The sequence below is a fragment of the Thunnus albacares genome, chromosome 11 (genome assembly GCF_914725855.1).
Source record: "Thunnus albacares chromosome 11, fThuAlb1.1, whole genome shotgun sequence".
In the NCBI taxonomy this organism is placed as follows: Eukaryota; Metazoa; Chordata; class Actinopteri; order Scombriformes; family Scombridae; genus Thunnus; species Thunnus albacares.
In genome coordinates, this window is record NC_058116.1 from 24,233,845 (window position 1) to 24,378,023 (window position 144,179).

Below are 144,179 nucleotides of genomic sequence, written 5' to 3' on the forward strand. Positions count from 1 at the left end.
CAAATACCACACATCTTCCTTTTAGACCTCCTGTTTTTTTAAGGCTGACAAATTGTCAGAACATACAAATATTGAACATTTTTACAAAATTATTGGCTCCTTAGTTTACTGAATAGAATCATCCGTCATCATATATAAAGATATACATGAAATTTTGGAAAAGAAACAAAACAAACATACCTGCTTGGTAAACTATTTAAGGCTCATGTAATCAACTTTATGTAAACTCGCCCTGTAAGTCTCCACCTGACCACTAGATGGCGATGTCCGACAACTCGGAACCCTCCAGTGCTAATCATCGCACAATAGCCACAATGCACCTGTCTTCAGATCCAAAGGACAGGTGGAACACGCTCCCTGTCCACCATCACACCCGGAAGGTATCAAGCTCTTCGGCCTCAACATTACAAGGAAATTATGTTTCTTATAAAGTTTTAGGCTGCTCTTAAAAGAAATCGCCCAATTTGTGGAGAGTTTTATAACAATGTGCTCCTCCATATACAATATGTGGCTCGAGGCACTGACTAATGACTGACTACTGTATTACTATACATGCTTTTATCTATATGGCCACAACTGTTCCTAAAAAATGAATCAACATATGTCTGTAATAGTCATTAGTTTAGTTCACTGACCTTTATTCTGTTTCTAATCGTGGCAGAGTAATTTCAGGCAATAGATTTAGTTTAGTCAACTAAATAACTTCTATTTGTTTGTTTGTTTGTTTACCGTTTATTGTCACAGGCTGCTTTGGCTGCTGGTAGGTACCCGATTAGCCAATGGAAAAGTACCATAAGTAGTCCACTGCCTCCTCCCTTATCCAAATCACCCCCACTCCCCCTCCCTGTACTGTAATTGCTATGTTTGGGTCTACCCCGTGTCCCCTCCGCTCACCCACTGTCTTGTCCTCCCGGAGAGAGGCGGGGAGCGCTCACACAGCCTCTCAGCACCACCGGTCTCAGCTCTGCTGGTGCGTCCCGTTGCGCACAGCACAGCACAACACAGCACAGTTTCCAACAGTGCACACTTCACAAAGCGCGCTCCGGATTTTTCCAAACCTCGGGGGCGGCCGGTGGGAAAGATAACAACAACTTTACGAGTCAATATGTTTCATGTCTGGATGACAGATGATCGGTGACAGGAAGATTCGGGGGAGTTGAGGCAAAGCAGGGACACACGGACGAGTCTTTGCTCCCCCCCCCTCCATCCGAGCAGTTTGCGCAAGGTGATAACAGCAGAGGCTTCTGTTGTGGCTGCTTTACCGGACGGCCACATTACATGGATTTCTCCAGTAGTTGTCACTTATGATGTCACCTATTACTCTTTGAGTTGCTACTTCAGTCAGTGGATCATTTTGAGAGCGACAGGATGAATTCGCAGACCGGGGCAGTTCTGCAGAAACAGACGCTCCTGTGGCTCGCTATAGGTGAGTCTCAAACACTGTGGATGCATTGACGTGTGTAATAAGGACATAAAGGGGAATTTGGCTAAAATATAGTCTCCTGTTGTAAATGATCATGAGAGAAATCAACAAAGGGTGCACTTATTTTGTTTATGGAAGCGTAAAAATGTGTGTAAAAATGTGTTCTGCTTTCATTCACATCCAGAGCGAAAGAGTGGAAAATCCATAGCCTATTCATGTTGTTATTTTAACTTAGGTATGTGAATTTCAGCAGGCATAAAAGATATTTGTCAAGGTTAAATGAATTGTTCCCTACAACAAAGTAAATATAATATTGCGCCAGGGGCTGGTGCGTCTGTGGTACTTAATATTCTGATTAAAATAATCTTTAATAATTGGATTAGTCGTGACGCTGATGAAAGGCTTAATTGTGTTTCCCACTTAATCATTATTAAATTGATAACTTGACCTGTGGGTTTTTCAGGATATCAAATTTACTTTAGTAACTTGCCAATTTTTTTGATATAGTGTAAACATCATGATCTTTGTGTAAACTGGAGCAGCAGAGCAGCTGGGAAGTGATATTTTTCCAGGGTGGAAGTGGCTACAGACAGGGGAGAGTGTGAGGGAGACTGCAGCTGATTGGCACACCTTTTACACTTGTTTCTTTTATCCAAAATCAGTGGATCTGTATAAATAAAAAACAACATCCCCATTCATTCTTTCAACCAAGACAAACAGGGATATGTACAAGTATGTATTAATTAGTGGATAAATGTTTTAGATAGAATATACTGTAGATGGATGGACAATTTAAAAAACTTTAAAGTTTCCCTCCAATCCAAAAATATGTTTTTCTTCTTGTTCCTACAGTTGGATGTTTGAGCTTCACCGTGCAGAATGATGTATGTGCAGAGTTTGACAGTAGAAGGCTGTTTTTACATTCATCTGCTGGAGGGGAAAAGTTTCTCTGTGCTCGTCTTAAATCAGATTTTAAGGGGCGGCCCTACAAGCATGATTTGTGACATCACAACTAGTTTGGAAACAAAATCCTGGTCCAGTATGCAATTTACACATAAGTGTAATGTGGAAACTTTGTCCAGTGCACATACACTGAGAATGGATTTACAGTGAAGGAGGAGAAATCTTGTGTCCAGCAGTAAAACTTCTGAAGTTAAATATATTTGCATCTTCAAAGATTCTGGAATTTTAAATGAAGAAGTTGATGTTATATTAAGGATTTTAACGTGGTAATTATACTTTTTTGTGGAAAAAACATATCAGACACATATTATTCTTCCAAGCAGAGCATAGTGGTTTTATTTGCCTTAAGACATATTTGGAAGGGATCTCAAAAAATAAACAATTAAAGAAATGACAAAAGTACGTTTTTTGTGACTATGGTCATACACTTGCTTTTTAAAAAAAAAAAAAAAAAAAAAAAACTACAATTAACACTCACCTTAGAGCATAGACTGTAAAAAAAAGGATGTAGCCACCATGACATCACCCATTGGTTTGTGGACTTCTGTTTTGTTGCTTTGAGTTCAGCATTTTTCTTGTCGCCATCTTGGATTTTTGGAGCCAGAAGTGAACATGTTTGGACGAGAGGGTTGAGCTGACCCTAATGCTAGCTGCTAGCTTGGTTCGTGTGGTGCATTTAGTCTATGGTTATGCTAATACTAATGCTAATTTTGGCTAGTGAAAAATAGGCTTGAAAGAAAATGTACTTAAAAAAAAAAACTGAACAGCCAACTCTTTAGAGGGTCTTGTAGAGTTTTTTAGGTGACGAAAATGTTAAAAATTAACTTTTATGATGTGGCTGTGGAAGCAACTTGTCAATCAAGAGGTAGCCACACCCTAAACCATACGTTGCTTTATCATCTATTTTACTCTAAATGGGACCATAAAAACTAGCAACTGAGACTATAAACACAACAGGAAATGTTTACTGAGGTAATAAATAACGTGAGAAGTAGGGTCATTTTCTCATAGACTTCCATACTATCAGACTTCTTTTGGCCATCAGAGAGAATGCAGGTTTAAGGCACTTCTGCATTGGCTTCACTTTTCAGACCTGGAGCTTGCCGCTTGCCTTAGAATAATCATCTTCTCAGTGACCTGACCATGGTGTGGGCTCGAAACAAGACACACATTTAGGCTACACAAGATAACATTACAGCGCCCTCTAGTGTTGTTGTGAAAAGTAGAAACACTTAAACAATTAAGCTGCTGTCATAATTATAATTCTTGGCCATCTGCGCAATGGAGGAAGTCAGGTGACATTATTATAGAGTGATTAAGTCTGCAGTGAGAGGAGGTTGAGGTGGATGAGTGGGTTAACAAAATGTGGGAATCTGACACTGGAGATTGTTGTTTGCTTCCCGTTTCTTATCAACAGTCAGCGCTGTTATATTTTAACCACAATTGTTCCCTAAACTTAAACAAGTGATTATTGTAACCATGACATAACTTTAGTCTCCACCAATATACAGTGAGTCACACAATAAGTTACCTTATTGCAATGGCAGTCATTTCTTTAAACTTTGTGTAACTTGTGTGCACTTGTGTAATATTATCAGGTTATTATCAGGTCATGGCAATCATAGGCTTACTGTTAAGGCATTTAAATTCAGTGAACATATTATTTCTAGTTGAGATGTAGGGCAGGTTTATTCAGTTGGAAGGATTATAAAGACATTATTAGCAGCAAGCCTAAGAGAATGTGCTTGATATTTGTTTTCTTTCACATGAACAAACATTAAGTCTAGAGATATTGGTTATATTATACACATACTTCTCAGTCTAGTCAGTCTAGGAAACATCATTTAAAAAAAGGAATAGAAAATGAATATGCAGCTGTTTGCAGTTGTCAACAAAGAACTGCTGGCGATATGTTTCCCACGAGAGCAGCTCATGGTGGAGGTTGACTAATCTTTAAAGTCCGCCTCCAGTCAAAAATGTGTTTTCTTCTTGTTCCTTCAGTTAGATGTTTGAGCTTCACTGTGCAGAATACAGAGAGATGTGAAGGCTGTTTTCACATTCATCTGCTGAAGGGGGGAAAGTTTCTCTGTGCTCTCCTTAAATCTGAGTTGAAGGGGTGTACCTACCAGCATCGATTTGTGACATCACAACTAGTTTGGAGCCAATCAAGGGACAGTATGCAATTGACACAAGTGTGATGTGGTAACTTGAAGCCTCCCGTACACATACAGTGAGAATGTGCTTCACAGTAAAGTAGGAAACATTTGTATCCAGCAGTGAAACTTTTGAAATGAACAATATTTGCATATTCATAGATTCTGAGAGCATATTAACCAGACATGAGCAGTTTATGAACATAGTAGTAGTAGAGTAGTTTGGCAAACTCATGTAAATAACATTAATTTATTATCCACAGCTGTGCTGTCGTAGTGTGTTGCAAACAGAGAAACATTTAACACTTTTACGGCTTCTTTAGACATAAAAAACACAACTTTTGCCATTTGCACTCTTACAAATCACAATTTTGATTTAAGAACAATTCATTTAAGAGCACCATTTTTAGTAATTGTGCTTTTATCCAAAGCACCATTTGATTTTTGTTGCGTGTTTGAGAGGGCCCTGCAAGATCTACAAATGCAACAGATGTAATAACTACTGCAATGAGAGCTTGACAGAATACTGAACATTCTTCTGAAAATAATTTCATCCCACGTTTCAGTTATTTGATTTCCTTTATAATACATTCCCACTAATACAAAATGTATGATAATACCACTCATCTGATCGAGACGTGTAGTTAAAAGTTGGAAAGTCTCAGTGAAGAGATCCAGTCTTATCCGTCTGATTTTCAGTCTCTAATCTCTTTCTCTGTTGCAAGCACACATACAGTACATTCACAGCCCTTGTAATTTTAGACTTGTAAAGAAATTGAGTAGACCTTGGTTAATTTCCTAACCCCTAACACTAACGCTAACCACTAAATGCTTACCTCTGGCTGAACTGTAATGCAAACTCTATCCCTTCACCCCAAACTGAGCACTCAACATTGTAGAGACCTACAAAAATGTACTTGTGTCCTTGATTTTGGTTTTTTTATTGAAGACAATCTCTACAACTGAAATACACACACACACACACACACACACTAGAAACACAAAATATGCACACCATGATGCTCTCCGACAAAGGTGTTCAGGCAAGCTTCCTCTGCTCTTTTGCCATTTGTTTCCAGTTACAAAGGCTCCATGTAGGTGTTCTATATTTACAGAAAGAGAAAGTTATGAATCATCACAGCAGCACAAGGTTGCCTCATTACCTACCTAACCTCACCACATTCCCATCTAAAACAGCATTTTTAAAAAGTTTTGCTCTGAAAAATAACTTTTTCTGAAGGACTTTATTTCCCAAGGTCCCTAAATGATTATCTCCATTCACGTGGTCCATTTACTGTCTAAGTTACTTTTATTCTGTCAGTCTTAGAGGCACTTTTAAATTCTGACTGCATACTTTATGGAGCTGCTCCATATCAAAATAACCTCTTCCATTGAAATCATTAGAATCATTTGTGCCACGACAGAAGCAATTTTTAATTTTCTCTGGTAGTTTTTTGACCAACTTCAGAACGGAGAAAAGGAAAACAGTCTCTCCCATTGATGTGAAGGGACTGACACATAGACACTTTAATCATCCTCCCCTGACATGATCATCTTTCATCTGACATCTCAGGATTCAATTTGAATTCATTTGAAATAATATCACACATCAGCGACTCAGACGATGGTGAAATGACACAAGGGGGACACTTTGAGGAACGACCGGGGGGAAAACATCTGGCAATTCTGACAGTTTCACTGGAATGACTGAATATCCTGTAAGCAAATCAAAATGATTGGCACAGTGTACTCCATCTAAAGTGTGAGGCTCAGAGTGGGTCATAGAGCAATGTTTGGTAGGTCCCCACATAGCGAGAATGGGCTGTTACTTTCTTCTTCTGAAAGATCATGGTTTGGTTTAAAATAAGTACTTTGTTGATGTTAGGGAACCATTGTGGTTTAGAAAAATCAACATTTACTTGTGGTTGGAAACAGGAAACAAACAACAGTCTCCTGTGTTAAAGCCAGATGTGTTGTTGACCCATCCATCCATTGCAAACTCTTCCCCATGTGGACGTTGTCACTCTATAATAATGTCATGTAATTTCCTCATTGCTCCAATCATAATTACTATGGCCACTAGGGGGCTTCTCTCACTTGAACATAAATATATGTTGTTTTGGGGCGCTGCATAAACAACCGATCCTATTGTTGTTCGGAGGACAGTCTCCAACTAGCTCTTATTTGGGCTCCACCAACTCTTAAGAGAAATATCTGGCTCTTTAGCTGCTAAATATTCTACTATGTTCACTAGCTAGTTGCTAACTTTGTCTCACTGCCGTTTGGTGCTAGACAGCGAGTGTAAAGATTAGCTTTTAGCTTTTTTGCTGAAATCAATGCTGATGAAAGCAGTAAGATTGAATCCAAGCAGTAAAGTTATGGGATGTTAAACCAAAACGAGTTGAAAGATGCTAAAAAAAGCTCCGTAGAGCTGAAGGAAACGGTGGAGTTGGGTGAAAATTCTTTGTGGGTTCGTCACTACAAGCAACTTCTCCCACATTACACAGTCATTTCATCAATTGTTAATATAAAATAATTGATTAGAGCAGCTTTATGAACACATTTTTGCACGAGTACAAGGATTTTGTATTTTGCCCCCATTTTTTATTATGTAGTTGATCTAAGAAGGATATGTAGGAGGAATGGTTACAGCAATCAATGGGCCTTATGCAAGAACCACCCATACAGGTTTGTTCCTAAGAGACATGTATGAGAAAATAGATGGCATTTATCCATTTTACATACTTAGCATTTGAGTGGTCCAGACCCATCATACTAGTCATGAACAAATAGTTTCTGTTTTTTTTTTCATAAAGGGAGAAACACTTGTTTTACTGCTCTGATAACATGTCGTTGGTAGCCATATTAATATTTTCTAATTGTTTCGGGTCCCCTGCTACTGACACTCACCCACAAACAGAGCGGAACATGTAGCCTCATATCACAAAATTTTGGGGCGTTGATTATGTTAATGATCAAGTGTCATGAACATGCACCTTCTCATGAACAGGTGGCATTCATCAGGTCAAAATGAACAATTTGCGACAAGTTTGGGCATTTTAGAGGGTTTGTTGAATCTGACGTGGAACACTCATATGAGCCAAACTCACAAAGAAAGAGTGTTTTAGGATAACAATACCTAAATGTTCTTGCATGAGACCCATTAAGGTTTTCAACTTACATATGGCATGAAAGTACTGTATCAAAATGGGACCTATTCTTTAAGTCAGTCTTTGTATTTCCAAGGTTTTTCTCAGCATTGAAAAGTCTCAGACAGGAGACAGGAAACAGGAGACAAAATACAGGGGTCTTGATGATGAAACGGTACATATTTCTTTAATTAAGCGTTTGTTGCATCAGTATAGAGTGGTTGACTGTTTATCAAAAGCTACTTGTTGCCAGTTAGATATTGTAGCTGGTTGGCCGACATCCTACTGCACCAGCAGGCAGGATTTTTTAAGCCAACAATGTGAACACGAGCAAGCAGGAGGGGATGAGGGGGAGAGAGACAGAAAGAGAGAGCTTTTAACCCCCAATTGCTACACAGATTACAGGAGTCTCTGATGTTGCCACCAGAAACATATTAATTTCTAATTTTCCCCAGTCCCCAGTGAAGCTCTCATCTATCATGGATGCAAGGATTTTATGAAAGTATCGGGCTCTCGCTGTCTCTGTTCTGCTTTGACAGAGGAGCACTGGAGGGGCATTTCTGGTGTGAAGGACTCAAGGGGACGTTTTTAAGAATCTCCATAAATCAGTAGAGAGAGAGAGAGAGAGAGGGAGAGGGAGAGGGGACAATGAGAGCAAGTAGAGGTCTAACAAGACAGAGAGAGATAAATGAGGTAGGTGGGGCTGGATTGTGAAAGTTTTAATAGTGCTGATATATATCTGTGTCTGTTACATACAGTGTGTGTGTGTGTGTGTGTGTGTGTGTGTGTGTGTGTGCATCCTGTGTGACAGATCCGCCCACTGGACTTTCGCTAATTAGATAGATGGTGAATGAGGGATGAAAAGAGGAGAAGAAAGCAAACAAAAGTAGCCATGCCTCCTTTCGATGGAGCTATTTTTCATGTGTAATATTAGATACTCTTCCTCTCCCTAGTGAGTCTCTTTGTGGTCAGTTCTCCCTTCCTATGGAGACTTTCCTATTAGGCAGAGGTAAATACAGATGTTCAGCAAGTGACAAAATAACAACAGTCTTTCAAGCTTAAGTGAGATGTTTTCTGCAAGCAAAGCCCACAAAAGACAGGAAATTCAAATAATGACCCAAGGTCATGGTTATGCACTGCGCTGAGGATTGTCGGTATCCAGCTTTTGAAATCCTGTGGTGCAGTTAGCTGCAGTGAAAGCAGTTTACTGCACTCCAATCAATAGGCTCACCAATGGAAGAATTATTTCTAACTTTGCTACAAAAATCCTATGTCATACTCTTTTGAGAGGATTAGTGAGCCCAACGGCCCAGACATAATTGGTGAGCAGTAGAAACTGTTTTATGTCTGTCTAAAGTCATGAGGAGAGAGAAATTTAAGGGGTGTTGAAATTGTCTGGCATCACTACTGCTAACACAGACTGTGAACAACTCCTCCTAATTAGTTGTTGATCACTGGTAATGCTGGAGGACATCAACCGTCTCTCTCTCTGCACAAACGCTTTCTACATGAACAAACCACCCATTGTGTGCGCGTGTGTTCACGATCCACTTAACTCAGTTATTGTAACCCACTCACCAAAAGAATGTTGATATAGAACAATTTTGGAAAGCCCCAGATTATGTATTATGTGTTATCTGTGATGAATGGTTTTATTTGTTGATTTTTTGACCACTTGGTTGCATAGGAACAAGCTGTAAATTCAACACTGACATATTATTACCTCATTACGTGATAAGGCGAACTTGTTAAGCAGTTGCCTATTTACACATCCAGCAAAAACAGAGCAACATTACCATTCAATTGGAGTTGTACTTCTGGCCACCTGATGAATGTAAGTCCAATATTCACTCTACTCGTTTAGCTTAATTTTGGTCTCAGCTTTGTCTGTCTACAGATTGTTGTTGGTCAGGTAGCATACAGTGGGGTTTTTAGAGCTTTTATGCTGACAACAGCTGCCTTCTGCATCTGGAAATGACGCTGATGAAACTGAAACAAACAGTAAAGTTGTGAGCCGTAAAACAGATAGTCAGGTTATCACTATGGGCGAACCCTTATTCATTTGATCCATAGTTATTATAGAAATACTGATTAGTGCAACTTAAAAAAAAACAACAACATTATTGGCACCAAGGTGAGAAGTGTTCATCAAATCTTTTCAACACACTAAAATGTCACACTGCTTCCTGTATTGGCACTCACTCATCCCCACTAAAAAGTCCGCTTTTATAGTTATAGTATAATTCTAAAACAGTTAAGTAATTCATAATTTAGTCTTAAAGAAATAATGACAAGTGCCCATTGTAATTACCAAAGCTCAAAGATTTTCAAGTCTGATCAGCAGTCAAAAAGACCTGAAATATTTATTTCAAAACATCATGAAACAAAGAAAGGAAATCAAATCTTTTGAAATTGTAATTTTACTTGATTTAAACGACTAAAATTATTTGTATCCAAATCTATTAATTTGTTTGTACTCATTAATCAAATCAGTGAAAATGTATAGAATAAGCCTGTATGTCTGCTAGCATTATGCTTTGAGTGACTCTGGTTGTGTGAAATAATATATGCATGTTTGAATTTGTTTTATTATGTATTATGGAGAACATCACAAGCTCATTGCAGGTGTGTGTGTTTGCAATTGTGTGTGTGTATGTCCATTATATTTACCCCTGTATGAAGGAATGTGCCACATTTTTCTATTATAAGAATAGAATCAGAAACTGTGAACATAACTCCTCTTCATCTAAATCCACTTATCCTGTTTATCTGGGCCTTTGCTCTCTTACATGACATACTGTATAACCTTACATAACAGCGACATAGTGAGCCTGTCGCAGTGGCTCAGTCAACTAGAGCATCAGGTTGGAAATTTCTTTGAAGGAGTTTTTCTTTTATGGTATTTCTGCTTCACAGAAAGAACATGATGACGCGTCAAAATGGTTGTGTGCAAGATTTAAGCCCACAACGTCAAGAGCTTGTGACATGCAGTCATGCTCAGAGCCACTAAAAAGCCTGAAAGGGATTTCTCCAAACATTTATCTAACCAGACTGGTCAAATAGTAACACATTGGTATTTATAGCAATGACCCGAAGGAGGAGGGGATGAGGCATGGAGACGTGTATGTACTGCTTGTAGTTGGGAGCTCACTGATTCTTGAGACTCTGGCAAAAACTTGTCCCACTAAGAAAATTGCTAATTCTGTTTAAGTATATGTGATTATATGATAGCACAGTACCCATAAAAATCCTCAGAGAAGAGATTATTGTTTCAATTTGGCAAAAAACAGTGAAAAAATAATTTGAATGTATAATATATACCAGATGAAAGAGTAGAGTGAAAAACCTCCTAAAAATAAAAGCAGTGGATTTTCAACAATATTTACTTTTATTTTGTGGTTGCTCAAAATGTGTCCAAAGTTTGCAACAAGGTCACACAAGCTCCTGTTAGTTTGCTGTTTTTTGAATAATTTTTACATATTATATTGATGTTGCTACTGTCACAAGCATGATGTGTCAACACTGTCTCTTCTGTATAGAAAGAATTACTTTAAATGACATAAATGTATGTAGTTTAAGTAGAGGCCAGAGGCAGCTAGCAAATGTAAAAAAAAGTGTCAGGTTGTCTGTTTGACGGTGGTGACACATAGTTTGACAGTGTTGACAATCATCCTCAGTTGAAGGCTTGAATATAATTTATGATCACAATAAATACTAGTATGGCTTGTAATATTTAATTAATCTCTTTATTCATAATATACATAATATCCCCTTTATTTCTTCCACACACAGGCCAACACTTTTTCCTGTACCTCCAGAGACTAAAACCATCATTTTAATAATTAACTTTCTTTTTAACTTTTCCGTTTCTCCTATACAGATGATTTATTAAAGTAACTGTCTCTTTAAAATTAAAAATGTGTTTTTTCATGTCCAAAGTTGTTATGTTGTGTATTTAATGCTGATGATAAAAGCTGCATAATGTTAAAGTTTTTTAAAGGAGTACATGTGAAATAGTATTAAAAAAATGAACAGAAGAGAATAGTCAACATTTAACGGTACATATGTGTATCTATGGTGTAGAGACAATGATTTAAAAGCTCTAAATAGGAATAACATGCTTTTTATTGTTTCTGATGGTATTAAGAATAACTATGTAATGACTGGACACATATTTTATAAAAAGAATTACAAAATCAGGAGGTTACACTGAAATATTGCCTGATTGCTGAGACCTTGTTCTATAAACATAAAAGTTTAGATTTGTTAATATTTCAACTTATTTCTGTTCAAAATTAAAACCTGTTTTATCCAAACTGTCAAGAATCAGTAAGCTATCCTTAATGGCCACAGTCTTGTGCTGCTGACCACTAAGCTGCTCATTTGGAGCAGTTTAGTGACTTCTTGGCTACAGTACAACTGGTACAACAAACTAGTAAAACAAAAGTCGGTACATTTATTCAGAGATAGATCCTATTCCTACAGCAGCCTTTAAATCCAACTCTATTGCATGATTATATTCATTTGACAACGTTTTTTTTTCTTCTTGCCAATGCTATTTTTTTCCTAAAATTCTTACTCTACAATATTTGAACATGGCAGCTACTATATGGTTAAGGTTATGGAAAGACTGTGCTTATGGTTAATAAAAAGACAAATGTTAATTGTGACAGGATAGAAGAATGACAGTCAGACAAGCTTCATGTCCAACCATCACCCCAACTTCCACTTTACTTTCTACCTTTCGACATACACGGCATACTACTTCCTGCATTCACATTCTTGGTACCAAAGTGCTTAACATTGCAGACAAAGTTCCAGACATAATAAAATCCCACCATGAAGTAGTAGAGCATTATTTATGTTGGCAGGAATGACACTCCTAGGCAGCAGTCTGAGCTTTTAAAGTGTGATTTCACCCACTTTAACATACTAAAAACATCCAAAAGTATAATCTCTGGTCCAATTGCCACATTTAGCTGTGGAATGGGGCGTTTCAGCAGACTGATTAGCCTGAACACCTGGCTGCCTTCTGCTCGTGATGCTATTGGTTTGGATTTTATTGATTTCTTTAATGGGAATGGGGGTAACTTTTTGGCCCAGATGGTCTCCACCTGAACAAAGCTAGAGTTTGGATGCTATCTGGCAATTTAACATACAGGCGTTCCTCACAGAAACCAACCATGCTACCCCGTGACTTTCATGAGCGGAAATGACCGGTCCGTCAGAGACTGATGTTCCTCCCAGTCCCTATTTGTTTGGTTCCACATCTACTTTTCTACCAGGCTTGGACCACAGATATTTTCAACATCTCTGTGATAATCACTTAGAGATGCCCTGTGAGATTTTCAGTCAAACAATCTGATGCATGTCCCAGGAACCTCGTCACTGTTAATGAAGCCAGCTGTAAAATCGACTATTTCTGGGTAGCACTCATCACTTCAGACGCTAATTTAAATGATCCACAGATTTTTAAGTGGTTTTGGTTTCTTACATCAAAATATACATAGTTTGCTAAGTCATAACAAATATGATCACTTAAGTATCCTATTATCGCAACTCATTCAGATGTTATTATTTTAGCAGAGACTTGGCTGAAAAAGAGATTGATAATCAAAGTGTTTCTTTTAGTGGTTTCAGTATTTTCAGAGCAGATATAGCTGGTAAAGGAGGTAGTGTGGCAGTATAATTAAAATCATATTTCCCTTGAGCTGACTTCATTCTCAATTCCTAAATATTTGGAATGTATTTCCTTGAAAAATGATCTGGGCAGAATAATTCAGTAATAGTAATTGGTGTCTACAGACATCGTTCTGCCCTTCAGAAGCCCTAGAAAAACTGGCTGAATCAATTGCACCACTGATTGATCGCGAGGTGATTATCCTTGGCAATCTCAATTTAGATTGGGTTACCTCAGCTCTTATAATCTTAAAGAACTTTTTTTACAATCTTAATTTTACACAACTTATTTCGAAACCCACTTGCCCCAACCTGAAGGATTTCTCTAAGTCAAGCTTAATTTTAATATTATAAAATCAGAGCACAGAAATATCCTGCCTGTGGTGTATTTGACCTTGGTGCTCGTGATCACTGCGTGATTGTTTGCATTAGAAATGTGAAACAGAGGAAAACTAATTCACACACACACACACACACACACACACACACACACACACACACACACACAAAAATTAATGACCAGACTTTTTCTTCAGTCCAATCGCTGACACTATCAAAATCCCTTATCCTGAACTAGCTTTAAGTTGTTTTACTGATGTTTTTAACTTAGTTTTAGATAAGAATGCACCTTTTAAAAAGACAAGAACAAAATGTAGCTCCACTCCCTGGTTCACTGTTTCTGGAATAAAATAAGGTAGAAAGCTCAGAAAAGCATGGGCTCTGGCTAGGCACACCAAAGACCCTTGTGATTGGCTTGCCTTTAGACAGTTGAAGAATAAGTGCACTGCTGCTGTCAGAAAAGCCTAAACTGACTATTATCTGCACTCCTTTACTAATTGCTCTTATAACCCCAGTAAATTCTGGAACAATCATTTCGCTGTATCTTGTCATTTATTTGACAGTCTTAGTGTTGGAAGAACATAGATCATCTTTCCTTGATACTACTGCTGAAGTAAACTACTCCTTTAGCTTATCTCCTGTCTCCAGGAGGATGGTAGCTGATGCTTTATGCAATACTGATGTGAAAAAATCAATGGATGATGACAAACAGGAGCCATTTGCTTTGAAATTATCAGCACAGCTATTTTCTCAATATAAAACTCATATTTTCAATCTTGGCATTACCTCTGGCATCAGTTGAAGACTGCCTATGTTCTTTCTCACCATAGAGGAAGTAGCAAATCTGAATTAAATAATTATCGTCCAACTATCTGGTCTTGCAAAAATACTTGAGTCATGTGTTAATGAACAGTTGAAATAATTATTATCTGCATTTCAGTACAGTTTCAGGCCTAAAAAAAACACTGTGCTGCTCTTTTTATTGATTTAATGAAAGGTTTTGACACAGTTGACCACTCTCTGCTTTTACAATGACTTGCCTTCTTTGGGTTTTGACAATGCTAGCTGCCTGTGGTTTCGGAATTATCTCTCTGATAGGTTGCAGTGTGTCAAGACAGGTAATATCCAGTCCTCTCTCCCCATTGCAAAAGGAGTTCCCCAAGGTTCTGTCCTTGAGCCAGTCTTATTCACTATTTATATAAACAATATGACCTCTTCATTGTACAATTGCAACTTCCATCTTTACGCAGATGACACTGTCCTTTATTCCTGAGGAGATTCTATTCAGTTAGGAAGATCTGCTTTCTGTTACTGTGCCGCACATACCTGTAATATGCCTCCAAAAAACTTCAAGTTGACCTCATTAATACTGTCAATTCCAAGGTTTAATTTCTAATTTTACTGATTGTTATTGTTATTGCTTTTAATCTTGTGATTGTTATCTTATTTTATTTATTTATTTGTCTAATTGTCTTTTACCTTTTAGTACCTTGTTTTTAATTGATGTAACCGTGTATTCTGCCTTTATTGCTACCTCCTTGCTTTCTTGGGTGATTTTAGTGTGTCTGCTCTTATTGTATGTCTGTACCTCGTCACCATTGTAAATGAGGGTTTTCCCTCAGTGTGTTTTCCGAGTATTTAAATACATAAAATGATGGTGATGATGATGAACATTGCCAGTGAGTGAGGTGCAAATTCGACAAATATGGACGTGACTTCTGGGCTGTAAATCTATAATCAGTCTTAGGGTGGCAAAGTACCTGAAATTGCATTTATTATTTCACTCTGACACAATCAGGTCTCCACCAATATTTAAAATGATATACTGGCTCCTTGCAAAAAGGGATACTTACTTGGGACCCTAAATATTACATTTCTTAAATAGCATTGATTATATATACAAAGATAATCAGATATGAAGTTAGAGACATACATGAAACACAAAGCAGGACATTTTGCTGGTTTCCTATTGGAAATGTCTTCAAATAATCCAAGTGTGAAAATTAAGAGCCTGAAAGACCTAACATATACAATTCCTTCAACTGTTACATTTTTAATGTACAGGACCCATTAATTTTAAAGCTGACATGAATTAAATTAAGTGTCTGGAATAGCTGTTTTCATGTAAAAAAAAAAAAAAAATTTTACACTGTGTTGTGCTCATCTAGTATTCTATGGTAATTTGATTGGTGTTTAGTTCATATTCCTGAGGGTATTAGCTGATTTGAGAATATACAATAAATCTAATCTTAAACCCTCACTTATCTATGGTAACATGAGATCTGTATACTGTGCTGTACTGTATTGTATTACATTTATGAACTCTCTGAGGAGGAGAGATAGGTCCCTGGTGTGATTTCATGTTCAAGGGATTTCCGGAAAGAGCATGCCTGAAGAATCAAGGCATTCAGTCTATACACATATCGTCTGAGGTCAGGGATTTGAACTGATGACCTTTAATTCCTCCGTTCTGCTTGTGACAGTGGCTTCAGATTCCCAGGACACAGCACCATTATGCCATGCGATGCTACAATGAACTCTACAGATCTGATTTCACACCCTATTTGTCCGCGGAAATCCTGTCTCATAAGTCACATTTAAAAACAACCCATGTAAGAAATTTATGTAGGATTTTCTACATAGGCTTCAAATGAAAAGGTTTATAACAGCTGGATACACTGGAACTCCAATGAATTGCCTTCCTTCAGCACTTTTTTGATTATTCTTCTCTGCTTCTGGTGCGTAACTTACCAATTTACTCGAAGGGATTTAGTATCAAATTGAGCAAAGACGCGCAGAAAATCCCAAATTGAACCAAATGAAAGCAACCTTTTTTTTTTTTTTTACATTGACATTCAAATTTATTTATTTATTTCAAAATTTAAATAGAGAATAAGCCCCAAAAACAAGAACAAGTAGATTTAAGTTGGACAAGCAACTAAGTCTTGAAGTCATTTATTATTGATCTGAGTGAGTTAGAAAAATTATTCCAATCTGATGGTGCTTTAAACTTAAAAGCATGTTTCCTAATTTCTTTAAAGATTCTAGGCACAAAAAAAAAAGGATGTTGATGTAATGTTTGCCATGATTTAGTACTAATTTCAGCAGTGGTAGGCCTACCCATCATCCCCTTAGAGCACTAATATTCACTATTTTGTTAGGTGCCTAATTGTTATACATTGGTTAACTGTATAAATTGTTAAATGTAATTCTTGTGTTTTTCTGTTTATCATTTATAGAAAACTATTATCGTCAGAAGCCTCGTCATCTATCGCTCTACATATGTGCATGGTTGCAATAAATGGCTTAAACAGAAACATCAGTTGTCCTTTCTACATTCCTATCGATGTACTACGGTGATGTTTTAACTCCTGTGAATCAATCCTAGAGACAGACTCTACAATAAGGCAATAAGGCCATTAAATCCAGGGAGTTTAAAATTCTACTCTGTATCACTGTGCTATTCAAACCAAGATAGATCTGAGCAATAGTTTCAACAATACACTGCATCCCTCTTGATAACGAGAGGAGTTTAATCTCCACATTGTAGACGCTGGTAAATCTAGACAAATAGCCCGTCGCTCCACACTGATGATCACCTGATTTTACGGCTCATATGTCTGACGGTCCTGCCTCATATATCACTTTGACCTCAGGTAATAGAGGTGCCTCATCATCTTCACACGCTTTACTGTTCTGGCTGCACATCCTGTTTAATGTTAACCTCATATAGAAATTAAGAGATTAATAAGAGCACTCATCCCCTCCTTCCACTTCTCTTTGTCAAATTGATCTTTCAGAAATATGAGATGTAACTAAATTAGCATCGCTTAATGTCATCGATTGGATGATGATTTTTCTTCCCCATTAAGTCCCTCTTTCTGCATGTCTTTCATGCTCTCTCTCTCTCTCTCTCTTTACCTCCCTCTCATATTCCTATAAATGAGATAAAAAGGTGAATAGCCCCTGAGCTCTTCTCTATTGTAAAGGCTCTCCTTTGCCTCCTTTTCTCTCCAGATTCATCTGTTTTATAACTGGTCATGACTGGTGTTTGCATGTCTTTGCCTTCAGATGTGTGTGTGTGCGCAGTATATACAGTATGTGTGTACACTTGCAAAGCAGTAACCCGGTTTTTCACTGTCACGCCTGAACAGATAATGAGCAGCGTTGAGGCACTGCTATTCAGTGAAGCGTGTGTGAGAGACTGATGTGTATGTATGTGTGCGTGCCCTGTCCATAGTGGAAGACACATTAACAATTATCCAGGCCCCTTGGAACCAACAATTATTTCAGCAACTACGTGCCACACACACACTCACACACATTATTTTATGCTGTCATACTTAATCCCAGACAATGGGATACAGTCTCCCACACACTTACATAGACAAACCACAAAGGAATGAGTACACACAGTCTCACACATTCCCCATATGTGTGAACACAGTCATGTGAAGCATCAAATGAATCAGACATGCTCTTGGATGTCATAGCAGCGCCCTTAAGCAAGACACCCAATGCTCAGTTGATGTCATGCCGATCAATTGTTAACGAGGGAAGCTGTGGATTTGTATCTACATACACAGCTGACATTTAAGGCAGATTTATTTGTATAGTATAATATATATGTATACAGCACCTCTCTACAATACATACAGGTGCATGATGCACTATGCACCCTGCACTTGTTTAGGTTTAGGCTAAGAACACTTTGGATTATATCGATTTTGGCCCTTTAATAAGTGTGCTGGTGGTCATTTTGGCAATTTTTGCTTAATAAGATTTGAAGATTTATAGTAGACTTTGATGTCTACTGTGTGGGTGTTTATTGCAGCTGTGATTGGCAGTTCACTCACCTGCTAGATTGTTGCAATATACATTTGTAAAATTAAATTTGTTGCAATATAAATTTGTTAATGTAAATTTAACATTACTTGACTACGATACCTGCCCTGTTAGCACAGTTTAGCTAAAGTAGCTAATGAATGTGCATCGATCATCGTTCCCAATGAGGTAGTGTTGGCTTCTATCCTAGGCATTTTTCCACAGCATGAAAGGCAACACCCTGCACTCCTTATTTGGAAGGTCCTGGCTCCACAAGGAAAAGAGGGTGCTGACTATAAGCAGCAATACTGGACTTCAAAACAGCTCAAATGCAAACAAATAGGTGACATTCACACCTCACAACTATGTACGTAACCTTAAAAATATTAATCATGCTTTAGTTGCCACTGACACTTTAGACATTATATAAAATAAAAAAACATCATCTGGGTGATGCACTTTTTTATTGCAAATACATACAATAAACATTTGTAAATGAGTAGTTTATAAACAATCAGATTCACTTATTTACAAGCACTGTTGCTACCTATGACCTGTGTAATACGCTAACATTACATATCTGAAACTAAAAATGTTGCAATCAACATTTAATACTGCCTTCAAATGTTTAAATACTATGAAAGTAATCTTCAAAAAGAGCATACCTGCATGTCTCAGTTTATGAGAAAAAAAAGGCTGCGTCTTGAAACCTTGAAATAAAAGACACATTTACGGTATGATACCTCAGACAGCTGTATGCTGACTGAAACTGTATTACCATATGCCAAGAGATGTTTGCTTTTACTCAAGTCCATTATTGTACCATACAACTTCATACATTATTAAGCATGTGGGATCCCATTTGGGATTAAGCTCCTAGTCCTTGCAGTGTTACTGCCATGCTCTTCCCATTAACCTATAAAACATACAGGCCCACAGGAAACCTGTGTAAGTTGTTGCAATAAAAGTTTAAACTGATCATAAAATGTCATCTTAACCTGCTGTACTTTTCACACATATTCAGTGTCAACATTCAGCCTCACCTATAAACTGTTACATGGTGCAACCGCAATTGCAGACACACACATTGCATGACACACATGTTCCACCACAATTAGACGTCAGAAGACTGGGAATGCACATACTGACTTTAATATTCCCATAACATCTCCTAAATGTGTTGTGCCAAGATAATAATTTATGTTGGCACCCTGACATTTAAAATGTGTACAATGTTTACAGAAATGGAATTCCTACTGTGATACAAATAACTTTGGTCTATAAATTAATTTCTGCTACCAACGCAAATGGTTGTCTGACGTTTTGGCTCAGTAAAAATATTTCACTTTTTGCTCCAGTTTTGTCAACGGTTTACTTGGACCTAGACTTGGCCTTGGACTCGGTTCAAGACGTGTTGGAATTGTTGCTGCTGTTGCCAAGTTTTCAGTTGTTGGAAGTTTAATATTTATTACAGAAAAAACTTTGGCACTGTCTCTGACAGTCTGTTTTCAAAAGGACTAACCCATGGGCAGACTTCTTTTCTTAATTATTTCAATCAACATACCATCTGCTCTTATCAGAGGAATACACTTTCAAAACTTTAACTCCAGTCAAGACAACAGACTTGACTTGAAAAAGTTAAAAAAAGCAACTTGAATTTGCACCAGTGACTAATGACTTTATTTGCACTTGAGCTTGATGGCTTGAAAGGCCTAAAGGTGTGTTCAGACGGAACATGAAGCAATTACATACAAAGTCAATGGAAAGGTGCAAGTTCCAACCTTTTCGATATTTATAAAACACATCAATAAGATAAAAAAACATGGATCAATATTTCACTGTTTTCAACACACTTCTAATCTGGAAGGATTGTATTAAGAAACTTGGAATTACCACATTCTTCCATCTATTCTCGTGTCCATCAGAATCCTGATCTGAACAAACACTTAACATCAGTCAACATATGCAAATGGACAAACTCGGGGAAAAAACAATGCAAAGATTTGTTTCATAAAAACATGCAATTTAAATTTGTTCACTGATTTAAGAACAGAATATGACGTTCCTAACACAGATTTTTAAAAATATCTACCAATGTGGAATGTTGTCTGTTTTGCTAAGAAATACTTCCATTTTGTAAAAATGATTTTCCTCCAACTCCACACTTAAATGTCCACATTAAGTTGGCTAAATCTGCAAACACATCTTTTTCTGTCAGTTTTGGCCCTCTGTCCAGACTTAAAAAAGCATTTTTCTTCCCCAAAAATGGAGTTTCTCCAAAATGGCCTCCAGAGTGTGTCAATCTGAAAATGCCGGCTTGGCGTGGTAGTGTGTATGGGGAAAACAGAGCTTTGTAGAAACGCTGTCATATTGGTGACAAAACAGATGGTGGCATTTCATTGTTTTTTATTGGCAGTTCACTGGATGAGGAGGAAGAAGAAACACAACGACAATAACAACAATGGCAGACGGTTTCATGCAAGTGTTGTTCTCTTTAATGTCTACTTTGATAGCTTGTTTAGAGTTAAACACACCTGTTGACCACCTTTCTCTAGCTAAAATTGCTGTAATCTGCTTGCAGTAAACAAAATGTTAGGAAGCTGCTTCGGAAACGGAAAAACGTATACCATTTCTTTTTCATTGGTTCTCTGTATCAAACTTGATCATCTGTCCTTTGCACATGCCCAATAGGAGTAGAATTACCTGTTTTGGATGGAGGTATTTGCCCAAATGAACTGAAATGCCTACTATGTGGATGCATGTTGTGTCTGCATGAAAATGCTGTTTTAAAATTTAGCCAGCTTAATGTAGATGTATTCTGAGGTGGAGACATGTCCACATGAGTTGACTTGCTTGCAGTATTTGTGTGTAAGTTGTGCAAAAAAATTGCACTTGTCCTTGATGAATCTGCTTTATAAATGTGCAAAGATGGAAGAAAGAACTGGAGTTTCTGGCCAAAGGCTGAGTCAAACACAAAACACAGGCATACTCCCACCAACCCTGTCTCCTAGAAATGATGTTCATATACAGTTTAACTGCAACAGCAAGTACGTTTTGCAGGAAACTTAATGCTGGCTGAATTATGTTTTCTGTCAACATAATGTGAAAATGTTAATGTATTTCACAAGTTGCAAAAATGTTGATACTGAACTTTAGACTGTATATAAAGATGGATGGATGATGTGAGGTGTCATGTCACCCATTGGTTTTCACTGGAGATGGTTTGAAGCCCAGAGTTGCTGCTTCCAGTCATTGCCATCTTTTTCTTTTGGAGCCAGCACCGTTCAAATAAGGAGGTCCTGGCTCCCTATCTATAAGGTGTTGCCTTTTGCGCTCTGGAAACATGCCCTGCTATCTTAGACCAAAGCAAATGTTAGCTTAATGGGGATACCCAGCGCTGCACACTTGGGCCAATATTAGCTAACTAACACGCCAGATATCGTTACCAAGTAACATTACATTTATATAAATATTGTCTAAACACACCTTGATACTCTGTGTAATCCCAAATAAAAATAATCTTTTCTGGCACTAGCAGCAGACATTAAAGTAGTGTTCAAACTACCTCTCTTAAGTAGTTTATTAAGAATAAGTCTATTATGCTTGTTTTGCTTTTGACTAAATAAATTAAACTTTGTGGTGGAATGTATATATGTAATATGTATCCACAGCATCAGAGTCTTATATTTCCTTCTTATACCTTTGGGTCCTTTCAGGAAAGGTTTTCTGGACAAACACCTTGCTATTGCACTGCAGTAATATGTATTATGGAAGCTTGCAAATGGTGTGTCAGGACATTTTTTCCTGTCACTTTGTCCTGTGATTGTACTGAGTCCAGATGATAAAAGCACACTTGTACTACTTCTCCTATTTTGACAATACTGCCATAAGTATAATTATTGGTGTGACTTTGATGAATAACATTATGACTATATGCTCTCAACCTGTTGTATAACCATATCTCCAGATAAGAACATTACCCAGTCATTACACCTGATGCTGTTACAAGCCCTTTTGGTCTAATTTCTATTGGTCCTGTCTGGCAGCAATGATCAGATAATTATAGGCATGGAACAACCCTACATGATCTCCCAGAGTTGCCTGTCAACAGAAGAAAGCACTCTGGAGTAAGTAAATAGGATCATCCATATTTATCTCTTGCTCTGTTATACCTTGCCAGTCAGTGCCAGTCAACTGGAACATCTTAAAAATTCATCAGCCTTTTCACAAGCATGTAATGGGAATCCTGTCAGCCATGTATGAACAGATTACAGGTGTAATCTGAACATCTGATGAAAATTTTAAACTCGATCTTTGCAGGTGGGAGCAGTGGGGCGAGGAGGAAAAGGGGGATTCTGTAGATGTTCATGAGAGAGTGGAGAGACGAAGACAGACTAAGAATAGAAAAGCAGTATATAACATTAGTCGTATTGACTAAGAAAGAGTCTCAAATTTAGTTATACCAAGGGAGCCATGGCAAGAGCGAGCAGGATGGAGTTATTGTTGGTTCTATATGACAGCCCCCTTACTTGAGCTATTATGCATTATGCAGATGAGTCGTGGCCTCTGCTAGCTATTTGTGTCGTGGCCTCTGCTATTAAATAAATGTCTGTTAAGTCACTAACTATCGCCGAATGAGGTAACCCACTGTTGAAAGCCCTTGCATTTGCAGTAAGAACTGGGTGTTGGCAGCAACTTTCCCACCATGCATTCAAATCAGCGGAGCTAATGCAACAGACTCACTCTTCATTCGCTTGTGTGTGAAGTGGCTTATGTTTTTTAAAAGCCTATTCTTATTGACTTTTTACTCACAAAGCTTTTATTGCACGTACAATAACTGTCTTTCCTGTGCTGCGCTGTGTGTGCATCACACACACACATGGAGGGCTTAGCCCCGCCCCTCGCTGCTCCTCAGAGCAGAGGAGAGGAGACAAAGTAGCACGGCCATAAATGACAGCAAAACGCAGTAGAGACTCTTGCATTGAGCTGAAAAGAAAGGAGTGCACATAAATTAGGTAAATAGCATAAATAAACAGTCACTGCTGCGTTTTGCTGTCATTTATGGTCATGCTACATTCTCTCCTCTCCACTGCTCTCTTGTGTTTTGATGTGTGTGTGCTGCACACACAGTAAACCGGATGAAGTACTTGAGTTGATGTCAGCTACACCTGTTATGTTACTGTAAGTGCAATCAAAGCTTCATGAGTAAAAAGCCAATAAGAATAATTTATTAATGTTATCCGCCGCAAAAGAACAACACACCTGCAATTACCGCTTATCGCCATATGGTGCCGCCAAAGAGAACAAAACGGAGATCTTTGAGATTGCCACTTTAATTTATGACGTAAAAGAGAGAAACATGAAGAGGCAGGATCAATCTGTACCTCCGTGCTATCTTTCTTCTTTCACGCTCTCTTCTCACCACAATTTTCAATTTAATTACACTTTCTAATAATTTAATACTCCCCCACTCTCTCGCTCTGTCAGTGTTTTACTTTCTATATCTTTCCTCCTGTCTTTCTTCCCTCTCAGGGAAGTGGTATCGTACCACTTTTGAGAGTACGCCAATGTTATTACTGAGCCTAAATTAGACAATGGTAATGCTGCACTGAAACACATCTCTTTGTCTCTGTCTCTCTCATCCTTCTGTTCTTTTTTGGCCGAAAGTCTGGTCACGGATAATGTCCACTAAAAAAGCCAGAGATCTCAGCTGTCTGGGGCAATGACTGTGCCCTTTCGCTGGCTGGGGAGTGCTGCTGGCATAACAGCAGAACTGGTTTAGTATCATTCTCTGATGGGATTACCAAAAAAAGGAGAAAAAAACTGTTGTTTTCACGTTACATACTGTGTTTTCAATGAGGAATTAAAAGCATAAAAAAATCTGAAAATACAGCTGTGGCTCAGGAGGTAGAATAGGGCATTGGAAGTTTGATCCCCATTGACTCCTCCTGTCCGCATGACGTCATGTACTTGGGCAAGATACTGAACCTCAAAGTGTTCCCGATGGTTGTGCCATTACCTGGCAGGGTAGCGTGTGTGTGTGTGTGAATGAGCAGCAGAAACACTGTAAAGCACTTAAAAGCGCTATATAAATGCAGCCATTTAATTCAAAGTTTAAACAACAAACAGAAAGAAACAGAGAGACAGAGACTGAAATTGAGGCCCCCTTGGCAGGAATGTGACCCTACAGAAACTCTTTACTCTATACTTTGTCTCCGGTGTTGAACTAGGTAGTTGGACAAAACAACAAAAGGCAGAGGATTTATGCCTCCATTTGGTTTTAGGGCAGAACAGGAGAACAGTGAATTCAGTTGAGAGGTTCCTGTGTTCCTCTCACTTCAGCATAATCTATAGTTGTAGGTTTTACTGCCTCTGTAGGCACCTAAAGCACACAGCAGGGAGGTTACTGAAAACAGTGAATCAAAAAGGCTGTTGTTGAGCTCCCAAAATAGATATATATATTGTTAAGAAAATTAACAAGAAAAACACAAATTTGCATTTTAAGCTAAAACTAGTAATATTTCACCCTGCTGGCAGCCAAATATGATTAAAAACAGATTGTTTTTGCATTGTGTCAGGTATCAAACTATGTTTTTAAAAGTGTTAAATAATCCGATAAATTGATATGAAAAATTAATTCAAAAACATGAGTCATAAAAGAAAACAAGACAAAATTAATGAAAGCACACACACACAGCAGCAGCAGCAACAGCAGCTCTGTAATTCCCACTCATACTGTCGGCCACTTCATAACTCCTCCACTGCAGTATTGGAGTGGATGAGTGCTTTGGTTTTTGGCAGCTGCAGGCAGTGCTGTGACATGGGGCAAGACAATCCTTGGCCCCCTAAACTCACTCCCACCCAAAACATTTCTAATCAGTCCATGAACTGAACATGGCAGGTTTCTGTTTAGCTCTCTAATCCCCAAACTACTACTGTTGCAGACTGTACCCCAGAGGAAGGAAACAGATAGAAATATGTTTTGATGACCATGAGGATATTTATAATTGTTTTCATCCTAGGCTATGCTAGTTTTCCATTTTTCACTTAACATTTCGTCATCAGCATAGTGCGTCAATATGTCATGAATGCTGTATGTCATCCACATAGTTATCAGTGTGGAAAAATAAACTAAACCAGATGTTAGGTGCTCATCGCCTCATTACATGTACTCTGTGTGAGAGAGATTTCTGTTAATCACATTATGAAGTCCAAGTTTCCAGTAAAATATAAATAGAATAATAATAGAAACTGATAAAGCATGTAATGATCATATGTAATTTATGACATGTTTATTTGAAATTTGAACTACCGTTTGAACATGAAAAAAAAAGTCTGTTCAAACTGTAATAATCTGACAGAATTGAAAGTCATCAGGAGGAGATAGAGGTATGGAAACAACAGCTAATGAACACCAGGTGTGCCAGCTGATTGCTCAGCTCAGTAGGTCAGATCAATTATGCCGATGACGTCACAAACCAAACAACATCACAGACAAACAAAATGCTCACAACTTCAGTTCTTTGAACCAGTGCCCAAGGGGATTTTATATCAGCTGATAGCAAATGCTTCTTTGTTTACTTAGTTATTAAAATAACTGATAAGTTATTTGAAATAACTTAAATCAGTTATTTCAATTATTTGAAATAACTGATCAAACTAAGCACTGGGATGTCCTCTTGCTTAAAGAGGCAATTGCAGATGCACACAGTTTTACATTGTAGTTTAGGATTAGGCTATGTGGATTGTGTTTGCATCAATTGAAACAATTTATGTGGTAGTTTCAAACTTGTCCATTAGGACTTAATTTTTTGAAAAAGTTATTTGTTTTTAAAAGCAAAATCTAAACATGCCCTAACACCCCTCAAAACCCCTTAAACTGAAAAAGCAGGTGAAAAAAAATAGGGTCCTCACCTTTTGTAGTGAAAGATACAAACATTTTTGGTTTGAGTAGTCCACAAATTTCAATGACAACACCTTGACTGTACATATGGAGATATATTGCATGTATGTTTGTGTGTTGACAGCTGACCAGGAATCTCATTTCTTTTTTCCCTCTCTCCCTCTAACTCATCCTGACAGGGCTATAGCCTTTCTCTCCACCTTGGTGGCTTCACCAGCCCTCCGCTCGCCACCAATCAAACCCGCTCTGACACTCTATCTGCGGACCTGTGTTTCACTGCCTGTGTGCATGCGCCCTCTCATCAGAGCCAATCAAACCAGATGCATGTGTGCCTACGCCTGCATTTCCCGTGTGTATGTGTGTGTGCGTGTGTTTATGCAGTATGTGCCCTTTCCCCCTCTCGCTAAAGCCGTCCTGACGTGTTGTGTAATTGTACTCGTCTGCCTCAAGCTGGCTCTCCTGTATTGCTGGGTGCTATAAACTCTCCGTGCCTCTTAATGTTTCTTTTTTTCCTCTCTTTCTCTGACGGTTTCTCTCGCTCACTCCCATGCATACATAGACACGCAATCATACTGTATTAATCCAGGTATAGTGAACCACACAGGCATTTTTCAATTCAATTTTTTAAACCAAACATTTTTGGTTTAAACTGTTCTCCAATTTGTACGTTAAGATGTTTCAGCGCACAGGGACAGATTTGAAAGTTTTGATAGTAAATTTCCGATTTTGTGTGCGCACTGCTTCCTCCGGCTGTTTTCTCAGATTGTAATCATTTGAAGGAACATCACTGCTCAGTCAAACCCAGTGACACATTTCCCACTTGAGGCTCAAAACATCGATCGGCACTCATGATTCTGCCCTCGTTTGATCTCAGACCTTGTTCTTTGTCTTTAAATCTGTCCCTGTGTGCTTGTTGTGTGCTCGCTCAAACGTGTGATCTTCTGCCTTCTTGCCTGAAACGGTGTTTTTCTCATTTATCATCACTTTACCCAAACCATGGGTCTGCCTCTGAGACCAATTTGAAGCAATTTTAAGGACAGTCAAAAAAAAAATCTGTGAAACCAGAAAATATTTGGCCCTTATCTGCTTCCCAAACATGTTGTTTTGTGAAGGTTTGGCGAGTGGATGGGTGATGTAAGACTCAAGAGCCATGCTGGCTGCTCTGCAAGGCTATACTTAGACACATTAGTGCTTTGATTGAAATGTTAATGTCAGCATGCTAACATGACAATGTCCTCCAAATTAAATGCCAAAAAAGTTGTTGGTCCATTCACTCCAGAACAACACATTCATATGTTTTCTGATCTAATGCCCCTATCAGCACTAATCGGCAGGTCATCATTTGTCTGTGCTTTCCAAAACCGTTCCCCAAGTTAACAGTTAAAAGATAAACATGTTTTATAATGTGAAAATGCTATGGTTAAGGTCTTCACAGGTTAAAAAAAACAAAAAACATTTGGTTAGGTTTAGAAAAAAGATCATGATTTGGGTTAAAATAAGTACTTTGTTAAGGTAAGGAAAACATTGTGGTTGGGTTAAAATTACTCACATTTGGATCCGGTTAAGAGATATACTTAACGATCAAGATCTAAAAAGTTTATCGAAAAAATGTGGCTTAAAACTGTCCATTCATGAGAGAATTTCCTGACGGACAACCACAACACTGATGTATTATCTAGTATTCGGTTGACGGCATTGTGGCGGACAACCACAATGGCGACGCATGCGCATGAGATGATCACCATCTTGTGCACATATAGTAGAGATATTTGGTAGAGGGGGTATGACGCCATTGACAGGCGACCAAGTGAAACGGACCGTTTTCTTCATTAAAATTACGGATTTCTCTAGGTTTGAAAATTGTTGGAAACATTTGGGTAAATGTAAGTACACAGCTGAACAAAATAGTCATTTTTAGACATTTTGACACAGAATAGTTACATATTATAGCTTTAAAGGCAGATTAGACTGTTGATCATATCTGTTCTTAATTTTGGTTTCTGTTTACTTGAGCTGTTCAGTGAGTATGTTTTAGGTGTCAGTTGTTTATTTTCCCCAGAGTACTTTTGAAGTCATGTATCTTTGATTTTTTCATCTCAACCTTTTTTTGTATTGTTATTTAGTCTGTTTCAAATTCCCTTATTGGCAAAAACTATTCTTGCTTTTTTAGTTTTACTTTCTCATGATCGAATATAGAGTACAAGAGTTCCCTGTTTCCATATCTTCCTCTAGTATTTGTGAAAACTCTACTTACTGCTTATTTTTCATTTAATTTTATAGTACATGAATTGAATTCAATGACTCTACAGTTACAGAAATAGTTTATCAGCACAATGGCTTTTACAACATATTCCTCATGCATAACAGCACTATTTATAATTGCTCTGTAAAAGAAGGTTGGCTGAATGCAAACATAGAATATATAAAGGGATAATTATTGCAAGGTAAAATAATTTTTATAATAATAAATAAATAAAATAATTTTTCTTTACTATACTGTGGAAAAATAGAGTTACTTATCAGAGTGTGTATTAACTTCCTGTTATCTGCCTTCTAGTCTTTATAGATAATGCACTACAGTGGCTTTGCAGGCAACTCATCCTATTGTTATGTGCCTTTTTATCTACACTAATCGTATGCTATTACCAGAGAGACCCAGCCAGGGCAGACCTCTCTCTGCGCTGAAAGCCCCGCTCGCTATAATGATTAGCCGGTGATGGATGAGACCCAACTTGACAGAGATAGGTGTTGCAGGCATGCACACACACACACATGCACAAGCTCTTCAGTAATTTCAGTCAGAGTACGTATGGGTTGGAAAAAGTGTGTGTCTGTATGAAGTGTGTGTGATAAATTGGAGCTCTTTGTCAAAGAGGGGACACTATGTGGCTTCAGTCATTGTATCAATTAAGGACTGTGAGAAACATGTTTTCAGATCTGTGTGTTTGTGTGTGTGTACATGCATGATGTGTCTATCACAGGGAGGGAACGGACTCTGAATCAATGCAGCATGAAAGAACAGCTAATGAGAGTCAGCTTTAAGTGTGTTAATAAAGTTTATTTTTATAGCATCTGTCTACAGCCAAGTGCTTTAAAATTACTATTTCTTTTCATTTATTTTTATTGCACTAGACAGTTTTACAATGAAGGGCATAAGGGAATGCACCATTTACGTAAAAGAAATAAAGTAAAAATAAACAAAGGCAAGTCTAAATGTGTATTGAGCTGCGAGGCGTCCACAAAGTTTAGGAGACGCAACCTCAAAGTTGCAGTCTATTTTGAGCAAACAAGGAATGCAGCCACACCAGGGTCCAGGCTCAGCAGAGGCCTGGGTGGGCTCTGATAAATATTTTGTGAAAAGTTAAGAAAAATAAGGATGACATCAATGTTAGGATTAGTATACCTAAGAACATACCAAACAGAACACACCCACAATCTAATGGACCGAGGACATGTCCCCCTCACTTCTCAAAATCCTATTTTTTCTCTCCACTTTTACAGTTTCTGGTTGATTTACTTACTATTATCTCTTTGAACATTTTCCTCTTACTGTCCAGCCACCATAGTGGATGATCCTCATTTTTGCCATAAAAGTGATATGTATATAAAAATGAGGATCATCGAGCTGTGACTTTTGCCTTTAGTGAGATACGTACGGCTTTTTGGTTGTTGTAGACAATCCCTGTCACAGTTCAGACTCCCAAGTGCTGATTCTCATCTCAAAATTATTGAGAACTTCTTCTTGAAGCATAGCGAGACAAGGAGTCTGAGTGAATTGTCCATATTACGAATTGAGAAAAGAAGTTAGATTTAGAGCAGATTGTGGCTTTCAGAATGTCAGAACAATGTCAAAGACCTTATTTAGTCACTTCTTAATTTCTGATGTTTGTCAAACACACCATCACAGTAAACACTCTCGAATGTTGTCAGTTAGTTTACTTTATATGTACTTTTCTTACACATACTGCACTACTCATTGGCGGTGTAATGATGAACTCTCTCTGTATTTTCTTTTTGGGTTTTTTTTGTTGAAAAAGCATGCAGCCCAGACTGTATAATATATCTTACCTTGTGAAAAATCTATCCTTCTTTGGTGTTTGGGCAAATATTGAGAAATGTAGAGGGTCAACAAGAGATACATAAATGGAGAAAAGGGAACGCAAAATTGGGCTAGTTTCAGCTATCCTTGCTGCTTTTTATGGTTCTTGGAGAAAGTCAATTTGTCTCTGACAGACTGTGGTTCTGCGGGGACGTCCCACAGAGGCATTTGTTAAACCAATTGCTGTACACTGCAGCAGTCCTTCTCTCTCTCTCTCTCTTTGCAGTCTTTATTAACTATCAAATAAATTAAAGTGGTTTTAAACCACATAGCTAACAATCTTTAGAGCCTAATCCCTGTGATAAAAATCTAATTTACGTTCACAGATCATGTTGATATGAGGGAAACCATGCAATTATTTATTATTGTGCCTTGTCGCCTGGTCTAATGAGAGGCATTTAATATGGTTTGATAAGTCTAGGAGAGTCTATTTCATTAAGGAAGATATATACAGATTTGAATTAGAATGAAAAAAAACAATTTCTTCAGTATTTTTCACATTTTTCCAAACAGTGATGCAGAGCTCTCAGCCTACGGACTGAAACCTCTTTATAGTTATTGTTCCACTTATACCACCACTACAGTCATCTCCAACACTTTATGTACAGCTTTTGTGATTATTTTGGGCATACAAGGTCAATATATCTCCACTGGTTTTTGCCTGTGTGTCATCACAACCTTTTAAAAAAAACACAAAAAATAGATAATCATTCAGTTATTCAGGCAACGCGTGATCATATTTGCACTGTTTATCATCCATCTATCCACCGGGAAATTCAGTCACCTGTTTGCTGCATCACATGGGTCACCTTGCTATCCTGAAATGAAGTAAAAATATGTTTACAAAACATCACTTCATTAAATGATTAAAGACAACTTGAATATGGCAGCTGTGATCAGAGAGCTCACAGTCATGCACTGACTAAATATTTCTCCCAAAGCCCTGTTCCATTTCTCAAATGTAATTTACATCTAGATGTCGGAGTCGTGGGCACACTAAAAGAGGAGTTACATCACTGGGTTTAAAATTAAAACTTGCAGTTTTTTTTTGCCAGTACTAGCTTTTGTTACCTGGTTTAGATTAGTAAAGGTTAGTAGTAGGTTAAAACATTTTTTCTACTGCCTCCTTTGTGAGCAATAAGTTTTGGAGGAAACAAGTGAGATGAATATGAAGATAATGTATTCTGGCAAACTGCTGTACTGTACTGTACTGTACTGTACTGTTACTGTTTATTTTAATTCTCCCACTCTGTTCTAAACTATTAGTTACAGGCAACAGCTGCAGATTTAAGACCTCTCTGTCATAAAGTATACAGTTCTTTCTCTTCCTTCCTTTTGCTCTGCTGACGTCTTTGACTACAGGGTCAAGTCAATTTTTATTTGTATAGCCCAATATCACGGATCACAAATTTGCCTCAGGGGGCTTTCCAGTCTGTACAGCAATACAACATCCTCTGTGCTTAGTCTCTCTATTGAAATAAGGAAAAACTCCCTAAAATACCCAGGGGAAAAAATGGAAGAAACTTCAGGAAGAAGAGGAACAGAGGAGGGATCCCTCTCCCAAGACAGACAGACGTGCAATAGATGTTGTGTGTACAGAATAGAACACAAATTACAGAATAATTATAATGGATTTATAATATCTATGAAGAATGTGAAGAAGAGGATGCAAAGCAGCTCCCAGATGCCAACAGAACAGAAAAGGATCTTAACCATGCAACCTCAATCAAAAAAACAGATATTTTTTGTGATTGTTGCAACCAGAAATACTTGATTTCGCAGCAGCTTTTTTGCAAAAATTGTGATGTAATTTGTGAAGTTTTATTTGATTTTTTTGCAGTAAAATTGCAGGAATTGGCAAAAAGTAAGCAAGCAAGTTGAGGAAACAAATTGCTACTACAACTGCTCCTATGAAGAGAAGTCATATGTAATCATCATACTGCACATCACAGAAATAGCTGGAAATATTTTGGTTCCCATCTTTTTTTTTTTTTTTTTTCCTGAACTTAAAGAACCATGATGAGCCCACATTTCCCATATACCCCGTCACTTCCTGTTTTGCCATTTTTTTTCCTGGCCAGCTGGCATGGTGTTTGTTTTGATGATGAAAGGAGGGGTTGAAAAGCCTTGCTAACCTTAAGGGATGAGTTATTTTTGTTGATAAAGCATTTTTTTGTTTGGAAAGGCTCACTTTGTGCCTTCAGCAGAGCTTCTGTGAATCTGACTCGGTCACACAATATCTCAACTCGTCGCAATTATCTTTCATTCTCATTGCAAGGTATGGACATGAAATTTATGATGATATATCAATGTCAGAATCTTCCTAGTAGAACCTTTAATGCAGAGAAATCACATGAATTTTGCAAAATTACAAACACTTGCAAATATTGCAGAGGTTTGTCAAATTTGCATTAATTATTTTCCTGGAGGGACTGGACTACACATGCACACAGGAGACTCACATCACACCGTTCACATAGACAAGAGAAGAGACAAGAAAAGACAATCACAGAGGAGAGAGAGAAAAGGATAAAGACATAATGCAGAGAGACACAAGGTGAGGCTGAACTCCTGCAGGATGGGGAACCACATCCAAAACCTCAGGAAATGGCATGACAGCCAGGGAAGCAGAGCGGTCCCAGAATAGGTTCTGGTCCAGCAAGAGATGCCTGAGAGACAAGAGGGAGAGAGAAGAGAGCAAACAGCAGGTTAGAGAGATGCAATGGTGAACAGTTGCAATAATCAATAATCTCGTTAGCAGGACAATGCCTAGTAAATTCTTTGAGACAGAACCAGTAGTACCAGCAGCACAAGGTCATGAAGTACTCAATTAAAGGCAACTGATTGTAAGTAAAGGCAAAAAGATGAGTTTTAGGTTTAGATTTAAAGGACTCAACATACTCGGAGTGTCTGATGTCAGCAGGGAGATTGTTCTATAAAAACGGGGCCCAATAGGAAAAGGCCCTGTCGCCCTGCTGACTTCTTTCTAACTCTGGGGACACACAGGAGTCCTGCATATTGAGAGCGGAGAGCTTGAGATGGAATGTAAGGTTTAAGGAGATCAGACAGGTATGATGGGGCATTTAGGATTATATAAGCCAGCATTGGCGCCAAAGTCTGATCTAACATGGATAGGAAGCCAATGAAGGGAGGCTAGAATCGGTGTAATATGGTCAAATTTTTCTTCTTTTAGTTAAGATTCTAGCTGCAGCAATTTGAACCATCTGAGGACTTTTAGTACAAGTATGTGACAAACCTTTAAAAACAGAACATTACAGCAATCAAGTCTGGAATGTCAAAGCAAGTTGTTTTGGTCTTTGGGTGCTTTCTTTCTCCTCTCAAATCCAGCATTGGTAGCTTTTCTTTTCACCGTCTTACTCTCCAACATTTTGAGTACATCTTTTGGTAGGCAGTTGAGGTGACAGATTTCTCCTTGAGTTTTTACTTTTCACTCTAAAAACACTGCTGCTGCAGTGGAATATGCCGAGCACTTAGTTTTGTTACTTTCTGCTACAGTATTCAGTCTTCAGAACAATCCCACATCTTGCTCACATGTTTGGGACCACTGAACACTTCAACGCTAGTAGATCGATCTTCTCATATCAGATCAGTCTATTAAAACTATTTTATAATAATCAGACCAGCTTGCACTTACTATATTTTCCAATTTTCATTAAGGCCAACTAGGGCTGCAACTAACAATTATTTTCATTGCTTTGTCTATAAAATGTCATAAAATAGTGAAAAATGCCTACTATAATTTCTTAGAGCTCATGTTGACGTCTTCAAATCATCTGTGATTCATCTGATCATCATCAATCTGACCAACAGTCTAAAATCTAAAGATATTCAGTTTACTATCATGCACGACACAAACGATTAACGTTTATGGCTTAAATGATTATTTGATTATCAAAATAGTTGGCGATTTAATCCTCCAGCTCTATTGCCAGTCGTTGCATAAGGCCTATCTAGCGAAAAAACATCCTGTCATTTAACGATTGCGCGTGTCGGAGCAGAATTCAATCCCTAATAGCTTTAAATAATGAAACTGATGCGAAAACGTATCAGTGGATTCACCTTAAGGAGTGATGGCGAGCATCCCTCACGCTTACGATGATCATGGCTTAAGCAAAAAAAAAAATAAGTCCATTAGTGACGCAGCTTGTGAACAAACAGAAAAAGTCCTTGCTCACAACATTTTAACTCACCTCTCTCTCTCTCTTTCTAAAAATGTCCTGCCATGTCTAAATAAAACCGCGAGGAACACTAACATAAAAGTCACCTATGTCTGGATGGCAAAAAGCCATCACTTTATGAATGTTACATATTCCATGTCTGAAAAGGGCTCTACCAGGAAGCTCCAGGCTGTATTCAAATTCAGTGGCTTATTTATGCTGCTGTCTGCCTTCCAAGAAGCAATGCCACAGTGAAGCACGCTTGGGGGTTTAATAATAATACTGAGAGTGCCTGGGAGGGAGAGAGAGGCTTGTTAAGTTTCATGGTCATCTCGAGTCACGGTGACATAGATGGAGGATTGAGTAGGGTGTGTGTGTGTGTGTGTGGGTGGGTGGCTGAGGGGGGGTTTCCAATAAAGTTAGACAAGAACTGAGAGATTAAGAGGATAAATAGCTCATTTTGAGGTTTCTTTGAGGGAAGTCGTTCTTCTATCCCTCTTTCGATTTAATTATGTGAACACTTTGAGGGATGGTTAGTTCTAAGTGAAATTCACCCCCTGGGTCTCCAGCTGTCTGATTAGGACTACAGACAGCTGAGGTGAAGGAAAGCGTTAATTTGTGTGTATGTGAGTGTGAGTGACAGCGCTAGAGGTAAAACTGTAATACAGTGTAATGACGGCAGCTGATGCACTGCTACTGGCGTTATTCTCCGATAATTCATCAGGTATGCACAGCTCGCCAGACAGAGAAAAAAATGACACAGTTTAGTCCAGCTCATTTGTATCCAACGGTGATAAACAGCTAATTTTATATATATAGTAGTTCTGTATAAAATACTGACCTCACTTAGCATGTGAACAGACAGCCTTCGGGCCTTGGCATTTTGAATTTGCACATCACTGTGACCGATGGATGGAAAAACTGGTTCCACATTTCTCGTTAAAATGAATCCATTATCTTTGAATAGGCGGATGTTGTTTTTTTTTGTAATTTTCACTGCCTCGTAATTTATGTCAAATGAGTGTATTACAGGAAGTTCTAAGGAAAATGGATCAATTTACCAGTTGAGCGAACATTGAGATGAAAATCAATTAATTTCTCACAGTACACGATTCCTCTGCAGTTGCCCTGTTTTGTACTGATTTACGCCCAGAGGGAACATTGCAACTGATGTTTTTAGCCATATGGGACTGTTTAAACACACCCATGCCATTCACTGCCCTCAATTTCCAATTGGAAAGAAGATTAATATCCAAAGTAAGGAGACTGATGTTTTACCAATAGCCACCCAAGTCAGGTCAAGTCAGTTTCATTAGTATAGACCCTCTATTTGAATAAGGAAAAACTCCCTAAAAAATAACCTTTTAAGGGAAAAAATTGAGAAAGCTCAGGAGGAGCAACAGAGGAGGGATAGAATAGATGTTGTATGGACAGAAAAGACCAAGATAGCAAAATTACAGAATTACAGCATGTAAAAACAGGATGACAAAAATATGGATAGATTTATAATATGTATGAATAACCCAGCAAACATTTTCTTATTGTAAACTTGAATATTAATAATAGCTAATACTTATAAGGACTACTGCCTCTAAGCAGAAAAGCTCCAGGTTCACTTCATATTAACTGGCTGTACATAAGTTGATTAATCACAATAACTTCAAATTTTGTTGTACCATTGAAGTATATCAACTAAGACAGGTCCTTCAACAGCTGATTTTGTGGCCCAGACTTGTAGAGGACCTACTGTCAAAATCTAGTTTTAAGCAAAGGTTTACTGGTTGTTTTTTGGGTGTCTTGGGAAATAATCATCAACAAGTTTTTGATGATGTAAACAGGTTTATTTGTGAAAAATATTAGTAATAGGCTACATCGTTTCCATTTCCATTTTAGTAAGAAGTGGAGGAACAGAAAAAACCCCATCTCTGCTACTTAGAGCACAATCACTCTGAGGGAACATGCCACAAGTGAAGAACACCCATTTTCCATAGACGTTCAAAGGAACATTACATTCTGCTGATTTATTCTGCTGTACTTGTGAGTTGTGATAAGGACAACAGAGAACTGAGAGAGTGGAAACTGTGAGAGAACAAAAAGACAAATAACATAAAATGTTAATATATAATAGTAGAGCACCAACAGGAGATAAAATGAACTGGACATACAACCATTACATGACTATTTTGATAATGAATTGATTAATTAATTAATAACTTTAAATATTGTACCCAAGATGGAGCATGGACATTTTCATCAATACCATTTCTACCTCATCTTTATTTAAATCACATGCTTTATGTTTGTGTTAACTATCAAAAGTCAACATTAGCTTCTTAAAACCGTTAACGCAATCCTTCCTGAACTGACATACCTTAGCCTTAGATCTGCCCTGCAAGACAATGTCCTAAAGCTCCCCACATGTGTTAAGGCTAGGCTAGTGAACCCAAGTGCAGCACACAGAGACAGGAGGCAGTGAAGGCAGTGAAGGCAGTTTATTGCGGTGCTGGTAGCTGCGGGACTTGGGCGAGGGTTTGGGCAGATAGCTGGAAACCCGAGGCAGGTTTAGGTGAAGAAGCTGGGGCCAAGCAGGGCAGGGTAATGCTGAGGGGAGCCAAGCAAAGCAGGTTCCAGAAAGTGGGGAGCCAAGCTGAACCGAAGAGGGAGACAGGCGAGGCAGGATGACTGGAGACTGGGGCTGGAGTCAGGCTGAAGTTTACTGCAGGCACAGGGAAACGGATTAGGCAAATGCAACAAACTGACAAAGCAGTAACAAGATAGTTGGCTTGAAACATGACTGACTGAGTAAACAGAGCCTATGATCTGGCGAAGTGGAAGAGTCTGAACCGGGTCTTTATAGCAGGGCTAATCATGATGGATGGCAGCTGGTAGCCTGATCCTGCACACCTTTCTCTGAACCTTGTAATGAAACAGACACATAAGCAGGTGGAGAGAGAGGGAGAGAGGCCGCTGACTAGGTGGAGGAGGAGGCTGACATGGAGGGTGTGGCAATATGTTTAGATTTTATTATTTCATCTTGTCAGCAAATTATTTCATTAATTGAGTTGGTTGTTTTTAACTGTATCTTTTAACTGGATGAAGGATTTTAGTCATTGGACGTTATCAGAAAAACAAGCTGAGCAAACGTTAGCAGCAGCTCGGCTAACAACCCCTCTCAGATGTCCTGTGCCCACCAAACAGCGGCAGAGAAACACTGATTTTTTTTTATGTGAAACTGCTTTATTCAGTGTTCTTACTGGTTTTAATCACCGGGTCTGTTTGCTCTGGAGAGGAGGAGACCTCTGCGGATAATTCGGCTCCCGGTTAAAAACATCCTGAATGATGAACACTGAAATAATCCTAATCCGGAGAAGCTGGTTGTTTAACAATGAAGACAACAACGCCCATGATCCCAGGCTACTTCACAACATCACACTCCGTCTTTTGTTATTGTTTTGATTGAGAGACCCCTAGAGGCAGAAATTACATAAGATGTGGATGTTTCTTTATAAGTCACTTTGCAGTTACCTTGATTTAAAAGTGTATACCTGGTTGTGGTTCATAAAGAGAATCAAAATGATGAACACAGATTTAGCTTAAAGTTAAAACTCTGCTTTGCCCTGGTGTCCATTCCTCTATTTATCGTCATTGGACGATGTTATTACAGTATCTGTTTATGGTTGGTGTAGGATTTTTGCCCAGGATTTTTTGCTTCTGAGCATCCACAAAACCGGTGCAAATGGACCACGATGAATTTAATGGCGATGTTTTTCTAAGCATTAAGTGAGAATATGGTCAGATCTTCCAGTGTTTCAAAGTTAAGATGCAAAGTGGAATCAACCCAAAAGTTAGAGAGACTCAAAACCCAAACTTTTCGGGGTGAGATCATCAAATAGATGAAGTTTTTACAGAAAGAGCTGAAATGTGTGGGTTTTAAATATGCATAAAACCTGTGTAACTTTACAGAATCTAAACTGAGCTGTCAGAGAGGTGGGAAGAAAAACAGATCTCTCTTTTTTTCTCTTTATCTTCTACTACTTCATGAGCTGAGATGATTCATGACTAAAAAGTGTTAAAAAGTCAAAGGAGTGGGTGTTTTGGTGTTAGATTGGGTGATAGGGTGGCGGCGGTCAAAAATAATTTAGATCAAAGGCCCAAGATGAAGATTTCCTTCTCTATGAATCATTAGCGATGAAAAAAAAATGAGGGCGAGAGAAACAGGGGCAGAGTAGGATGCTGGTTGATTTGTGAACATCAGACATGGCTGCCTATTTAGTCTTAGCCTTTGATAGAAAACATCTGCTTGGCTCTGCCTGTCTGTCACTTTCAAACTGGAAGGAGTCATAGGCTGCAGTGTGCAGAGTGAGATCTTTGACTCAACAGTCTGTTAGTACTCTGAGACAAATTCAACTGTCTGTCTTCAGTGAATCTGCTGCCAGAACAGCTGCCATAGACCGTGCACAGGGAGAGTTCATTATTTATGAGGCAATTAATCCGATGGTCAGAGAAACGATTGCTTTAGTTGGGTTTAATCATATGAGTTGTATCAACTCTCTATCAATTGTAATAACATCGTAAACGCCAAAGTAAACGCCGGGCAACATCGCTCCAACAAAATCCAGCAGAACAAGAAACACAAGCGGTCAGATGATCAGACCGGTTGTAAAAGTTTCAGCAGAATTATTTATTCAAAGGTAAAGTGAGCACACTTGAAATTGCGGATTCACAGATCCAACTTTTTCTATTTCCAGGGTGTCAGCTGATACTGCATACTGATCCAATACCAGTGCTCTTATTTCCACAAAATAAAATGTGCAAATCTCTCTGTGTGCAACTGATTAGGACATGTGTCAGCTAACATGAGGCTGTAACTACAGATCACTTCTTAACCACAAGAACAGACATTCATACACCAACGTGTGAAAGTTCCATTCATATTTTTAGAAGGTTTATAAAATTGCATCGTTACAGCACATCAACCGCATAACGACAGACACACCATCATGTTTTTGCCTAACACTCCCGGTGTTGAGAACATGTACGGACCTCTGAGCTTCTCTGACAAACGGTGATGTGCTGCACTCATTGTTCTCTTTGTATCTACACAGAAAAGCCTTCCCCCATCATAATTACATGCTTCTACATGTCTTCATCAAACCATCTGTGTGTGGCTGCATCTTTTACAGAGTATTAGGGCAATTGTTAGAAAAAAAGGTGATTTTAAGAATTAAGTTATAATATTCCAAGAAAAAAGTTGTAAACAGCATAGCTCCTCCAGTAGCGTTTTTAACTCCAGTTGCTAAAAGTCTGTTTCAATTTGATGTAACATCAGTCTTCATTTCTTGAGCTGTTCTCCTTTGTCAAGCTTAGTTAAATATGTTATAAAAATGTATTCCATTCATGCAAAGCTTCAAAATGACCTCCCAAAGAAAAAAAGTGAAGAAAATGTTTATATGTACTGTCAGAAAAATTACATGGAGGAAATCTATTAGGTAACTGCAAAAGTCTCCGTCATTACTCTCTGCAGTCTTTATACAATCGCTGCAGGAGTTTTTACCATGCAGGACATGGAAAGTGCACACTATGAACATTAGCTTACCACTGCAAATGAGTGGCGTGGGAAATTAAAACTATTTAATGTGGGTTCATGACATTACCCAGTCTGCTTAATTAGGTCAGTATCGACACAGATACCCAACAGATTGAACCAGTCTGTAGAGTGTGATGGATTGACCACAGATATTTTGAGAAATAATTTTACCATTCAGATTTGTTTCCTCTGTTAAATAGGTTTGGCTAGTGAGGACATAGGACAAAATGGACATAGCGAGATGTGACGTCACTCATTGGTCCTGGCTACAAATGGAAACAATGTCACCGACCATAGAGCCAATTTGAAGCCCAGAGTTGCAGCTTATGGTCGGCAACATCTTTTCCATTTGTAGCCAGGATCTTCCAAAGAAGGAGTAGGTTGCCTTTAATGTTCTGGAAACACGCCCCGCTACCTCAGACCAAAGCAAACACTAGCCTACAGGGACCTCCGAGCGGTAGTGGTGTAACGGAATGTAGTTGATCTGTGATCCGTACAGACTGCCCCCCCACAAAATGTCAAGGACAGACAGTGTATCCCTAACAGGGATTTTGAAGAGCAACAACCAAACCAGCATCTAACAGGTCCAAAGTGACATCTGCATGTATATTTACACGCTGTTTAATGTGCTGCAGCAGCTAATTAGCTATCTAGCTGCTAATTGACGTTAGCAGTGCACTTTAAGGTACTTCTGCATCGGCTTCAGCCTCAAACCGTGGTTGTGGCCACTTCAGATTATCCAACTGCTCGTGTTTCTTGTCCCATCAGACCTCTTTTTAGTGACATGACAACATTCCAATATCCCAGCAGCTTATTGGTGAGTAAAATTTTATCCTAAACAACAAAAATAGGATCCAAGTTGTGATCAATTGGAATTCCTCCAGCATGGTGGTTTGTTAGGGAGGAAAACTCACCAATGTAACCACAGGAAATAATCCAAAATGCAAGGTTTATAGGTACAAGGAGGCTAGAGAAAAACTAGATCACAAAGAGCACATAAGAGTTCATCATGCCTAGTTCATGTGATGACATGTTATAAAAATAACAATCAACCTCTTTAACTTTCAACAGAGACCAGTGACATTAGCATTAGGAAGAGGAATATAATAACACACTTGTGGGATGGGTGGTGTGTTGGACTGTGTTGTTAGGAATCAGATTGGAACGCAAAAACTGCACCTTTGGAATGCAAAGCATTAGATGCCATAGGCATTTATAATCTGACAGTTATTATACTGTATATGCTGTGGTTACATATAGGCTTATTACAGAGGTTGGTGGAGTCTAATGTGGACACCTCAGTATAATTCCTGTATTTAACACATTGAAAGTGTGGCTGTCTTATTAGATCAGCTCAGTTTCTCTGGTTAGAAGCTCTGTAATAGTCAGCAGGGGAAATAATTATTCAGCATTGAAATGGGATTTGGAGTGAAAGTGACAGGTCTGTCAAAGATCACAGGATGGGGATATGATGGGAAGAAATAAACTGGGACTGGGCAAGAGGGAAAGAAAATTTCAATTTCAATTTCTTTGTAACTCTTTAGTGTCAAGCTGCTTACTTCCTGTGTTGCTGTCACAGAGGACCAAGCTGTCTGCTGCAGAGGCCACGACTGAAACTTTCAAAACGCCCCCAATCTGCCTCATTAAGGCATCAATAGGCAGTGCAATAAAATTTGCATTTTTCTCATGGGAGCTTGCTTACTTTTCCAGCCCCTGCTGTGAGGATTACTGTGGGATGGTAAAGAGGAACTTGTTAGAAATTCATGAGAAAAAGAACTTCGGACTTGACAGAATGGCACAAAACAGATAAGATGTCTGTGAAGAGTCTCAGTCATCCAGGCCATGGTGTATCCAGAAGGGCTAAATACAGTTCAACACCCTTTACACCCTTTTATGACAATTCAATAGAACCAATCTCATCCCGAACCTTGTGTGACCTTTCAGACCTGAATACCACCTGTTTCACATAAAACAAGGGTTTGTACAGACAGAAGCACTGCTGCACCATGGGTTAACCAGTGTCTCCCATTGTGGCTAATCTATATGTGGAGGAACTAAAGAGAAAAGCTCTGAGCTCCTTTAGAGGAACAGCACCTAGCCCCTGGTTCAGCCCACCCTCCTGACTTCCTGTGCTGCTCTGCTCGGTTTCCCTCTGGCAGAAGCTGGGTAGGGTCGTCTAAGTAACTGGCTGCACCTGAGAGGTGGGAGTGGCTAAAGGGTATAAAAGTCTTGCAACTCCCATGGTCTCCATACTGCTGCCCCTTTATATGCATACATACATACCTTGACTCATTCAGACATGCTTTACACCACTGACTACTTCCATATCCCCACACATTATCCTATTTTTTCTTATTAGTTGAATAAACTTATTATTTTGGTATTTAAACCACTTTGTGTGTGGACTCCCTATTTTATTGCAAATCTAAGCCAAGTTTGTAACAGTCTGCAATACTTGAAGGTTAAAAGAACTTTCACAACTTCCACATGACGCCATTTGCATTTAGTGATTGAGAGTCAGTCAACGCAAAAAAAAAGGTTGAGTCCAATTCCTCAAAGTCAAAACACGCTGTGAAGTCATCCATTTCCCATCTCATCTATTTCGCACTTTTATGTCAACTGACTTGAATTTCGTCATCTGCTCCATGCCCCGCGGCGTTCCTCTCTCAGAACTCACTTTTCATATAGTACCCGAATCTATAATTGGTGTTCCATCTTAACATACTGGCTTTCATTTCATACTTATTCCTTGTATAATCATTGAGTTTTTAACATATTATGCTTGTCTGTGATTATTCCAGAGTATCTCATTATGATTTAAGTCATGCATAACCCTGATCATCCTCATCCATCAAACACTGCTGCAAGGAGAAGCACCAGATATGATAAGTAATAGCTTGCAGTATGAAGGAACACGGCAGATCAATAGCTGTCAAACTAGACTTTAAGACAGGAGTGTGTGTGTGTGCAGACATGTCTGTCTAAATTTTGAGTATAGAAATTTGGGCTTGGAGGACTCTGAGACCATCAAGAGGGCAGTGTGGTAAAGGAATCTAGAGTGGGTCAGAATTGTCAGGAGTCACAGATGTGTACTGTAGCTCTGACGCTGGTGTTACACTCACACATGAACACATAGACACTAAATAAACACATGGTAACTGTCTCTTTCATCTATCTTTGTTCCAACATTTTTCCTGTCAGCACAGACAAATATAAGAGAAATTCTCTCATTAATGACATGCTAATGTAGTCTCTGCAGCTTCTCTTCTCACCGTGATGCTCTTTGTTTAATTTCTTTCTTAGTTTGGTTTCTTACGCATCTTAGATGATGATGATGAAAGACTAAAACATTATAAATAAATCGCCCAATTCCATCTCACACAACACACATATACAGAGCCCCCTGAGGCTAACTGCTGGGTGGTCTTGTACACAGGGAGCGGAGCATTCTGGGAAATGCCCCACAGAGAGGAGCAAGGAGGCAGCATGTGCCAGGTCAAAGGTCATCTACTTACAAGAATAAGTGTGCCATTGACTTCAAGTATGTGCTCTTGCAAGTATACTTTATTCAGCCAGACAAGTTGACTAAAAGCGTGTTTGTATTTATAGAGGCAGCTTTTATGTTTGAGTCAAGTCGGGTTAAGTCAAGTTTATTTAGTCTAGTATCACATACAGTGTCAGTGTGGCTTTACTGACCAAACCCATAGCATCTGCTCCCAACCCAGCAAGGACAAACTCCCCCCAAAGAGACATCTCATCTTTAAAAAAGAGAGGTTCAGCAGTTAGTAGAAATACTGAATACAGCAATGAGAATGAGTCCAATACTAATGAAGTAAAATAAGTCAATGAATAAGTCCAATATCAGTTCCTAACATTGTTGCAAATGTGGGTATGTAGTCTGAAGGAGGAGGTGGCAGTGCCAGACCCACGGGCCAGACTTCAGGACCCTGACTGTGTACTACGATGTAATGTACGGTGTGACCGTTTTGTTTTATATTTAGTTCCAATCGATGCATGGTCGCAGGAGGAAATGGGAAGTCAATCATGACCTTTCCTCCAGATTCCTAATGTGCAGCCTCAATTAGAGTGTGAAGGAGTCCGTTATATTACATTTATTTGAGAAGGAGAGAGACATGCTCAAGCAATCGACCCAAGCAGGAAAATCACAGGTGGAATTGATAAAATCAATGATGGCTGCATCCATTTTGGTGAGCCAATTCCAGGGCTCTGGTATGGTGTTTGCTCACTCACTAACATCGCTTACTGGGACATTTAATGGAATGGCGCCATTGTTAGTGTTATTAATTACACCTGCACTTTCCCTGCTTTGACAAGTCAAAATGTCTGCCGTGAAAATGGACAAGATGACTTGCGTTGAAGGAAAAAAATCATTTAGCCAAAGACTGTTTGGGATATTTCATTGTTACTTTTGGTCAAGTTGCAGGAGGAAAGATATGGTAGACAGATGTTTTCCTTTGTAACACAAATGTGATTTTCCATTCGACTACTGATAGATAAATGTGCAGTTTCCACACAACAGATATCGTCTGTTGCTACACTTGCAGAACCACTTTGTTTTTGTTTGAAGACAACCTAACGGAAAGCTTTTGGCTATGATGCTGCTGCCCTCCCACAGCCTGTACTGGCAGCAATACATTTATTTAAAAACTGATAAGATAACAGGAAAAATAGAATTAAATTTGGATGTGACTACACTTTTAGTAAGAAGATGCTGACTTTAAAAAAGGCAATGCTTTTTTTTTTAATTTCCTGCACCATTGTAGATCTATAAACATGTTTAATGTCAATTTTCCAATATGTTAAACTCAAAATCAATCAGGTGCTTTATTATAAACAACATTTTCCCAGTGATATTTGACATTCTCACAGGGGTGGCTACGAGGTAGCAGAAGGACGACCCAGTTTCAGACACCATGGCAGACATGTGGAATAAAAACAGGCTTTAATGATCAAAATCCAAGAAGACAGGCTTACAGGTCAGTGACAGGAAGGCAACAGGCAAACAAGTCTGGAGGGCAAAGCAGGCAAGCAGGTTAAAACCACAAGTGGCAGGAAATCAGGTAGGAAAAATCAAGAACAGGGAAACAGGTATACAAGAAAGTAACACTGATGAACTGGCACTAGTATAAGCTACTGGACTGGATGAGATAATGAGCAGCAGTTGATGATAATTGGGGAGACGCAACAGGTGAGCAGGTGAATGTGGGAACCAGGCTGAAGGCAGGGACAGAGGCAGAAAGGGCAAAGAAAACAAAACAGGACTGAGGCAGGAATTGTGACAGACGTTACCTTTCTGATTGATTCTAAAATGTTGTTGAATTCAGGTAATTTCCCATCAAGTAATCTGTGTTTAAAACATGTGATTCAGTATTACAGATAAGTATCCTCCACTATTCCTTTGTTCTGGTGCAGCATTGATACCTCGATCTTAGCGCACTGACTCTCATCATTATGCAATTTCTCGTATCCTTCAAGGTCTCTGATAACTCAACATGCATGCAACCAAGCCATCATTAGCACGGTTCAATTAGCCCACTCACTTGGAATGGGTTCGTTATGAGAATATACAGAGCCTGAAGGCCCTGCAGCCACCGGGGATTAGTTTTTGTTTTTGTTTTACTATTTGACCTGTTTTCATAAGAAGCTGATGACACTTAACATTATTATTTTTCATTACATGATTTGAAATGGAAATTATCATTATTCACCTTCAAACATCATATAGCTTAAATAAATCATAATTTAAGCATTTCTAATGTAAAACAAGTTTTATTCAAGTACATTAAAATTGCATTTTATGGTTTTCTCAATTGCATTTCCAGTGTGGTTGTACTGTAAGAAATGATTGGTCAGCAGTGTTGGAGTTCACATTGTAATGTGCAACTGTACTCATTTAACAAATAACATGAAAGTTACTAGTTTCTTTTAAAAACTATGTATGTATTACTGTATGTAAAATTCCCCTCATGACTCTGAGCAACATTCATGAAGGGAATTTTAAAACAGGGATGAAAACACAGATCATTTGAATCATTGCTGTAACAGTTTTAAAAGTCACTGAAAACATGCGTCATCCTGCTGACACGGGTGCCAGATCATGTTTGATGATGACGAATGCTTTGTTAATTCTGAAAACTGACAGAGATCGCCGACATGACAAAAATCTGATCTGTACAAAAACTGTGTCTCTCTCTCCTCTTTTGCTCTTCCTTTATGTCCGTGTCTGTCTTTCACAAACATGCTCACTTGATCTTGATCTTTGATCGCAGTCTTTGATCCGAACCGTGTAGATGTGTAGATAAATCTTTTCATCCGCTCTCAGCTCACAACATGAGCCAGACTTTTGCAGGAATGTAAACAAGCTATTTGTTTATATGTTTTTATTTTCACATGTTTTTTTCCATCGTCTTGAATCTCCCATACATCTGTTTTTATCCCCCCTCCCCTCTTCACCATAACACGCACACATAAACACACATAGTCGCCATATCTCTCACATGATACTATTAACATTAATGATTCAGAATGAGCAGGAAACAATCAGAAGAGAAACACTGGTCAGTCCACCTCTTCACAAAACTCTCAGGGGGAGAGAGAGAAACAGAGAGAGAAGGAGATCAAGAAGGAAGCTGCCATAAGAGGGATACACAGACATGATGTATACGCAGTGGCTGAGATAAGACACAGCAGCTTACAAAGCAAAAGCAAGAGAGAGGAAAGTCATGGGAATGAGGGTGAGGAACAAGAAAAAAGGTAAAGGTGAGCAGAGACAGTAAGGAGGAGGAGACTGATATGCGGATATACTTCAAGCACAACACTTTGTTATCTCTGAGATCCTTTATAATATCCTATAGAATACATTTTTGTTCTATAAGATATTATTCTACAGGATAACAGAGTTTTTTTTGCCATAAATACTTGTCCACTCTTGCAGATTCCATCCAGTTCATAAAAGCTCAGCTTCAGGGTTCTGCAGCACTTCATGAATATAGTTGGATGCACAATAAGTGCCAAGAACATGGTCTTCCAGTGAGAAAAGAGGAGTAACTGATGTTACACAAGGTTGTATTAAAGATAACAGGGTTGCTTTCTTCAAACTTTCGGCTGACTGAATGTGTGCCCTCTACACAAGGGGAAAAGGGAAACTAATTAAATTGAGAGCACAAATTATTAATTCGAGAGCACAAATTAGTTTTTTTTTTTCTTCGTGGCCCCTCCTGGGCTCCGAGGTACTGTAGTGTCCATGCATTGACACTGGTGATAATGGATTTTCTTTAATTTTACTTTCATTTTCTTCCAATTTACTTCACCGGATTAGCCAAAGTCTGACATTCCCATCTGGTTATTTCATCTTTGTATGATTTCTCAATTGAAATTCCAGAGAAAATTCTACCCTAACTTGTGTAAGAGAGTGATATCAATGTCCTCATCTGACTTTCAGCAAGAAATCAAATGAGTGTATTTCCCAAAATGTGTAACTATTCCTTTGAGGGGCTTATATGTCATTATCTGAAATAAGGGACTTCCATTAGATGTAGTCTGATACTGTCAGAGATTAATTGCTAGAATCAAAGCATGGTTTCTGCAAGAGGGAACATCAAAGTCTAATTCTATCTTATACTTTCTTAGCTTTCATAGTTTGGCCCTGTGTCTTTGTCAGCGCACATAGTCATAGAGCATCCTTTTCACCATCTAAAGAACTCTCCCCGCTCTCACTGACAAATACAAAAAAAAATATCCAAATAAATATTCATTCTGAATTTGTTCAGTACATCATGTTTCTCCTGTGAGTGTGCTTTTGGGGGGGCAACGATATACGTCACACTGTGATAGCAGATGGTGTTTCAGTATCACATCCAGCAGATAGGAAACTTACTTTGCAGTGACCCAAAAAGAGACAACAGCGTTTACAGGCATCACAACTTCACATCTTCAGTGCTTTCCTGTGCTTTCATTGCACTATGGTCTATACACACACACACACACACAGACACACATATATATATATACTGTAGAACTACTGGATCTACTGGATAACATTTTTAAATGATCAGACAAAAAAATGTATAGGACCTGCTCTGAGTTTTGCTGTGATCTAATTTCACAACCCCCTCCCTGTCACCCCTCTTTGTTTCCCCTCTTCTCCATCTTGCCCCCTCATCCTAATGTCTCTGTCCTCCCTCTTCTCTCAGCAGTCTCTCAGTGTGTGTCGGCGCTGGGGTGCTCACCCCACTATGAATACGCCATTGAGGAGTTCTGCCTGGCCAAATTCAGGCTGGACATGCAAGAGTTGGACCAGAGACGCTGGTGTAGCTGGGAGGACACTGTGGAGTGAGTAGGATAAACACACACACACACACGCACTCACATACACACACAGCGAGTGGTCCAAACACAAAGGCATCCAGTGTAAGTCAACAAAAAAACAAGTTAAGTCCACACTAAGAAACACTGTTATTTTAAAAAATCATTTTTCAGCCATTACAATTGTTCAAGTCTTGGTCACTTTCCAACAGCTGATTAGATACGGGGTGAGAACTGAGAAGAAAAGTGTGTGGAAGAAATGGAGGGGGTTGAGAGGGATACGCAGACAGTTTATGCAGAGAACAAAAGCTGTATGCCTCTGGCATAAACAGAGATCTTTTATTTATACACAAATATTATGTTTGCACTTAATGTAAAAGACATCTGGCGCTGCACATTTTCAAAATTGCCCCTACGATTTGAGAATCAGTTACTGGCATCATTTAGTACAATTAAATAATTACATAAATACCACCTCCCAGTGGACTGCGAGTTTAAAATTGTGCATCAAACTGTTTTGTATAAAAACAATTAAAAAAAACCATTCAGACATGTCAGGTTATGATATCATGCTGCTTCACTGAGGAGATCTTAACTCTTCCCACCACTATCAGCAAACATGGAGAAGGAACCCAATTAAGCAAATCTCAAACAGGTTTGACCATTGACCTTGTTGTTCGAGTCTCATGAGCAGCGAGCAATGTCTCTGCTCTCATGAGAAGTACCAACTGTTACTTATGAACAGTCTGAATACAAATGGTCTGTTTATCTGGATAAAATCATATCTGGCAGACTTCTTTTTAGTCAGATCTCAGCAGTCTCAGGCAATCAAGACACTTAAAACTGATTAAACCTTAAAAGACTGACAGTAAATCAGGGCATTGCTATTGTGGTCACAGTATATAGCATGTTTAGCTTTGACATCTTAATTCTTCATTCAGATGATGCTGCTCCGCCATCCAAGAGATTTGTTCAACTCTGCTCCGAGGAAATGAGCAGAGCTAAAAGGTCAGTCTCAAGAGGATGTCTGCCTTTTCATTCAAGGCTGTTAAACACCAGAATAGTCTTCCTGATAATCTGAAAACTGAAAAATCTATCGTTATAAAATGGATTTTAGATAACCAGTCATAATTTGACATCACAAACGTGTGTATCTTTATATTCTTAGACATCTTTATGAGACATTGGAACTTGAATATGGGATTCATGTGTGTATGGTGTCCTGTATATATTGTTTTTTCGCCTATAGTGTTTGTGTCTATCTCCCAGAGGGACTGCAGATAAAAAGTTAAAGCAGCTAGCTGGTACAAAGCATTTCTTCTTACTGTAAATGATTAATGACAAATGAATTTAATTTAAAAGATACTGTGGTCTGAGTTGTGGAAAAGAAGTCAAAGTTACTTCAGCAATGTGTTCCCTGTACCCCAAACTCTGGTCTGTAGTAGTCAGACAGAAATTGTATCTGCTGTAACACAATATCTAACAAGTGTGGTTCTTAGTTGGCCAATCCCTGAGCGGCAGTCAGTTTCTCTAAATTCTTGTCTCAAACCCACTCACCGAAAACAGAGAAAGCAGCAAGAAACTAAGAAAATAGAAAAGAGGAGTAGTGGATGAAGGATTGAAATGTCAAAAATGGTGCAGCTGAGTAAAAAAAGGTCAAGTATCAGGACAGTTGCTCTCCCTTCAAGGAAAAGCTACATCCTTGCCAAGATGCCACTGGGGATTTCAAATACAGTTCAAGTGACATTTGGTGTGTGTGTGTGTGTGTTTCAGGACAGTACACATCGACGCTGCCATCTTTCCTCTCAGTTTTAGCTGTTAAAGGAATGGCGGCCTCCTCAGCTGTCACTATCACATCATTTTGGGATTATACAATAATCCCACCTCATAAAACACCTCACATTGTACTGTGTAGTAGCTCAACTGTACTTCTTCCCGTCTCCGTCAAATTTAAACCTCTCTCATTTTGCTGAATACAAAACAGCAGGAATCATAAGTAGATTGTTAAATTATGTTCCTATGGTCATGTTTCTTATTATTTTTAATGCCCTCTTACATTTTTCATGTACTTCTGATTCCTAAAAATATGCATTCTTCGTATGTGTCTATTCTGTTTAACTGTCTATCGTCACTGCAGTACATTAACTGCATGTGTGTATTTTTCTCAGATCCCAGAATATACCTACTTCCATTATACTTTACAAGCTATCACATGCAGAAAGAAACTGAGTGCATGACTGCCTTCTTTCTGTCTTAGAACAGATCTGAATTACATGTCATCTTCACTGAAAAAGTACCATCATGTGTCTCGTCTTTCCTTTTCTACCTCACGGCTACATCACATACTGTCCTACTTCCCTCAATTCCCCTAAACCCCCTTCTGCTGCAGGCTTAAATTGTTTCTGGTTTGCTTCATCATGTGCCATTTCTACCTCTGCTGTGTGCGTTACAGCTGTTGTAACATTATATAGTATCTCACAGATGCTGTTGCTTACATATTGCAGGTTTATCTCTGTCCCCTTTCAATTTAGTGACACCCTTAAAGGGGACACATTATGCTTTTTGTGATTTTCTGTCATTAATATACTGTTATGATGTCGGATGTCTTTGTTAAACATAGTCAAAGTTCCAAAACATGAGTTGAATGTATCTAAAAATGCTGCCTGAAAGTCAAAAGCTTCAGGCTTCAACCTGCTCTGAACGTTTTGTCTTCAGAGTTTCCTCTACTTCCCCATCGAGCTGACTCTTTGTCACCGAGGTTGTTGCTAAGGTTGCTCCATGGGTTGTTTGCGTTCCACTCGCATATTTCTAATCTGATTTTGACTCGAACATGTACGGATATAGTTAAGAAGTTGACATTTTGAGTAATGACTGAGAAAAAGTAGTGAAATCCTACTACAACTGTTTGTTTACACAGCCTCCGAAGCTGGCGGTAGTCTGTTTTTTTGTTGTTTTTTTTACTGTAAATCATGTAAAGATATTCCAGTAGAAAATATAGACGTGGAATACATCTGAACTCTTCCAGCCCCTCAAGCAGTTATTGTCATTGCACTATGTCCTCTGGCACTATTTGCTCTCCTGTCAATATGCAGCAGTGTCTACATTAAATCCCAGCATGCAATGAGAAAGGAGCAGGGACATACCCCAGTCGGGTCACCTCACCATTACCCACCACTCAATACAGGGCTGTCTCACTCCTATTTCAGAATCAGAAAGAATCAGAAAGTTTGTATTAGTCATATGCAGGTTAACACAGGTTAGCTCAGCAATAAGAGCAATAGTCATAAAATATAGAATATAAGATAAAAAATGTAAAAAGATGGGATGAGATATAAATAAAATATAACACTATATGCACACACACATATATATATATATATAATATGAAAATGAGTATTTATAAGTAAAAGTGACAAGTATATACAACAGTATTGTGGTATTGGGTATGTAGCAGTCCTGGATCAATAGCAGCAGTCATGAGTAAACAGTGCAGTGAGTAATAAATAGTGCAGACAAGCAGGTAAACAAATAAGTGATGTGGAATATTTGGATAAATTAGTTGAGAAGCCTGATGGCCTGGTGGTAAAAACCGTCCTTACATCTGGCAGTACGTGCGGCCAACAAGGAGGACAGTCTGCGTGCTGGGTGGCTGGTGGAAGATACCTTGAATGGCCGGGAGTCTGTTTCCAGTGATGTGCTGTGCCGCCACCTCCACCACTCTCTGCAGTGATTTGCGGCTGTGGGCAGTGCAGTTCCCGTACCAGACCGTGATGCAGCCAGTCAACAAGCTCTCGATGATGCACGTGTAGAAGTTCATGAGGATGCTGCTGTTCATTCTCCAAACATCCTCAGTCTCCTCAGGAAATAGTGCTGCTGGCGAGCTTTCTTAACCATGGTGTCCATGTGTAGTGATCAGGAGATCAAAACACATCATCTCTTTAGTTTTACTGATGTTAACAGACTTTGTTGTCCTTGCACCAGCTGGTTAGTGTCTTCACCTCCTCTCTGTAGGCCGTCTCAGCGTTGTCTGTGATGAGGCCCAGGAAGGTTGTGTCATCAGCAAACTCAGTGATGAGTGCACTTAACTGCAGCATTGAGAAGCGATGGGAAATTAGAAATCCTTTGAAGTTTCTAGACAGGAGCACCCACAATGACACGACCAGGAAATTAATACAACTAGCAGGTGACAGTGCTAATCATTGAGGTGCTGCAAAGCTCGTCAGTAGAAAATCACTCCGGTGACATCTCAGCTCTTTTGTATTTCTAATCAGTCTATTGAAAATGCAAGCACACGATGCAGTGACAGCTATTATTGTGAGTTGCTTTAAAATCAGACAAATCTCCTAATACAAAAAAAAAAAAAGATTTTGATGTGTGAATTGTGAATTTTTCACAACAGACATTTTGACTTGTCAATGTAGGAAAAGCACAGGTGTTACTATTAACATTAACTGTGGCTTTGTTTTATGAAAGTGTCCCAGTAAGCCGTGATAGTATGATAATGGGCCAGCATGAGCAAAACCAGGACCAATAAACTGGAGCAGCCAATGAGAATTCAGCCATCATTAATTCTACTATTTTCTGACATGTTTTCCATGAAAACGGCCAATTGGAAGTAAAGGTAGACTTTTTTCTCTGCTAAATTTTCACTTTCTTATACTATATATACCCATTAATGTCGTTCCATTAAATCCAAGAAAATGTCTTACCTTCCTTCACAACAAAGTGGCGAGACATTTGAGATATCTAAATTCCTTGGATGATGTGACTTCTTCTCTCCTGACACAAACATTACTGATGTCGCTAAAGTGTGTGGATGAATTATTAGATCCTTTGGTTTATTACACACACAAAATATATCCTGCTTTCACAACCGGTCTCCATGTCCTGGAGCAACCTAGTTTAATATTTTATGTAATACTTTGTTTTTAAATTACATTTTGGTCAGAAATATTATTGCTACCTGGATTATGTTCAATGGCAACATTTTTTTGCAGTGGATGAGGTGCAGTTATATACTGTATGCAAGTCATACTGCAGCCAGGTGGTTGGGGCAGATGGTGGATCGGCATCCTGAATCCTGCATGTGGTCAGGTTAAGGCAACAAAAGAAATTTGGTCTCAGTTAAATGTTTATTAAGGAGACACATGGACTCAATATTTAACCAAGGCCATGATCTCTCCCTAACTTAAACCAAGTTCTGTGCGAGCCTAAACGTAACCATAAAAACAGTTTGATAATGCATTAGTTGCTATGATTGTAAGAACATAAAATATGTTGTTATGGAACATTTTGCAGTATGTTCAGTATCATTATTTTGCAGCATCCCAAATATGTTCATTAACAATTCACACTCTTACTTCTGTTAATAAAACAGGGCTTCCTAGACAGACGATTGAAGGCTCACAACAGTGTTTTATCATGATAATGACTGCTACATCACGTTACTGCTGACAATATTTGAATGCATGTTGTAGAGTTTCAGAGTTTATTAATGTTTTTTTCTTCCTCCCATGCTGCCAGTAGGTTTTCCCTTAATTTCAAAGCAGTATGATAGCTGACTCTTGAGAATTGCTTGAGTTGTATAATCCCTCACAGTAAACGTCAAGTCTGTATTCATTTTTGTAAGCAGTACAAAAATGAGGAACCGCATTTGCATCTGCAGACACGATGTTCAACAATGCAATTTTCAACAGTCTGCCAATAGATTTTAATATTGTATGGAAATTAATTGAAACAAGTGGCTGCCTGGAAGGTACAAAAAAGTGAAACACTAATGGTGAGCTCTCACATGAAATATTAAATGGAGTAAAACATGCAGCGTCACTGCTGTGGTCTTTTAAGGTGGAGAAAAGCAACAGTGCATTAAGTGTTTTACTCCAACAGCGGTGAAACTATTGAGCAGCTTGTCATAACAGACAACTGTTTACATGCAAAATGCATGACTCATAATCACAAGCACAAATATCAGTCTACACCCTTTGCATACTAATTCATGTTCAAATGTTTACTAGTGGATGCGCAGCTCAGTAAATCAATATAAGATGTACTGTCAAGCTTGTCTAATTGCTTCCAGCAACTCTGCCCAGGGAGGTGATGCTTGCAAAATGGCAGTCACATCACCATGACTGAAGAGCTTTAGATAACCTGTGTCACCCATATTATCCTGAGGGGGGAAAAAAAAGGAAAATTGGGCAACTCAGTTCCTCATAGACACCAGAGAAGGCAGGGACGTTTATACCTGCAGAAATGTAGCAGGAAAAAAAGGGAGTTTATGAGAAATACTGATACATTTTTAATATTCCTACAACTGTCACTGGATGCAGGAAGTTGCTGGGTGCACAATCAATGTATTGACACAGTGATGTTTAACTGAGATTAATCAAATTATTCTGATACTGGCTCAGCTGTGAAAAAAAAAAAAAAAAAGTATCTGATGATGAATTTAGCTGTATGAAAAATCAGAGAAGAATGCTGTTGAAATGAATCAATTTGGTCCGCTAGCACTCAGGTATGTACGAGACACTTAGCAGATGGAAAATATGACACTTCTGCTAATGCAGATGGAAGGCAGATGGGAAGACATAAATATCCAACCGGAGACAGGAATGATAACCATCACCATCTATGTTCAATTAGTACATTTTTGACACATGTTACTGACACTGTTTTTGGAAATGAACGAGCTCAGGGTCTGCATTTTAAATACTCATCTGACACTTGTCTCTGGATCACATAAACAAATAGATGCATAAAATATAATATGTCTATATCATTATAATAATAAAAAAGTGCTGACAATAACAACAAATAAAGCAGAAAACACATCCGTGTGTTATTTGTTTTTTCCTCATTGCTAATTGTTCAAACCTCGCATTATTGTGTCTAATTATACCTACATGAGATTACTTAATGAGTAATCAGGACATGCCCTTGTTGATGCTGCATAGATCAGTTATATCAGATTAGTCAACAGAATCAGTACCATTTATACAAAACAGTACAAAACATATCTGCTTCCTAGCCACAACTGCTGTCTAAACTGGTTGCGCAGTTAAAGTGAGGTACGGCCATTTATAGCCAGCTTTGACACACAGTTCCCAGATCTACACAAATGCTAACTAGCCAACATTTCTTAACCATAAATCTTTATTTCCTTCGCTTTATTTCACTCTACATTATACTTTTCCCTCATTCAGCCGCAACTTTCATAGCTCTTGGTTCCCTGGAGCTTCTACGTGAGGTCAGAGTACCACAAGCTCTTCAATAATACACATGACACCCAGGTCACCACCTACGCTGGGAGGATGTGTGGCGATGTAGTCTGCATATGTAAGGCTGATGGTTTGAAAAGGCTCCTTTGTGGCAAATGAAGCTTATATTCTGTAGTTGTTACATATCAAAGAAACAATTTAGTGGAAAATCGACTGGTATGAACTGACATATAGCTGGGAAAAAACCAAGACAGAAACAAAGAAAATTAATAAATCAGGTGGAGGTGTAGGCCTATACTATAATTGGAGAGATGTTTAATTTAACGAGAGGATGATTATAAAACAGCTGGAGAGAAAAAAAAACAGAGAATGATGAAGGATTTGGTCATTTATTAAGCTGTCATGTCCAATTATTCAGTGCCATCAGCAACTCTGAACAAAGAGAGAAACAATTTAATTGCTTCAAGCCGATGGGCACAACTCCTATTATTAAGAGTCTGAGCCTTTATGGTGATCTTTTCTGCAGCCATTATAACAGAAGAGGCCTTCTGGCAAACAACTGGAGCAAGAATCTCTGTTTTTAATTCAATGGACATGCTGATTATAAGATACAACTTTTGTTGGAGCAAATGTCTAACAATAGCCAGACCTGATTCTCTGGAGTTGTCCTTTCATACATGTAGCACACAAAAGAAGATTTTGAGGAGATGAGGGGTGCAACCTGGGTAGAGTGTGGAGGAGGCAAAAAGTATGCAGTTGTAATTTGGCAAAAACAGCTTTTATTTTATGAGAAATCACAAGAAGTCCTCTCTCCCATTGCTTCACAGTGGAGCATTTAGGTCACCCCCCCCCCCCCCCCCCCCCCCCCCCCCCCCCCCCCCAACCCAATAGGAACACTATAGTCACTTTAACTACACTGTCATTTTACTATCTATTTATTTATAACACCAATTGCACTACTGTTTACACCACTGTGTGTTTTCCTGTGTACTGTGCACACTCCTGCTATTACTTGGTACTTTCCATACTTTTGTACTTTTTTTTTATAAATACTTTGGTATTTCAGTCATTTATTCCCATATTTTCTGATTTTAACATGTGTTTTTATATATCTTATTGCACTGGAATGGCGAGTAATGTGAATTTCATTCCTACAATGTGTTGGAATGACAATAAAACCTTGAAACCTTGAAATCAGCAGTTTGGTAAACAAACACTCATAATAAATTCAAAGATCAGAGCTTTAGTGGCCTCACAATATACTTAACACAGTGTGAAGTTTTGTAGTCATTTATGAGGATTGTCTCAAGGAGTGGGAATTATGTCCCACTATTACTTCTTCGGTTAATTACGGCAAAGCCCCAATGATATGTGAAGTGTATGCAAATAAAAGTTAAAAATGGAAATGAGACCAGACTCTTCAAAGAAGTCATGTTTTTATTATATAAATAAATATGGAAACGTGGACCTCCACAACAAGACTAATATGCATTTGATGAAAAAAAAAAAAAAGTTTAGCTGCCCTCCATCACTTTCTGAAAACTTTAACATCAACAACTGGAGATAATCCGCTGCTTATAAATATGTATGGGGTTGATTAACTATGCGTTTGCTTTAGTCAATCCATCTGCCAACCTCAGTAACACAAGGCCCTGTAGACTGTAACTGCTCGTCCATCCACTCTGTCTGTTGGGTTAACTGGCTAATTGTGGCACTTTATTACATTGCTGTTTTTAGCATGGTGGTATCTTAGTGTGGCCTTAAACACACATACACACACACACACACACACACACACACACACACACACACACATACGCACAAATCCTTTGGCATTATCTGGAGTTCATTCACACTCCAAAAACAACAGAAGCTTTATTCTTTAATTTTAGTTTTCATTTGCTGTGTTAATAAAACAATTAGACACAAATTCTCCCAGGACTTCAAAAAAGAGCATGTTTGGTGTGCCTACATAATTAATTCCTGTAGCCTAGATGTGTCTCCATAAAAGTCTTCATTACAAGTCCTCATTTTCTCCTCTTTTACAGTTTGCATCATGCTCATTTAACGTACTGTGTTAACATTATATAACATATATACTTAAGGGAGCTTTGATGATTATTTTGGTATGTTTTAATTAATGTATAATCACCTGAAAATAAGAATTACTGTGTTTTCGTTACCTTAGAATGAGTCCTTTATATATACATATGGAGCGGGTCCTCTTCCACGGAGCCCACCATGTTGCACTGCCCTGTTTCTACAGTAGCCCAGAATGGACAAACCAAACACACACGTTCTAGAGAGGGCCTTTCGTGTTTTTTGCAAGTTTTGCAGCCACCATAGGTTCTCCTACACACTTGGAAGGGGAGGGGGAGGGGAGAGGTATTCAATCGGTTGCAACCTGCAACTTTAACGCTAGCTGCCGCTAAATCCAACACACTGGTCCTTTAAAAACCAGCATGTTCTCGACATACAGAAGGGGTGACATAAACGCAGGATCAGATTTCCCAATAAATCCAAAGACTGATATGTTTTTGATTAGTCCTAATTAAGGTCTTATTCTCTCATTTTGCCCTTGTCTCTTTTTTGCATGCCGCAGGCTCTTAGTTTAAAAATAGCTCTGTTTCTTCTTTTTACGAGAGCTTTTTTCCTGTGATTGTTGGAGGGTATTTCGGTCAGTCAGTCATGCATGCCTGTCAGCCGTCTGTAATAATTTAAAAATCCTATTTGTGGGGTGAGCTCACATTGGGTTCCGTGCAAAGTCTGGCCAGAAAATTCCAGCGAGCTCAGTAGTGTGGAAAGCTAATTGAAGTTCCCTTTCTGTGGACCTCTGTGATTAAACGGATGATTAGTCGTTGATTAGGAATGGATTGCTGTGTGGGGTTTTTTTTTATAGCTTTAATGACTGGATAACATCCAGCATTGCCCGGATTGTCGTGCGGCTGCAGCTGTTATGCAATGCATCTTTAATAGCATTAGGACAATGATTTGAATATTTGGCTCGGTTACGATAGTTTTCATGTGTATTAGCCTAATATGTCATAGCTGGATATGGACAATGAGTCATAGCGACCTGTCAGTAGCATCAGGGAGGAAGTAGCAGTAATGTAGTTCACACAGAAACCTACAATTATCATATATTTGAGCCTGAGTCTTGGTCCACATCTACAAATGAAAATTGGGTTAAAGATGGGTCAAAATGGCTGATATACATTCACCTCCACGTCCATACTAATGTTGAAATAACTGTATTTTTCTCTTTGCCATGTCTGAAGAACAAATCTCTCCTTTTCTTTTCCTTTGTTGCTGTAAAAACAAGTCCAAGCCTTCATAATCTCCTCCCTCCTGTATTGTCAGCTGATATTGGCATTTGCAGACTTCAGATTTCATTTCGAACTTAGTATACATGAGCCCAAACACAACAAGAGGTGTTTTTTCATGCTTTAATTGATCCATATCTCTCGTTCTGAGCCTTTTGCATCAATACTCCAAACATTCACTTTGAGGACTCATTGGTCCCACTGAGATTCATCTGTGGGAAAAGAATTTGGGATGAGTTTTCTTTTCCTCATTTTTCACCGTTTCCTTTAATTTTCTGTCTGTGTGAGTCCCTTTGCCTCTGTGTTTTTATCCCATCTTTTACAATGAGACACTGTCTCTCCACATAAACACACAGACACTATACAGATCTCTATATAGAATATCTTCTACCTAAGCTGTCATCTGTGCTCTATAATCATCTCTTTATATCTAGTACAGCAGCGTTCACAGGTTTCACTTGTGAAGAGAAGCAGATACAGTGAGTTTACAACACAGAGCAGTGGCGAGTGTTTTACATACTTTTCATTCCCTGAATTTTGCCTCTGAATTTCCTTCTGCTACATGTTTTTGGGGAGACTATCATTACATTTATATTTTGCTGTTGTGTTATAATACAATCCTAAAAAGATGCTAAAGGAAAGTTTTCAGTTATTTTATTATTTACATGCTGAAGTTTCTCTGTGCTCACTAAGACGTGTGCACACAACCAGATTTTTGGACATCACAACTAGTTTGGAAGCCGATCTTGGTCCACTATGCAACTTGAAACTTACAGTGTGACATGGAAACTTGAAGCCTCCAGTTAGCAAACACTGAGAATGGACATTTAGTGAAGTAGGAGACATGTTGCGTCCAGCAGTTAAACTAAATGAAAAATACTTGCATATTCATAGATTCTGAATTTTCAGTGAGTTTTTTTTTTAACTGTGCAACATCTATCTGACATATTATTATTCAAAGCAGAATATTTTTATTTTTCATTATTTTTCAAGTCTTAAAACACTTCTAGAGGGGAACTTTAAGGTTCTCTGTGGCGTTTTTGACCACTAGGAGCACACTGAAGCTTTTTTTTTGTGAGTGGGTGATTTGTGTATATCTTATGCACGCACACAAAGATATACATGCATATGTGATGCATGAGTGTGCAGTACTGCAATAAACTTTTCTGCTGCCAGTTTTGGGCAATTCCACTGATCAACAGCAAAGAATCGCAGCAATGTGCCAACAAAGGACAGGGAAGAAAAAAACTAGCTGGAAAATATGGATGTAAACAATATATATATTGTTTACATCCATATTTTACAGCTAAAATACTGTTACTGTAATCAAAATTACAGTACATAGAAATTACTGTGTTTTACTTTACAACTAAAGTGTTGTTACTGTAAACAAAATTACAGTAAATTACTGTTTTTTTTACAGTAAGTTACTTGTCAATTGCTGCCAGTTAATTACTGTGAATTTCACAGTAAGTTTTTTACAGTGTAGGTTTCAAAATACTTTGGGTCTCTAACTAAACTAAATGTGATTACCAGTTGGGTTAGTGAATTAATAATACAGATGTTAACACAGCATTTAATTCTTTTGTTAAACTACCATTATTAAGCAACTCACAATGACCAATTTCTCAATAATGATATTTAAAGCTGGAGATCATCATATGCATACATGCATCATGGTCGGGTTCTGTGCTTGTTGTTTGACAGTTGGAACTGTTTGGACTTCTGTCTGTGTTTGGGACAGCAGCACCAGTACATCACGAATCGTAAATACTTGTGATTAATTGTGTTAAAAAAAGACTGTGCTGTCAGATCATAGTTACAGTAATCTGAGCGCCAGGTCTAGCAGAGATAAGACAGAATAAACATTTACACACACAAATGCACAAATCTTGATTCATCAAGTGACACACAAACAGAGTTATAAAGAGCATATCCCAATATAAACATACTTAAAGCACTCAGACACAGCTCTGAATACACATGCAATTATTCACACAAACACACACACACACATAAGTGTCAATACACACACCAATCACCAGTGACTGATTTGAAACAGATAGATAAAGAGAGAGGGAAGAAAAGTAAGACCAAATATGACCTGAAAAAAAAATAGTTTGTGTATTTCAGGGACAGAAACAACAAGAAGCTGCTGCAATATTTGAAAATCTTTGAAACTTTTCGAAATATTTCATCACTTTTTTACGTCTTCTGTAGGAATTCGAGAAAGAACTCCGACGCTCAGTCTCCCCTCAGAGGAACGGGGGTTGCGGGAGGTAGAATAACAAAGTAGAAAGTAAAGAAGAACATTTTGTCTGATGTGCTCAGTAGTGACAGTTTGGCCTGTTTTTGAATTTCTTTGGTTTCACAGGGAGAAATCTCACTCTTTCCGCTTTGTGGCCTCAGAGGTGATCTATCTCCTAGCAGTCATGACAGAAAGCTTCTGAACAGTAAATACAAATGATGTTTTTCTCGATGACGGCCTAAAATACTTACATAAGCTCCGGTTTAACGTGGTTCAATATTAGAGGACAGAGGACATAAATAGTGATAACTGGTCTAGTATATAAAATTGAGAATTGTAACAAAATCTTTATAGATACGTGTCTTTGTGTAACATGACAATAGTCTTTAATCTCCAATGTTTATTTGGTGCTTACTGACCCATTTTCCACAAAGGGATTTCTTTCTCGTCTTATCAGATGTTCCCGACCGTTATAATAGACAAAAGTTTAATGACAGTATCGCTGTTGATCAAAACTATTTGCAGTCTGCGCCAGGAAGCTGCTTTTGTTTGATCTCCTAAAAAACGTCTTTGTTCCTTAATCCTGTCTTCTGTAAAGTGTCGATAGAGGAGTTCAGAGGAACTAGACTGATAAACTAGACTGAACACGAACAACTAAAAACTTAGTGGGAAGTGCTGACCTGAATTCCGTTTAGAGGCTGCTGACTCTACTAATTGTAGATGACAGAAATCCTTTTTTTTGGTTTTGACAGGATGTTCAAATCAGGGAAATTAGTTTTTTTAATCAACAGGAGAATGATGAGACCTGGCATACAAATCACATGGTGGAGGGGGAGATAGTTCAGAGCCTATAAACTGGTCACAAGTGGATTTATAGTTAGTTTGTTAGACCTGTTTCAATGGGTGCAACAATGAGTAATATACTGTGAGAAAGGTTTATTGAAACTGTGGCGCTAAACTGACAATGGTTGAGGATAAAGTTTGTGTCTTTATAGCTCAATTATGGCATGAATATTTGCAAGGGCTAAAATTCACATTGCATATACTTACTGCTGTAACTTTACCTCTGGATATATATTGTAGATTTTGTTTCCATTTGGGGATGTCTGTTCAGCCAGCAAGTTAAACAATTAAGCAAGAAAATAACATATGAACAAACATGAACATAGGTTTCAGACAGAAGTTATGTTCATGTTATTTAAAGAGGACGTATCATGCACATTTCAGGTCTATATTAATATTCTGGGATTCTGCTGGTATACCTTTGCATGATTTACTTTAAAAAGCTCCTTACTTATCTTATACTGGCTCTTTATGCAGCCCCTCAGTTCAGCCTCTGTCTGAAACAGGCCGTTTTAGCTCCCGTCTCTTTAAGGCCCCCTACTTAATGAGCCCACTCTGTTCTGATTGGCCAGCTCCCAGAAACTGCTCCTCTGTAGACCATTTGTCTGTGATGTGTGTACATGTGAATGCTAAGGGGATGTAATGCACCTCCTTATATACAGTATATAATATGCTCAGTATCCAGTTTGTCAGGTCCACACACTGTTGCTACAACAGTCTAATACAACAGCCCTGCAGTATGTGAAGGTTATAATGTTTAGATTTTGTTTAAACAGCCGTAGAGGTGTAAATTCAATTTGTGGTCATTTTGAAAGAGTTGCTCTTGATATTGCTTTATACAGAGAAGTGTTTCTAATATTTTAACCACCCCATTTATATAAATAAGGTTAATATGGTTTATATCTCCATCAAGGTCACAAAATCTTTTCAATTTGTCATTCTGAAAATATTACATGTACAAACATTTGGACATATAATTAATGTGCATCTGGATCCAGTTCCACACCGAAAACAAATTATTCATTCTGTCCTAACTTTCCACTGAAAACAATCTCCTGGGCAGAGATAATGATGTTTATTGTTGCAGTTACTGTGGATATCTCATTGACCTCACAGTTCTGCCTTTGGTGATTTGACCAGAGCATTCTATATAAAATGATTTTTTTATAAATATTTTTATAAGTAATTTCATTTATTGACCAACATATCTATCCATCTTACCCACCAGGCTCTGTGAATGTCATTTAGTGGAATAAAAGGACAATCCGGCTTATTTCTAGAGTCACTAGAGCAGCTCTGCTCTGTGTCGCTTTTATTTATTCATCATCCAGGTTTTATTAATTCACACTGTGCTCCTCAGTCAACAAATCAAACTACTTAAGACAGCACGCCCCTGCCTAATTAAGCTCCCCCTGTCCTTCATCCACGTGGGATATTTTTATAATAAATATAGTCAGTTTAGGCTGCCTGTATATCTTTGTTTGTATCTCTATCTGTCTATTCCCATCTCTCCCTTCCTATACATTATGATTTGATTATTTTTAAACAGGAAGAAAAATGAATGAGATTGCCTTTATTTATTATGATCCCTTATAATACTTACTTCTCAAAAAAAGGAAAGAAGGAAGGATCAGGAAGGATATTGTTATTTACAATAACTATAGTATATCTATATAAAACTATAGTATAACCCCCCCCCCCCCCCCCCCCATCCCACTCCATGATCCCAACATCCCAAAGGAAGAGAGAGACATTTGATATAGAAATTTAAGCAATGAAATAATAATGAAAAAACAAATCAATAACAATAATATATAATAGGTTTGGCTCAGGGACTATCTTAAGGCTTATTTGTTTTATGGATCCTCTTCCATCTCACATCAAACAGTTTAGCTATAGATTCCTGATCCTGTGATTTATCATCTCCATTTTATAGATTTAGTTGTCCTTCCGTTTGCTTAGCTGTGGTGCTGCTGGTTTCGACCACTTTTTTGTTATCTGCTTAAGTGCTGCTGCTCTTAAAATTCCAAAAAAAGATATTTATCAGTTTGCTGAGTGAGCGGCTGTGATGTTCTACACAGTAATAATTGCTCGGCAGGCCCCGAAAGGAGTTTGCACCGAATGAGATCTACTGGCGTCTATTAAACCTTTTTTTTTTCATTTGCACATGCACAAACTGAAACTTAACCTTAAAATACCATCATGCTAGTTGTATCTGGAGATTATTTTTTCATGATCACAGGTGATACATAAACACAGGCTGAAATCATCAAGTCTTTAACTCCCTTTTTATTTCATATTGCATATGTCATTTCACACACAACTGTTATATTTAAGGGGTCACAAAGAATTTTAGGTTCATGAAAAAAATATTGTCTTATGGTATGCTGATTTTACTCCCAAGTATCATCCTCTTGGAACTGTGTTTTGAATGCTGTATTACAGAACTATAAAATATCCATCATCTATGTTGAGTCTGCCCTTTAGTACCACACAGGCAGGTCTACTTAGTAAAGCTTCGATGTTATTCTTTGCTTTTTCAGTTTAAATATGGGAAAAGAGTCTCTAATGAACAAAATATGATTAATCTCTCCCTGCTATTGCAGGCTCTTCATTTGTTTTCTTATCCGTGTCGCTATTTTCTATTTTAGAGAATGCTTTAAACTTTAAAATAGCGAACATGACTCATGTAGAAGATCAACAATATGAGTATCAGGGGATTTAAAGTGATTTGAAATAGGAGCAACAGAAACTCCATTACTGTTTCGAATAAACAATGCTTTAAGTTGTCTCTTTTCTCGAACCATTTATGTAAACCCTTGCTTAGCTGTCCCGATGTTTAAACTCAATTAGACAAGCGGGAATAGACAAATCAGGCAATGGTGCTCAGGCTCTGGCGCTTTAACATCAGCGTGTAACTGGATGAGAGTGTCCGGCTTTCTGAGTAAACTTAATACTTTTAATACTTGTTAAGCCTGATGTTATCAAAAGGTTTCAGCCTCAAAAAATGTTGCTAAAGTTGTCCAAAACAAGAGTCACAGGCTTTCTTTCTGCACTGAATGTACAGCATATTCAATTGAAAACAGGTTCCTTACTTTCTTTTTTCTTCTTTTTTTTTCTGTTACAACCTTCAGATTGAACCATTTTAATGTCTCTGCACCTACCAGCAGCCAGCAGTAACCCTGCTACCACTCTGCAGTCACTGAGAGAACAGAAAATTAAACATTCTGTATTTTGGAGCCTCCATCGGTGGTCTGGATGAAACTTGTTTCATTTAAAGTTTGAGTGAGGAGCAGCAAAAGAGGCCACCAGCTCTGTGTCTCCATGTTTACATTAGTGATACTTTTAATCCTCGAGTCGCACCTCTTTAGTATATAATTAAAGTAGACAATCAGTGGTAATACTATCGGTCATGGCTCTCAGGGGTGGGATGGAGATCAGCTCTGGATGTCAGCATGAGAGAGAGAAACAATCAGGGTAAAAGGGAGGTGGAAGAGGGATTAAATAGATGGATGAAGAGGCCAGAGATGATATGACATGTTAATCGAGTACATTTCACACACTCGTCCCTACTGTTTTGTTTCCCCTGTCTTATCCCTGCCAATTCTGTCTTTTTTTTTTTACTTATTAATTTGAAAACACTTATAAATACATTTACTGGTAACACATGCATAATACATACAAGCATGTTCCTTCTGCTTCACAAATACAATTGCCCCGTGGCCTTTCAGAGCCAATGTTGGGCAATGAAATAGCGGTTGAATAGTTAAAAAGACATCAGCACAGAACTGAATGTCTTGGGCGAAGGCAGCATACATGCTGGGTTCAACCTGCAATAGCTGTTTTTTTTTTTGTTTGTTTGTTTGTTTGTTTGTTTGTTTGCTTTTTTTGCCACTTGGGGGCAGTAGAAACTAGTTGTGAAGACAACATTGTCCTATCATCACCTTTTAAGTTGATAAGTTCAACTTGTTAGCAAACAGTTGCTTATATCCACATCAAGCAGTTACAGAGCAACGTTATCGTTCATTCAGAGTTGTGTGTCTTGCCACTTGGCGAATATAAATCCAATCTCTCTTAACTCTGTTTTTGGTCTCCACCAACTCCTGAGGGAAATATCTGGCTCTTTAGCTGCTAAATGCTCCAATATGTTCACCAATGAGTCATTAACTCTGTCTGTTTGCCATTTGGTGCTGAACAGGTAGTCTAGACTGGGTTTTTAGACATTTTTCTTACTGAAAACAGCTGTAGCCTCAAAAATGCTTTCAGTGTGGTGAGAATGAACCAAAACAGTAAAGTAGCAGCCAGACAGCTAAACAATGAGCTGAAACTCGCTATAAAGCTCCTTAAAGCCGAGGGGAGCTGATAATTCTCTGTAGGTTTATCACTACAAGTGATAAATCCTCTGACATTACACATTATCATTTGAGAAGAATGTTAAGATAGAGCTGAAACTTCTTGCTTTTAAAAGATAACATTATTTTAACCAATACAATATATATAACTGCTAAATGGCTTTCTGATAGGCTTTTTCATGTTGTACTCTGTTTAATAAGGTTGGCTGATTCAAAGGAAATTGTTATCCATAGAAAATACATAGGAGAGTACATTCAGCACACACACTGTATGCACAATACAGGTAGGTGCAACATTCTCTTACCCTTACAAAAGCTGCACACAGTCAGGTTTAATTTGATGCTAACATTGGCTTCATGAGGTGAGCTGGTAACCAACTACATCTTTTTTGTGAAAACACCCCTGCCTCAACTCCGCTGTGACTTCTTTCAGTCGGTGACTCATAAACATTCCCAGAAAACCTCAGTGCTCATTAGACAAGGAGCAGGACCAGAATTCTTTTTTTTTTCTCATCTACAACTGATTTATAAAATTTCAAGGAAACAGCAGAGGAAGGGAGGTGCACCCAGACAGAGTGAACTTGCCACCCGAAGCGAACGCAGTGCTCTGCAGAGCTGGTCCCATGCCAACCAGCCCTGAGCTGTTTACATCTACTGAACTTCCACAAAGAAACATCTTGTGTTAAGGCGCATCATCGCAAGCTGTTAGAATATTAATCAAAAACACATCTGAGCTGCGTAGATCAGAAAGGACAGTGAGATGAGATGAGACAATGTTTAGATATTAACAAAGCTTATTATATTTTACTTTTTGTAATGTTTACTTTCAATAGATTAAAAAAAGAGTGAGAATCTGAACATCCGAAGCCTCATATGACTTGCTGTTTTGGTTCTGCTGCACATTTACTGTATGGCTCAGTCTCAGTACTCTCATTAAGTGTGTAAGTGTCTGCAAAACACCCAGCAGCCTGTTGCACCAGTTGAACATAGGTTTGATAGAAAGGTGTAAAGGTATTACTAACTGCTACATTTTCATTTCTACTTGTGCTAAAACTTAATGTAGACTGTAATCAAAACATTGTCGCAGAAAGTGATGTTTCACCCATTGCATCATTTGTGTATTATACTGGAAAGAATGACATTAATGGGATGGCTGTATCACACATAAATATAGTCATAAATAATACAAACTGGAAGAAGAGCCTTTTGAAAACTTCCATCTTGGTGAAATGATTCTGCCGAAGTCATCGCCTAAATGTTTTCAACTAAGTGACTTCAGCCGGCATTTCCATCTCAGGTGAATGCAGCACAGCACGTATACCAAGCATGCATGTCAGTGTCAACATAGATAAATAAGTTGGTGTCTTATGTCCTAGAAATCAGTTGGGTGGCTGCCAGGCCTTTAAGCCATTAGAAAACCTCAATCAGTGGTGTCTGTGTGGCGCCTGTACGTGTGAATCTGTGCTTGAACCTTATATACTATATTTGTTATGATGTATCTGACCTTCTAATTTGTGCAGCTGCAGTGTCCTCTGTGTGTTCAGCTATAATCATGGGTCACCACATCAGTTACAGCCCTTGAAGCTAATCTACTCACTATGGAGAGGGAGCGACAAACACACACATTTTATATCTAAACAATAGACTCGGTACAAAACTACTCTCTTTTTTCCCCCTAAAGGTTTCTATGAAGTGTTTTGCATATTGAACCACCTGGGCAAGCTTTTATTTTATCTAATCAAATAACTTACTGAGCTTTCACATTATTATTTCTAACCTAATACTGTGTATTTTAAGATGTATTTAATGTTTTGCTTGACAAACCCTTCCATCCATTGCAAGGAGATGTAACTCAGTTCCTGTCCATAATTTCTAAATTCTGTAAACCATGAAAAAAAAAATGCTCATATTGTTGTTACAAGATGAAATCCTGAAATCTACAGATCGTCATTTATTAGAAACAAAGCAGCCTCATTTTGCATCGATCACTGTGGATATAAGTTCATCCCATTCGGCTTAAAGAGTTTCATAAAATGAAGGATGGTAGATTTTGTCAACACATAAAAAACAGAAGTTAAAGATGAAAATGATCATGTCTATGTAAGAATTTCTCAATTACAGTACATTGATCCCTTAGCAACCGTGTCCAAGGCACGTGTCCAGCACAATAGTTTACTCCGTACCTAATCTTGCATTACTTTCAAGCCCAACAGTTAGCGCATCATCAGTAAACTACATTATAGTTTGTTTTGTTACAAGTTTCATTAAAAAAAACAAAAAAAGAACACCTCATTCACAACTAGGTCATCCACTGTGTGGACGCTGGTGTTGTTATCGGATGTTAGCGGGTAACGTTAGTGGCTTTGTCCTGTTCTTTATTGGATTTTTGAAGTTAACACTCCAGAAACCAAAACTTTTCAATACATTTTGCTAAAAAAGAGAACTGTGGATTTTGTCCCCCATCACTTACATTGTAAGCATATTTAGAGGAGAACTTTTAATAGTCAGTATGAACAGGAGGAACGATTACAAAACCTGTTTGAATGTTCTTATGGACACCTGACATTGTTTTAAGACAGACTTGAAGAATTGTGAACCTCTCCTTTGAGTTTGAAATGACTTTAGGTGCTTAAAATCATATCGAGTGTCACAGTGACCGGGGCGTCTGGTGAGCAAAACTTTTCAAAATGATGTTGCAAGTGAGTAATGTGACTCTTAACATGATTGTTCTGGGGCTTAGCGAGTGGTCCACTGACCCTTTTCTTTTCCTTTGTGTCACCAACATGCAGACTCTACGGCGAGCTGACAAACTGCACGTTCCTGGTTGCGCTGAAGATGGAGTGCTTCTGGCCCAACCGGCAGGTGGATGAATTCTTCATCGGAGTACATAAGCACTACTTCCACGACTGCTCGCTGTCTGGACGTCTCCTAAGGGACCCGCCCAACCGCATCCTGGGTCCCTTCATTGTGGTACCCATCCTGGTCACCCTCCTCATGACTGCCCTGGTGGTGTGGAGGAGCAAACGCAGCGAGGGGATTGTTTAGTGACAGGAAGGGAAGGAAGGGGGGAAAGGTCACTCAAGACAAGAGGTACTTTTTGTCCCTAAGGTTGCTCCATATTCACCCTCAGTGACCAAAGGATCTCTTTTCCTGAGTGCTGGTGTTTTGGGAAGGGGTGTCAGCTGGTCCAGAATCACCATATTAAGGACCTGAAAGAGGAGCTACAGGAGATAAACTTAAAGCTGGATCCTTCTTCAGAGATGCTTAAAAGCATCAATTCTCATGATGACAGTCGAGCAAGCACTGAACCAGGACAGTGACTGGTGGAAAGATATTGTAAATGTAAAAAAAAAAAAATCACTTTTATTGACAGAAACTTCTTCAAAGAATCTTGGATGTGCCGATAATGCCACCACGCATACAAGGAGCTAACAGCTATTTTTGGAGACCATAAAAATAACTGTCACCTATTATACAGCAAACAGCAACACAGGAATAAAACAAAGTGCTGAACTTTCCCCAGAAGACCAGTTTACACTATGACAAGGATACAACAAGGACAGTTACTCAGACCTCTGTTAGGGAACCCAGGGATTTCAGATTTTATTCTGTAAATATATGAATATGAGATTAATCTGTCAGTGGACTGTCCGAATATCTTTGTAACGCAATCAAAAAGCAAACCATCGTATTCTAAATTAATTTCTCTCAGATATAAATTTGTTTCCATGTCATGCGAAGATACCTGATTTTTAACAGATGTGTGTTATATACTAAATATATACTCTGTATCTTGCAAAAATGGCTTACTGTCACACTGTCAAGCTACAGTGGGAGTAGAACGTGTCTGTTTTTAGTTTTCATTTCTTTTCCCCTGCTCATATGAGACTCTTGGCATACCTGCAGCTTAATCTCTGTCCTGACGAGGAAACAAATATCGTATATATGTATAAGCCAGCTGGAAAATTGCAGGAGATAACGATGTCACAGCCTGAAGATCGGCCAATGTGCGGCGCAGGTGAAAGTCAGCACAACACAGAGGGCTGCGGTCACTGCACTGGGGTTAAGGCCTCAATTAGGACTGGCTGTGATGATGTTGTGTTCTGCAGCTTCCATCCTCCATCCATCACCAAGGAAACTAAAATGAAGAAATGCCAGCAGACACACACTGGTGAAACTGTTTCAGGATGAAGGCTGTTAGAGCCAAGAAACACAGGCAGATGTTTGGGGACTGGAAACTGTTAATTAACCAAAAAAGTCTCACAACCTGCCCAATTTTTCTTCCATAAACACCCCTGTTATCCATGTTTTTGCTGTGTGGAGAGACGCTGTCCCAACAATTACACATATTGATTGCATCCAATTGATTCAGTTATGTGGAAACGTTAAAAAAGAATGAAAAAGAACAAAGAGTAAAAATTCACAGTGGAGAAATCACAATTCTAACTACAGAGAGAACATAAAGCAATGTATTAAGTTAGCCAACGCACATCTCTGCTAAACGTTGCCATCGCCTAAAGCACAGTTTGTGTATTGTGGACCTTAGGTTTCTATTGATTTATGATCTCCCAGTGTGGTAGAGTGTGCCGTGTGAACTGTTTCCTCATTGATATTTTTGAATGCCCTCCATCCTCTATAGGTCCATTGAGCTGTAACCTGCCTGTCAGCAAAACACACACACCCACACTTCCGCAACATGATCTTGCTTTGTACTTTGTGCCAAAAGCTCTTGGAAAGTAGAAGAAGGCGGTGTTTGCTATTTTGTTGGAGTGACTTCTAATGATTGAATTTTAAAATCTATGATCATGAAGAAAAGTTAAATAAAATGTCTTATTAATGTGTCTGACACACGTCGGGATTGGCACTTCTGTTTCTCACGAGGTAGAGAGACGGTACGAAAGGCTTGTTAAGCAGGAATGATGAATCCTGCACTAATATAGACGTGGCTGAATGCACAAAGTTGAGACATAATGAATGCACTGGGTTCAAGCCACCATGTCATTTGCTTAAGTGTGACAAATATAAGGAAAGAGCTTTATTTAGTAAAGTATAAACAAAACAAAAAGCTTTTTTTGGCACAAACTATTACACCCTCCAGAATTACTGGTATGTGTAGGAAGTACGCCTAATCACTTTCCCATTTTCACAGAGATGCACTGAGACATAGCAGAGTAAGAATAAATGATGTACACGTCTCATCTCATTATATATCACACTAGATTCTGCCTTTCTATTCTATCTATTCTATCACACACCATGTGTAAGTTCAGCCCAGAGCTAAATGGAGCATACAGCTTGTTCTTTTATTGCTTCTTAGGTTGAAAGGATTATCTGTCTTTTCAAGGTCAGTCTTGAAGTTTTTCAGGCAAATTGAAGTCTCAAGTCATTCAAGACAGTCAAAGTCCAGTCCCAAGACATTCAAGACAAGTCCAAGTCTCAAGTCATTTGAGACAAGTCCAAGTCTACGGTAAGTGTAAAGTTATTTGACACAAGTGCAACTCAAGTTTCAAGTCATTCGAGACAAGTCTCAGTCACATGTCGAGTCCAATATGAATACTTTAAAATGATATCGATGATTTGAACATTTTACTTTCCTGTGTCAGTCGTCAGTTTGTACATAGTTTACAGGTTCTTTCAGTATGAAGGTCTAATAATGAAATATTCAAGGTGTGGTTATGTAAGGCCTGTCTGACGCTGTCCTACCTTTTTTTTTATTGTTCTGGGACTTTACCATTTAACACTTAAAAGTTTTTGCTTACACGTCTCACGACGAAGTGTTTACACAATCAAGCCTCACAGGAGTCTGGTCCAAGTCACGACTTCAGTCTCAAGTCTGCAGCTCCGTCATGAGATCGGTTTTACAGGGAGGAGGAGGAGGAAGAGGAGAGGAGGACTCTCATTAACCGGTCGATTTGTTAAGAAAAGTATTGTGTAACCCTACACACCCTGCTTCATGGAAATTTAATGAGTGCTTCCTCCATCCTCTAGAGCCAATCATATGCTAACAAGAGCAATTAACACTGTGTTTGTCCCATGTTGGTTTTACTCAAACAGATTCACACTTTGTGTAACAGTTAGTCGTTGCACCTGTAAACAACAATTAGGAAACAAAAAGTTTTGTTAAGAGTTTTAGTAGAGCCTAGTAAATCACCATGAAACATTTTAAAACATCAGGAAAGTCTCATACAATAATGTTCCACTCCAGAAACAATGTAAGTAGATACAGTAAGGTTATCATTATGTACTGACAGGAATTTCAATGTTTCATGAATCATGAATTCAATCAATACATTGATTTTGTTTATAACTGTCAGCATATTTGGGAAGGTTTGTGTGTTTGGGGACACATAAGTGAACTTTTTTTCCCCATCAAATACACTGCAGGCTCTCTCTTCATGGTCCATTTAAAGGGTCTGCTTACTTAAATTACTAAATATAGTAAACTGTTTATCTCAATTACCTCTAGTGGAATCTATCCATCCAGATACAAGGTGAATGTAATTCCATTTGTGTGCTCAGAGCATTTTAAAAGCCTTTTTTTAAAAATTCAATAGCAACATCTCTTTCCAGAATCAGTGTTCACTGGATAATCCACAAAATGTACTGTCTGTAATTTCCATGAGAACAATGTCTGCTGAACAAACCGTCCACAATAAGATTTGAGAAATGTTTACGTCTTTTACCACTGTAGCATTGTATTGGGGAGGAGGCAGAAATCTCAGAAATGGATATAACCTGGACAAATGAAAAAGAGCAATCTGAGGTAATCTGAGTATACAAGATAACAAACTCTGCCGTTACATTTCTATCAATACTTTGTGACAGTTTCACTGTATTTTTTGTGTCTGCTTAAGTCATTATCTTGCTCTCTACCATTTTCCAAACAACCCGTCCATCCATCTGAAATCCTACCTGCCGCCCTCATCTCATTAACGTCCCTGTGAAGCCATCAGTCTGTCAGTTAAAACACAATCAACCTGTCCTTGATGTAATACAAAAGTTTATTTAGACTGTCACATCTTTTCATTAACACAAATAAAACAAGGTTTAAAAAGAAGTAGAGCATCTAATGCTAAAAACAAAACTACAAATACTGAAAATATTGCATTTAAGACCACCGAGCACTTGCTGTCAGCCAAAGACGTTTCCGCCCACTCGATCTCACCCAGTCAAAGATTTGACTCTCCCTTGTGAATGATTTATGGAAGAGAAAGGCAACCTGGGGATATTCATACGCTTAAGCCACACGTGACCACGGGAAGGTCAGTGTATTGTGACAATAGCAATGATGCACCAACTTGCTAATTATTTTAAAATAACCAAGGTTAGTGAGTGGGTGGAGGTCAGAAAGGTCAAGCTCAAAGTCTGAAATATTTCCCCCCCGAGTATTTTTCTTGTTTTGTTGTTCAGATACATCAAATCTTACGAAATTGTTGTTGGTACAACAGTTTAAAGTTAACAAGTATCAATGACTCACACTGAAGCTTTGTCTGTAAAGATACATTCATGATTAGAAAGGATATATTATACATAATGTTGCACTTTTAAACTGTATGCAAGAAGAAACTAACTTTACAGGTTAAAAATCAGTATGCAAAGCATTTCAGTACATTAATAAAAAAATTAATCCATAAATTTCATCAGTGGTAAGTTTATAAAATTGTGCTTAAAGAGGTAATTTTATTTATTCATTTTATACAGAGATTATAAGCATCATTCTTAGTTATTACAGGTCACATTATACTTCAACTTTTTACAGCAACTTCTTTACCCCATTCATATTTCTAAGCTTTTCTGAAAAGGTTAATCATAAAGTGATGTATGGTAATCCTTATCAGGAAAAGGCTGTTTATACCTGCATGCTGTTAGATGCCGTTTCTATACATAATAATTTGCATTAGTCACCACCGTGTGAAATTAGTTTTCTACTCTTACCTGTAAAAGTATTCATTTATATCCAAATAATACCTAAGAGAAATCTGACATCACTAGTGACTCAGCCCATTTTACCACATCAGATCTAGGTCGCTCACTGACACTTTGCTTCTCGTTCTCAGCATCGTACCATTGTTTTCTTCATTTCTTTACTGCATAGCTAATCACTGTTATGGTGAAATACAACCCAGTTTGCATTTATTGCAAATCACCTTGAATAATATTGTTGATTAAATTAATTCTGAATGTGCAATAGCTCCGTACCTCTCGGGAAAAGCGCTCATACAGATTAAACAGCACTGACTCACCTGGCAGATCAGTGTGAACATGCTGTAGCTGATAAACTGAAAATGACACAGTGTTAATGACACCACTTACCTTCCAGTGTGTACATAAAACATCCAGACATCAGAATGAGTCATTTAAAGGTGACACTAAGCATTAATTAGCCAGCAATCACATACACAAACAACAAAATCTTGAAACCATTTTCCACTGACTGCACAATTACAATAATGATTAACCAGTATGCACCATTATTATAATGAATATTACACCAAATATACTTACTGAACACATATTTACACTATTCACAGCTATAGTAGCTGACATAATTACATTATCAGGTAATACCACAAGTTAAAACAATGTTTTCTCCAGTAGGACATGGATGGAAATGTCACTGATTCTGTTTCTGTTTGTTCTGCAAATAAGGAAAATTTATTATCCAAATAATTTGTGTCTGTGTGTCCTTTTGGAGAATAAAGCCTCTGCCTCAGAGCGTGAGACTGACCTGGTGAAAATGTTTGCTGTGGCTGGGAAGATAAGATGCTACTTGAGAGGAACCAGGACACAAGCATACATGCGTGCATGCAGAGCAGTTTAACTGCAGACAGATGATCTGGCTCAGCCGAATAACAAAATCACACTGGAAACACACCCCAGGGTTGTATTTGGCATCATTTTCATCTAGATTGATCGTGTTTTGTCTTTATAACTCACAGATCTCTGACCTGCCGACTTCTGTGTTTATAGTTCTCAAAGTCGCTCTGTTGCATCTGTACAGTACAGTATGTCTCACTGTCATGAAAGCAGAGAAGTCTGTTATCCAACTATCTTTGGACTTAACTGTGGTTTTCCAGTATTACAAAGCTGGTTCACATTTAAATGGGGTAGGTCACCATATGCTGCAGGGCTAACTTGCTCTGGAGCAGATGATCAGAACCTATCAACAGCCTGACTGTTGACCAATCAGATCACTGGAAAGAAGGAGTCATTCCTACAGGACCCTAATATGGACAAAAGTACTGAATTAACAATAAAATGACAAGTAATAAAGAGTAATAGAGACATCAGACATCTGCAGTTGATTTTCCAGTGATTCCATCTCTGCAGAATAACATGAGGCATTATTGTGATGAAAAAGTATACATGCTATTGTCTTTTGTTAGAAAAAAAAAGCTCCCAGTAGTTTATAAATGCTACATTTCTTTCACGTAGACTTCAGAATCAGAATCAGCTTTTATTGTCATAGTTCAAGACAATGAAATTACAGAGCAGCTCCCAACACATAGCATTGATAAAAAAGTAAGGAACTTAAAACAAACAGTAATGCCCAGTCCACTGAGTTCTATATTACACTCCAGTTTAAATAATACTCAGTGTTATGGTGGGACTTGGTTCAGTTGAACACCAGCTCTGGGAGAGAAAGTGTTCTTTAATCAAGTTTCATCAAGCATGAACTTCTTTTCTTCTTCATTTCCCTCTCTTCTCTGCTTTGGCAGCAGAGACAGACTTACATCAGGCTAATTTATTTCACATCTCCTAAAGGGTCACCGTTTTATCTAATATCACACTGAGTTCTCTGAGTTGGTTCTGTCTATATCATGTGAAAAACACCAAGAGCTTCAGGATACCTGTTAATGTAAATGTTAGATTCAGTGAAGCCAGAGAGAGACAGATTAAGTTGAACTTGCTTTGTGGTCATGACCAAGTTTACACGTTGGAGAGATATTTAACCTTCATGACATGAAAGGCATGTAGATGAGTGGTAAAAAAAAAAAAAAGAGATATAATCAATATTTACTCTCTCTCCACTTTTCTAGTTCAAACATTTTCTGCACTCTGTGACATTATCACACAATAATCCTGCTTCATATCTCTGAGTAATATTGTGTGATATGTAAACAGTTTCTGAGTCCTCTTCCTCAGATGGAAAAGTTGGTTTATCAGAAATAATATGAGACTTGGAAACACAATCTTAACTCAAGGTCCATTTAGTAGCTGTTCTGATGGTTTCAACCATATCACATGATCTTCATCAGCAGATGGAGTTTTCCTAGTTGTCATGAAATAGTTTTCATAGCAAAGGTTCAGTTTTATTTTTGACCTTGGAAACACCTGTTGATAAAACAATCTCACCTCAGGGTCCATTTAGTAGGTGTTCTGGAGCTTTCCATCATATTACAAAATTATTAATTTTCAATAATTACTGATAAACCATTTAATTTAAACAAAAAGTGGTTTTACTGAGCTGTAGAATGTGTTATGTGTGTAACTTGTTATAGAAATCTTGAGCTCATCAATTCAGAAACTCCGGGAGATATGAATGTGTTATGCAAAAAGATTTATTGTCCCTATAGTCACAACATCGCTATAAGATTGTTTACTTTAGTGCTGTCTCTATGGCAACAATCATAAAGCCAGGTTGGCTAGACAGCTGTCTGTCCCTCACTGTCTGCTTGTCTAAGGAGCATTTCATACATGGCACATAAATGAGTATAATGTTCTTGTAGCTGTGTTTTCACTATATTGTGTTACTTGTGCAAATTTTCTGTAATGTACTTTTTATTGCAGCCCTGCAGCTTAATGGAGAACACCATTTAATTTGAAAGTTTCAACATGAATTTCCTGCCCGGCCACAGTTCATCTCGTCACCAGCTGTGAGGATGTAAATGAGGAGATTGTGGGGTGGGGGGTGGGGGGAATGGCGGAAGTGGTGGAAGTAGAAGCAGTGACATCAGAGTCTGCTCCCACTCGCCTCCTCCTCATGTCCCCACAGGTTAAGAACATACAGCATAATGTCATTCACAGATGTCTGCTGGTATCGTTATGTTATTTTAAGTGCTCTGTATGTCTGTCAGTATTCAATTCTTCCTGTTCCCAAGTGGCTTTGGTGTATTTCTGTCTTGTTCATAATTTCCCAGTGGAACTGCAAGCAACATTTCAATCTGCCAACAAGCAGCCTGGGGGATGAGATCCTAACAAGAACTGCCCAAAAAAGTAGATTAACTGGTTTTCTGGCGGTTCAATAAAAATAAAAATAGAGTGTCATGCTTGTGCTTGTAACACTGTGGTTTCAAGTCTCTTAGACGATAAGTGCTCCGTAACAGTCGATACTCCTGTCATTTCCATCCCAGCGTGGTTGATGTTGTGAAAAATCACGTGAAGAAATAAATTAGCAGGTGCATATTCTATTGTGCATGAGTGTCGTTCTATGTTGCATCTATGAGCCAGCGTCAATTTATCTTCTCGGTCACATTAAGCAGTTTCATCAGACCGGTCTCACGCTCTGCACTTAGGAGTCTAACAGAGCCTGTGGAGAGAGAGAGAGAGATACAGAGAGAGGGAGGGAGGAAGGGAGCGAGGAAAAGAGAGGGAAAGAGAGGTACTGCAAAAAATTATATTATGTAAAATATATTTTTATCTGCAAAATGTGTGTCTAAACTTTTGACGGTACTGTATTTCAGTTGAATTTTCCTTCAATATGATATCTATCTTAATATATTACCCAATATTAGCCACTAGCAGATATATTGATGTCAGGATATGTGTCTGCCAATGAGTGACAAGAAATTAGAAAAAAAGTTGCACATCATATTCATAGGTGACGTGCTACTAATTTCTCCTGGAGGTTTGACGCTGTTCCTCAGATCGACACACATTGACTCCTCATTTAGTGAACAAGAATAGTTATTAACAGTCTGCTCTCCAATGATGTAACCAGAACATTTAATTTCTCTCAAAAACATTATCTCTATTTAGTGCACTAGTATCTTTAACACTGATGACTCATGAAAACAGAAGGAGGATGTTAGCAGGAACCAATGGGACTACGTTGCCTTTTGAAACTAATTAGCAAGCAAACTATGTTTGAAACCTTGGAAATGTTTCATGAGGTCTTTGCTGTGGGATGCAGCTGACAGTAAAATATATACAGGTGTCTTTGTAGATACAACTACAACAACAGTGCAGAGAAGAGAATCATTTTTCATTTTGGGAGATTTTAGTATGTTCATAGAAATAAGTTTAGTGACCCAGATGCAAAAGAAGTCAAAAAGACACAGTTTTTACAATAGATTCTCTCTTTTCTTGTATCAAACCTGATTGCGTGACATCAATTCACTGAGCTCTGCACTGCTGGACCGCTGATGTGCTGCAGAGTTTATACTGTATGTGTTATCTGTGAGAAAAGAAATGTGAACTCAGTCGGAGCAACATTATAATGATTCTTACTGTAGACACATGACTGCTATGGATTCAAGCATTTGTCTTTCTTACATTCAGGTTCACTGATTTGAAATGGTTGCTGTGAAAACCCCCTGTTCAGTCTCTGTACTCTACTGTATGTGAGAAGAACATCCTACATTTAGTGGCTTTAAAAGATAAGTTCACAGTTTCTCAAGTCTGTCTTAAAACAATAGTCAGGTATCCAAATGAACACTGAAATAGGTTTTTCTTGCTCTGATCATTCCTCCTGCTAATACTGGCCATCTGGAGGTCCCCTCATAATGCAATAACAATGTAGGTGATGCTAAAATCCTCAATCCTCATTTTATTTTGCAATCCTCATTGCAAAATAAAAGATTATTTTAAGCTAATATGAAGGTTCAGCTATCCAAATGAGTCCAATCAAGTTGATATCTTAAGATATCTTAAGTCTTTTTGTTACTATACTTCCACTAAGGCTCAAAAGGGAAACACAAAGAGGGAAATTTATACTAACTTTGTAAGATATCTGCTTGATTTAAAGGATACAGCTGGAGATTTTCTATATTTTTCTTTCCTTATTGTCAACAAATGTCATGAGCAGAGTCACACCAACAATGAACTCATCCTACTTACAAGTATTGTGTGTGTATCCAAAGCCAGATATATCGTATTCCTCTGTGCCGTAGACCTCCATTGTTGTCCAAAAACTAGTAAAAACACGCCATTGAGTCACACCACTGCCCTGGGTGACATGTTCCTTCGTCCATGAAGAGTTTGGTTACAGTAGCTTGTTTAGAAATGGCTCCAAAGAGTAAAACCAGTGATAAGATAGTAACCCTCAGGAGTGAGGTCCTAGTACAGCAGACACCACTGTGCATGCACAGGTATGCTTTCAAGGTTTCAAATGACTTTAGGTGCTTAAAATCATACCGAGTGTCACAGTGACTGTGGCAACTTTTCAAAATGATGTTGCAAGTGAAGAATGTGACTCCAACTTTTCATGTACGGCGACTCCATCTCATTTGCTTGAATTTGTTTAAAGATCCCCACCAGACATGTATGAAGACATATAAATTAATAATTATAATATCATAATAATATATAATTAATAATTATCTGCTTGGAAAAATAATATGTCTGATATGGTTTTTCCAGAAAAAAGTATAGTTACCATGTTAAAATCCTTAAAATGACATCTACTTCTCCCTCATTAAAAATTCCAGAAACTATGAATATGCAAATATATTTCATTTTGTAAGTTTAACAGCTGGACACAAGATGTCTCCTACTTCACTGTAAAGTCTATTCTCAGTGTTTGTACACTGGAGGCTTCAGATTTCCACATCCAACTTGTGTATGTTGAATATTGGACCACGATTGGCTTCAAAACTAGTTGTGATGTCACAAATCCTGCTCATAGGCCTGCCCCTTTAAAATCAAATATTCAATGAACACAGAGAAACTTTCCTCTCTCAGCAGATAAATATAAAAACAGCCTACTAGTGTGAAACTCTGCACATACTGTACATCATTCTGCACGGTGAAGCTAAAACATCCGACTGTAGGAACAAGAGAAAAAGCATATTTATGAGGGGAGGGGGACTTTAAATATCTCAACTTCACAGCTGACAGCATTTTTTCAGCAACAAGTGATAAGTTAAGTCAGTATGCATAATGCTGCCGGATGTGTGCAATGCTCTTTGGCATCCATAATGCTCTTTTTTACGGTGTTGTGGGTGTGCATTATACTGTGCTAGATATGCATAATGCTGTACAGTGCTATATGTTTGCATGCTGAAGAAAAAATAATCTGATGTGCAGCTTGTGGGTGTTGTTCCTTTTTTTTTTTATCTGTTCAAACATATTCACCTTTTTGATGACTTAATCTTCTATCACCATATAAAATATTACATCTGTATGAAAATGGGCCATACAATTGAACTTGAACTGGATTAGTTTTGTGCTTTGCAGTGCGATTCATGCATGTCAATCTTCAAGGCCTCACACCGAGCCCTCAGTGGCTCGGACTTTATAAACCCGGTTAAATGACAATGTCAAAAGCGTCATGTTCATCTGCCATTAATGTTGTTCCAATTCAACAGTAACACTGGAGACAGAGCTTTATTTAATTAAAGTGATGTAGTCATTGTTTCTGCTTCTGCGTAAGTTGGCATGACTAAATGTATTACTGTTTGCAGCCTGCCAAGCTAATCTCACTGCACAATGAAAAGCCTCCCACGGCTGGAGCGAGTGTGTGGGCAGCTTTTGAAGCAGAACAAAGGAAATGGAGAGGCACTTACTGTCAGACACACACACACACACACACACACAGTGGAACATACATGGACACGTGCGAGCCTGTATACATCTGCTCGTTTATTTCACACACACAGACAAATAGTAAACACACAGATGCAAACTGTGAATCTACCTTCATGCAGCTTCTCTGCATGTGAAAAAGAACAAACCGAACGTCCTCTTCATGGAAAAATTTTGCATGTGTTGGTATCTGTAGGGCACACTGTGCTGTTAATTGGACAAACTAATACTGTTTATACAGGCTTATGGCAAAGAGGAGAGACATGAAATGAGGCAGCTATATGGTCAGAATTAATCACAGCATCGTCAAGGTCACACAAGATCAGAAAAGGACGTTTACGTAAGTTTTCTGCCTTGGGTTTAATTGGTTAGTCAAAGCTAACAAGCATTTATCTGTCAGCCTCTATTCAAACTCCATCAGCATTCCCGTGTTATCTTTCTTTCTATATCTGTTTTAACACAGACATCGTTTACTGTAAGGGCAATGTGTTTGGTGAATTTGCTCGGATAAAAGATTTTGTGAGGTTGTGGAAGTTGAGCGGTTTGATTTCAATGCAATAAATCCATCAATACTCACTTAAGAAGAATTTATAAAAGCAAGGTAATCTCTATACTGGAAGGTTACATCTCCTGACTCCTGTAGAAAAGAAAAGCAAATCAGAGCTGAACAGCAGAATAATATTTCACTTGCATTTAAACGATAATCCAACACGTTATAAAGGCTGAAAACTGCTGCTGTTTTAGACATCACTGGTTGGGAATAAGTAGTCTGCTTTGATTGATGCAGTCATACCAACCAATATCACAACTAATCTAAATTATAAGTCACTTCTAGTCAAGTCAAGTCCATTTTTATTTGTACAGCCTGATATCACAAATCATAAATTTCCCTTAGGTGGCTTTACAATCTGTGCAGCGATACATCCTCCTCTATCCTTAAACCCTCAATTCAGATAAGCTTTCTGATGTGCTTTGTGGGTCCATTTCCTCCTTACAAATTTTCCAACTGCTCTGCCAAAGGGGGGGGGGGGGACTGAAAATACACAAATTCAGATAAACTTTTATCATTAATTCAACCCTTTGTGAAGGTCACATGCTTGCAGCTGCTTCACAGTCAAATTTAACCATCACTACTAACAGTTACTATGACACAGAGATAAGATACAAGTGTGTAGTTGTGGACATGTCCATCTTACTTTTTCAAAAATGTCCTTTTTACTGGTTCAGTTTGATTTACTAGCATATTAAATTCTCTATAATATTGTTCGTATGTTATAATTCAGATGATAAGAGAAAGGAGCTGATTGAAATGCCGGCAGGGTCGCCTTCTCTGGACTTTCTATGTCCTGGGTTTTGCCTCTCGGACTACATACAGATCGCTCTACCCTCCTGGTGGAGCTGAACCAAGGCTGAGATGAAGATCAGCAGCCATTAATCAGTGCTGGAAAAGTTACTCACTTGTTACTTGCAGTTGACGGTCAATTAAACTACATATTGTGCGGTATCTGAAATCACTCTTTCGTTCACTCACTACTCCCTGTATAATATACACTCAGTAGTTTTCTCTGAGTGATCGCCCTTTCTGCATCATCACTGACAGCTGCAGTGTCTTACGATGGTCATTTTTGTATCTATTTAATGAGAGACGTTGCATCGTGGGATTGTCAGCAGAAAGAAGTGTAAATGTCATGGACACTCCTTTTTATTTGTGAAGTGTTTTTAGTGCATTTTTGTTGTTTTTACTTTATTTTTTTTACTTTTGTGTCCCTCCAAAAAAAAACTGTGGCTCTGAAGAAGAATGAGCAGGTGGTTGAGTTAGTATCAATATCACTTGATGGCACTATGTTACTGGTATTCAGGCTGGTGCCATACATTTCCAGGCAATACCCAGCCCTACTTTTCCCTGAAATTAAACTCAATCTCAAGCAAATTCTGAAACTACTGTCAACCAATATCAATCCAGCGATGGAAGCTGAGGTATAACCCCTGCAATTTTTGGCCTGGACCCAATTTTTCCCCATATATTTTCTGCCTTGGGTGCTTACGGAGTTGTAGCTCCAAAGTGACATTGGTCAGAGCCGATGATTAAGTAAAAACATGTAGAAATGAGGTGCAAGTTGGAAACAGCAAGTGTGGTGGATGAGATGAAGTTTGCACACAGCTAAGTGAGGAAAGACCGAGAAGCAGGAGAGAAATAAGCAGCTGGTGCCGAACAACCACCAGGTCACCACAACAAACACAGAGGAAACCCACACATTAACACATACAGTATACACACACACATACAGTGCTGCTTGAAAGTTTGTGAACCCTTAAGAATTTACTCTATTTCTGCATAAATATGACCTAAAACATGATCAGATTTATACTCAAGTCTTAAAACTAGATAAAGAGACATCAGTTAAACAAATGAGACAAAAACTTTACACTTGTTCATTTATTTATTGAGGAAAATGATCCAATGTTACATATTTGTGCATGGCAAAAGTGTGCATACCCCTAAGATTATAAATTCATTTGAAGGGGAAATTAGAGTTGGGTGTTTCAATCAATGGGATGACAATCAAGTGTGCGTCTGGGAGGCCCTGCCTTATTTGAAGAAGAGAAATCTGGGTCTTCACTGTCAAACTCTGAGCTTCACAACACAGGTTTGTGGAAGTGTGTCATGGCTCAAACAAAGAAGATTTCTTAGGACCTTAGAAGAAGATTGGTTGATGCTCACCAAGCTGGAAAGGGTTACAAGACCATTTCTGAAGAGTTTGGACTCCACCAGTCGACTGTCAGGCAGGTCATATACAAATTGAAGACATCCAACACCATTGTTACCCTCCCCAGGAGTGGTCGAACAACAAAAATCACACCAAGAGTAGGCGTGCGATAGTCCGGGAGGCCACAACGGATCCCAGGGTAACGTCTAGGAAACTAAAGGTCTCTTTTGCAGTGGCTACAGTCGATGTTAATGAGTCCACCATCAGGAGAACATTGAACATCAATGGTGTGCATGGCAGAGTTGCAAGGAAAAAAGCCACTTCTCTCCAAACAGAACATTGCTGCCGTCTACGGTTCGCACAAGACCACATGGATAATCCAGAAGGTGATTGGAACAATGTTCTGTGGATGGATGAGATCAAAATCAAACTTTTTGGCTTGAATGAGAGCCGTTCTGTTTGGTGATGAGCAAACTGCATTCCAGCAGAAGAACCTTATCATATCTGTGAAACATGGTGGTGGTAGTATGATGGTTTGGGCTGCTTTGCTGCCTCTGAACCAGCACAGCTTGCAATCATTGATGGAGCAATGAGTTCTGAGTTGTACCAACAAATTCTACAGGAAAATGTCATGGTATCTGTCTGTGAACTGAAGCTCAACAGAAAGTGGGTCATGCAGAAAGACAACGACACTAAACGACAAGTCGTTCTACTAAAGAATGGTTAAAGCAGAAGAAAGATAATGTTTTGGAACGGCTGAGTCAAAGTCCTGACCTTAATCCTAAAGAAATGCTGTGGAAGGACCTGAAGCATGTAGTTCATGCAAAGAAGCCCAAAACATCCCTGAGTTGAGACTGTTCTGTAAGGACGAATGGGCTCAAATTCCTCCAAGCTGATGTGCAGAGCTGATAAACAGTTACAGGAAACGTTTGGTTGAAGTTATTGCTGTAAAAGGGGGTCACACCAGTTACTGAAAGCAAGGGTTTGCATACTTTTACCTCTCACAAATGTGTAAGATTGGATAATTTTCCTCAATAAATAAATGAAAAAGATGAAAAAAATGTTAGGTTTTTTTGTCTCAATTGTTTAATTGAGTTCACTTCGTCTTAGTTTTGTCTGATCACGTTTTAGGTTATATTTATGCAGAAATACAGAAAACTCTAAAGGGTTCACAAACTTTCAAGCAGTACTGTACAATAGCCGATCATTTCAACCTGACAACCATTTGTAGATACTTAAGACACAGCAGTTGTCCTGCTAGAGGATGTTATTTATTGAAGGGCACTGTAGATCTTTTTTTTTAAATGAACATGCAATTGTAGGAGAGGAGGAGAGAAAGGAAGAATGAATGAAAAAGAAAAGGAGAAAGAAAGAAAGAAGTTGAAAGTGCAGTATTTTATTATATAGCTGCCATGATAATGAGATAATAACCTGATCTGCAGAAAGTAAGAGAGGAGTGAACTGGATCACCCCTCCAACACACACACATTTCCTGGAGACTTACTCTAATACTGACCATAACCACTGACCCAAAAATCAACGTTTCACCAATTGGGGGTTTTTGTCCCCAGTTGCACAAACCATCTCCAATTAACTGGTCTTATGTCTGGTTTGTGTCCCTGAAAGTGACTTAAATCATAACCTACTGTCATGTGTAAACCATTGGAAAAAAAAAAAAAAGACACCTACTGTTATGAACTGATTATTGGTGCCAAATTTAAAAGTGGTGTTTCCATACTAATTATTTATATGGACAGACATTGCAAATAGATGTGTGTGGATTTTGATGTTTACATCACCCATTCAATGGCCTATACTGAAATGAGAAACCGTGTGTAATTCCAGCCTTCATGAGGCCTAGCAAAGACGTCGTTAATATTAATTACAATCATTAATTGATTCCCTCTGGTTGCCTCATTAGATTGTGTGAGGAAATGTCTCTCTCATAAGATATAAAAAGGAGCAGGCAAGTCATCCAGATAGATGAGTGATGGGTGGTGATTACAAGTCCTCATTCTACAAACAAAGAAAATTCTCTTTTATTGTTTGGAAAACAAGCTATTTTATATACACACAAACACTCCGTAAAGAATCTGTACTATTTAACTAGACGCAGTTATCTGTCCCACTTACATTAAAATATGGTTATTTACTGAATTTAAAAAGACACGGTACAGTTTTAGGCTTTGACATGATCCTCTTTCACCAATCAGAATCAGCTCCCAGGTTACAGCAGTGTTGCCTGCAACCTATTTGTGTGACAAATGACCCATCATTTAAACCCATTAATCTTAATGGGTTTGGCAGGTGCGCTGTCAACAGGAACCATTTAGAGACACGATTTCTGCACCTCCTCTCCACGGCTTTGAGAGCAAACGGAAATGAAAGTGTGCGCTTTAAATTAATTGAAGCTGGTTAAAGAAGACTTAAGTGTGACAGAATCATAATGTGTTTTGGCTCAGCGTGTACTGTAAGTGTGTTGTGACCTGGATATCGAGGGAACTGCAGAAATATGAATTATACCATTCAACCATCTCATTACCTGGCTGTGGCTGTCAGCTGTCACAGCACACACACACACACACAGGACATTCATAAGGTAGTGTAGCCACAGGGCAAGTGTACAGTATGACTGTCTTTCCTCCAAAACCAGGCATAATGATAGGCTGTGGGTGATTGACAGATGTCTGAATTGTGTGTGTGTGTGTGTGTGTGTGTGTGTGTGTGTGTGTGTGTGTGTGTGTGTGTGTGTGTGTGTGTGTGTGTGTGTGTCTGCCTCAGCCAAGTCAAATGTGTAAGTGGCTGCCTGCTGTCAGATGAAGTTAAACATTGTGTGGATGCATGTGCAAGTGTATGAACACTTTTCCCACTCCTTGGAAAGTACACCTCAATTCTAGGCAGGTGAGAGCAGAGAAAGAGGATATTAATGTACAGCCATTAACTGCACACAGACAACAAGTGAATTAAAAATAGAAGTACAGTACCAGTTAAAAGTTTGGACACACTTTCTCATTGAAGTGAATGGAAGATGTGTTTGACTGATACTGTGCATTTTAACAAAGTTCCAACATGCAGTGTAGTAACAGTAACAACAAGCTTTAAGGTGCATCTTATGGTTTTTATCACCGGATGGAGTTGTCATGTCAGATGTCATGGAGATGGTTCAAATGTAGACCTTGAGTAAGAATTTATTTATTAACTTTTATTTCTGATGGTGAGAATTAATTTTTGGGCTCTATAAATGTGCTGTTTAAAACTACAATAGACTACATTTTCTGATAAAAATGTATGTTAATTTAAATGTATTATTTACATAAGTATCTTAGCTGTCTATAATATGTGTCCAGTGATAATTCTAAACATTTTATCCATACAGTCTCCCTACAATCTGTATTAAAGGCATGCAGCAAATAATTTAATTCAATGATTTAATTTAATACTGAAGTGATTAGTTGATTTAACAGAATTATTTATCATTTTGTAAGCATTAATGGCAAACATTACCTCATTACAACTCCTCAATTGTGAATATTTGCTACTTCTCAATATATATATGAATATATATATTCTGAATATATATGAATATATATTCATCCATAAAAAAATCATGCAAATTACAGCACTCCTATCCAAACTAACAATGCCTAAATACAGAATATAAACATATAAATTCTCATAAAATAAAATGTAAAAGAACCATTGAAACAAAAGCATAAAAACTAGAATTGAAATGAGACTTTACATCCTCTTACAAATCTCTGGTGTGCCGTTTTATTCCCTGAAGGATCAAAGAGAGAATACTGATCAGTGTGTGTGCCAGGTGGTCTCAGTCAGCCTGTGTTCAATAAAACAATCCATACTGTCCACAGCAGATCATCTTCATCTGCATAATTCTACAGGACAATTTGACTGTTCACATTTCTGACGTTTTATAAACTAAGTGATTACTTAAGAAAATATTCAGATGATTAATTTATAATGAAAATCGTTAGTTGTACCATAAAATAATTTTATTTTTCCACCTTTCAATGCTGACAGTCAACTGTAACGTTTAGTGAAATGAGCACATGATGAAACAAACGACAAGACGTATTAGTTTCATTTATATTCTCTTTAATATATCTTAAAAAATGGATATACAATCTGAGAAAGAAACGGTTGAGGATTTGAAGAAGAACAGGTTGTCAATCTTCTGTCCTGGCCCCAAGATGGAGCTAGCTCAAGCAGACATTTCCCAATAACATCCTGGGAAAAAAAAAAAAAACAAACAAAAAAAACAAACAAAACAAAAAAACAAAAAAAAACAAAACACTGCTCACTGCCAAAATGAAGGGCATGCAAGCAAACATCGGAGAATTAGTAAGGCTAAGATTACTGCAAGTATTGGGCTACCGTATCCTGGAGGCAAACGCTACCGTAAAAAAAAATCAACTGTCATGGTGATTACTCATGATGGCTTCATTTTAACAGGCAGTTAGTTTAGCCTTCAAGGTTTGACTGGACCGAAACCACGCTGGGTAAAATGCTGGGGAAAAAACCCCACAGTCACATTTGCTTGGTCATATTCTCAGGTCCTTTATTTTAGCAGAGGCCAGTGTCATCTGTTGTTGTTTGTTTTCACTTGGAAAACAATTATAATTTGAGCTGTTGAACCCTGGGCCGGAATAACGAGAAAAAAAAAAAAAAAAAAAAAAGAGGAAAGAGGGGCGAGAGGGAGCCAGAGCATGCTAACAAATCACATTGTTTCAACACATCATACTGTAACTGCCTACACACTCACACACACACACACACACACACACACACACACACTCCACAAGCACAAGAATTTCAGTCTTTACACTCACACGCACACGCATACGCAAAAACCTCAAACATAAAATTTTTTAATCTTCAACAATTACATTTCTGACATCCTTAGTAAAATGCACTGCTGGCAGATCACATAGACTTTGCCTCATGCAGACATGTGAACACAAAGCTGAATGGAGTGAGAACAGACTTGATGCTCAGAGATAATGATTCAAACTGGAGGCACAACGCTAGCTAGAGCCAAGCAAAAACACACACACACACACACACACACACATACACATACGCACACTGGACCCTCACTGGCTCATCGAGTGATGCGGTCTTTCTCCCCATCTCTGACTGACTGACTGACTGACACACACACACAAACAAACATGCTTCTATTGGCCAAATTCCACAATGGCAGAGGTTCAAAAAGACAGTTATCCATTTTGCTCTAAATCCCCGGAGTCGTGCAGTCTAGAGCACTACTCAATTTAGCAATGGAATCGCGCCGCCTACGCAAATTAAAGGTATACTGTGCAGGAATTGTCAGTTGGTGTTTGTAAACAAACAGCATTCAAAGTTGGCCCCTCCTCCCCCTAACGAGCAAGAGAGAGCGAGACAGAGAGAGCTGTGGTCGGGCGAGCTAGAGAGTGAATGAGAAGAGTGAGCGGGTGCTGGCGAGAAGGAAGCTGTGAATCAGAGTAATAAAAAATGTTATTTTCTGATTGTTTCACAGTGGTTACATTGTAAAGCGCGAATAAACACACCCACTCTCTGCTGTGTGTGTGTGTGTCGGTCAAACAGCAGCACTCTGCACGCAGCAGAGGAGGGAGACAGAGAAGCAGGAAAAATTATTACAGGCAGAGGGGAAAGTCTCTGCAGATAAATACACCACCACACACTTCTAGTCGCTCATAAGTGATAATTAAGAGGGATTACTTTTGTATGAGTATGAGTCTATACATTGTTTTTTTATTAAAATCCTGCACAGTATACCTTTAACTAGCAAGCTAACTAGCTAGCGAGGGAGTTAATTAGCACTGTAGCGAACAAGCTAATTCACTTGCAAGAATGCCAACTGGCTACCGAGTGAGCGATGTCTTGTGTTTTGGTGGCGACCTAGCTACACTACAACTGTGAAGGTGTGTTGTTGGCTAGCCTGCCATTTTGTATAATCTACACACACGTGATGAAAAGAAAGTGTCTCTTGCACTGACTGGCAGAAAACCATTCGCTTGTTATCCTGCTAGCTAACTAGAAAACTCACTACCTAGTAAGCACGCTCGCTAGTACCGCTAGCATGTTAGCCCGCTAGCCTGCTCACGAGCTGTTTAGCCTGATATCTAACTTGTAGGCACCTCCATTCGTTCCGAATTGACAAAAGCACACAAAGACATATGCAGCATCTCTCAAGAGTAAATCAGAACCTCTGCCACTGACTTTTCCACACACAACCAGACAATAAAAAAAAAAATAGTACATATACACACAAAGAGAGAGACTTCAGGAGTACCGTCTCTCTAGAAAGATAAGCTCTATAGCATAGCTTGTGAAATCTCCCACAGCAACCAGAACGAGAGGGTACTCTACAGTGCACTCGTCAAATATTAGGACAGATAAATATCTTCTATTGTTTTGGCTCTGTGCTCCAACACATTGGATGTAAATCATCTATGAGCTGACCTTCAGCTTTCTGGGTGTTCACATCTGTATAACAGTGTAGGTCCTCTTGTAACTACTCCCCCAATTTACTGCGGGACAATGATACTAATGATACATAAAGGCTTTGTTATGGCCAAACTGGATTGTTCAGTAATCTGACCTCAATCAAACTGTTGATGTTCACCTGTTCTGTTACTTTTTGTCCCCTAAAATCGGGGCACTACATTTAAAAAGAACAACAATGTTCAATCAGACGTGGATGTAAACAACCTCAAATGAAGCTGAAACCTTGTCTCAGAGCCAACACAATAAAAAATGACTGTCGCTATCTTAATACTTTCTGATTGCATTGTAATGTAAGTGTGAATAAACCTCTCCATCCTCCATGGAAAAAAGGTATATGTGACTGTGTGTGTGTGTGTGTGTGTGTGTGTGTGTGTGTGTGTGTAGAGAAGAGATAGAGAGGAGGTGAAGCTGAAAACAGAGTTCAATACATTTGGCTGTGGTAAAGTTTTATCTCAACTTTATCCAAATGGAGCTGAAAACACACAGAGGGTCTGTATGAGAGCATGAGTGTGTGCATGTGTGTGTGTGTGTGTGTGTGTTTGTGTATGTGAACATGCAGGGACAGTGACAACAGAATGGGACGATATGGTACTGGTCATTCACATGCTGTCTAGTGGGGCTTGGGGCTGTAGGATTTCCAACGTGAATGTGTATATATGTGTGTGTGTGTGTGTGAGTAATAGACAAGTGTACGACAATGTGTATATGCGTTTGTCTTATACCACAGGATGGGACACCGCGTCTGTATGTCTGTGAACTCACATGCATTTTCTCTTTAGCAACACATACATGGCAGGCACTGGAAAAGAGAACTGATAGTAACATTTTCTTTCTCTTAATTTGTCAAATTTTAAAACAGCTAAATGTAACTTCTTTAATCTTTTTTTTTTTTTTTTTTAGATTAGATCTTTTTTTCTTTTGTTTTTTAACGCCACTGAATCATCACATCCCTTACCTTCGTTCATTTCCGACAGGTTCAGGGACACCTCAGCGAGGCGGCATCATTCAGTGATCTTGCCACAATGAATTGTGGTCATCGTAACACTCAAATAGGATAATTAAAGCATATTTTCTTTTGTTGAGTTAAGTCCTTCTTCAAACACATCATTTTTTTTCTTTTTTTTTCTTTTTTATTTTGTTCCTGCAATGTGGAGTTTATTGCGACTGGGTGAACAGAGGGGGGGGGGGGGGAGGGGGGGCATTGGTGGGGCAGTGGTATCAAGAGGAGGAGAGCAGTTATGAGTCAAAGAGTCAGCTGCTGATTCACGCACATCGGGGGGGAGTTGGCCAAGATAAGCAGAGGCAAGGTAGAGCAGTTTGGTTGGTTGGTTGGTGCAGGCTGATGTAGGTAGCCGGTGCTTCTATCATCTGGCGTAGTGCTTGATGTAATCTTGAACTTTATTCCGAAAATCCTCCTGGATGTGAGAGAGAGGACGGTAAAAGAGAGAGAGTGTGAGAGTTATAGGGGAAAAGCCGGAAATTAAACACTCGTACAAGGCAGACAGATAAATGTGACAAAGACGGGAATATGATCTGCGATTTAAAAACAAGACTAGGAATCTACAGCTCTGTGAGGCTGTACTGTATTTTCAAGTATTTGATCATAAACCAAAAATATTAGACAACTTGGACCTGGGGAAAGGGTGGTGAGGGGGGGGGGGTCAGTGGATCATCAAATCCAAAAGGATTAATTCTCCTGTTATCCATCCAATGATTGTCGAGACATTTCACAAAAAGGACAGGAAAAGTCAGGGAATCAGCAAAGTCAGTAGTAATCATCCTTTGGGGAGGGATATTCAGGGATATTCAGTTGGTTGCAATCTGCACATCACCGCTCAATCCTACACACTTCACCTTTAAAATGAGGCCTCTGACTTTATATCAGCGTTTTTAAGAAGAATTTTTTCATTGAGTCAGTTGATTTAATTACTTTCTAAGATAAAGATTTTAATAAAAGCTGGCTTTAAATTCTTCTAGACACTCAAAACTACAAAAGTATAAAGCTTTGTGCTCTTTGAAGCATATTAAACCAGGATTTAAAATTCAATCGCCTATATCTGTATGTTCATCTGCAATTTTATTTCATTATAATTAGGGCATATCTCATCTTGTTTATGATGACTTCTCTTGGTCATATCCCTTCTGGTCATGTCTTTCTCTCGTCTTGATCGTGCCCTCTCTGGTTGTGCTTGGCTTCTTTCCATCCCCATGCAACCTCCCCTTTCCTGGACCCATCCCTCCTAGTTACATCTGACCCGATCAACCTCTGTTTGTAACCTCTCCTCTCATTCCTCTGCTCTCACCCTTCAGTCATTTCCTCGGCTCTGTCCAACACGCCGCTGCCTCCTTTTCTTCAACAACTGGGCTTGTTTTGGGGATACTCTGTTTATTTTAGCTGACTGTTTATTTCTACTCTTTTGAAACAGAATGCATTACAGTACACTCATATTATCATGGATTTTGATCAAAGGTTGTAGAGTAGACTGCTACTAATCCCGGCTTCAGCAGCTTTCCTCTCCTATTACTGTATGAAATGATTTCCTTTAGTGTCTAAGAAAGTGCATGGCTTAGCAAAGCTGTATCGTAGCGAGACAAACTGTAAAATATAGAGATTGTGGTAATTGAGACACAGTGTCACAGCTAAGGGAGCATTATTTACTGGGCTTAATGATGATGCAGTCGGTACAAGGGACTGGAAAATAGCTTCTGCAGCACCAAAGTACAGAGTCGTGTAAATAACGGTATTAGTTATGGCTTTCGAGTAAAGACTGCTAAAACTATTTCTATAGATAGTAGCTATGCATTTTTCTAACATGCTATTGTGGTTCTTATGTTAGTTTTGTGATCAAATATGGGTGACTGATGCTAAAACTGTTGAACACAAAACAAATGACACTATGAAAAAAAAAAAAGATAGTACCTGCAGTAGAAATGTAAAAGATTTGTTTTCACTTTGACATTAAAAACCTCAAAATCAAAATTAGATCAAAGTCATTAACCGCTATTTAGAGTTTTTGCGAACAGGTCTGTATCAGCTTTGCATCAGCTTCCTATTCTTATTTGGAAAATGGCGCCACAAACTGGACTCTGAAGTCGCCTCTCCAGAACACTTTCAACACAACATATCCTGTCTCAGCTACAGAAGCACAATCAGAAAACCTCTGTGCCGTGTTACAACTTCTTGAAAATGATAAAAGAAGCCCTGTATGATAAACTACATTAAGCACTGAAAGCTAGTGCAACAGGAAGCTAACCTGAGAGCAGGGGTTGGACTTTTAGCTCTTGACAGCAGGTTAAGCCTACTTTGTCTACTAGAGGGCTTTTAATGGCTTTTACATAAATATATAATAATATTTCTTCCTAGGACACCACAAAGTCATTCCAGACAGCATATACTCATGCTGACACATCTTTAATTGTTTAACTACTTCCCAAATCTCAGAAATGCACTAAAGTGACACTACTATTTATTTGTATTGTAAATGACTGCTTTGCTGCATGTACTCTAGAGGGACAGTTTTGCACCGACCTTCCTTATCTCCCCCCGATCCCTTCTCAGCAACCCCCCTCTTGTTCTGTTTAATAGTTATCCCTATCACCCATCCATCACCGCAGGGGTCTTGGCTATTAAATGCCGTCCACAAACCCAGTGTGTCCCACACTGACATCAGCGCGTTGATTTACGGCACAGCTCTGGTGGTAAGTTTATTCCTGCGTGCATTGCTGGGGCTTTTGTGGTCACTGGGGTATGAGCGGGAGACAGACGGGGGTGCGTGAGAGAAACATGAGTAAGAGGGACGAGAAAGAGCGACGCAGAGAGAGAGAGAGAAGAAAAGGAGGCTGTATATATATGGGTGTGTGTGTGTGTACATACATGGATGACAGACAGGAATGCTGAAAAGCTGCCAGTGACAAAACTTCAGCAGTGATGACGGCAGTCTGAGTATCTGTCCACAGAGGGATGATGGATCAGCCCTACTGCTGTTGAGGGATTTCTCCCTCTAAGGGCCATACTTTAATAGTGTGAGAGCTACGGCCAGCACAAAGCAGTCATGTATGTCTCAGGCACATGAACAGTGTGTGTATCTCCGAGCGCACCTGCTATTCTGGTTTGTTAAGGTGCCACCTGCGAAGAATGATGGGTGAGGTGTAACATAGATCCATGCCGTTATCCGCTCAGCCGGTCACAGTGCTCGTCTCATAGCTGAGCCAATCACAGCGGAGCATAACTTCTCCAGATGTGGCCACGTACAGTAGTGTAACTTAGATTAATATCTCTGGAAGCTCAGATACGCTCTCTTTATGTTTAAGCCTCTAAATCTGCTGTAATCTGATTGGATGCAGTTTGTAAGATCAGCAGTTTAGATAATTCAGTAACGCAGTTCAAGTTAAAATAAGTTTCACAAACACAGTCGAACATTTGATATCACGACCGCTCAAGCAACTAACAAATGCTCGGATTAAAAATACACGACCCTAATGGAAACCGTGAGCCCGTCACAGCGCCCTCGAGGAAGAGTCACTTCACAGAAAACATGTATCTGCACAAAGCGCACGCTCACAAAAGCTATTATACACTTCAGACTTCTAATAGCTGGAGGAGGATTTCATACAGGTGTGATGCTTTTAAATCCTGTCAGTCCTTGTGGCACTTAGTCCACTTTCTGTGATGTGATGAACTTGGTCGAGCTATCGTGCATCCACAAGTGATCCCAAATTGAAGTTATAAGTGCAGAAAGGATAGTTCATGATCCTGTATATAGTATATGTTGTATGCAAGAACGCTGTGTCTATTTGACTGATTCCCTGTCTACTGCTGCCAATCACATATTTTACTTTCTTTTTGGAAACAAAAGGTGAAATAATCATGCAGAAACGTCGTTCACAGTCCTCAGTGAAACACCACATTTGTCCATCTATCTGTGTTGAGTTCCGCTGTGTAAAATGGACAGCACTTTTGAATATGGGATATAAGTCCATCTGTCTCTTCTCATTCAGCTGTCTTTCTGGCATCTTTTGTCTACCCAGGTGGCTTTTGCAAGCTACCGTAAGTGGGACACATACACACACACACACACACACACAGTATGCCGCACATTTAGTGGAGAAAATGAGGGAGAGGAAGGTTTGAAGAGTGCACCAAAGACACCAAAGAGGGAGTGGAGTTTAAACAGGCGCAGCGGGGGGTGTCTTAAACGTGAAGCTCAAACTTGCCCCGATTAGATCAGCTCACATGAAGCTGAGGATTGGAGCAAAATTGTATTCGAACAAAATAGTTTAAGACAATTAAGACATTTGGATTACGGGCCAAATACTCTTTCACAAGAGGTTAAATAAGAGTTGTGTTACTAAAAAACACATCATCACATAAATTTACAAGGTAAATTTACCTTGTTCTTCTTTCTTTCTTCTTCTTGTCCTCCTTTTCTCTCTCACAGCAGAAAACCGGCTGAGACTGCACATTATCATTAGTTTGAAGACTCCAACTAAACTCTGTAGTCGATTAAAAACTTTGTTAGAATAAAGCTCTACTTTTTTTGGCTCTATTTCACTCGTGGAAGGCAATTAAATCTCCTCTCCTCCAGCGATCTGTACAGGTGCTCAGAACATGTACCAGCGTCAGGGTGAAGGGAATGCAAATTAAACCCTTTGGGTACAAACCATTTCTTTAAAATCTGCTAAAAGTTTGAAAAACTGAGAAAAGAAAAGCCCTGGGATGTGTTGGGTAAACAGACTGCAAAGGCAAAAATGAAAAAAAGGAGAGAAGTGTGAACAGGGGGAAAGGAAAAGGAATAGAGGAGAGAGAGATGACAAGTGATGCAGAGGTGTGGAGGCCATGACGAGACGACTCATCAGGTGTTTTCACACTCGGGCTTTTTTTGAGAATTCTGTAAGGTTAGTGAAATGTTCAAAGCCCTGTCATGATTGCAGGTGAAAAGGTATGTAAGATTATTATTTTTGTTATTAATTGTATTTATTATTTTACGCACAACATTTACAGTGATAAAGTGGTTGTAACTGGGGCTGCAACTAACTAATTATTTCATTATCAATTAATCCATAGATTATTTTCTGGATTAATCTCTTAGTTGAATCCTCTAATGTCTTCTTTTGTCCTGATCAACAGTCCACAACCCAAAAATATTCAGTTTACTATCATAGAGGACTAATCAAAGCAGAAAATATTCACATTTGAGAAGCTGGAATCAGAGAATTTGTACTTTTTTTTTTCTTAAATGCATCAATTATCAAAATAGTTGGTGATTAATTTAATAATTGGCAACTGATCGACTAATCATCGCAGCTCTGGTTGTAACTATCAATATGTAGTCATAAACAAGTTACAAAGCAGATCAAACAGCGAATACATACAACATATAAATAACAATGATGATGATGATTACACACAAAAAGAAGTGAAAAAAAGAAAAAGAGAGAAAGAAAAAGAGGCGAGGGAAATTATAGTCGAAACAAGATTGTACAATCACTCAGATCAAAGGAAGGATCGGTCTGCCTGTGAATCTCTTAATCTAGGTTATGTGGAAAGTTCGCCCTTCCGATATACTGAAAAAAACAGGAAGCCGCGCCTTTCAAAATGTATCTGATGAGCCTTTTAATGTGAGTCTACATTTCTTCCGTTTTAAGAAAATAAAGAAAATCTCTGAGCCAGCGAGAATGAGCAGCCAGTGAATCAGTATCAGTCCTCTTGCCGACGAGGTGACAAAACTACAGTATAATGAAAAGGTAAATAATATTCTCCACGTTTATAAAAATAGAGTACAGTTCAATTAATGCTGAAGATTTATAATGAATCAATAGGATTTTTAGAAGTATTTGCTGTAAGATTCTTGGATCCTGTGGGGTCTTTCAGCATCGGCTTTGCTGGGATTGGTTGACTTTGACTGCAACAATACAAACTAGAGAATCCTACACACAAAATATTGTACTCCAGGAAAATAGCTGTAGTCATGCACAGCGATTTAAAGTTCTAAACACAGGGGCTTTAATAAACATGGTCGCTTTAAATCCAAATAATGGCAGAGCTAATCTAAATAATAAGAGACAAAATAATTCATCTTCAGAGCTGTTGAATAGCAAAAACCTGCTATATGATCCAACTTTCTGAGTCACAGAAGCAACAGTATAAGGTCGGGATGCACCACTATCAGATAACGAGCGTGAGTCTGAAGGAATGGGATAATTAGTTTGACATGTTATCCTCGACACCGACGGGGATTCGGTGACTTCCTCGAGCACACTTCAGCAGCGTGGAGGCTCGCCGGAGCGGGACCTTGAAGCGGACTCCTCCAGCTCAAGAGAGGTCTGTCCACTTGTTACACCACACTTCTGCGTAGATAGACTTAAAAATATAGCAGCGAGCTGGAGAGAGAACAGAGGGAGGGCGTTGTGACGTGACGTTAATCACGTGCCTCATCTTCTTCCTTCATTTGCATTGCTCTCTGCCACAATTTGCATTAACGATACAATGGAACCTTTTCATCTCAGGAAATACATTTGTTTGAATTGTCTTGCTCCTCGTCAGCTGCTGAGTATATTTTGGTATAGTCTGGGTTTTGGCTCACTCTCTCTCACAGACAGAAAGACGGACAGATAGATAGATAGATAGATAGATGATAGACAGATAGAAAGTACCTGTTCTGACAGGTACACAACATAATGAGGTGACTGGAGACACATTTGACTATATTATATATATGTATTGACCCCCCTAAACGTGACATGAATGATCAATTATTTCACAAACATAGTGGACACCATCTCCATCACATTTACACGCACACATTTACCTTCAGAATAAGGATAAAAACAATTCACTGCAACTATAACAGCATTGTCAAATGTTCAGGCTGCACACTGATAAAGTTAGAAACAAGGAAATAACTATTATGATAATCTGTGAACAGTGTTGTTGCTGCTACGTCGGGATCTCGTGTGACTCAGGAACAACGTTGAGGTTTCTTATTTTTAAGGTAATGAGAGCCTACGGAGTCACAGGGATCACGGTTCATGAGCGGAAAGAAAGCTAACAAGGGGAACAGAAGGCAGATGTATGTATGTATATATGTGTGTTTGTGCGCGTGCGCTTGACATAATTGACTATTGATTGAAGAGGCTAAGCCACTAGAGACTTCTGAGAAAGCAAGAGAGTGTGTAAGAGAGAGAGAGAGAGAGAGAGAGAGAGAGAGAAAGGCGGTCTCTGAAATTGATAATGAGGAGTTTAGCATGTGGAGGGCAATGATGGGATCAGTGAACTCTAGAGCTTGATTAGACCCAAACCCTCAGAGGTCCCACTCTTGTCACACTGTGTGCTTTAGACAGATGATCAATATCACATTATAGTATATCGCGAAAATCTCTCGGAATATGTTACAGATACAATGGCATTGATATCTTCTGTTGAAACACAGAGGTATATGTGTTGTACTGCAGACGTTTGAACTCTTCTGCTTTGTGGCAGTTTGGCATTTAACTGATGGCACGTGTGTTCAGGCTGCTGGGTGGTGTGTTAAAGGCTTTGCACTTTGGTTCACACCGTTTCCTGTTTCATTTCTGCTGTCTGTAAACTGTAAAGCACTTAGAGTTGCAGGAAATATGTAAATATGATTACTTATTTTGACATTTTAGGGCTATGTTTTCCTCTTTTACCCCTAAGTAACGTTATAAATGATGTTACAATATGCTACGTTACCAGTTTATTTGGTACACCTGTACAATCACATTCAATCCAATATAATAGCCTTCATTGTATCCTGTCTTTGTGAGGTTTGAGATGTTTTGATCCTATTCTTATTACATTTATGAGGCCGTTATTAGTAAGGTAAAGTAAGGTTGCATGGGACTTCATTACATTCACTGGTGTTTTTAATCTTTGGTCCCCCTCATACAAATATTCATGCACATGTAAACACAGCTTATCCTGGAGCTTCAGACTCTTTCAAGCTTATTCCATTTTAGTGTCATCCTCACTAACTCCACAAACTCCCACTCACAACTAACAATGGTGCAAAACCGCAGTCCCACTGTATCACCGACCAGCTACACACACGTACTGTACAAACACACACATGCGCTCACTCTAAATTGCCCATGAGGATGTTTCCTTTTAGCCACTTTAACCGGCAAATGTATTCAGAGAGCAGCCGCAGGAGGAGCTCCACTTCAAAAGCCTCTACACAAAAACACACACACACACATACACGCACACACTCCCACAGCTACACCCGGTTGCTGCTGAAGTTGATTACAGCAGGCTGTAACTCTGTGGGAGTGGGTCATGGGTGGATGACTTCATGTTTTCAGTTGTTGTGACTGCAGAGAACCACAACAGCACAGCGAATTAACCATAACTTCCAGAAATTTCAGATTCGAGATAAAACTTTATTGAGATTTTGTGGTTTAACACCTTCGTTTGGCGAGCAGTACACCCGGAGTATTGTGAGGATACTGCATTCTGTAAATTAGCAGCCGTAGATGGAACAAACATTCGGATGCTGAACGGCACAGAGATCTGAAGAAACGGGCCCTTGAACTCTTTGGAAAATGCTCCTTCGTGGAAGACAACTTCACTGATGACCTCATGCAACACAACTGTTTGTAACTAAAAACTAGAAACCGATAAAGTAATTCCAAGAGTCCAAGTTAAAGGAGTTTAAAGGTTTTACCGAAAATCTCCTACAACTTTTAAAACTCATTCAACCAGTGATCTTTTTGTTAGGCTGACAACATCATAACTAATATTCCCTTACATTAGCAGCCTTATAGCCTTTGTCTTGCAGGATGAATGCATGTCTTATTTGTTTTACTTCATGAAAGCCTCAAAATTGACACTCTCATCCTACACCTGAGACTAGTAACACATCTAAACAATCATGACCCCTACCACAAGCTGGCAATCATACTCTCTTTCCCTCTCACACATACACACACACAGACAAACTCTTTCACATCTAATGGGGTCACATGGCAACCATTATCAAGCACTGCTAGGTACACCCCAGTGCATCATGGGAAAGGGTACACATACAAAGTGCCAAAAAGGTTAAATACTGTACTTTAAAATGCTTTCAGCTCGCCTCAGCTCAGGCTGAACTCAAAATTATTTCCCTAGTCAGCAGGCCTCCAGCAGAGCTGCATTAGTCTGTTTGGCAATCCAGGAAAGCAATTACTATAAGCAAAACACTGATAGAATCTGTTTCTTGACACTTGTTGTCCCTGCCTGATGTACTGATAAAAACCTGAAAGGAGGAGCACAGGATAGAAATGGATGGAAGAGGGCCCCTTATTGGAGATATAGAGTGAATGGGTTTAAAATCAGTATCTTTTAGAAACATGTTCCACTTGTTTTACTAAGAGGAAGGCTGGCATTCAACTGCTACCCCTTCAACTCAACGTCTATCAACGTGTATGTAAAAAGGCTGGAGGGTAAAGGCTGATTTATGCTAAGTCATGCGACACTTTTGATAAGTGCTGCTCAAAAGAAATTAAAGGGTCGTGCCGCGTTTTCAATTTATGCTTCGGCAAAAGGTTTCAGTCATCTCCATGGTAACCAGACGCTATCCTCCAGCCGGCTTGGTATATCATCCCAACTGGAACTAATTAAACAAGGATGTTACAGGTTATATAAAAATACAGACCAAGATATCAATAAGGAAGTTCAGTAAAAACTACAGTCTCCATGGAGACACTAGTAACACAACTCAATCATATTGTGCGACAAAATATGACGGTGTCCGCAATGTAACAAAATTCTCCAGGTGTGAGACATGAAAGGAAAGTGTTGAGCAACACTTTTTTCTGTCAAAAATACATAATTTCTGTTGAGCTACACTTATCAGAAGTGTTGAGTGACCTACCATAAATCTGCCTTCAGGGTTCTTGGATATTATTGCTAAATTCAAAATAAATTCTAACTCAAGTTATAGTTCCTAAATTAAACTCATATGCAGGCATGCAGGTGTGTAGAAATACATAAATACATAACCAGACACAGAAAAAAAACCACACACACCTAGTGAAGGTTGTGGAAACTCGAGAGATTCAGTTTATGGTGCTGCTTTGACTTACAAATTGTAGAGCCTGCTGTCTACTGTGGAAGCACAGAACTAAATGGTTGTGCATGAACAAGTACCTTTGTTAAAACACCATATGCACCTGCTCCATGCAAACAGCTCTTGAATATAATGAACTTCTCTGCTCAGGAAAGCTGCTCGGTGCACTCTTTGTCTTCAACCTGATTATCACATAATTCCACCTACAGAATCGAGTAAAGCCTGGTGCGTACAGGGCGTCAGTAGAAACGACAGATGTAGTTTCTGTAACTGTAACTGTATGTCTTTGTCAAATACATTTTCTATGCAGGAGATGAACAGAAGTTAGGGTGTGGATACAAACATGGAGAGTTGAGACACTATTGGGAGGCTTCAGAAGTGAACCATCTGCAAGTCGATGACTAAAGACACTGCTTGTGCTGAATCTACGTTTGATGATAAAACAGAATTAAAGATTATGTTTGGAGTGCCCTGAATGTGTCACCAATCTTCTCGCACTTATCAAAATTTCAAAGCCTTACCTTGTCTCTCAGATGATGTTCTGCTGCGTCAATGTTCAATGGGTCATCGAAGTTCAACAGGTCCTGTAGCAGAGAGAGAAAGGTACAGAGAGAAAAGGCAAAACAGCAAAGTTGAAGAAGAGTGCAAATATGGATCAAGAAAGTTGATTCATTTTCATCTTGACTGGGTTCGATACTTCTATGTGTAGGTCAAATTTCAGTTTCCCAATGAAAAATCAGCTGAGGTAGATATTGCCCACTTCAGCATAACTTTCTGTCTGCAATGTCACCCTGGATTCTGCAGCTACGACAAACAAAACATCATAATGACGCTGTTGATTTATTGATGCCATGCACAACAAAGTGAGGCAAGAAGCAGAGTGTTGTTACAGAGATAAAAAGGAGGATGGCCTGAGAGGTTGTTTCCTGATTAAGAGGTAAGATTTAGGGCATGGCCACGCCATCAGTACAGATTACCATCAACATTATCATCATAGACACAGTTCTGACCTCAGGGTAAGAGAGGATGTTTACAAAATGTGATCAATGATGGATTTATGCAAGCTTGCAATCAGCGAAGTATGCAAATACATTTGGACCAAACTAGAAAGATTACTTTCATCTGATAACTAGCAGACTGAATATCATCCAAGTATTTAAATGATCTATTATAAAAACCCCACATACTGTATTGTCTAATTTAAGCTCTGAGTATTCTTACAAGACCTGGCACAAGGAGACCTACAGCTGGTGAAGCGTACACAAGCATAATGTGTGATCTAATTTCCGTGTTTATATTTCCCTATTATCTCTAACGGTTCTTCATAATGAGAGAGATAATTTCCCCTAAGTCAGAAATTATGGTCTTATTACAGCTATAAAGAGAGATAACGAATGGCCTTGTTTTATTTGATCTGAGTTTGGACTAATGTCATCAATGTAACCTGCATACAGTGAGCAACTTAAAAAAAAAAACTTTTCTGGGTTTATTTGCTCAGAGGGGTAAACCAATGGTGCTCTCCCGATTAAAACAATATATTATAGGGGAAATGTGTGTATAAATATAAATCCACTCAAAATATACATATTTATGTATAGTATTGGCCATTTACCAGCTGTATGTAAATTAAAATTAATTTTTCAGGTACTTTTTTCACAACATATTCATGTTAATAAAGAAAAAAACAGGGAAAACTTACAGTAAACAAGGAGTTCAATCCCCAGACCACGTCCTAGAAAAAAATGAATAAAAAACATTACTGATCAAATTGTGTCACAAACAATACCAGTCAAAACTTTGAATACACCTTCCCATTCACATGAATGAGAAAGGGTGTCCAAACTTTTGACTGGTGCTGTATAAATTCATACACACACACACACACTTGACACAGGGGAACACAATATAATTACACCAAAAGTTAAAACAGCTTGTTAAACTCAGAGAGCAAGTCAAAATATTAACTAAATGTGTCCCAGTTCTAATCTCTCTAATATATATATCTGATGATGATACAAACATTCATTTGAATCGTCTGTATATAGGTGATGTATCTAAAATGCCTGGATGGAAACTGATTCTGATCTTATAGACTGATTGTGAAGATCCCGAACGTAGATAATAAGAAAGAGGTGAATTATTCTACTGACATTATTTCAGCTGCAGCCAATTAAGATGGATATTGAGGAAGATTTTCCTTACAGCAGACAAATTGAAGTTTTGTCTAGGGCCTTGGTAAGCAATACAAATTCTCCTGCCTTCCCAAAAAGTGAATACTAACACAATCATCATTGTCAGTGTGCTCTACTATTATACATCCATCCATTACACTCAATCAGGTAAATTCCTTTACAACCTTCAGTGAATATAATGGTTACAGTTATGTGAATAAACCACTCTGCGATAACCTTCACCGGGATTTCTGATCTTCTTCAACATTTCCCATGAGACAATGCAACTGCACAGCAGGACAAGAACATTTGTAAAAAGTGCAATATGTATCTACACATCAAATCCCCTGAACCTCCTGTCGGCAGGAGCCATGGGACTCCTTAACGAAGCACTACGACGTGCTACTATGACTCCACAGCAGGTCTGACAGTAGCTATAGGGGCTTTAGGGTTCTGTGTGTGGAAAAAAGAAAGGTGGCACCATAATTGCCTTTTCTCACTGTAGCTTACAACTTTCACTATCCCCCACTTTCTAATTACGGGGATAATCCTGTGAAATCCAATTAAGAAGTGTGAAGTGAACTGTGTGGAAGAGACTGAGATCATTCTTTTATGTGTGAGGCAAAATCAGGTTTGACCTAAACATTGCTTCCCTAACTATGTCAAACAATGTAACAAATAAATACATAGATATAAATTAACTGAATTTTTATATATTAAAATAATGACACTCCATCCAGCTATTTGAGTCAGTATTGGACTGATATCCAACATCAGCATCAGTGCATCTCTACTGGTGACAGAATATAACAGAGTACTGGAAGACCTCGGCTCTGCTGCTGTCAGCTGGTCCACTGATTGACAGAGTCAAGTTAAAGCTTTCAGTTATCTTTCGCTCACTCAACACACCTGTATTTATTTCATGTCCATAATGAGATGAAGCTTTCAATATTGATTTTTCAGGAAAAGCAATCAACTAGCAAAATGTCTGTTTTGCCAACCGTGAGATAAAAGCAAGTGAAAATAATTTTGTAGAGACTTCCAGGCTGTTTTTTTCTCTGTCTCCCTCTCCTCCTCCTCCTCCTCCTCCTCTTCCCCCACTACACACTGACAGGTATAAAAAATAACAAGAAAATGATATGTTATCATGGCACATACTAATAGCTTTACCAAACCTGAAAACCTAAACATTGTATTTTTTGATTCCTCATGAACTATCACCATACATTATCAGGGCCGCCCTGTTATTAGAGGCTTCATTCTTTTTTAAACTGTATTTGGAATATTTTTCAAGGCTGCAAATACGGTGCAAATGCCCTTACACTCACTGCAACCACATGTCTGTCCTTCCAAAAGGTAGAGGCTGTGAGTAAAACAGATAATCCCACAAATTATCATGATGGAGACATCAAAAGAAAAACGACCAAATTGAAAATTACCAATATTACAAGAAGAAGAAAACTATTTAGATCTGCTTCTGGGTTCGTTTTACAGCATCAAGAAAAGAAATGCGGTAGTACGTTTGTTCCAGAACCCGAACAAGGAAACATACACTCAATAAAAATCTTTATCCATCAATCATATGCAAACAATCAAACACATCGAGTAATCCAACAACAACAAAAAAAAGTCAGATCGCTCTGAAAAAAGACGCTGGGTGCAGCCACCTTTTCTCTAAGAGGCTGCATGCTGCTGCATACACTCTCTCCTCATTAGGAACAACTGAGAATAGATGCTGGCACTCAGAAAAAAAAACACTATATGGACACTCAGGCTCACTCGTAATTACCATGTGCATTGCTATAATGTGTGAATTCAATTATAGCTGTACACTGCAGATCCTCGTGTATTCAGAGAAATGCTTCAGAGGATAGATTTCTTCAAAAGAAGAAATGCTGTCAAATCAGTCCAACTACCTGTTTATGATATAATATGAACAACACGAGGCAAGCACAGTTCTGAGTGGAGGCATATACACACTATGCCAGTGAGAGCATGCTGATTTAAATTTTGACTTTGCAGTACTGTCCGCTTAAGTATATAACAGTAATTTGACACAAAAAACAGCAAAGTAGAAGTTGTCGGATTGAAATGGTGAATAAACACAGTAAAAAGAATCTCAAAGCAACAAAGTGGTGAGTTTGACGTGGCTTTATTTTGTACTCATTGCTTTGTAGATGTACATTGTGCTGAAATAACCATCTGAGCTATTATTGTAAAGGCATTTTATGTGGCCGTGTGTGTGTGTGTGTGTGTGTGTGTGTGTGTGCGCGCGTGGGCTGAAGTAGAGAAGAGTGGTGACCAGTGAAGAGGGACAGCATCACCCACTCAAAAACTAACACAATCCTTTCTGACTCACAGCTTTTGCACTTACTTTTTCCTCACATATTTATGTGCACTAACGCTGACAATCGATGACACACATGAACCGAAGCCCAACCACTCTCTCACACCTATGACCATATCCACACCTACGTTTCGGTAAACAATCATAGACCGGATTTCAACTGGGACCAGGCGCACAAATATAACAACAAACATCTACCGGCTGTCAGACACAGGCACAGGGGTACAAGTGCACATTTCTACCCCCTGACCTGAACTCCATACAGCTACAGGATGATGTCAGCTTATGCATGACCCTTGCCGTGTTATAGGTGACCATCACAGTCACAGTCAGAAGCTGAAAGGTGCATGATTTCAAAGCTAAACATTTTGAAATTATTGGAATGAACTTTGTAACTAATCCACAGCTAAACGGCCACATTTGCAGGCTTCATGTCATAAAGATTTCTGCACTAGAGGAGGTTAAAATGTATCTATAATTGTGTGCCGGCAACTGCAGTCTGGATATAATTGCGCTTTGCAAATAACAATTTGAAACCCGTTTTGAGAGGTCAAATAGACGTTTCTTTATTTGAATAGGATTTCATATAAATGTGGGTCAGTCTAAGGCGGGTAATACTTTCTATAGGCACTGTAGCTCAACACTTATCCCTGTTCCTGTAAGCTTGCTAGCTGTGCACTGATGACTCCTATCTCACCTTCTACAGGTACAGCAGCCTTACTTCATGTATCTGTATTGTAAAACCCTTCACATAGTACATGTGCATTCATGACAGTCCTGCTTTCCTTGTCTTCTTAGAGTCAAGGCCGAGGAAGAGAAGCATTGACAACATTCAAGAGCTAACAAAGACATTATTTCATTTCCACATGTAAAGCTTCGTTTTAAAGCGATGAAGATGCTGGTATGTTTACATGAAATGACAATATATTATGTTTGTCTCTCCTTTCTTTCTCAGGAAAAAAAAGCATGTTATTTCCACATCGACATGCTTTTCATATTTCTCCACTGTTTTCTGGTGGCCCCTGTATTGTAAAAGGCTCTTGGTGGGTTAAAGACAGGAACGTACATTATAGCACCAGGATTGTACAGCAGTATGTACTTCACACATACAGTACAGTCACCTGTGAAAATAATCAGGAGAAGGTAAATGAAACACAAAGTTGTGTAAGTGCACATCTCTATTTACAACACCTGTGTTCCCACGCTAAGACCCAATACATAAACCGATCATTATCACAGCTTTGTTACAGATTCATTGTATACTGTACATGCCTGTCACAACCTACCGCTACATCGACTACATAAATTGCAAAAATGGCAGGAAAGGCAAAAAAATCTCAATCGCAATCTGTCTTTTTCAGTATATGCTATACAAAAAAAGAGTGATGAATACGCTGCAGAGAGGTGATTTGTCATTCTGTCTCCTGTAGGTTGCTTTTATTTTTAGCAGAACATCGTGGAGAAGTCTTTGGAAGTTTCTGCATGATGTAAGTCAATACCTAGATATGTGGTTTTCAGGTCAATAGAAGGCCTAGCTTAACTGTAAACGTTATTAGCGTATCCATTTCCTCAATTTCATATTTTCTACAACCACAGTTACATCACTATCCTACTTTTCACACTAAACTACACTGGGTTGAGTTTGATGCTAAACAAATGGCTGCTTGCATAAGCAAATCAAAATTTCTGATGATGTAATCCAGTATCAGTTTTCCTCATGACAGCAATGATGGATGGATGGATGGATGAGTGGGTGGTTGGGTAGGTGGGTAGGTAGGTAGAGTACTTTATTAATCCTAAAGGGGAATTACAGGTGCATAGTTGCAAACAGTCTTGCATTGCAATACTTGCTGCTGGAGGGAATAATGTGATAACGCTAACATGTTACTTTGCAACCTATCGTCCCCATTATTATACATATAGACTATAAAGTGTAGAAAGAAAACTTTGATATATTTTTTAAAAACTTTCTTACATTTATTGAATAATTTATAAGCTACCAAACAAATCTGTTTTTAATAAATGCACACAGACCATATCGCTTTTTAAGTCTGCATCTATTGCTGCATTTTAAATGATGTTAACAGAAGGGCGGAGGAGCATTTCTTAAGCTGTCTGAGTGGTTCAAAATGCGTCATAAATGTGCAGTATGGAAAAGTCTGCAAATGCAACCACTCTAACCTGCTGCATGGAGTAGACTGGGAACAAACAGAATGCAATCAAAGCTGAACCTGATTTCACCTGATAAAAAGATGTGACGAAACAACTGTCATTAAAAGAGCTATTATTCTCTGGCAGAGATTTCCAATTCTTCTTGGTATCATGTGATTGACATTGTGCAAAGCATAACATAATGGGTTCAGTGATATGGAGACACTCAACCGGTCATGATGATATAGCAGCAAATCGAAATTTATCTAGCTTGACAATTTTCAATTATGTGAAACTTGTTCGGCAGACGAGTAGAAAAATAGCTTCGTCTGAAGGTAGGAAGAGAAGACTCCCTCGTATGCTAATGTGTGAACACAGCACCAGAAATAAAGCAAAAAAGGGAAAGGGATAGCCTGGATTGACTTATAAAACCTAAAACATAGGAAGACAACTCTGGAGGATAATAACTTCAAGAGCGGTCTTGGCAGGAAACTCGGGAGGTATTCAAAGAGGATTTACTGGATGACTCTATAAACTTGTAAAACTGGAGATGGAGGGAAAAGGGCCATTCGGCACCTCTAAAAACTCCATGTCCCTCCACTTCTGGAGGCAAAATGCACAAAACATGTACACAGTCGCATATTTCCATGAGTACAAGTCCGTCCCAGTGCAGCGATTGAGAGGTTGATCCGGTCTTCACAGCGATATGACGTGTGTCCGACTGGATGAGAATGTTGAAGGTAAAACTTAACATGGAAGGCAGAGCTTCACCATACAACTGCGTTTAGTTTCACTCCGTATTTGGCATCACACATAATTTTTGTCAAATCTTGAATAAGGATAACAGAGGGCGTCCTTGCTTTGAATTCAGTGACGGTTTTTGAACAGCTTGCAAAAGTCAAGGTTAAAGCACAAGGAGTCAAAGCACTACTTTATATGCAGTTGAAAAGCCTTTTATTGTGAAGTTTACTTTACGTGGCTCCACAAAAGGTTTTTCATGGTGTCCTGAGAGTATTCCAGTGTTTTCAACAGCATCAAAGTTCACAAACGAGATGGTAAATGAAAGAGAAATTACCTCTCTCTCTCTTTCTTTCTCCCTCAACCCAAATGACAGAAATCCATCTTAGTAACGGAGAACTTTGATCCCTACAGATGTTTGTTTTTATTGGTTAACTTCGCATATTGAGTATTTTGTAACTGTACAGGATGGTAAAATGAAAGTCTGGATCAGTAGATGTTGCTCGTTTTGGCATGATGATTTTTTTTTTTTTTTAATACCAAAAACAAAATCTCTTCATACAACATTGTGTACCAAATTAATGAATATAAAATAGTGGACTGTACTAACATGCTTTGATAATGTATGTTTACTGGGTTATTTTATGGAAATTTTGCTTTGCTTGTATTCAACATGATATCTTATTATCTCAATGAATGTATATGTGACACTAAAAGGTCATTTATTACTTTAGCCAGTAAAAAATATTCTTGGCCAGTGGATTTTTTCATCTACCAGTCCCCTTGGCAGGAGAGTTTGGACACTGGTGAAAGTGGTTGAATACAGAAAAAGCGTAACATGTCAAGGAGTGTTACTCTCAAGTCTTTTGCATTCAAAATTACCTTCTGTACTGAGACAACGCGTTTACAATATTAACCCCTTTGCTCTTTTCACCCTCATGATTTGAGCGTAATGCAGACAGTGTTTCTGTCACTGTGGATCGCATGTTTCTGTCAGAAAATATAGATTAGAGAGGCAATGGTTCATTCAAAAAACTTTTATACAGATCATGTTTTCTCTTTCTTGGACAATCTATTTGACCAACAAATATTTCTAAAATAAAATTCTTTTCATTTCTGCAACCTTGTAGCTTCCTTAATTCATTATTTCATATTAACTATAATAATGAAAGAAATCCACTACATTCCCCCAACTCTCTATCTAACAAACCCTGAATGCCCTGGAGTGAATGGGACTTCTGGGGCTTGAAATATCTGGCCTCTTATGGAAAACCTGCTGGCTCAATTCAAATTAATGAGAGCGCTGCGTTTTTTCATGCAGAGCCTAATTCTCAGTCTGAACACTGACTATTACCCACGCTCATTCAGCAGGACGACAGATATATTGACAATTACTGTGTTTACCTTGATCAAATAACATGCAAATGACACAAGGCGGTAACGGAATAACCACAAACACGCCTCTACACATATCAGACTGTTCGGTATTATGCATGTTTATGCCGTTGGATTACTGAGGCTCATCAATCCTGTGCATCACTGCCTCCTCTCTAACTTTCTTTTTAATAAAAATGGCGTTTCATGTGTTATTCTCGAGAGGCATTATGGCGCAAACGCTGCTGTCACAATAACTACGATATGAATTACAAATAATACAATATGATATGACCATTCACAACATGTTTTACAGCAGAATTATAACTGAAATGTATGGCAGCAATCATATCGGCCTAAACAGCTTCAACTTATAATTGTATTGATTTGAAACACAATAAATAAACTTTTCCATGTAATATTTGCTACTTCTGAAATGTTACTTGTCCTACTCTGCTTCTTTCACCCTCACTGCAAACTAAACATTGCAGAAACACAGGTTGCTATCTGACTTGACACTATCCCATAGTTTAAGAAACATAAATGATGTACACAGTACTGCATTTAGATCTAGAAAAAAAAAATACCAACAGCCAAAAACATTGGAGTTGTAACAGAGAGTAACATCATCTTAATTAAAAGCTATTTATTTTTATTTTTTTTACCTTTAATGTTCTGGTGGGGGCCCAGCCTGTGCCATCAATAGAGTGTTCCCGCAATAAGCTGCAGACATAAAAATAAAAAGTCATTTACAATACTTACAAGATATCTTAGACACTTTGTGGCTGCTTGTCAGTGTATTGTGTCTCTGAGTTATTGTTATGCCCCTTACACGACGCCAAAGGTGCTGCCAAATGTCATATACACCTCTGACTCCACACCGCTGTATACCATGTATAATATGACTATATATATATGGCTATTTCATTTAAGGGTTTGCCCTTTTGATTTCAGGCGATGTGTCTGAGAATGGATGCACAGCACAGGGGATATCGTCTTTCATTTGCTTTCATCAATTCCTTACCAGTAAAGTAAAATAAAATAAGAAAACTTAAGATAAGGAAGAGGGAGAAGTTACTAAGGTGCAGTACTGCTTACCTCAAGCAGATCTCTCCATTCTCTGTTATGTTAGGATGCCATATTCTGGTCAGACATCTCACTTTAGGAGGCTGTAGATTAACAGAGAGAAAAGCAATTGTTAAAATGTTAATAACTAGTATTTACTATTCAGAGCATTTCCATGTTAAAAGTCTTCACAGCAGGTGTAAATAGAGATAACTCCATGCTTTTGCTGCTGTGGCCATGTAACATACTTTTCCATGTTACGCGATGCAATTTATTTGTGTGAGGTGCATCAGTGGAATGTATTCAAATAGACCGGCCGCCAAAAACTCAGGCCAGTGTACACAGACGGGGTTTTAACTGCTACACTTGTTGGTCAACATGAACACATCTGTGCCTTTTGTGTCTGTTCTTTGTCTCTGTGTGTTTTGGGCTTTTAACTTGTCTGGTTAATGTTCACATTTGAGAAGGTTCAAATGTTCAAATTTTGACAGTTTAAAACAGCTTGCATGTTTTTAAATGTCTATACATTTAGAATAAAATTACTTTTTACATATCTGACACTCATGGACAGATTTATCGAGGCTTTTGCATTAGTAAATCGCTGGATTTACTAACTTCACACAATTGTGATAGTCACTTTTTTTTTTCTGCCTCTGAAAAGAAAGTGTAAACAAAGCACATCTGGCATTTACAAGAGCTGCAAGAAAGGCTGTAGTGGGGAAAAGGAATGTGCATTGGTTTCACATGACGGAAATATGACTTAAAAAAAGGCTGTTATGTTATGTTATGATAAGTTGTATTGATTTCCTCTTTACATCTATGTCTCTTTACTGCAATATACTATTTTTCTATTGTTGGAACTCTACACTCAACCTTCAGTTCAACTTGTTTGAAACCTTGAAGCAGTAACAGTCACATAGCATGAGAGTATAATCCTGATGTTGATCCTCATAGTATGTGAGAACGTGATGTTCGTTAGGGACAGCCCATGACTAGCGATGACATCTATTAGCACAACACCACTTAGGTTCATATTAACTGAACAGTTGCACTTTTTCAGTGCAGTTAGTCTCCTGATAGCAGCTTTAATGAAATAACTTTAAAAGAAAAGTTTTCCAAACAGAACAATAATTCAGGACCACCAGCTTTTGACAAATGCCACTAGAAAATACTAATCAGGAATAATTGTACAAATAAAACCTGAAGCACATCTATGAACTTAATGTTTTCTCATATTCAGAATATGATGTTTGTTTGGTTGAAGACAGCTATTTGTAATCCATAAGACTGTAAATAAGGGATATAAGAAATTAGTAACTGGACATTACAGGTAAAACCGAGGGTTTCTAGCACTACAGGAAGCTTCAAATTGGGCCAATTTCATCTTGAAAAGACACGAGTGTCAGCCTGATAATGAAGTACACAGACGGCCGTCTCTGAACAGCTGGCATTTTCAGATGTGGGGCTGGTCTTGACTGTGCAGAGGAAATAATAGGCCTTGACTTCATCTCACTTCAGCACGAGGAGACAGGTGGGGAACGAGATGCAGTGGTTTCATGGCGGCAGCTTTTTAGAGGAATTTACAGATTCTCATAAATGAGGTACAGCTACACAGCTTTGAACAAAGATCCTTTAACATCGGACACTCAGGATGTTGGAGAGCAGATGATCTGTGGATGTTTTTTTAATTGAGGGGGGGTTAATAATTTGAACAATAACAGTGACTGCATAACAACCATAAACAAACATAATAAAACAAATAAAAATGAATTAATAATGAAGATACACTTATTAAAAATGTTAAAATATTATATAATGAGGTTTAAAGTTATAGAAGCTAGGCTGATTTTAACTTTGTACATGTTTCCATTCTACACACACGATTTCTCTTCCTACCTCAGGTATTAATTACAGCCCAAAATACCTATTTAGTTAGACTTCTGAACAGGAACACCTTAAAATATAACTAATTATAATAATCAGACCAAACACATCATTTTCAGTGTTGCTGCGGGTGTGGTGGGTTTATTTACCAGCACTAGACCTCACAGCAGTCTTTCAGTAAATAAAGAAAAATGCAATTTGACTGTTTATCACCTAAAAAAAGGGCCCAAAAGCTTTTACTGAATTTCATCAGCTCTGCACACTTTCTGTGCCACAGAAGTGCAGAACTACAACAACGTGATAGATAAAAACTAATTAATACCCCACCTGTATTTACACATGCAACCTGTAAAGAACGAACGGTGAAACGCTGTTCTGAGAGTCAGAGAAGGGACTGTTGTACTGCGAGCTACAGGTTTCAATCCAGGCTGCAGACTCCTTTTATCAACTGGTTTGATGTGTATGTTAATAAACTAGGAGCTCTCCTTAACTACAGCTGTGTGGTTCAATAAATATAGATTTAATGTGACCTTATTGAAGGAGAGCGTCTGAAACTTAACCTTTCTGTTTGATGAGACTTCTCTTCACCAATCATTTCACGCTCTTCACCGCTGCTCCTGTACTCGTGCACCACTTGGCCCGACATTATACATCGATTAATTTCATGATTAGTTTCATGGGTGAATGTTTATTATTTTTTATTCTGTGGAGGGCGTCGTGAAAGTGCTACAGATAACTGCATGCGTGTGTGTGTGTGTGTGTAAACATGTAATAAAGGACTTGGACAAAAGACAAAGATACAAGGTGTTCACATTGTGTTCATTGGTAAAGATACACATGAAATGACGATATCTCACACACAAACAAAAGACACAGATTGGTGCGTACGCTACGTGAACACACACTGGCGGTGGTGAGATAAAGCCTGTGTAGCAAGAATGAATGGAAGAATAGACAAAAGGAGAGAGGTGGGCAGAGTAAGTCTCACGCATGAAGGTCAGGTGAAAAAAATGATGCGGTATGCCGCAGACGCCCCCAGAATCCACCGACACATCCAAGCCCAGTACCTTAATATTCCTATATGAATATTAAAGTCCCCCTCCACTCAAAAAAAAATGTTTTTGTTCTTGTTCCTACAGTTGAATGTTTGAGCTTCGCTGTGCAGAATAATGTATGTGCAGAGTTTGAAGGGGGAAAGTTTCTCTGTGTTTTTAAGGGTCGGGCCTACGATCATGGTTTGTGAAATCCCAACTAGTTTGGAAGCCACTCCTGTAAAACGGTGGATAAATTGTTTTTGAGCGTCACACGACCCCCGTGAAATGACTTGTTTCACTATCAGAATTTGATCCATTCGGTCTGATAACATTTGGAAAGTCTAGAGGAGCCACGTGATTAAATTGTTTTATCCCCCGTTCAAGTTAGCAGAGAGCTAACCGGAAATTAGCCGGCTCAGCCAGCGGAAGTCTGCATTCATGCGTTCATCCGGCCAGTGTGGGAACGTCAAACCCCGACACCAGATTAAAAACGCTGGTTTACTGTGAAATCCAGAGAGATTTATCTGACAGTGATAGGCTTAATCAGCAATGTGTGAACTCTTTTGGCAAGGGTTTGAATGTAACAGACGTTCAATTATATGTTAAAGTTCCGCACTGCAGGTTCAACAAGATAATTGAACTTTTTTTGGTGGAAAAACCACATCAGATACAAATTACTACTCAAAGTAGAGCATTTTATATACGTCTTAAAACATGTCTGGAGGGGCTCTTTAATGGAAAGCAAATGCAACATCTGCATATTTACAACACTGATGAAACCATAAACACATTTTTAGTTAGTTACGTGTTGATATGGAGACATGACAGACCATTATGGGTCATTATATCACATATACACACATATATATACACATATATAGACCAACCAATGAAAGATAACTGGAGCACTCACCACCATGTTATAGGCTTCTGGGACGTCTATTTCAAACTGAAACTTTCCACTTTGGTAGTAACCTTCATCTGGAAGGAAAGAAATAAAGAGAGAAAAAAGGGTTTAAATAACATATATATATACAAAAATATATGTTTGATGATAAACATCAATTGACAATCATCATCATACACTGCTAATCATGGTTTAGAAATGTGTCATCAAGACTTCTCTTGAGGCTTCTTGATCTCATACACCAGAGGCTCAAAAAACATCTCCGAGGAAATCATCTTCAACAAAGACCTGAACCTAACATCACAATATTATATCGATTAATCTGTCGATTTGTTTTTTCAATTAATCGATTAGTTGTTTGGTCCATAAAATGTCAGAAAATGGTGAAAAAGGTGACATCTTCAAAATGTCTTGTTTCATCCCGACCAAAATATTCATATTTGAGAAGCTGGGATTTGGACATTTTTTCTTAAATTTTCTGACAGCCAGATATACTGCAGCGTAGAGTACACAAGAGCTTCTTGCAATAAGGACAATTCAGAAAATACATAAGTTTTCTTCTATAAAAATAAAAACTAATGTAATGATATGGATTATAGAAGCTGGGGCCTCGTTCGCTGCATTAAAACATTCACAGGGCTGTGTTGGTGCAGATGTGCTGGGACAGGAACTGATGAGCAGACAATATACAATCCAAAAAGGCCAGTTTGGATAAAAACAATTTGCAAGGTAAACATATTAGAATTAATTTACCCAGAATTTGCACTTGCACATGCTTGATTGGCCCAGTGCAGCACACTGCCAGGTGAAGTTGCACTAGAGCTGCGCCAGGTTCAGCTTTTTTTTTGTTTTTTTTGGTGGAGCGCTCTGCACTGGGAACCCCCCCGCTGTGCCGACGCAGTGGTCTCAGCCGAGATCGAACAGCTCTCGTGTGACGGATAAATCTTTGACATTAGAGTGAAGTAGAGAGTAGAGAGGACCAATTAGAGCGATTGGATCTCAATCTAGGATGTATTCTCAGGGGATAAAGGGCTAAGACGTGATCTTTCAGTCCAACCACGTCCTGTTGGCCAAACATAGCACCGGCTTAATTCTCATCTTCCATCTTGCAAACCTTACCGCGCGCACACACACACACACACACACAGACACAGTCACCTGGTAAACACCACTGGGACACTAATGTAAAGAGGGCTAAATACACATGTAAGCATAAAACATGTAAACTCACTCACGAATACGTCACAAATGGATTGTTTCCCAGTCAAACGCGGTGACATTCTCCACACATGGAGCCTTTAAAGCCAATTAAAGTCTTGCTCAGGACATTGGATCTATTTAAAACGAGTCTTAAATTAGTTAGATGACATTAACATTTGTTGTGATCTTACATGGACACATGATAAGAAAAGGACAGGCGTCAAATGACTACAGCGGTTTCGGGGATTAGAGAAGGACAAATTGGGGACGAGACTCTTGACACTGACAGAAAGAAATGACTGCCTGCGGTCCTTTCACCTGCACGGCCTGTTAGAGCTCACAAGTGGACTGATAAGTCTCGGCAACTTCTGATTGAACTCAAGAAGGTGAGAGAGAGAGATTGAGAGGAAGGGAAAGCACTCGGTAATAAGCCACGTAACAATCTTACTGTGTGTGTGTGTGTGTGTGTGCGTGAATGAACACCTTCATGTGCTCTCTTGAATGAGCAGCCGTTACCCAGACTTGTACCTTCTGTCTCAGAACACCTTGCTCAAATGCAAGACACTTCATACACAAACACATATTCACACAAACGGACTGAACTGTTATTTTTGTTGTGTGTTTCTACAATTCCACAGGACATTTTGTACCATCTTCTTTAAATATATGGAGAGGCAAAATTTAAAAATGCCAAAATTGGCATTAAAACAAGCTGATCCCTTTCTTTCTCTCTCTCTTTGACCTCAAACACTGAGCTATTCGGGATAATGTCTTGGTAAAAGGGCTATCTAAACCTCACCCGACTCCATTCACTGTAACAAAGACAGAGGTACACTTCAATTAAACCTGTCAAACAGTCCGTCCTGCATTATCAATGAGAGGAGACAGAGAGGGGGGAAAGACACACGAGCTTGAATAAGTGTTAAACAGAAAAAGGGGAGGAAAGAAAGAAAGAAACCGAAAGGATGGACGGACTCAAAAGGGACGAGAGAATAACAAACACAGGAAGAAAAAAAAAAACAAACTGAAAGAGGGAGAGAAAAGCATCTACCGACTAACAGCTGCAGTCAGAGGTCATAAATAATTCATGAATGTCTTCAGTACGCTGGAACAATCAGTCTTTACTGTCATGAGACACTGGGCTTTGCACACACACACAAATACACACACAAGCACACGACCCAACTCCGTATCTTCTAGGTAAATAAATTCTAGACTTACAGTATGTTCAAATGACAGAAAGATGTTCATTGGTTACTTAGTTAATAAGAAGTTTGCCCACAAACTGACAAATGTTTTACTTCTTATTACAGTATATACAAACAGTACTGTGTAAAAGTTTTAGGCACTTCAGATGTTTAGATTCTTATTCATAATGTTATACCATCATCAAGGAGGCATCTCATCAGTCCCTAATATATTCTGCGGCATGACAACGAGCCCAAACATACAGCCTGACTCATAACGATCTATCTTCAGCGACAAGGAGAACGAGCAACAGACGGTTTGGCCCCCACAGAGGCCTGGTCTCAACATCATCGAGTCAGCCTGGGATCACATGAAGAGACAGAAGCGACCGAGACCCCTTAAAAGAACTGTGGCAAGTTCTCCGAGATGCTTGGAACCAACAACCTGCCGAGGAGAGTCAGCTCTGTTTGTTGTATTTGGTCTGGACCAAAGTTTTAAAAAGAAAAAGGTACATTTTTGCCTTTTAATTCTGGTATGCTTTGTGTTCAAGCTGACTTTTTATAAACCAATCAAAACACAAAGACCTGCGGACTGATTCGTTGATTGGACAGTTTTGGTGACCCTCCCCCCTGCATCTGCTACACCGTCGGATTCCAGCGACTCACAGCGAATCGCACAGCGCTTTTACTGCTCCTCGTGTGTTTATTTATCATCTCTGGCGGTCACTAAGAGCACGCAAAGAAATAAATATCGAGATCCAAACAGTCTCAGTCTGGTTGTTTGGAGTTCAGATCACAGCTTTTCACACCAGCCTGAAATAACCGAGCAGACGCACAAGAATTCCTTTGAACCATAATCAACAGGTTAAGTGTGAAAGCACCTTTACTTATAATATAAATGGAGCCTTTGTGAGGATCAATACTGTTGACAACTTCACTACAGAAAAAGGAAAACACTGTGAGGAAAAAGTGGTAGCCATCCCGCCCAGATTAATGATTAAAATTGTAGGAAGGAAGATTGAAGCAGAATGACATGTACGGGCCATGATTGGTGTTGACAGATAATTATTGTTTCTGGCAGAGCTCTGAAAGACACATCCATCCATAATTGTCAGAACACTAGAAATAGATTATAGCTTATCTGAAAAACCCCAACCCACGAGGATGTTTCTGTTTATCGTGGCACAGAAAATCTCGGGACTGACAAAGTACATTTTCTTCTGTTTAGGGAAAGTGTCCACTTATCTATAATATGTATGTTTCATTTTTTTTATTCATGTAGTTTGGTGGGCAGAGGGAGATACTGGAAAGATACATGTCCTTGTCAGAGTCTTGTCTCTAGAAGCATATTTCAAATGTATAATAATTTGTCTCCTATTTCCATTGATCATTCGATAGAAGAGAGCACGTCACACACACACACACACACACACACACACACACACACACCACTATGCAGAGTTGAGCTTCTGATTGATCCGTTTAGCCTCCATAAGCTGCTCTTGGTTGTCCAGCAACAACACACTTTACCCAAAAGTACCTTTCACCATTTCCATCGCATTTCACCATGTTAAAATAGTCAAATATTCCAAAACACGAGGTGAACATGTGTAAAAATGCTCCCTGAGAGTTAAAAGCCAGAGCTTCAGCCTGCTCTGAACGCTCCATTTGCAAGGTTACCTCTACTTTCACGTCGAACTGATGTCAGATTGTTCACACATGCCCACAAACGTCTGTCTCTTCCACTGTCTTTGTTGCTAAGTTTGTTGCTAAGGTTGTTTCACAGGTTGTTCGCGTTGTCCACTTGCATATTTCGGATCAGATTTCAGCTCAAACGTGTAGGGATGTATTTAAGAAGTTGACATTTTGAGTAAAGAAAAGAGAGAAAAAATCTGACTGCTACTGTTTGTTTATGTATCCTCCAAAATTCAAAGGCTATGGACTCTGCTCCAGAAAGTAAATTTACAGATATACCAACAACAACGACATGACCATAAATTTTTGAGGAAAAGGATCTAAGACAAACACAAGTGTACATCTACAGTTTTCTGAAGTAGGTCTTTGTAGGACGGCAGGAAGCAAACTAATACTGGAGCAGTTAAACCCAGACATGACTCACATCCACAATCAGTGGAATAACTGTTAACAGCAGATTGAGCGTGACCACATCTGAGCAACCATGCAAGAAGACTGTAAGATATGACTGCTGCAAAAGGTCCTTCTATTAAGTATTGATAAAGGATTTATATGCATATAAATATAGTATTATTTTGTGAAAAAGGTGTAATTAAAAAAACATTTAAAAACTTAGCTATCATGCCATAAACGTAGCATTTTTAGGAGTTAACACAACTCTTGGTATCCCTAAACTCTCGCTCATACACTCATGTGCACAACACGTTAATTATGCGTGTGCAAATCAAGCAGAAAGAGTACGCATGTGAGTCACAAAGAAAACGCAATTTGCATATCCATTTTCATTCATCATTGTATTTCTGTGAATTCAAACGACAACATGTGAGAATGTGTTCACCCCCAGAGTGTTGCTGCTGTCCCCATTCCTCAGAGACACAGGGGTCTGAGGCCACGGGGTCACAGCACTGAGCCGCTGCCTGGGAAGAGGAAACCGAACTAAACAGAGTAACTAGAGAGACATTCCAACTGATCCCATCATTTACTGAGCAAAAGATTGATTTTTATGTAGCAAAAGAGATGTAAGATTCATGTTGGTGAAAACGCATTTTGATAAAATATGACAGAAACCATTTTTTTTAACCCTATCTTAACAAAAGCAGCTTGGTAGTGAAAATATGACCTGGATGAATATTACACCATGCACCTCCAAGATAGCGACAGAAAGACTGTGTTGTTGTTGACAAGACGTAATGAACAAGTTCATAGCGTTAAGATGTGTGACAAGAACTTTATCTGTGTATATTTTTTTTACATTCTTGCTGCTCTGTAAAACTTCCACAGAAGTGTGTAGAAAATGTTTAATGAGCACATGAAAACCACTAAATATGAATTAAGGATTAACAGTCAAAACAGTTTCAGTACAAAAGGGATAAAAGCATATTTTTCTCAATGTGTGTGTCTTATAGGTGGACCCGTTAAGACATGGGCCTTCATTTTTTTTTTGAAGCAACAACTGTCAATCAAATGCTTTAATTATGGAATTATCAGTATAATGAGTATGTTCATCTAGATTTAACGGTGCTAATATCTCCCTGAGAAACCGAGAGAACAGAAGAAAACACAAAAAGGAAAAAAAATAGAAACAAAAAGGATTCAAGAAAAGAAGCTCTTACGTAAGCCGGGAGTCCCGAATTCTCTTCATAACGAGTTGAGATGATTCTGCCTGAACACAAATACTTTCCCTGCCGTGAAAATGTAAGCTTCTCAGTGTCTATTATGTAGCTACTGTATCATTCTTGAAGGAAATTAGACAACACAGAGGCTGTTGTTGTTTTTAACGTCTGGTTCATGTCACATCGGGTTCTATGATGGCATTTTTTTTTATGCCAGAACACATACACCTGCTAACAATATAAAATTAAGGCAGATATCAGCAGCTTTAAATAATGGGGATGCAGAGCAGCAGACGAGTGAAACGTAAAAAGAGAAAGATTTTAAACAAAGGACATAAACCGAAAACAGTAAAAGAGGAAGTGAAAGGAAGTGAAAAGGAGGAGTGGACGTGTGTGTGTGTGTGTGTGTGTGTGCGTGTGTGTGTGTGTGTGTGCGTGTAGAGGGGGTGGTGGGTGGGGGTGTTAAGAGGAGAGATGGAGGTTTTGAATAATTGAGCGAGTCTTTCTCTGGGAACTCAACCTCCTTATCAACTTTTCTTAAAGAACATGACACCAAACCTTTTCTCTAATTGCTGATCTTTGCTTTTCTCTGCAGGTATTGCTTACAAAGGCCTTTGTGAAAACTAAGCTGTTACTGAGTTACAGTGCCTATTCGGGTGGCAGGGAGACAGATGAATCACAGAGACACACACACACACACACTCACCGGTGACTTCATTAGGAACACCTGTTCAATTTAAAGCAAACCAATGCAACAGCTCTGCTATATATTCTACTTTTACCAAGCTTGTGCATTTTCAGTTTTTCTTGATATTGTCAGAAAGGTTTGTTATTGAGGTCGTAGCGGATGGTGGTGTGTTATATCGTGCTAATATTTTGTCCACTCCATTGACATACAGACCAACTTTGGTCTGTAAACTCTACTTGCCATAGTTGTGCAAACACTATTTTTTTGTGCTAAGTAGGATTATAACCTGAATACAGTGGGGTAGATAATCTGGCTCAACTATTGGCTTATTTACAACCCGTCTGATCATCTGACTGCTTGTGGTTTTTGCCCTCGTTTGCTGGAATTTGTAACTTATCCTTGAAATCCAACTGGAACTGCTCTGTAAACTACTTGTCCCGTGTTCTCCCTTAGTTTTGCATTCATGTGATGGAATACAGGAGCCTGCTTCACAACACATGACTCTGAACAACAACCCATGTTAACCTTCCTGCTAAACTCTCCTTCTTGTCTAACTTACAGACATGAACACACGTCTTGTCCTGCACTTCGCTTGTTGAGCCACGAGCCACCAAACAAACATTCACCGGGGAAAAGCGCACCGCTAATGTCAGTCTGCAGGCTAGATAGATCATTAGCTGCTCAGCTGTATTAAATTAAACAGCATGTAAACATTCCTAAAAATGTCACACCGGTCCATATGGATCCTTTAACAGTACATTTAAAAAAAACAACAAAGAGGACAACAAACAAACAAGTAGGGATGACTATGAAAAAATACCCTTTCTCCATCTTTCTATTACACACACACACACACACACACACACACACACACACACACACACAGTGCTGTCAGTCTTTGGCTCGTGATCTCAGTGTTATGTATATTTGAAGAGATGAAGACGGATTGCGACATTTTATAAACGAGGGAAATGAGAAGGTGACAATGGGCTTGAGGACAGAGAGAGAGAGAGAGAGAGAGAGAGAGAGAGAGAGAGAGAGAGAGAGAGAGAAACAGGAAGTGAAGGGTAAGAGTGCCTCCAGAGATTTGGGTAATTCCACAGCAGCGCGTTTGGTTTGCACAACAAATCGACAGGTAGCCCACTTAGCTTGGAACACTGCTGAGCAAGCAGGCGAATAATGACACTGCAGCTGTAACGTCGAAAATACACAGAATACTCAAGTGCCATTTCGGGGGAATACTTAAAAAGATACACACAGCCTCACGAAACAAATTGCACTAACACTTGCAGTCTTGCTCTCCATCACACCTAACATCCCCTCCTCTCCCACAACACACACACACACACACACACACACACACACACACAAACACCGACGTATTTTCTGTAAGTAAGATGGTACAAAATGAGAAAGCAGTTGTCCTAAATGCAGGCTGGAGCTCTGTGTATTCAGAGAGCTGTGTCACAGTAAGATGGCAATTTGTATTCCGATTTTCCCATTTGTTAGAGTAGTAAGTTATGACATGTGGTTCCTCTATCTCCAATACATAAAAAAGTGATGGCCTGGAGATCATTAACAGTCAGATTTCTATAATAAATTCAAAACAAATGTTCCAAAATGAACTGAAAAGCTTTAAACGCTTCAGAATAATTCATATGAGCTTCTGTAATATCAAAGCCTAATGACTGTAAAATCTACATTTTGCAGTATATTTGAGCTTCGATATCATTCTTGGTCCTCGTTAGTTTTAAACCTACTCAGATGTTGGGTGGTTAATCATAGTCCTTTTATTGGCTGCAGAGTTTTTAACAAGAGGTTAGTAAAAACCTTATCAAATCTGTTGCACAGTCAATTGTCACTGGTTAAGTTTAATAATAAGCAACCAAATATACTGCTTCCATAAGTGTCTACGTATAATATTATCATTTCAATGGTGGGTGCCAACATGACAGTAATGATTTCTTTCTGCATCCCATGTTAAAAAAAAAAGCCATTATTAAATTATGAATGCAGTTATTAAAGTAAGGAGTTTTTTTTTGGCTCTTACCAGGAGACACTGCCAGCTGAAAATGATGCAGTTTGTCCTCATCTGGGAAATTGGCTTTGCACGTACCTGAAAGTGGAGGGAGGAGAGAGAGACGGTTAGAAATGAGTCGAAGGTTAAAGTTAGAAGCAGCTGCATGAAGGTGCACCACTACTTCTTATTGCTTGCTTTTGCACCGTAAAATGGCATTAAAATCAGTAACATATTGTATTTCCATTCAGTCTTTCCCCACATTGTTCATATTGTCCACACAGAATGCAGGACTTGTTAAAAATAAATAAATAAATAAAAATCATGGCTGTGGGGCTCCCTGTGGCACCACATTCCCCCCTGGTGTTCAAGGATATGTACTGCGCTCAAGACCACTAACATCACCTGGGAGAGAGATTTTTAACCGTGTTCACGTAGAAGAAGTGTTTAATCTGACTAAACAAGCTAACTGAATAAGTTAAGTTTCATTATCAACTCTCCTTACACTCCTTTTTTGTACACAATGTTTCCACATAATAAAAATATCTGTTGATTAAAGCCACACAGTGTCTCCATAACCAAGGAAGCTGCACAACTTTACTGCTAATCTGGTCAGTGTATCACAAGTTATAGTTTTGCTTACAGATCTGTGCAGTTTAGGAGACTGAGGTTCTACATTTAGCTCTGATTAGCTGGTTTGTTGCCGTTTAAGAGGAGCTTTTGATTGTATTTTTTAATATCATTACATATGGCCAATGCTATTTTTTAAATGGAACCGTCTAAGGAAAGACCCTGAGGCTCATTGTAGTGCGCTCTAATCAAAACACTGGTTAGGTTTTACGTTTTTATAGCAGCAAGTTCATTTTCTTAAGTTGAAATTCAGAAATAATATCTACTTTTTCATATTTCTTTTCTATTATTTCTACATTTACATGACTCCTGAGTAGGCAGAGTGACAGAGAGTGATTCCAGTCCTTGCTGCCAAATGAATGTAAAGGAAACACAGAGTGAAATGCAGCAGTATATCCATCCTCTAGTTAAGACTGATCCGATAATCTACTGTGGGCTGCATGTAAAAGATGGCACTCTACAAATAATTTATGAACATTTTATCGTATCTGAAAGTTAATTTGTCTTTTGCAAACTTTCTCTGCCAGCCTCAAAGATCGTTTATGCCAACTTCGATTCCGTTACTCAGGAGATTGTGAAATGAAACATTTGAGTTATTAAATATGCAGATGTTCAGATACGACATCCACCCTCACACGCCCCTCACAATTGTCAAACATATCAAATAATATTATATAAAGGTGTCATGTGATAATCAAACAGACATCATCCCTCATCATGTGTATCTATTATGCAGTGTTATCAAATTATCTATACAGTTTAAAGGATGGGTTCACATTTTTTTTTAAGTCTGTCTTAAAACAGGTCAGGTGCCCAAATATCTAAAAGTTAAAGAAGCTAAAATGAAGCTTCAGTCATCCAAATTAGTCAAATAGATATCTTTCAATGTTACAGTCTTTTTAGTGCCAAAGTTCCTCTTTTTGCTACTATACTTGCACCGCAGCTCATGAGGGAAACACAAAGAGGGAATTTGATGCTAAAAAGACTGTAAATCTGGCAGATATCCACTTGATATGACTAACTCAGACTGCTGAAGCCTCATACAAGTGTCAAGTGTGTACAAGTGTGATAAACTTTAAATGTATTTTTGGACAACATGACTGTGTGGAAACACTGTGGATTTTGGATCCCATCACTTACATTGAAAACGCATTTGAAGGGGATCTTTTAATAGCCGGTATGAACAGGAGGAATGATTACAGCGAGGAAAACCGCTTTCACTGTTCATGTGGGCACCTGAAAGACACACTTGAAAAATTGTGATCCTGTCCTTTAACTGTGCATGCCTGTGTTTGTGTCTATGTGCGTGGTAATGTTTGGGGGCACTATCAGCATCTGACACGGGTTTTGTCAGCAGTGTTACTGAATGAAGGGGCTAAATAATGTCTCTCCCTACAGCTTATGAAAACCCAGACTTAGGGTTGAATTCTTGGCTGTCAAAGACTGAACCGCCACCTCTGTTGCGGCCCCCTAGTAGCTGCTGAATCATGGCTTTCTCATGCAAAGCTACATCCTTGTAGGGTTGCCTGCCTTGTCGGTTAGATTTGCTTTCACTTTGCTTCTTATTTTCCTGTCCATTCATTGCAGCTTTACTTTGTTCTTGTTTTTGAAAGTTTATTTTATTATGATGATCTCTGATTTTGTAGGTTGTGTATTCTAGAGGATGATAGACTACGGAAATAAAAATGAAATAAATCAGTTGTTATTGTGCACATTTCATTTATATTACCCTAGCTTAACACAATTCAATAATTATTGTTACAGTTTCTTTGGTAACGTCTTGATCCTACGGTATAACCGCCTTATTCTCAGGACTTTTCCTTTTCAGCTTTGTTTTTAAGTTGAAAGATGTCCCACATCTCTGCTTTTCCCTGAGCTCTTGTTCCTGTCAACCCTAAGGGGTGAATATCCATCAGTGTCATACGGCAAGTCCAGATCCACGGCATGCAGCCAGGTTTCTATGGGGCTTAGTATTGAAGCCTCATGAAAATAAAAAGAATACTTCACAGAGGGCCACATTTCATCATTGTTGTTGGTGATAAAGCACAGGTCGGATGAGTGTAATATTTAAGAGAGGATGTTAGCAGACGGCCCTGTTGTTCGGGAGAATCAGGGGAATATCTTGTGCACAGACAAGTGCAGGTTAGCATTTAGCATGCAGCAAACATACAGGCTATTCAGTTGATGTACCCTACAACATCCTAGTAATGCACCCCCAGTAACTGAATACCAATATTTCCTACAGGCTTGTAGTGGTTTTTTGTTTGTTTTTTTAACCAATATTGTGCTGAATAGTGTCTTGAGTTGTCTCTTTTCTAGGAGATGTAAAAATAATTCCAAGCAAACTAATCAGTTTTCTTGCTTCCTATTCAACGCTGTGAGATACATTCACTGTTTACTTATCTGGGTTTCATGGTCCTCAGCTGTGGGGGCCACCTCATCAGACCACAAACAAAAAACAGGCATGCTGTGTTCAGCCAACAAAATCATAATGAATCTGCATTCATGCATTACAGTAACGATATAACGGACTAATGAAGATCTGATATAGGCTACTGGAGTGTGAATTCTCGAATAAAAGCCAGCACTCAAATAGCAAAGGCCGGTACAGTCTGTTTGAACAAAGACATCCCTAGAGTTATAACAAGCATGAAACCAGTCCAGACCCACAGCACATGCGTTTGTACTTAAGAGTATAGCTCATTTCCTGCTTAATACCGCAAAATACATGTGGTAGAGCTGGGCAATTGAGCTAAAAAAATAAGATTTGAATAATGTTAAGCCTTGATGAAATGGCTTTACAAAATGAATAGTTAAGAATAACCACAGACCTGAACTGAACCATCTGAGGCTGTTGCCGGTTTCCTTATATACAATTACACTCACCGAGCACATTATTAGGAACACCTGCTTATTTATGCAATTATTCAATAAGCCAATAATGTGGCAGCGGTGCAATGCATAAAAACAGCAGATACAGGTCAGGAGCTTCAGTTAATGGAGAAAAAATGTCATCTCTGTGACTTTGACCATGTTTGTAGGTGCCAGACAAGCTGGTTTGAGTGTTTCTGAAACTGCTGATCTCCTGGGATTTTCACCCACAACAGTCTCTAGAGTTTATTTAGAACGGTGTGAAAAACAAAAACCATCCAGTGCGCAGCAGTTCTGCAGATGGAAACACATTGTTGATGACAGAGGAGAATGGCCAGACTGGTTCAGGCTGACAAGAGAGGCTACGGTAACTCAGATAACCACTCTTTACAACTGTGGTGAGCAAAAAAATCATCTCAGAATGTACAACACGTGGAACCTTGGATGGACCAGATGGACTGCAACAGCAGAAGATCACGGCGGGTTCCACTCCTGTCAGCCAAGAACAGAAATCTGAAGCCGCAGTGGGCACAGGCTCATTAAAACTGGACTGAAGACTAGAATAACGTAGCCTGGTTTAATGAATCTCGATTTCTGCTGAGGCACACAGATGGTAGGGTCAGAATTTGGCACCAACAGCATGAAACCATGGACACAACATGCCTTGTGTCAACAGCCTAGGCTGGTGTAAATGTGTGGGGATTATTGACACACTTTGGGCTCCTTAGCATCAATCAATCATCATTTAAATGCCACAGCTTGTGTCAGTGTTGTTCCTGACCATGTGCGTCCCTTTATGGCCACCATCTTCTAATGGCTACTTCCAGAATGATAATGCACCATTGTCACAAACTGGTTTCATAAGCATGACAATGACTTCAGCATACTTCTGATCTGAATCCAATAAAACACTTCTGGGACATGGTTAAACGGGAGATTCACAACATCAATGTGCAGCTGACAAATCTGCAGACATTATGTGCTGCAATCATGTCAACATGGACCAGAATCTCCAAGGAACGTTTCCAACATTGTGTTCAATACATGCCAAGAAGAATTAAACCTGTTTTAAGAGCAAAGAAGGGCCCTACCCAGTATTAGTATGGTGTTCCTAATAAAATGCTCAGTTCTATGATATTTTAGTGAAATATTCAAGCAAAACACATGTAGATGTATTGACTGGAAGATGTGGAGATGAGCGCTAAGCTAATGTAAACATATGTGGAAGAATACTAAGTGCCATGGACTCTGAAACAATGAGTCTGGCTTAATGAACGCCATTAGTGCAGTGAACGGATGTGTTGATCATACTTACTAGGGAGATTGGCTTCAAGTTCTGCAACTTCTGTTGAGAGAAAATAAGAATAATGAATAAGCAAAAAAAGGGTAAAGGGACAGAGGCAACATACATACTTTCACACAGGAAGCTGACTGTTTTTTTTAATGAAGCACTGAAATACTACCTGTAAAATTGTTTTTAATACATGCAGCACAGTCTAAAGAGGAAAAGCAAAGTGACTGGAACAGCGGGACGTCAAGTTGTAAAAGGAGGATGAGGAAAAGAAAAAAAGAGAGGAATAAATGAAGAAAACCAGCAGGAAGACAATGGAAAGAGTAGAGGGTTGTTAAGCAGGCGTTGCATCTGGGAGAAGTCTGGCTTTGCTTTTAAAAGCTTTCAGGTTGTCTGTATTGTTTTTCTCATCCGCTGCTGATTTGCGTCAGCTGCATGGTTTGACACCTCTGATCTATTTGTCCACTCAAAGAAACATAAAAGAAGGTGAAGGGAAAAAAGAGTGCAATGACACAGACTTGGATATTTAACAAATATCTGCGGGGTAAAAAAAAAAAGATGTTTGTTCATTCTAAGCAGTCCATGTTGTTGTTCTGGTGAAATTTGACATTTCACTTCTACAAATGTATTCTTTGACATGTGCAGAGCATAATAATTAGCTGACTATTCTTTCACTCCCTGCCCCTCCATGTGAAAGTCGGAGCATTGGGTCAGCTATTTCACAAGCCCTTTTCAGCAAGTAGGCAGTTCATGTTTTGCTGAATGAGACCGACTGCTTTTTATCAGCACAAGTACTGTTCTTCATCACCTGCATATGACAGGTCCCTATCCATATTTGAAGAAATTCTCTCTAAAAACCATCCACATTTTTTTTCCCCAGTAGTTCTCAGCTGTGTTTAATCAAGATCCAAACACTAAACCAGATTCCTCCTTTCTGGCTGAAGTTGTGCCTTAACATCAGTACCTGCTGTAGAGTTTGTCTGGGATCCAAACCAGCATTATCTTTGTCCTACTGGTATACTGTTTAAATGACAAGCACTTTCCATCAGGGAGCAGATCTACACTGATGAATATATACAACACAATGTTCTAATACATTTGAAGTATGATGCATTCCCTAAATTGAAAAGTTGTTTACATTTTTGCATGTAGAGCTGCAGCGATTAGTCGATTAATCAATTTTTTAAGAAGAAAACGTACAAATTCTCTGATTCCAGCTTCTAAAATGTGAATATTTTCTGGTTTCTTTAGTCTTGTATGACAGTAAACTGAATATCTTTGGGTTGTGGACTGTTGGTCGGGACAAAAGAAGACATTTGAGGACATCACCTAAGGTTTTGGGAAACAGTGGTTGACATTTTTCACCATTTTCTGACATTTTATGGACCGAACGTCTAATTGATTAATCAAGAAAATAACTGACAGATTAATCGATCGTGAAAGTAATTTACATGCAACATGAAATGATGAGCCCAGGAGTAGGTGCATGGAGCAAAAGGAGTTTTACACAGTAAAACACTGTTGTGGAAATTCCTTACAATGTAATTGTGAAATACTGTAATTTGTGGTATACTTATAGTATGCTTATAGTGCACTTCTTGTAGCCTACAACATCCATCTAGACATTAACCCTATTATCAAACAAAGCCTGTTCATTCAAGTTCTCAGGTCGTTAACTTAATGTCACTACTTTTAATGATTGGGTAAGGTGTAAGTAAATGTACAGACTAGAGAATGTAAAAGAGAAAACAATCTGGAGTGAGAATAAGACGATAAACAAACACAAATGGGATGACAATAAGTTAAAGGGACAAGGACAACTCTTTGAAATTTAAAGGAGGGACAGAGGAGGCAGGTGTCTGGAAGATGGTTCTCAAGGCAAAGAGAGGAGGCTATAAATAAATACCAAGGAGCAAGAGGCGAAAACATGGACAGAGACAAAGAAGAATGAAGAAAGACAAAGAAAAAGAAGGAAAAAGTCCAAACAACCATGGAGGAAGAGGAGCGTGAACAATTCATACAGTATGCGACTCCCTAATTTTTGAGTGTCAGTTTTTAAACAGGATTAAAGAAACAATCGTATATCCTACACTGCCAGTCGTCAATATTTTATTTTCATTATAAGAGCAAGGTAACTGTAAGCGTGCCACTGAATCAATTTCCCCTTTACACCATTAAATATCTCACTACAACCTCTCCCCGTTCCAGACAACCCAGGATCAAACACTGTATAGAAACCAGTCATTATCTTTTAATGTGTAGTAGTAAAATAAAGTGATCTCAACTGATGACGTCAGAGAAAGCGGACGACAACACCAGGTACCTTTGGTAAGGAGGCGGTCCCTTATGGAGACCCTGTGGGTGGAGTCGGAGGCTCCGGAGGCACGGCCCGTCTTTCCTCCATCGTCCCTCTTCAGCTTACTGGCCAATGTAAGCATGGCTACGCTGCTGTGATCTGCCTCGGTCTGCCCCCACGCTGCACTGCGCTGCTGCTCAAATGCCTGACGATCACACACACACAAGACATAAAGAATGCAATCGTTAACTTAATCATATTGCAGGATAGAGATGATACGCACATGACGCTGTTATCTTGAAACAAAGTCACTGACTACCTCCAGCAACATTGTGTCATGACTCTGCAAAGAATAAGTAGATATGATGGATGGAGAAAAAAAAAACAGAAACAGAAAAATGTATTTCATGGTAATTAATATCCAGGGCCAAAGCTCATTTCTGCTTAGCAAAGAAAGATCTTGAGATCTTTTCATACCACACTAGTCTGACTACATAAAGTATCTCAAAATATTGATTTTCAGCCCACGCTTCTTCAGGCTGTCTTCGGCGCGAGTCTCATGGTAAAGAGATAGGAAGGACACAAATTGCGAGTGTTAATAGGTGACACGCAAAAAATAATGAGGTGCGAGTCTGCTCCTTCCTCTGCTTCCTACAGCAGTGAACTGACTGCTATGACACCAGTTATTTATGATGGAATAATAAGAGAGCTTGACATCAATTAGAGAAGCCAATTGCTGTCAGACTCCCTGATACGGAGAGACGTGCGGGGCTACAAGTCGTACGATAGTGTAAGCTTTGAGTTTTATGCTTATTAAATCACATTACCTGCAGTAAATCAAGTAAATTAATTATACAGCCCTCCGGTTCTTTACACTTCACAAAAGCCTATTCTCAAAACGCTGAACGCATAAAAAGTGAGAACAACAAGCTAAATAAGTTGAATGAGCATTAACACGCACGGCTGAAAGCGAATGTAATGTTGCTGCTGTGTCTCCGGTGTGAAAGCGGTTTCATAACATGAACCTTCAGAGTATAAGAGCAGAAGCTACATCACACAAAATATTCAGTCATCTAGTACTAACTGCACCGACTGCAGTACTAGTCACGCCGGGATCTGATTCGGCTGAGGTGACAACGACTGATCTTTCCTGACATCCTACGTTTTGCAATGCGGTAATTAATCGCAGCAGCATGCCGCAAAGTCACGAAAAAATAAAACATTCTGAGATTTTCTGAGAGGAAGAGGAGGAGGAGGAGGAGGAGGAGGAGGGGAGCAGACACCGCTGCCAGTCAAACAGCAGGCTGAACTGCACTGAACTGAAGTTAATTTAAAGTTCAATACCCGATCAGCTGGACTCAGCTGACAACCAAAAAGAACAGAAAGTCCTGTTACATCATTGATGCTTCTTAAATGATTTTAAATAAGAGCACAGAGCATCCGTATGTGATTAGAGTTAGTGATTTGTTTCCAATACAGCTGAATTTCTGAAGATGGAGAGTGATACAGTAGTGAGAGTACAAGGATGGAATTTTAAAGACTCTGCTTCCTGCAATGTTTAGGTGAATTTGAACTGTACTTATGAAATAATGCCACAGGGTACACAGATGTAGACTTATACATCAAAAAAAAAAAAACATTTCATGTTTAACATTGTTTTTTTTAATCATGTGAAAGTGTATTAGACAGAAGGAGGCCTACAGAGTCAAGCGTCACAAATCTGGTAGCATGGGTGGATTGTTTGCCTTTGGTAAATACCACTCAGGAGACTCACCGTACCAGCAAAGAAGAGTACTTACTGCCAACTTTCCTATTAATGCTGCTACCACAAGAAGCAATTATCTATGTCATGACATTGTCAAAGTCACAGATGAAAACCCTCACTCTTTGTAAACATGTTTTCTTGTAAATGGCAGCGCCATGTAAAAGTAAGCTGTCTGAGAGGGTTTGTGCCTTTGATGTTATTCATCTATTTCCTGGAAGTGTTTCTTGTGTGGTGTGCCCTTTTAGTTGTTGATGATTTGGCATTTATTGCTCTGTATGTTGCAAAATTAGACAGCAATAACTGTACTGGATTTGAAAATTTCAATTAAGAAAAGACTCTTTATTTACTCCCCAGCCTTTTATTTGCGTCTACAGATTCTGAGTGTGTAAATACGCCCACTAAAAATGTCCTCAAACATACCGCAACGAAATTCCGACATTAATCCAACAATACTTTCTGCAAACAATCCCACAATGCATTGCTCCACATTTTACAGAAGCACAAATTACAGTTCTGTGACTCTGCAGTTGACAGTGATGATATAAATGATGATGATGATGATGATAGGGAAGGGTCCAAAATTTGAATTTACTGCTCACTATTGATTAAACTATTGTGTGTAGGCCCTCCAGCAAAGATATTTGGTGCCTGGTAAAAGCTTAAGTTTCAAAGTTTACATCAAAACTTTTACACAATATTTCACAAATCTACTGAAGATAACAAAACAAACACAATGCTCATGTGCTGTAAATCCTGATGAATGTAACCTTGTTATATCTGATACCACCCCCACATGAGGAGAGGTGTTGAAACCACAGTTGCACTATGCTATTTGAACGAAGTCTAATTAACCTACCAGATATTCAGTTTTAATGTGTGAATCCTAGCATATCTAACCCTTTTCGCCTATGTGACCATAATAGATATGTTCTTCTCAAACACAAACAGGAGGCAATCTTAACAAAAATGATGTGTTGACGCTATTTTTTTTTCTAAGGCAACAACAACAGAACTATCAGTCAACCTTAAATAAAGCAGGTCAGTGTTAATTATGTGTGGACAACCAATAAAGTATGTCTCTTAGTTCCAAAGTGCAACACAGAACATTTATTTGCATGTGAGTAATTTTTAGCCAACTTAGTTTTAAAATAAGCAGTAAATTAGTACTGTGAAAAATGACATCTGCCCTCAGATGCAATCTTAAACAGTGTTATAAATCAATTGCATTCTTAAATGAATTAAAAGCCTGTTAATGCCTCCCCCAGCGAAAAATCCTGAAGAAACTGGCCTATAGGGAGGAGTGAATGAGTGAACAAGGGGGTTTAAATTTAAAAACACAACAAAATACAGTATGTCAACATCAAAAATGACCAACAAGTAACTATTATGGCAACTTTCAGGGGATTTCATTTGTTCAAAAACATCTCTATTCACCTCAACTGGTCCAGTTTGCTTCAGCAGCATCCAGGCTAAAATCCATGTAGACACATTCCTTGTATTACTCAGTTCATGTCATTAAGTCTCGTTGATCCCTGCTGTTTAATATCTGCTAAAACACACTGTTTACCCATTCACTACTATGCAGTCTCACAAGTCTTTTCACCTCTCCAAGTGAACAGTTCACTAGACTCTGCACTCTGTGGGTACTGGGTGTGATCACTGGGGGGGGACAGCAGTAGCAGAGAGTGAGCAGATCAGGTATCAGTGAGTCCATAAAATATGTGTCACTAAGCCGGACTCGATGCCCACCTGCCTCAGCTGTCAGTCACTGCCCCCCAGGCGCTGCCCACCGACACAGAGTACCTGCTCGTTAGCCAAGTGGCTGTAGAGACAGAGCCGTGCAGCAAAAGCAGACAACAGTGATGGCAAACGCACACACACACAACATGTCAAGCGGAATTACCTGGAAAAACACACACACACACACACACACACACACACATTGCTGAAAAAAATCAGTTGAATGCTGTGCAGTCACATCAGTTTGCCCTGGGTGTACGCTAGCCTACTTTTTAAAAACGTTTTTGCTCCCTGTAACTGCTGTTTTACCAGGAAGAAATGGCTCCAACTGTTATGACACTCAAAAACACCCCTTGTGACATTGAAAACGGGTAAAACAGACATACTTTTATAAGTTATTGCCTCGTCACTGTACTGTTAGCTCGTTTAATAACCGTGATAACTAACCGCTACCACTGCTAATCACAGCTAGCTACAGGCACAATATCCACGCTTATATCCTGTCTAAATGTATGCTCATTCCTCGTATGTGTTGGGTAAGTGGAAGAAGAAATGTGTCTTGTTTTAACGGTGAAGACGCAAGTTTAAGTTGTTTGTTAGCTTGTGTGTCATCTGAGCGTTGTTGTTTTTTTTTTTTTTTTTTTTTACCTGCTAGCGCTCCTTGCTACACCATAATCGGCTGCCCTCCTCTGTTCAAGGCGCCGTCTGCAACTCCAGCCGGAGACTGACTGAGGCACGTCAGACTGTAAGTTAAATAGTTTTTAAAATGATGGTTTTGGGATCTCAGGGTTTCGGGGTGTAAGCTGAGTGGAGGATCAGCTGTCAGAACTTTGCTCCGGTGTCATGGGCAACGGAAGTGCAGCGAATGCCGGCCGTTATTGTTGTTCGTGTAGACATGGCAGCGGATAAACAGTTCCGCCGAGCAGAGTTCCAGGCGGTGTAATGTTTGGCTTTGAAAATTAACACTACAGCAGCGCTAAAAGTACCAATACACCAATGTGAAAATACTCCATTACAAGTAAAAGTCCTGCACGAAAAATCCTACTTGAGTAAAAGTGCAGTATTAGCAGCAAAATGTACTTAAAGTACTCATTTAGTCCCTCTGACTGATATGTTATTATATATGATGTTATTAGATTGTTAATACTGAAGCATCAGTGTTAGAGCAGCATGTTACTGTTGTAGCTGCTGGAGGTGGAGCTAGTTTGAAATACTTTATATACAGTTAGCTAGTTTAGTCCAGTGGTTCCCAACCAAGGGGTTGGGCCCCTCCAAAGGGTCACCAGATATATCTGAGAGGTCATGAGGTTATTAATGGTAGAGGAAAGAAGTAAAAACAAATTCTGATACGCAAAAGTCTGTTTACAGTTCATGCCATTTTTCTCTAACCTTTGATTTTTGGTGAAAAAATATTTTTATATTATTATTTTTTATATTTCATATTTCTTATATCATATATTTTTTATATTATTATTATTTTATTATAGTATTTTATGTACAGTACTGGGCAAAAGATTATGCACGAAAAGTTAAGTGAGGATGCTTACAAAAATATTGCTATAGATTTTTATTTATCAATCAACCTCATGCAAAGTTCAGTAAACAGAAGAAACCTAAATGAAATCAATAATTGGCATGACCACACTTTGCCTTTAAAACAGCACTAGTTCTCTTCAGTACACCTACACACAGTTTTTCAACATACTTGGCAGATCGGTTGGTCCCACGTCTTGGAGAAGTTGCTACAGTTCTTCTGTGGATTTAGACGTCTCAGCTGCTTCTGTCACTTCATGTGACCCCAGACTGACTCTATGATGTTGAGATCAGGGCTCTGTGGGGGCCAAACCATCTGTTACAGGACTCCTTGTTCTTCTTGTCAATGAAGATAGTTATTTATGACTCCGGCTGTATGTTTTGGGTCATTGTCATGCAGCACAATAAATTTGGGACCGATCAGATGCCTCCCTGATGGTGTTGCATTATGGATATGAATCTAAACATCTGATGTGCCTAAAGCTTTTTTTCCACAGTGCTGTATGTGTTTATGTATTATGTTTTGCTTTGGTATTTGATAAACCCAAATTAACTAAATTAACAGGTTAACTGCTTCAGATATCAGTTTCAGTTCTATTAAAATAGTAAAAAGAAATTAAATTAACATATATGATGGCTCTAATACAATAAATGGGAAGAGGCACAATGAAATATCTGAACAGCCTGCACCTACACACACACACACACACATACACACACACACACACACACACACACACACACACACACACACACATACCTTGAAAAGAGCACCATTTGCAAAAACGGACAACAAAGACTTGCTTTTTGACAGAACAGCTCGTTTCACTTCTTGGAGCCAATCCAATTCACCCTGCAGTATTTGGACAAAATTGTGATTCACTCAGCCAGTTGTTATGGACCTAAAGGCATGGAGGCTGTCACTGTAAACAAGAACATGTTCTTTACTGACCTGCCTGGTCAAATGAAGGTTTTAAAAAAAGAGGAGTCTGTTAATCTTGGAGAGAGTGATTATATTGTATTTCATCTACATCTGTTTAGACAGGTGCTGGCCATCAGGCTTTCCGTGGTGCTCTAACAACAATGGATTTGCCCCCACGACAATGTTATGTTCACTCACTCCTCCTCACATGATGTACTTGTTATTCAGTTGATGTCAACTTAGGACAACGCGTACATCTGTATTTATTTAAATGAGTTTATTGTGAGTTATAACAAAGTAACAGCCTGGGATGTATTCCTTTAAAACGTAACCAGTATTTGAAAAACATATTGAAAAACTGCATTTTGAAAAACATGAACAACCCAATAATAAAAAGGTTAAAAAAAAAAAAACTTAAGTGAGGAGAGGTGAAGCCTTGTCAGGAGAAAGAGGAGATGAAGAACAGTAGGTCGGAAATCCAGATGGGATCCAGACTTTTAAACAGCTGGAAGGACATTTTCTAAGCATACCGAATATATCAACAAATAAAACTGTCCATCTTCTCCTCAAATGACCCATGAAAAAGAAAATACAAATCACATGCCAAAACTCATGTGCTACTAAAGATGAAAGCGTGTATTTTGAAATAAAATATTTTTGTCACTTCTAGGTCTTCAGGCTCAAAAACAGCGTAAAGAAGGAGATAAAAAGACATTGTCACGCTGTTCTACCCAAAGGGGGCAATTAACCGACGGAAGATGCACCTTAAGGAATTTCCGACTTCTGTTTATCTTTTCCGAAACTTCTTGAAAAGTGAAATATTTCATTAGCTTATGTCAACTGTGATGTCTGTAGCCCAACACTGACTTGGAAAGTGTTCACCTAAAAGTCATAAAACATCTGCTGTCTGCAGGCCGGATACAAAAATATTAGGATTTATCTCCTGCTGCTACAGTATGTTGTGTACAATCCAGGGTTGGAGGTGTCTTGAGGGCATTAAACCCAATCTCCTCACTTTCATCTTCATCTCCCCTCCATGACTGGGAATTAGTCACTCATCTTATTTCACTGATGGAACGGGTCGTACACATTTTTTTTAATCCAGTCAGTGCAATTAATATGCTTAAGGAGGTTGTGTTTTGGACACGCGTCATGATGCATTACTCTCTGTACTCGCTTGATTTAACATCGAACTTGTGGCCACTGCTTGTCTCCATGTTGTTTATTTTTTCAATTTTAAAATGTCCATTTACAGCATTTGTCAGTTAACCAATTTCAAGTTGGAAACCACAGGATAAAATTTAGCAGAAAATCTCTCCTCTCCTCTGAGACACATTCAGTGAAGTATTTACATGAACCTGAAGCAAAACAAGATATTTTTCATAGATCTTATTTTACTGACTTCTCCACATTTTTTCTACAAAATTTAAAGTAATTTGATGGATCCACTTTAAAACTGTTTTCTTTGAAAGTAACACAATTACCTAAAAAGGATTTCTCCAAGCATTAAAGTTTCTCTGTGTTCACCTTAAATCTGAGTTTAACACATGTATGTACGATTTTATTGATTTTGTGGCATCACAACTAGTTTGGATGATGGTCCAGTATGCTACTTTCACAAGTGTGATGTAAAGCCTTGAAGCCTCCAGTGCACAAACACTGAGAATGGACTTTTCAGAGAATTAGGAAACATCTTGTGTCCAGCAGTGAAAGTAAATGATATTTTAACAAAGTCATTGAACTATTTCTGTAGGCAACACATATCAAACACAAATGATTATTCATAGCAGAGTTTGTTTTTGTCTTAAAACATGTCTGGAGGGGATTGTTAACTTATTTCCTTTAAAAAAAAAACAAAAAAAACAAATTATACCACCAGTTACTGTGGATGCATATTAAAGTGACATCTGGTTGTCGATGTAGATCTGTCTGATAATGTGACTGCAGCAGCGGTGACAGGAGACCCGGTGGCTCTAATCTTAATCATGCAGAAACAAAGTGATACACCGGGGGGGCTTTGTTCTCCCTGCTGGACCACATGACCCAGATGTGACTGTGGTGTCTACTCAGTTTAAGGAGAAAAAGAAACTTTTCTGCAGAATCATGACTAACACACATGTCATGAATAATACAAATCCTGTTTTATACTGTATGTTTGCTTCACTTCTGCTGCATTTTAGCTATAACCATCAGGCTTTGTTACAAAACTAGATGTTCTCCATTTGAAATAAATATGCAAGAACTAGTCACTGATGTGCACACAGAACACCAATATGAAGGTACACAAACACTGGCATAGTGATGTTTTTCAAGTTATAATTGAGTTAGTAGAATTTGATTAGATTTGAGTTGAATTAACAGCAGCAGTTGGTTGCAGGTTAACATCTACCAGGCTCCCATTTGACATATAGTACCAGTCAACAGTTTGGAGACACCTTCCCAACCTCTTGAATGAAAAACTTTTACTGTATTCAGCCACATTTTACAAGACAGCAGTGAGATGAGTGACTCCCAACATCCGTTTTCTCTCAAGGGCTCCATTAGATTAGGTTTAAAATCCATAGACAAGGCTCATAAATGTTTAGAGTGTAACTTGATAGCAATAGAAGGTCTTTTTTTACAGTAAGTGCACTCTCACACAGAAGAAAAGTTGGTGGCAGTACTTTGTCGTGCTGTAGGCATGTGGAAAGCTGATGTGAATGTGCAATGTTTGCAAGTTGCAAAAGTCACAGGCCCATAGCAATACATGACTCATGGGAGGAATGTCTGCCTTATTTACCACTTTTTATGGATTGCACTCCGAAGAAAGTATTTTATTTAAGAATGATAAAAAGAAATGGGTACAATACACAACATTTGTATGTTCAAATATGGTTTTTACACCACCAGTTTTGAACATTTTATCATTTGAACATATCCACAGTTGTCAAGTAGGGCCTTTGGTTTCAGCACAGATCCTGTAAATGGTTTTACACACATCACTTTCATTGAGGAGATGGAAACATCTGTAGAGCAGACACACCGGATATGCTCACTGTTTGACAGAAAAACTCATTTGATTTGAAGATGGTCCAACTCGCTCTGCAGGATTTGAACAGAACAAGAGTACACTGGAAGCGTGAGTAGCCTGGCATCATTGATGTAAAAAGGTAGAGTCCATTTTCATCTTTCACAGAAAGATGAAAGACTTTAAAGACTCTCTCTCTCTCTCTCTCACACACACACACACACACAGGCTTAGACATACACTTAACACCTAAAAATCATTTGTGAGCACCTGTGTTTGATCAGTGAAATCCTCTTTGACTTGAATGGGAGGAGAAGATGAGAGATGTTTCCTCTAATTAATACAAGTGAGCATGCAAATGAGCCCCCGCACATATTTGCATATTCAAATTAGTGCTGAAAACTAGTTTCATTTGATCATCTTTACAGGAGGGACTTTATGTCGTGTGTGACTGAAATATCCATAATTTAAAAGATAAGGCTGGTGATTCTCTATATTTTTCTTGTTGTCAAAAGATATCATGCGTAAAACCAAGCCAACAATGAACTGATCCTACTTAGAAGTGTATCCCAATATGTGTGTATCCAAAGCCTGATGTATCATACTCTTATGTGCCGTACACCTCCGTTGTTGTCCAAAAACTATTAAAAACACATCAATGAGCAACCCTGCTGCACCGGGTGACATGTTCATATACTGTGTTACAGGAGGAAACATTCTACCATGAAAAAGACACACTTCAAAATAGATCAATAAAAATTAATCACTTGTTTTGTCAGCAGCTCCATAGGAAGTGATGTAATTTCTCAGGATGGAAAGATAATATTTTCCATCAATAATCTTCCAGACTATGGCGATGTTTGGAGCTCCGAATGGAACTTTGAGGTCATACAGCTGCAACAACAGATAACGGATTTTAATCATTAATCACCATTAAAATAAAGATTTTTTTTTTTTTTCTAACATTTTTGCATGCTTTCACTAGTAACAGAGAAATGTACCATGAGGATTATTACTACATGAACTGGAAGCTTATACTCTTATGTTTATTGTCTTAAGATTATGTTACATTGTCTTATGTTATACTGTCTTACAGCTAAGTGAACAATATAATAGTCTGTCTTCTTCTCGTGTGAACATGTTCGACTGTCGGTTTCCGACAGGTGTGGATAAGCTGACAAAAGTGAGCTGTAAGAGGCAGAGGCAGAGAAGAAAACCCCCCTAAGGAGGAAAGATAGATAAGGCTGTTGTTGAATAGAAGGAACATTGTGTATTAATTAAAAGACACCTGTTAGGATGATAAATATGGGATGTTCTGTGACGACACGCCTGCATGTACAAATACAATTTTTGAATGATAAACAAGATCTCTTTCAGCCCAGCAAACTGGGAGATCCCCGTTTGCAAATGTGTACTCTGGATATTGCAATAAAACCCTGAAAGACAACTTTCTGTCTGTGAATTCACACATTTTCACACTACGTTCTAGTCCATCAAAAATGGGGGAAAAAAGACACTAATTATTATTAACTGGCAAACTGTGATGATTAAAATGTATGTTTAGAACATTCGAGCTTTTTTACAGTCAGGCTCAAAACACAGTGGCACTGAAGTTGCCTCTCTGTACTCAGCACTGTGCCAACAGACGTAACTTTTGCTCCTTCATACCAATAATATGGTTCATTGCACTGCATGCAGGTCAATAGAAGAATCAAACAGATAGTAAGAAACACTCTGATAGCCTTAACCACAATATAACTCTTTTAAATCACTATTTAAGACGACGTGTACAGTATACTGTCTACACATTGGAACAGAGCGGGGTCCAAGTTGGAAAATGAAAAGCGGCAAAAAGATAAAAACTGACAATCTGCTGGTCTTGTGCTACCAGCTGCTGACAATACAAACACTCAACAGCTGCATCAGTCAAAGTCAAGTCAAGCCATGGCCTAAAGTCAAGCCAGCAGCTATTTAAAAACACAAAAGGACTGGAGGTTCCCTCTGCACTGCCAACACTAAAATGTGTTTGTAAGGGACGTCTCAAGACAGAGGCCAGACTTAACAAGTTAGAGCACTCAAGATGTTTCTGTCTGTGAGAAAGTGGATAAAGTCAAAAAGTGTAGGATTATGTCACAGCAGATCTTTCACTGCTAGAAAAAGGTTGCTGTGAGCATTTCCAGCCAGATGTAAAACTGGAGGGGGGATTCAATTGCATCAAGTGTGACAAGCATTTCAAACATGACATGAGACTGAGAAAGGATCAGAGGCCCAAACACGGGATTATTCTACAGCACAGACAGCTTAAATGACATGTTTCTGCTGAGGAGCTCCCTGTTAAAATAAAAAAATAAAAGCAACAGAAGCAGATATGACAAAAAAAAAGGATTATTGTGGACCACTTCTGCAAACCATACAAATATCTTAAGGCACATAGAAAGACTGTTTATCTGATGTAGAGTGTCTCAGGCCATGAGGACAAAGATGTGAGTACAAAATCTCTGAGAATATACAAAAGCAATGAAGAAAAGCACAAAGCCAGGCCCAAATTTGGACCAAATGTAGCCACTGATATGTTTAATGGGAGATGGGTTTCTGGAATAAAAGAGAAATAAACAAACTTCAAATAAAGATTCTGAGAGCTGAGAATATCTTTTATGCATCCTCTTTCAGAGTAATCACCTCCTCGTAAAAGTGGTTAAATTCTGACTTTCTTTTTTCTCCCATGTGGCACAGATTGGATGTGTATTATGAACACATAAAAAGGGAGACAGCAGATGGTTTTTAATGTTTTCAGATCAGTTTCTGACAACAGTCACGGGTAAATCTAATGGGAAACATAAATTGACTAATGAGACTTTCCTCTAAATACACAGATGGGTCTTTGAAAGTTATTTGGAGTGACTACATGTTTTCTAGGTTAGTGGCTACAAAGGCTACAAAGCTGAAGGCAGCTGATCCTCCGGTGATTTGTTTGCTTGTAGTTTAAACGTGTGTTGAGGATAATTCACATACACAAGGAGACTTTAATAAAACACAGAAATTGAATATGGTTCACTTCTAAAGGTAGATATAAACAGGAGACTGTAATAATAAATTGATATAGGGAAATATTCTGGTTTATGGTGTAAATGTAGCCAATGTAGAAATGCCTGTCAGGTGTCTGAAAATAACAATATGAACCTGGAATCAAAAGGAAAGCCTGAAGAAGATTTTTTTTAAAAAACATGGCTGACTATCAGTTGTTCAGCTTCTGAAATGAAGAACTTCAAGCCTGAAAAGAAGGTCTGACAATCTGTCAGATTCTGTATCTGACTTTGCTGTAGAGGAGAGAGGGTCAGGCTTTGTTTCAGCTATGAGGACGGCAGGATGGACCTTTGCCTCTCTTCAGCCAAAGACTCAATTTGAACGTCAATTTAAAAATTGACGTTGTACAGCAAAAATATATACAGCACCCGTCAAAAGTTTTGACACACTTTCTCATTCGAGGGAATATGAAGCTGTTCTAAACTTTTGACTGGTGCTGTATAAAGGTCAAACATGACAAGAGAGCACAGTTGTGATATACATTTTTATTTATATAAGATAAAAATTATGTGTCAGTGAGCGTTATGAAAAAAGTCCTGACTAGGCTATATTATTCAGTGCCAATAATCACTGAGACTTTTGATCAAATGCTTCCCTCTAGTGGTATTTTGTAAAACAACCTCACCAACTACTACTATTCTAATGCTTGTCTCACCCTCACACAGTAAGAGTGAGACAAGCATTAAAAAATTAGAATTACAGTTAGTGCATTTCACTAAATCACTAATAAACAAGCACATTAAAAGGAGAGGAAGAAGAGGAATGCTTGAAGCAGATAATGTAGAAATATAATGAAGATTTTTGCATGTTTTATATAAAACAGTATTTGGTGTAACTTTAAAGCAGTACTTTGATATTTTAGGAAAGCTTTAGCTGGAGCCAGCAGGCTGTTAGCTTAGCACAAAGACTAGAAACAAGGGAAATAGCTACGCTAGTGACAACTGTCGTTTTCACAAGAGTTTTGTACATATTACACAACCAAGACATAATAATTAGTGAGCTTTAGAGGTGCTGGTATAGACTTTAGACAGAGCCAGGCTAGCCGTTTCCCCATGTTTCCAGTCTTTATGCTAAGCTAAGCTAACTGGCTGCTAGATAGCGGTATCAATCTTCTCATCTAACTCTTGATGAAAAAGCAAATAAGCGTATTTCCTGAAATGTCAAACTATTCCTTTAAATAAGTGGCATTTGTCGCAAAAGATTGAGTTCAAGCTCAAACTTTTTTCCCATATTTTAGATGTCAAAACAAAACACAGAAAAGTCGATACAATAGCACACGTTTCTGTGTCCTTAACTGTATCCATGACTTTGTAAATG

General features: G+C 38.7%; 3 protein-coding genes across 4 annotated transcripts in view; 1 reads left to right on the top strand and 2 right to left on the bottom strand.

The window, feature by feature from the left end:
• The first annotated feature begins 246 nt into the window (after nucleotides 1-246).
• Nucleotides 247-71,435, top strand: ramp1 (receptor activity modifying protein 1). Of its 2 annotated transcripts, none has more exons than XM_044366862.1 (3): nucleotides 247-1,426; nucleotides 48,511-48,649; nucleotides 69,392-71,435. In XM_044366862.1, exons 1-3 carry the CDS (start codon nucleotides 1,369-1,371, stop codon nucleotides 69,645-69,647), a joined length of 453 nt encoding a protein of 150 aa, XP_044222797.1. In that variant the 5' UTR covers nucleotides 247-1,368; the 3' UTR covers nucleotides 69,648-71,435. The 2 variants fall into 2 exon arrangements, with proteins under 2 accessions (XP_044222797.1, XP_044222798.1); XM_044366863.1 differs by having other exon boundaries at nucleotides 248-1,426; nucleotides 48,514-48,649.
• Nucleotides 71,436-88,151: 16,716 nt separating this feature from the next.
• Nucleotides 88,152-135,199, bottom strand: ube2f (ubiquitin-conjugating enzyme E2F (putative)). Its single transcript, XM_044365833.1, has 10 exons — nucleotides 134,965-135,199; nucleotides 130,839-131,016; nucleotides 128,540-128,569; nucleotides 123,757-123,822; nucleotides 115,330-115,397; nucleotides 111,532-111,602; nucleotides 111,099-111,156; nucleotides 103,352-103,384; nucleotides 102,174-102,236; nucleotides 88,152-91,998 (listed from the first exon to the last, which is right to left on the bottom strand). The coding sequence occupies exons 2-10, from the start codon at nucleotides 130,951-130,953 to the stop codon at nucleotides 91,948-91,950; spliced, it is 555 nt and encodes a 184-aa protein (XP_044221768.1). The 5' UTR covers nucleotides 130,954-131,016; nucleotides 134,965-135,199; the 3' UTR covers nucleotides 88,152-91,947.
• Nucleotides 135,200-143,960: 8,761 nt separating this feature from the next.
• Nucleotides 143,961-144,179, bottom strand: part of LOC122991703 (putative methyltransferase DDB_G0268948) — a 5,971-nt gene continuing 5,752 nt past the window's right edge. Inside the window, exon 6 of the mRNA XM_044364920.1 lies at nucleotides 143,961-144,179. This exon is cut by the window's right edge and continues 113 nt beyond it. The gene's annotated coding sequence lies outside the window, so the exon portion shown is untranslated.

What these genes read in the sequence shown, in the direction of transcription:
- ramp1 (XM_044366862.1), top strand. Translation starts at nt 1,369, where the DNA reads ATGAATTCGCAGACCGGGGCAGTTCTGCAGAAACAGACGCTCCTGTGG. An exon ending in GCTCCTGTGGCTCGCTATAG is followed by an intron (nt 1,427 to 48,510) that starts GTGAGTCTCAAA and finishes CTCTTCTCTCAG; the next exon opens with CAGTCTCTCAGTGTGTGTCG. An exon ending in AGCTGGGAGGACACTGTGGA is followed by an intron (nt 48,650 to 69,391) that starts GTGAGTAGGATA and finishes ACCAACATGCAG; the next exon opens with ACTCTACGGCGAGCTGACAA.
- ube2f (XM_044365833.1), bottom strand. Translation starts at nt 130,953, where the DNA reads ATGCTTACATTGGCCAGTAAGCTGAAGAGGGACGATGGAGGAAAGACG. An exon ending in AATGGAGAGATCTGCTTGAG is followed by an intron (nt 111,157 to 111,531) that starts GTAAGCAGTACT and finishes TTATGTCTGCAG; the next exon opens with CTTATTGCGGGAACACTCTA. An exon ending in AACATCATCTGAGAGACAAG is followed by an intron (nt 91,999 to 102,173) that starts GTAAGGCTTTGA and finishes TCTCACATCCAG; the next exon opens with GAGGATTTTCGGAATAAAGT.